Source organism: Ostrinia nubilalis, chromosome 8, assembly GCF_963855985.1.
Source record: "Ostrinia nubilalis chromosome 8, ilOstNubi1.1, whole genome shotgun sequence".
NCBI lineage: Eukaryota > Metazoa > Arthropoda > Insecta > Lepidoptera > Crambidae > Ostrinia > Ostrinia nubilalis.
Window position 1 is genome coordinate 17,394,256 of NC_087095.1, and position 107,283 is coordinate 17,501,538.

Below are 107,283 nucleotides of genomic sequence, written 5' to 3' on the forward strand. Positions count from 1 at the left end.
AAATGGATTTAGTTTGATATTTTTGCATTTTAACTTGCCGATTTAAAATGGAAAAACTGTTGAACCCTACCTTGTTTTGAATACACTAGTTTAAATATTACCTGATACCGTTTGACTTAATTCTAAGAAAAGTTAAAGATATTTTTTGGGAAATCCCAAAAGCCCTACCATTTTGGTTTTCTACTATATTTAAAGAAGTCCCATATTCACTCTCACGTCGTCGCTTGCCTCTCTAACTGGCGTAACTGACATTTTGCAAAATTTTCAGGCGATTAGACAGATCGATTCGTCTTGATGATTCGCAAATGATGGTGTAGTCATCTACACCATCATAACTGATTTTTTTCGAAACTGAGTTCTCAGTTTCGAAAAAATGTCAGATACGTCAGTTAGAGAGGCAAGCGACGACGTCACTCGGTGAACCAACGACCAGATGAAGGTCGCGGGTAGGGCCTGGACAGCGTAAGACCGGTCGTTGAGGAGATCCTTGGGGAAAAGCTTTCTCTTTTCATTAAAAGCAAAAAGTCTCCTCGGTTCTAAACATAACTTTTAAATTTTGCGTTGAATGTCACTTACTACAATACAACGACGTTAGCTGAAGAGCCGCCCCAATGCGACACACACTACACAAAACTTTATTGAACTACACAAAATTTTACCGTGAAATTTAGTTTGTCATAGATCGTCATAAATTATAGTCTATAATATGTTAATCTGAGTTGTAAACAATAATACTGCAAAGTTTCATCAAGGTCCGTTCATTAGTTTTTGCGTGAAATAGTAACAAACATCCAGACATCCAAACATCCAAACTTTCGCATTTATAATATTAAGTAGGATAGTAGGATATTGTGTCGCTTAGGTGCTATTCTCCGGTACGTAGCCCCGCCTATGTTCAGCAGTGGACGTCCTGTTGCTGAAATGATGATGATGATTGTATATGCTCGATGAAATAAAACTATCATGAAATCCGTAAAGAAAAACTGTTATCCAAAAGTGACTGACTGACTGACATAGTGATCTATCAACACACAGCCCAAACCACTGGACGGATCATGCTGAAATTTGGCATGCAGATAGATGTTATGCTAAGAAAGGATTTTACGAAACTCCACCCCTAAGGAGGTAAAACGGGATCCACGCGTACGAAGTCGCGGGCGGCCGCTAGTTTCCAAATTATTTGAAATGATTGTTATTTACAGAACAATAGTCGCTCGTCCGTCAAAGCGATTGTGTAGCCGGCGTTTGATGCGGTCGTTTTTCCCAGTAGCATCGGTTCATTAGAAACGACACTTCGATGAAATGCCAATAGTTCACGTTTTCAAGACGAAACATGAAACTGAAAAATTCTTGAAATTATTTAATGTGAAGTAAGAAACGATTTTGATCGTTATTAAGGTATAACTGTAAAGAACAAACTTCATCACTATTGATTCAGATATTGCATGAGTAGCCTACTTTCTGAAACATAGCAACGATAGTATGAGTACCTACTTATACGAGGTGTGCAGAGATTCGATGATTTTTTAATAATTTTAGCCACAGGACGGGTACGCTTTAAAACGGAAAATTTCCTTTTTACCGGCGTTTCGGATATTTTGCCAGTAAATCAACGATTCCGACATGTATGAATGAGTCGAAGGAAAATATCTGATAGGTACTTACATTAATTAAAAGGCTGCAGCTGATCGAAAACTTATCAAGGATAACAAGCCACTAATTACAACACCGACTTAATTAACATCTGAGTAATTGGCGCCCTCCAGGCGGGTTTATTTGTCGGCTTCCACGAAATCGCGTGTTTTGCTTTTGGATTTTTTATTTATTTTTAAGAAAATGAGAGCAAGAATTTTCAAGAAGAGAGATAAAATCTTTTTAAAGATAAACGTGGACGAAGTGATCCGAAAATTTTATTTTTATTTAATAACCTGGAAAGGTTTGACCTTTCCCATACTTGGAAATATTTCTCCAGAAATTTTGCTGAGTTTGGTCTATTAATCAGCACATTTAAGTGTAAACACTAAGGCTGGGTTGCACCATCTTACTTTAACTTTGTCAAATATCAAAAATCTGTCAAACTCCATACAAAAAGCACCGGTTATCGTCATAGTTACCGTTAAAGTTAGGTGGTGCAACTCAGCCTAAATAAGGACCAGTTTTTGCGCACACATGTTTTGCCAACCTCACCGCACTCGACCACGCGCCACGTGAGCATCCAGCGCAAGCAAAAATTCATCTCTATGGAGCTCTAGCTCACTCATTCAATCAGACATATGGGCCTTGAATACAGATTGGCTTCTTACAATGCTGTTACAACAAGACCTTCTGAAATAGGTCAGGGTCTACTTGTCGCCGCGCCTGAACAGTGCAATATGTCCCTGCCCTGATTCAATGAGTTACGAGTATAATTATGCACTTGGACCTAAAATAGACGATCGTGTTCGATTTAGATATAGTGTTATTCAAATTCGCATAATTTTATACATTATGTGTAGGTATTTATATTGCTGTCTGGTAAATCTTTTCATTAAATGGAGCGTAATCACTTTTTTGCAGGTAAGCAGTTCGTCAAGTGCTTTAAAAGCTCAAGTATGCTGTCCACGCTCCTGCCCTTTTACTCCACCTGAAGAAGAAGGAAAACACCTACATACACACAAGTAAGTACATTCTCCGCAATTTAAAGTATAAGGCGACAAATAGTGGAACTCTTTTATATAGAAAAGTCATCGAGAGCTCTCTGTAGTGCGATTAAAGTCGTCTGCACGTACGCCCGCAGCCATCCTCCAGAGAGGAGAAATAACTAACCCGCTGAATGCTGACCTACCACAACTGCAACTAAGCTCGCATCATAAATCAACATTTTGTCTAACGTACAACACCGCACTCAAAATTCAATACGCGTTCACTCGTTTAATATTCATCGCTCGCTCACAACACAACTCAATAAAACGTGTTTACGACGGCGCGGCGATGTAAAGCGCACGTGAATTAGTAACGCGCGATCAACCGGCGCGCGCGGTGTTATTTAGGTTTTATTATGTTAGGTGTTCTAGAGCTGTGGTAAATAATTTTAGGTAGAGAGCAATGAGGTCAAGCCGGAGTGGTTTATTTGAGAGCGAGTTACAGCCTGAGACAAAGCACAAATGTCCAAGTTAAGAAAATGACGTGGCTCCGTTTCATTGGGCTTCGGTAAACACTGTCGGGTTTTAGTGGGTAGGCCCCGCTCGCCCCTCAGTCTTTAATGAGTAGGTCCTGGCGATCCACATAACCCACCTGATTGTCCCCAATCCCCATGGGTATGCGCAAAACATTTCATGAATTAAAAAAAAGATCAGAATTCTTTGAAAAACAACCACAACTCGCTGTGCAATAGTTTTTTGCTAAGTCATTTAAACAGAATACGGTAGGTACACATAAGAGTCGTATAACGGTTGAGTTGCAATCGTCAGCGTCGCATCTCGCGCCATTAGACGACTCGAGTGCAGTGCAGGCTGCACAGTGGGAGAAGTTTGCTTGGACATTTGAATGCAAAAAAGAAGCTGGTAAATTAATAAAAAATAATATTAAAAAAATGGCCCGCTCTGTAAATAGATCAATCAAGCTCTGCGAAAATGTGATACGATATTTTTTACAAAATGATGTATGTATTCAATTGAACCTACATAATTTTACCATTGATCTAACTGACCCTTAAATATTTTTATCTACTGTAATTAATTCTTATGACACATTCAGTTCCTTAGCAAGACTACTTGGCTCCAGCTCATAATACGATTTAATGTAGTTTGGTAAACTAAATGACATTATAATCTATTTGGTTTGTTCCGGACGGAGTACATTTCCGTGGGCCTACAGAGCCCGGCCCACTGTGCGCCGGCTGCGGCAAATTGCTGGGCCCGCTCCGTTGCACACGCTGAGTGCCGCCCAGTGCCGGGTGCCCACTGTGCGGCAGCTGAAGTTTAAAAACTATTACAACGTACAATTTCCAGTCAATCTGGGCAACTTTGGCCATTAGTATAACATTAGCTCAAAATACTTTTCACTTTTATTTTATCAATAGAATTTGGTTTGTTAAAGACATTGTACACTGCGTCTCTAGTCCCTAACTAAGTATTCTAGGAAGCTTTATAATTTTTTATATTTTTCAGACACATGACGTTTACTTTTTAGTATTTTTGAAAGCATTATTTACTTGACTTTTTAGAATGGGCAATACTTAAACCTATTTATGATATCCTGTCAAATATTTTCGCTTTTAAAGACCTTTTCTTATTATATTCATTAACATAGACTTGCCTCGTCTGAAAATTTCGTTTATTTCACGGAAAGTACCTGTAGAATAATTTTATTGAAGAAACCAGTGTGCACCCAGCGGTAGGCTACATCGTGCGCAGTTGCCGCCCAACACTTGAGGGACACAATGACTTACACGCTCGCTATGCAGCGCGACGTCTCCGGTCCTCATCTGCAATAATAATGCATCTGCAAATGTTTACCACATAGCTTATTTTACAGTTCACAATATTCTCGAGAATGTAGTATCCCATCAAAAACAATACTTGTCAAAAAAACCAAGTCTCGCAACTCAGTTGTTCTACGGTAAAAAGTTGTGAGATCCATGTAATACCAAGTCCAGGCCAGGAAATCTTTAACGTTTTACATAAATATATTGACTTGGCCATCGCACTAAATAATTTAATTTACACGTGTTTTCATGCGATGGCCAAGTCAATATATTTATGTAAAACGTTAAAGATTTCCTGGCCTGGACTTGGTATTACATGGATCTCACAACTTTTTACCGTAGAACAACTGAGTTGCGAGACTTGGTTTTTTTGACAAGTATTGTTTTTGATGGGATCTCATTTCTTTTTGTATTTTGTAGACAGCAGTTATGTATCTAGAAAACTGGACCGAAATTAAAAAATTTTACTCGACTTGGCGGTTGCACTACCGTGCCCCCAAATCTCATTTCTTTTTGTATTTTGTAGACAGCAGTTATGTATCTAGAAAACTGGACCGAAATTGAAAAATTTTACTCGACTTGGCGGTTGCACTACCGTGCCCCCAAATATTTTAGTTTTTCCTTGATTCATACACCAAACACTACTTATATTCCAAATTTAAAGCTTCTAGGTCTGCTAGAAGTGCCTTAGAATTTTGATGATCGGTGAGTCAGTGAGTCAGTGAGTCAGTGAGTGACAAAATTAAGTAACTTTGACCCGTTATAATTCTTAAACTACTGGTTCAAATTGAATGAAATTTTAAATATACCGTGTCTTTACAATGCCTGCATAGCTAATGAAAATTCAGCCTTCTAGTTTTATCCACAACGAAGTTACAGGCGGTCGAAAATGGCCTGAATTGCTTCGAGAAAAGGATGGTACGGCCGTGCCGCTTTTTTGCTCGACTTGGTGGGGGCACTGCCGTGCCCCCAGATCAATACTCGTAAAAATAATGAAAGCAGCTAACTAATAGAAAACTAAAACTACTGTTACTGAATATTCCCGATTCAATATTTTCACCAATCCGTTTTCCCCTCCTACTGTTTTATTTTTCATCTGAGGGTGCGACAGTATCGGCGACAGACGCCGATAATCGCCGACGGCAGTCGCCGATAATCTCCGACGATAGATATTCAAAATTTTCATTAAATTAAGAACAATTAACATGCCAATATTACAGTGATCTTAAACTTGTTTTAATTGTGTTAATTTAATTTCATAGTTATATTAGTTTTCATAATTTTTTCCATCCGAAGTCAAACGTGGCCACAACAGCAGCAACTTTCTGTTGGTTCAGAGTTCGCTTCAGTTCCGCGATGCAGTTTAAACGCGGAGCTGAACGCGAGGGTATGCTAATAGAGATGAAACGAAGTACGCGGGGAAAGTTGGCTTCAGCAAACAATGAAGTTACAAATATCATGTGAAAGAGTTAACAACTGTTATAATTTTCTAGCAAGTGGGCTTGTAATAAGTACTTAGGTGTCTCAAGCCGACATCGCTAACTGAAAGAAATCAATCGGACTAACGAGACAGGTATCTTCGCGATTTTTTGCTACTTACCAAAAATCTACCCGTCTTACAAACCTTCGAGTAATTCCAGGGAATAAAATTATGTTTCAATAGAGAATTAAATGCTGCGCCTATTACAACAGTATGACAATTACAAGAGTGATTTCTAAGGAGCCTTAAAAACAATATAAATTCAAGGCCCAATAGTTTTAAAATATCAGATATATGCCACGCTAATTTTATTCCTTTTACTATTTCCGAAATACTTTAATTTACTTAACGTTCTCGTGATACATGCCAGAAAAAGCTTTCCCATTCGATTCTGTTCCCAAGCAATGGGAACAATTTGTAGCGTTTGATGCACTCAGTGGTTTAAGCCTGCGAGTGACGTCGCAAGCCGGTTGACATAGAGCGGCCGCTGGAATCACACCCGTCGGAAAACAAGCGCAAACTAAAAGGAGGTAATAAAACACTGACCTTTCTGTGAAAGGTTTTCGTTTTAGTTTATTAAATGTCAAAAATCAAAATCAAAAATATTTATTCAATTTAGACCACAAGTGGCACTTATGAACGTCAAAATATAGTAAATAATAAAAAAGAAAAGGTAGCCCTTATGGGGCACTTTACATGTCTCCTTATCTTTTGGGCCCTACCAGCGCTTCGAGACAAACATATTGCAAGTGCTGAGAAGAAACGCCGGAACAAACTCAGTCACCACTGTGTTCTAATGTTATCCACATATTAAACAAATCTCTCCTCTTTATAATATTATGCGGTCGCGTGAGACCGCGATACCAATATCGATTTTATTATGTCACGATTCACTGGTTCTTGAAAGGATATTAATGTAGAAAAAAAAATCACCTCAAGTCAAAATACTCAACACAGAAGTTTTCAATCACATGCCAGTAAATAGCTTGCACTTAGCGCTCGCTTCTCGAACAAAAGACATTAGTTATGGCGCACAAATACCCGCAGCCGAGTGCATGCGCTTCCTGTATCGAGTTCCGAAGCTCGCTGGGTGTGGTCCAACTTTAAATTAAAATCTAAGTAAGCGGTTTAACACATTGACTGCATTTCAATTTTAATAAGAATTATTCTTTTTAAACAACGGTCTGGAGGCTTGCCCCAGGTTGATTGACAATTGTGTACCTATACCTGGGACAAGGAGGAGGACGTAGGAGAACCAAAGTGACCGACATAGCTCGCAGAATTGCTAAAATCAAGTGGCAGTGGGCGGGGCACATAGCTCGTAGAGACGATGGCCGTTGGGGCAGAAAAGTTCTCGAGTGGCGACCACGGGCTGGAAGACGCAGCCTGGGCAGGCCTCCTACTAGGTGGACCGACGATCTGGTGAAGGTCGCGGGAATAGCCTGGATGCCTGGATGGACCGCAGGGCCGTTCACTGTGAAAAACCTTGGAGGAGGCCTTTGTCCAGCAGTGGACGTCATTTGGCTGAAACGAACGAACGAACCTGGGACAAACAGTCCAGTTAGGTAGGTTCAACTTCGAGAAAGATTTCAATCCTTAAATCAAACTCGGCTGGGCAGCGTTTGGCTTCGCGATATACTCACGTCCGAAATACCGCAGTGTCTCAATACAAAAGTCATTTGATAGGTACTCAAAGAAAATAGGAGATGTTGTCAACCTTTTTATCAATGGCATTTTTATTTTTTCTAAACTTGGCCTAGGAATATATCCGAGTTAGATCAAAGTTACAATTTCACGCTCAGTATGGGGCCACACAAAAAGCGGGCAGCATTAACTCCCGTTCGCTTGAGCGCGTGTCTGCCCCGTGCGATGTAAGTCCACTGTGCGGGAATATGCAATGCATTGCTAATTGTAACAACGTACGAGTATTCTGTTGCACGCAACTGTACAGTGTATGTGTTACAACTGTTGTATTTCATATAAACATTATAAGCATTGTTTTGTCCAAGTGTTACGAAAATAGATATTCAACTAACAAACGAGCTAAGATAGAGAAAAAAATTACAAACGCAAGACTTTTGTGGGTGATAAAATTAAGAACTTGTTATTTAATCAGTCTGTCACTACACGTTTTCTTGATTACCATGTCATGTTTTTTTGAACTTTTTTGCTGTTTATTCCTAAGTGCTTAAGCCATGGATTCTAAATTACTAACATGCCACTTTATAACATTTATCAAAAAAAAATGTATGTATGTGAAGACGACATTATGTATGTGAAAATTTAGACAACATATTTGGAGTTGGTTGGAGCCTACTAATATAGAAAATTGATACGAAGAATAAAAATGTAGGTTTTGTTCAAATGCTGGTTTAGAAAAAAAACGTGATGATAAGTCAACTCGGGCAATTGAACAAACCGGCCGTGCCCGAGCAACTTTATAACTCGCCGAGCCCCGGGGCCAAAATATATATTTACAAGAAACTTCGTCGTGGTCCAATTTATTTTCTTTTGTCGCACCGAGCCACGTTCCGGTCGCGAATTTTTACGAATAAATCCCTTAAGATTCGTTACAAAGAGTTTCATTTGCATCTCGGCGGTGATGGAGATCCCGAAGGGTGGGGCCATTAAACGAGCGGGCGACGTTTGAAGTTCATTTGTCGCGCAATTCGTTTCATAGCCGCTTTAATGCTGCGGGTTATTACAGTGGCGGGAGTGATACGTTTGTTCTGAATATTCACTCTGAAAAAACGTAAAATTAAAAGCGAGAGTTTGGCTAGCTCTGCATTTTATTTTTACTTTTGGAGTGAACAAAGTAATTGTTTACTCGTACGTTTGAACAAAAGTTTAGCGTTCGGATACTGTTATAAGAATATAACTAAGCTTCAATTGTTGAACATAAAGCTTATTAATTTATTTTTAAATTAAATTGAGAAAACCTCAGCAGGCCGTAACGCGCTCCTGACTTTGGCAAGAGAGTTATTAAACAGTTTTGTGCTGACACGTTACAATTTGATCAACGTAGGCATGACACGCTAACTTGCGTCTGATTTCACGAAGGTGGTTGGTGAAATGAGAGATGTAGGTAGAGCCTTAGCACTCCAAAGTATAGCTTATTTTCGTAATCAGAATCGTTTCATAATCAAACGAAGATGAAAATATATGATCCATGAAAAACATCCATGACTTAACGACATTAGAACGACGAGTCATCTTGAGGCTGCCCGCATTTCTCATGGCCCCCCGCGCCCGCCCCAGATTTATTAAGGCAATTAAACTTGGCGCAGTTGACAGTTTTTTCTTTTGTTTCGGGCACTTTAATGAGCGCCGCGAGTCGTCGAATTAAATCGCACCGGCGCGGGCGCCCGCGGCGTCTGGTAATGCCGCGCTTCAACTTCTTTTGTAATTGAAATGCTCAAGGTGTCAGTTTGACGGAAACTTTTTTGGTGATTAGAACAACAAGGTGACGTATACAAAGTACGGCTCGAGAGCCAGGTGCTGAAAATGTAAATTGGTTGATGTAATTACTAAAATACCTTCTCTTTTATTTTTTACTAGCAGCCGCCCTCGACTTCATACGCGTGGATCCCGTTTTACTCCTTTAGGGGTGGAGTTTCGTAAAATCCTTTCTTAGCGAATGCCTATGTCATAACATCTACCTGCATGCCAAATTTCAGCCCGATCCGTCTAGTGGTTTGGATCACCATGTCAGTCAGTCAGTCAGTCAGTCACCTTTGAGTTATATTTATATTTAGATTTAGATAGATTGCTAAGTAGAAATGATAAAAGTGTGCTGTGCTCAGAGTAAAATGCCTACCTGGAAAACCTTGTTTTATCAGATAATTCATATGTGTTTATTGTGAAACGATAAATGGCAAAGAGCTGGCAAAGCGGCTGTAAAAAAAATTGCTTATTTGTAACTTTTTTATTTTATCAAGTCCGTTTCGATAAACCACTTAGTCTTTTCATAATTTCCTCCGCCAAAAATCCTGAGTGAAGCGTCATCAGCGCACTCGAGTTGTCGAGTTGTCGTGACGTAGTCGTGATGAGCACAACACGCGCCGAGTCACCGCCAATCAATACGGCTCATTGTCAGGGTTACGAAACGACCTCTTTCTCCTGCCAAAATAACAAATTTTATTTTGCCATCAACTTCTGGCACTAATTAATAAAATCCTTAGGGCTTTGCTGTCATTTGATACAAACATATATTAATTTGGTCACCGAAAATTTTAATGTATTTTTAAACAAGTCTTGTTAATATTTCAACAGATAACCAAAGTGCTTTTTATTTGGTACTTTGACCATGTTTGATCAAAGCTTATTTAATTGATTTTACTTTTCATAATTCGTATGAATATTAAAATTACGTAAAAGCAAGACCAATTTCAAAGTGCTCGGAATCAGATATAATTGAACATTAATGCATATTTCGTAGTCCTAAGTAACAGTTAACTATCCGAGTTAGCGCCGAACTTGCTTGCCCCTAATACCCAAAGGGCAGACATTCCAGCGATAGAGCACATTTAACGTTCCAAGGCACATTTTCGGTCAGCGCTACGAGTACGACAAACTTGCTAAATGTATATTTCATAATACAAGTTTCGCTGTAAGTTCCAACTATTACATTCAGCTTTGTGAACTTTTTGGGGAAATTTGACTTGTCGAACAAATTATGTAGCAATTTTGGTATCTTAGGATAGCTTAGAGGTCTAGTTTTCTAGGGATTATTTTATCATTTTGTCATAAAACATGTTTGCAGACAGAGAAAAATGCTTTCGACTCAAGAACTATTTAACTACCTATTTGAGAGTCGTACCTACTTCATTACTCAATTAGCTTTATTTACTTAAAATACTTCACAAATCTAAAATAACAATAAACGTTGTTAAGTTTATCCAAATTTAATTTGAAACACACATTTCTTAATAAAATCAGCGCTAAGTACCTCGAGATTAGCGAACTTTAACCTTTAGGCAAACATTCCATTGAAGAAAGTAAATGAGAGTGAGTGTTACAAATTCCTGAAATTATAATTTTAATAGCCAACCTTTTAGGCTGAGTTGCACCACCTACCTTTGACAGTAACTTAGCTAAGGTAAACGGCTACTAGTTCGTGATAGTACGTAAGTTCGTAAGTTTTTTTTCTAGCTCAAATAATAAGCAAATGGAATATTATTTATAAAAATTCTTCATTACTACAAATACTCTATTATTTAAGCTATCTAAAAAACCAAGTACCAACATTGTGGCGCCAAAAATGAGAGCAATACGAAGCTTCAAACTCTCAGAGAGCCAAAAACAGCCGTGCGGCTTGCAAAGGTTGCTCTCACCGTAAGGTTAGCGCTCCAACTTCTTAAGCTTATAAAAAGGCGAAGGAACGTCCATTTAAATAAAACTTGTAATAGTGGTTTCATGTGTTCCTTGACAATTGATTTGGCTTAGAAAAAAGTTATATGAAAACGTAGAATTCCTTTAAAATTGCGATTAATTGACTCACGAAATAGCGTACATATTATTTTTCGGGTGTCCCCTATTTCGTGACACTACCGATTCAAGGATATTATGGATAACATTTTGATGCTTGGATTTTAAATAATTATTTATAATAATTTAAATGTAAGTTATGAAACAAATAATGCATTTATTTAAGTTTCTCATGACCTAAATTCGGTATATGTTTCGTTCACTAGAATTTATATGACACGAGTTTGAAGTTCACATATATGACCAATTTTAAGATAAATTAGCATAAGTAGTACCAGCATAATTTTGGTTTTATTTCGATTTGTTTTATTTATCTTTGTTTATTTGTATTGTATATGGGATAGATAATAGTTAATTGACACATTTTGACAATAATCCATGAATTTTACTTGGGGAATTTGGAATAATCAGTATCACGAAACAAGGAACCGTATTATTGTTACTTTTTTCCAAGTTCGTGATATGTAAATGTATGGTGTTAGGTACTTTTATGACTCACACCATCAAAGAAATTGACATATTTTTTAGTTTTTAATACTTACCTACCTAAGAAATTAATTAATTACTTACTTTTTATTATGAGTCATTATTAGAGGCGTATCTGGGGTTATTTTCAGGGGGTGGGGCTACCCTCACTTGAAACAGCTCCAGGGGTGGGATTATGCGGAGAAGGGGGGGTTACAAATCAAAATTTTATGAGTACGAAGGGGGGGGGGGGTAAGTCCCCCCCACATTTCTAATGGTTAATATAAATATTTTCACATATCGCTAGAAATAACAAATCTAAATTTTATGGGTACGAGGAGGGGGGGCTGTTAAGTTCCCCCCCCCCCACATTTCTAATGGTTATATAAATATTTTCACATATTGTTAGAATTAACAAATCAAAATATTATACTAGACTCACATTATTTCTTATGAATATTTCAGGTAAGTAATATCGTCAATTTCACATAATTATTTTATTCTATTTTTTTTATTTTTTTATTATTTTTTATTATCGTTTTTAAATTTATTAAACCCTTAATCATTATTAAAATATCCTAACTATATGCATAAAACCTTATCCCGAAATAGGGGACATGAGTTCACGAACTTAGAAACAGAACAAAATTTTGTCACGAAACAGGATCCAAACAAGAGGTCCGCAGAACAATTAATATAAAAAAAAGTTCAAACTATGTAACTATAAATTATGTATTAACTTACTGTCAAAAGACCAAAGTTTAGCATACAAAAGCTTTCATACTGATATCATGCTTGGTTATTTTTAAATAAAATGTTAAAGTCGTAAGAGCCTTAATATACCGAAGTAGGGGGCACTTACCTTAAAGTTACTGTCAAAGGTAAACCTTTAGCCGGTGATTTAGTATGGATTTTTGACGTTTGTTAAAGTTAAAGTAAGACTGTGGAACCCAGCCTAGAGTATTTCTTTACTCATTCAACTGTACACTAATTTGATTGGAGATAAATCAAATGTATGAGAAGCAAATATTTCATTAAACACATCTATTTCGTGATTCTAACAATAGCAATGGCAAAAATAAGAGTCGCTCGTTGTCTACGCCCTGGTGATTCCATTACGGAGGAAATACTGAAAGAGAAATTGTTTTTAAAACACGATTATCAGTCGATTCCGCCGAATCGATACGAAGCTTAGGCATCGCTGAGCCGACTTTCCTCTTTTATTTTGGCCTCTGAATATTTTATTCTCGACGGAAACGTCAATGACTGGAATTTCCCAAAGTGAGTAATTATTAACGAAGAAGCTGTGAAACACCTTACGGTACAAGGATTTTGTAAGATTTGTAGAGGAGCGAACTATCCGGAAGTTCCACTCTACTTTGGGATTAACCTTGAAGAAGATTAATAAGATTCATTTACATTGCAAAGAAGCTGAGTGCGATCGCCCTTTTTACGGCACCTCACAATGTTTTATGGCTTTTAATTTAGTAATTTATTATATTACCTATAAATATAAATTAAGAAATAATTTAGTTTACATTTATTACTTCTAGACAGAGTGAAACAGCCACTTGTGTGCTTAGATATACATAGTTGGATTTGTTGACAATGAACCTAAGCAATGAACAGATAGAAGCGCTTACATGATCTTCAATTACTGTTTAATCATAGTGCTTTTACAATACAAAAGTAAAGAATTAAGTACAAACACAGATTTTTTAGTTCCACGTGAATTACAGTCTGCCACAGCAACTTTTCATCGTCCTCGCCTCACCGATTTTGGCATGCAAACTTAAAAGATTCGGTTATTTTAGAATTTTTATAAACACGAAAAACAAAACGAATGACGATTTCTCTGTTTTCTATAATTCTGGCAATAATTTAAAAGCAATAAAGCGGAATAAAGCTTATCCAAACTTCCTGGTTCCGTTTCCCAATCCGGACTCCTCGAGGCATCGGAGCCAATCACACCACCTCGGGGTTTTAAACTGCGGCCGATATTTCACGTCTCTCGGAGCCTTTGAAGTGCAAATAATTCAGGACTTGACGCGTGCCTTCGTAAGGAGCAGCACAAATAGAACAGAAATATATGTAAAAACTTGGTTAAATTAATGAAAAAGTAAAAGGCTTTACTTGTGGCCATGACGAACCATGGCCATGGTCATGACGAAGAATATCAAAGAAAACGTACTTATGTCTCTATCTATACCTCTCAGAAAAGACGACTTTTTCTACTTACTTAATTCATGAATATCATCCTTGTAGCAGTTTATTCCACTTCGTTCACCTGAGTGGAATTCCGAGATGAACAAAAGCGACCGTTTCCGTTCCGTTCCGAGGTGAAATAAGGACACTAAAAAATCCACTTTCTTCACCCAGGTGATATCACCCAGGTAAACAAAGTGGCCGGAAGACGTAGCATGGGCAGGCCTCCCACTAGGTGGACCGACGATCTGGTAAAGGTTGCGGGAGGTGCCTGGATGCGAGCGGCGCGCAGGACCGGTCTTTGTGGAAATCCTTGGGGAGGAATTATAGCCACTGCCAGCTTTTATCTTGAGATCGTCAGTTTATATATCTTTACTATGATTTCAGTGATTGCTCGTTCATAGTAATTACCTAGTTATCATGGCTGTTTAATATATTCTGCGGTAGGACGAATCAAAGTTGTTGAAAGTGAAGAATGTTTCCAACCCATTGTTCGGTTACTCCACGGCAAATTGTTTTGTTTGACGCATTTTATTGTTTTAAAGTTCGCGCCGCGGAACTTGTAAGTTACTTAGAGTTGTGTCTTGCTTCTTGTTGCTTTGTTTACTATTTTTATTATCATTTCTGTTGAGGAAATGGAAGTCTTACTTTCATTTGTTTTTTTATTAAATAAGTACAACCTACAACAACAAAGTAATTCATTATGAATTGAATTTGATGTTTTACTCAGTTTAAATAAAATAACAGAATATCCAAATTTACCTGTGCAAAATAATAACAACCATAAAATGAACCCCATTTAGAGATAATAATTGGTTTTGAATTTTCGAAAAGCTAGTTGAAAATAAATTAACAGCTGTAAAAGTTGTTACAATTGCTACAAAACAAACATTTAATTGCGAAAATTACTCGTTCCGGCTCCGTTTTCGAACTGTATACAGTTTTCAATCAATTTCGCGCAGAAATAACGTGAATGGGTGCTTGCAAATGAAAGGACTAGCTGCTTCAAATATCCGACTTGTTACAAAAATGATGTTGTTAAGTGCTATTCGATCAACTAATTGCGTGCCTACTCTGTAACTAGCCAGACATTTTGAAGTAGAAAACATCAATTTACGTTTACGTTACTATTGTAAAATCTTCCAATAAGTTTTATTTTGTTCTCAACACATGCCATGTGATTCCTTTCCAAAAAGATATTAATATGTAACAGAATCATTGTGGCACGCACTTGGGCTGGCAAATCAAATAAAAAGGGTCTAGGGTTAGGTTCTGGAAAATGAGTTTCTTTAAGCTTTTGTCTGTCTGAGCCTGAATGGGATATACATTTGTTATTCTAGCGGCTCTCATCATATAATAATGGGGGTAGTTTCATGTATTATATGGTTTGGCGACTTGTATATGGTATAGTTCTGATTTTTTTTACTGTACCGTTAATTTTATTATGAGATTATAAACTCGTTAAAATGTTTGTAGCTAGCTAGCTTTCTTCTTGTTCAATCAGATTGATAGATACAAACTGGACGAAAACACACCCAGATGGTTTTTACACGGAGTGTGTCGCTCCTGAAATCGAATCCAGAACCTCTGAGACGAGAGTCCAACTTATAAACAACTGACCACTTGCATTGACGCGTCATGTTTATATTGAAACTAGCGGCCGCCCGCGACTTCGTACGCGTGGATCCCGTTTTACCCCTTTAGGGGTAGAGTTTCGTAAAATCCTTTCTTAGCGGATGCCTACGTCATAACATCTACCTGCATGCCAAATTTCAGCCCGATCCGTCCAGTGGTTTAGGCTGTGCGTTGATAGATCACTATTTCAGTCAGTCACCTTTGAGTTTATGAACGTACAGAACGTTACTTTTCATGACCTGAAACCCACAAAGCCGCATTAAATTCATCGCCTCGTGTTTGTATCGCAAACCATCACTTTTCTCAGCTGACCTGTTTCTCGGGAGACATAGTGTGACTACAATGGCGGATCCGTGAAAAAACAAAGTCATTATACGGTTGCAAGCGTCGGATCGGCCGGGCGCCGGGCTCGGAGGAAACCATACAGAACAGCGGGGAAATACTTAACACTCAAATGCTCTCTGGCGCTTGCTGAACCGTGAAAAGGAAATGGGTCTTGGTATATTTTTGTTTTACAAACGTCATTTTTACCTCATTCTTGGGAGAATTTATGATTTTATTAGTTTCTATAGTACGAGTTCGTTAAATTGACTTTGATTGAATCTGCAATGTTACAAAAAGTAGTCCCATGAGATCATCATTTCAAGAGTTATCTTAAATGGTGCATAAAAAGTATAAAATTGCACCGCCTACTCAAATTCTCTGTGTTGCCTAAATTTTTGGTTAGCTGGAAGATAATGCCACATAGCATTAAGCTCGCCAGCTGTACCGATATTTATTATAATAAGGGTAAAAAGATTTAGTTACAATATCAAAATAAATACCTATCCAAGCTACAAATTCCGTAAAAAGCAAAATTTATGGTAGCTGTCTCTTTTCGTTGTTATTAAGTAAAAAGGAGGGTTTTTAATCAGTCAAGTTTAATTCTCACCGGTACGAAGATATTGCCAGCAGCCCCACGATTAGTTACAGGTTAACAAGTTCCGACCCCGATTCCGCGCACCACATTTGGCAGCTGAAGAATTTTAAAACAAAGCCCAAATGAAACTAGGGCGCACAGCCTACTTCAAACTCAATCTTGACAAGCCCCGACGGAATTTAAACCTTAAGCGTATAGTCGTAGGAATCGTTTGGATGCAAATAGGAGGAAGAAAATTTTTATATTTGCAAAGGTCGTAAAAATATAATACAATGTTACTCGAGTCAAATCGTGTATTGGTTTTAAAATAGGGCCAAGTTTTCACTGTTGTAAGACAAATATGTACACTCAAGTCAATATTGAGTCCTTGAGTGGTGTCGACAAATGAGTCAGACAAGCAATTCATATACAGACGGACAACATGTATTGCTTGAGTAGTGGAGTCAGCTATATTCTTCCAGTTGGTTCGAGCCGCCAACGAATGTTCGCCAACTTCCTGCTGCACCTGCGAACTACAACGCGTTATCTACTCTTGTTGCGAACTCTGCTTACTTTGAAACAATGATTCTGCTTTGTTTGTGCCGTTTGATAGTTTATTTTAGGGTTAGTATCGCGTTGCTTCGTTTAACTTTTGCCAGCTTCGCCCGCTCCGTATTTGTTTTGCGAAATTCATTTGAGTTTGTGAATTTGATTCGCAATGCTATTTTTGGACGGGTATTATTTTCAAATGAACTTAATAACTAAGTAAGGTATATTTGAAATTTTGTTGTCATTTTGTGGAATGGTTAAGTAAACTGGTATTAAATGACATCAAATTTTTTTAGCTTCTGTACTATTCGGTCGTCGTTTCAGCCAAATTACGTCCACAGCTGGACAAAGGCCTCCCCCAAGGTTATCCATAATGAACGGTCCTGCGCTGCCCGCATTCAGGTTCTTCCCGTGACCTTTACCAGATCGTCGGTCCACCTAGTAGGTACTAGTAGATAGATTATATTCCTTTCTATGATCTGAGGTTGCGCACCTAAGCTATATTTTTCTATTTTAAACTTTGACGAAAGGCGGGATACCTCATAATAAGTATACGCTAAATGTATCGGAAATGAATAACGTTATTGATCAAAAATAGGATCCTCAGGTGTCAGATTTGACGGTAGGCTAAGCAGTGGTTAACAGAGTTACGCTGGTACGGTACAAGCGGATCACAGCGTGTGATCGGTGGCGGCAAACATCGGCGCACTCGATTTGGCTTGCGGCTTATTCGCTCACGATGTCACGATGCCTCTGCCTGTGCCCACACTCGTTTAGCTGGTTATGTCAGTGTTCAGATGATAGAACATCATTTTAGTTGTAAAATCGCATCTATTACAAATATTTAAATGCTTAATACTTACTTGGTGTGCTATCTTTGTATGAAATTATGAAAATGTGAAAAAAAGGAACTAGGTATCTATCACGTCGTTCTGATCATTATTTTGAAATCAATTTATGAATAAGTATTTTCAATATGGAAACGGTCAATAATTGTGTGTTTGTAAAATAAACACGTTGCAGTCAAAGCCAGCTTTGTATTAAATAACTGACAGCGCTCTACTAAAATAATATCAATATTTCGAAATGCAACAGTTTATGGTATGCAGTATTGTTGGTTTATGTGTGTGGCGTGTATAGCAGCGGTTATTCGAAGTTTATATTTTGTTCCCAACTTTATCGCAAGCTCGGTTTCTTTTAACATACACTTGGAAGTAGTTCATGACTCAACAGCCAATATCATCATGGTACTCCGCCCGTATCCCATTTTCCGCGTGCGTAAATGTATTTTTTAAATGGCAACACAAATGTGGCTTGCCATTTACGCAACCCATTCGTTTTTATGGTACGTACAAACTTTATCAGCGATATAATCGGCACTAACCCGACTTCGGGAACCCACTTAAGATGGTATCCGAGCCCGCGCATGAAATATGTTCGCCTCAACGCCGCACAATTTTCACGGACCCATTTTTCAGACCCGCGAAACCCCCAACAATAGCTTACTATGCCGACAAAGAGAGTTAATAAAACACCCTAATCCACCCTTTCATGAAGTTTCACTATAGATTTTAATGAGGAGCTTACACATTGTAGCGGCTATGCAGAAAATGCTTAAGTTAATTCTCAATTGGATCTTCTGAATGAGTGAACGTCTAACTTGAAGTCATAAAAGTAATATATTTTTAAAATCATTTTTTAATTAATAAAAATATCTCTCGTTTTTTAAACCAGTCACAAGCCATCTTCCTAAGGTAAGAGACGTGTTCTTATTCGGTACGTTATTCGAAAAATGTTGACCAACAACAGTTCCGTTATACCTATGCTTGAAACGGATTGGGAGTCCACCTGTAACTATAAACTAATTAAATAATAGACCACAATACAACAGGCGCTTTTGAATAAAAAACTACCCCAGTTATAATCATAATTTCAAAACGGTAAATCAAGAGTTCCCAGTTAGAAACTGGAACACGCGTAATTAGAATTAACGGTATTCCCGTACCTACGCAAGTTGGAGCGAAGTCGCGGCAAGTATGAGTACTGATAGATATCTTGTAATTAATGAAATTACTCAGGAACTACTCCGAACGTCTACAGGCTCGGATATGATAATCCGGGAAGATTGTCGGTACGTGTATACGCGGAAGTTCAACCGGTAACTTACATACTATGTCTTCTTGTTTCTATAATAATCCAATACATGCTTGTATAGATACAGTCAGCGTCAAATACACTCGACAGCAAATAAATCGCACCACCCGCGACGCGAACTTTAAAGATTTTCTTTTGACACAATAATGGTACTCCAACAATATTGGTGTTATTTGAAAGCCCAATAAATATCCTTAAAGAAAAACACATTTAATTTCTTAATAAATGATTAACATTATTATTATACCATAAATGTGACTTGAAAAAAGACCTCACTTTGGGCTCACCTCTGCCTCTGGGATCAATTAGACCAAATTTTATGGTTATAAAACCAAATAATGATCACACGTGTCCTCTTTAACAGATGGATAGCGATTAATCCCAACTTAACAGTTTTATAGCCATAAAAGTTGGCTCAAGCGTAACTATCTATTTTTTGAAGAAGTGACTCTGGATCCTTCTAAAGAAACATTTTTGGGGTAAAAACCTTTCCTATAATGAAATGAAGTTTAGAACTAGGCTTTTGAATGGTACCATTATTGGTGTGAAGTGGGGATGCATACGTTTGAAAGTGCTTGTCGCGGGTAGTGCGATTTATTTGCTGTCGAGTGTAGTTCGTGACACCCAAAGTGGCCAAAAAGTTGACAACACAACCTTATTCCAATTTTATTGTAACAAAGACGTGTTGCGATCTTATTGGCTACTTTGGGCGTCGCGAACTATTTGACGCTGACTGCACTCTGGCATCATAAGTAATGTATTAGGTGCAATATTGCGACGAATATGTAACAGTTGGATATATTGTTGACTATACTACTCACATACATAAATGCCAATTCGGTAAAATGAAAATATTATACCGAGATCTGAAAATAGAAAAAAATAATAAAGATATGTATTGCAAAAACGGCACTAGTATATAAAACTATTATGTGGTGAAACTTGCCCTCGTTGAAGTTGAGAAGGGTAGAAAAGCACATAAGGAAAAGAGTCATGAATAAACGTGGCGTGGAGGTAAGGGAACGGACGAAGAGGGAGTGGATGAATTTGTGGAGGAGGATATGACTGAAAGGTGATGAATATTGAGATGACAACTTATCGGTAAACACAAAAAAGCTAATGGTATTTCGAATGGCTTAATGTGGTAGTAAAACTAATAACAATAGTGTAGTGAAAATAAGTATATTGTTACTAGATAGCGTCTCATTATTAAGTAAAAAGAAAATATGCGTGATTAATGATCTCATTCTTGGTGCTACTGACAAGTAGTTACAAAACTATGAAAAAAACGGGCTTCAGCAGTGGATGTCCTATGGCTGAGATGAAGATGATGAAAAAACAGTGATATTTTCTATTCTAAACCCCCTCTCCATTAGTTCCCCTTCTCATCTGACCAATCTTTAAAGTACCTAAATACAGTTAACCACTCACATCGGAAGTGGTCACAAGCCAAACAGAAGCACCTCTATGATAAAATTACCTCCGCGGCAACATGAAAGAGTGAACGCGTAGAATCTGAGCGGGGCGGGGGCGGGGAGTTTGATTAGGTAATTAATTTGGGCCGCCTTTTAGTTTCCGACTAGAAACCGAAACGAGTTAAGTGATTGGGTTCCGTATGAAATAACTGTAATTTCTTCACTAAATTGGGTTGTCAGGATAATTATTCACATCAAAAAGCTTAAAAAATTACAAATACATTATTATTAAGTGCATTATGATCTAACGGATCTTTATATTGTTCATTCGCTTGTAAAAAAGTAGTTGAGATGGAATCATCGTGACATTATTGTGTGTGACTGCTACCACCCATAAGCATGTTTATCTCTTCGTAAATATTCAGTAGTGAGTAAATCAAGTCATGGGCTTGTCCGCACAGTAAGTACATTCCCAAGAAACAGCTGCAAGACTCGTAGATTGGCCATAGCGCACCCAGCCATACATCATAACAGGCTGACTTTGCGCTAGTGAAAACAACGGGAACGGCTCATATGAATGGATCGATAAACCGTTTCTTTGACAACACAAAATAAACTTGAAAAACTTAATATGACGTTAAGGCACTATCTTACTTTAACTTTAACAAACGTCAAATCTGTCAAACTCCATACAAAAAGCACCGGTTATCGTTATAGTTTCGGTTAAAGTTAGGTGGTGCAACTCAGCCTTAATGTTTAAAACGATTCATCAGAGTAGGTACCTACTCTTGAAAACGAAATACCCTGGTCAAGACATTTTTCTTCTTCTATTGGCGAGAAAAATGGTCCCTGAGCATATAAATCTTTTTTATATGGTGTAATTTACATAAACGACTTTACACGTGGTCCTTTATTATCATTTTCAACCGACTTTAAAAAAAAGGAGGAGGTTCTCAATTCGACCCGTATGTTTTTTTTTTTTCTATGTTTGTTACGCGATAACTCCGCCAATTATGAACCGATTTGAACAAATCTTTTTTCGGCGTATAGTTAATACCTCAAGGGTGGTCCCATTTAAATTTAATAATAGAAAAAACAACCCCCAAGGGTGGAAAATTGGGGATGAACTTTTTTATACGCAATATCTCCGCCGATTATAAATCAATTTGAACGATTATTTTTTTGTTGAATAGGTATTATCAAAAGGGTGGTTTCATGCGAATTTGAAGAAAATATTTCACCCCCAAGGGTGGAAAATTGGGGATGAACTTTTTTATACGCAATATTTTTAATTTTTAGTTTCTTTTTGTGTTCACGCATTTGAAGTCGGTTTTATTTTTTTTTTAAAGTTATATGTTTGAAATTTTATCAATGGGGACAATACCCGTTCCATATGTTTGCTGATTACATTGATTATTTAAATTTATTGGTAACATTGCAATAAACAGACATACAAGTTCCAAGCTTCAAAGTCTTGAAAGGTTAAAAGCAACTAATAAAATAGTTTTCAAACTGGCCCTGTGGTATCCGATCGTAAATCATGTTCGGGCGAGTGAAAACAACGAGCCCGCACCTTCATTCCTCACAGCCCTTCATACATATCCAGTGAGTTAGAGCTTAGGGATGACCCACTTTGCCCTGGGAGATAAAGACCAGCCGACTTTGACAGCCGATGTGTTGCGACGTGTTTATTTCGATGAATGAATGATTTTGATTTGATGAACCTGACTTTTTTGGGCACTGAAGGCAACATGGTACAATGGTCAAAAAGACAATTGATATAAGATTTAGCTTCGTAATCGAATGCTGAGTTGAATTTTCACCTGAAGGTGTTTTTAATCATTTGCTGTATTTAATCTCAAAATACTTTAATTACCAGATCGTCGGTCCACCTAGTAGGAGGCCTGCCCACGCTACGTCTTCCAGCCCGTGGTCGCCACTGTGGTTCCAGCCTGGATGCGGGCAGCGCAGGACCGTTCATTGTGGAAAACCTTGGGGGAGGCCTTTGTCCAGCAGTGGACGTCATTTGGCTGAAACGAACGAACGAACTTTAATTAATTATTTATATTCAAAGTTTTTTTTTATGGGATAGGAGGTTAATGAGCAAACGAATCACCTGATAGTAAGTGATCATCGCTTTCCAAGTGATCATCGCTTTCGCAGTCTCGGGGAGTTACAGGTGCATTGCCATCCTTTGAAGTATGAGTATGCTCTTTTCTTGAAAGATGCTGCAAGAATAAAAGCCTACTATTTTTTAGCTTATTCTTTTTTTTATCCACAACAAGGAAGTTCTTGGCCTGTATCTCACCTGATGGTAAGTGATGATCAGGCCTGGCTATCTTACCTCTAACTGCCGGAACACAACAATGCTCTTAGCATTGTTGTTATGGCGACAGACTTAGGTAAGATGGTGGTAACTAACCCGGCGGACTTAGAACAAGCCCTACTGCCAACCAAACCGGACAGAAAAATCTGCCCCCACTGGGAATCGAACCCGGGACCTCTGCGTCTGAAGCAGGTGATCTTACCAATAGACCACAGAGGCGGTTTCTTTTAAATGAATTTTGGTGTGGTCGTCATAATCATTCCTTGTTCGATTACTATGATAGATCACAGATTTAAAGAAGAATTGGTTTTCAGTTCCATCATATTTCAGCAGCCCTATCCTCCCTTTACACGCCACTCGGCCCAAAAATTATTTGTGCGCTTGCAAGCTCTCCATTATGCAAACGCTGTTGTAAGTCGTTTGACTCGCCGATTTGCTATGCTGATGCGATCGTGGGGTAATATGTTAACCATGGGCCTGGGTCGAGCACTTTTTGTATTCATAGCTGGTTTCAGTCTAAGCTTGAGTAATATAATAGTTGAAAAAGAACAGTTTCCATCTGGAAAAGTCCTAAGTAAATTTCCAATAAACAACTTTCAATCACTAAAGGACTATCTAAAATTCCAGCCTATGCCCAGTCAGTGTAAAATCCTGAAAATAATTGTAGCTTTTGTAATATTCTAACCAACAATACCCTTTTACTTTTTTATCTTTTCAATTAAAACACATTCATGGGCTCTGAACCTTCAGTTTAACCGCGACAGGCAACTTTTTAATAGTGCTGAGCTTCGGTAACCAAATATCGAAAAATATTTTTATTTGTATATGTTACTCTCATCTCGTAATTTTAATAGACCTTCAATATCGACCCATTAGCATTAAAAGCTTAAAACTGGTGATTCGCCTGTACCTACATACGAGTAGTTACCTATATTTTTTTCAAAGATTCAACAAACCAAATCAAACCAAACCCTGTGTTCTAGCTAGGCTGTGCCCTAACTAGGTATCTTAATGCTTGAATTCCTGTAAAACGATAACCTAAAATAATTGTAACAATTTCAGATTGTTGTGATTTAAGTTGCGCAAGTAGTGTAGTAGGTAGGTAAATGGTCAGTGAGTAATTTTTTCTTACGCTTAAAAAAATACTTACAAAACATTCGAGATAAAGACAATGCTTCTATTGGAGGTAATTTAGATATCGATATTTTGGCAGCACTAGATTTCAATTCCGGCCGCGACGAGCGAGTTCGGCGAAGTTCGCGTTGCTTTTGCGCAGCTCGTCAACGAGCGCAGTTTAGGGTTACAGTTTTAGGCATCTGAGTTTTCACAAAACTTTGGTAATGCAGTTAGTTTGGAACTAGGTTTATAGGTGTGTCAATTATATTCAGTTACAGTCTCATCTGTATGAAATCTGGATTAGAGAGGATTTTATTTGATGTTTAATATCCACACAATAGCAATTTATTTTATTTAGAAAGCGGGTCAGCCATAAAAAAATTTGTCACCATTATGATTTGACCTTAAAGTTGCGTAAAATTGTCTATTATGAAAAACACTTCCTACTTCTCAGTATGGAAATGCATTACAAATACCTACCTGTTACAGAAAACCGATATCTACAAAACATAAATACTGCAATGTGTTTGGCAAAAAATAAACGTAGTTTCGTTTTCAATAATAAATATCGGGGGGTAATCAGTTATACTTTCAATAAAAAAATGCAGGGTAGCTAGTTTTCTTATTTAAGTCAGTTGCTAAAATGGTCGGCACTGGGCTGCACTGTCGGTGCGCAGTTATCGCGTTTTTATTATTAGTGCGGGCTTAGTGCCTCAGAACTTCTTTTGAGGGACGATAAAAATAATAAATTACGATTGCAGTGACAAAAAATTGAAGTGCTAAGTGTATCAAACGAAACGAATTGAGCCCCCAACGGTCGGAATGACGGTACTTAGGGTAGATAGTTTTTGTATTTTATTCAGTTGATAAAATATACGGTAGGTACTTGACTGCATTCGCGATGAAAGTCGTCACGTATTTTTATTGTTATTTCGGGTTTCTTTGGCTTAGGACTTATTATGACGGACAAAAAAATAATGAATTACGATTGCAGTGACAAAAATATAAAGTGCTAGGTGTATCAAACGAATCCGACGGTACACGGGACGAAGTGACGGTAGTCAGTTTTCATATTTTATCCAGTTCATAAAATGTTCGGTACTGGACTGCATTCACGATGAGAAGTCGTCGCGTATTTTTATTGTTATTCGAGTTTCTGTGGCTCAGGATTTCGTTTGAGGATAAACGACGATAAAAAGAGTCAAGTGCAAGTGCAGTGATAAAAAGTGAAGTGAAAAGTGTATCAAAGGAGTGGAGGCTCCGGCAGAAAACGGGACGGTGCAGCGGGACGTACTTATGGTCGCAGTAATTAAGGTAATTGTTTTCACTTTTCATCTCGTGTACTATAGTTTTTTTTTTTCTAAAAATAGTCACCAAACTTTGAGCTATGGCAGTCAAACGGTCATGAGGATTGTTAGCATAAATTGGTGGATCAATGCAGAGTATATTACTATTTAGTTAGCTAATAATGTCACGATTCACTTGTGACTGGAGATACTTTTGTGTAAGCATCTTATAGGTACCTTTAATTCAGATTCAATGTCTGAAATTATATTCGCCGTGATTACAGGAGTATAAAATAAGTGCCTATAAACATTTTAAACGATTTAGGAAAGCTGGTAAGTCGTTGTTTATGGAAATAGAACTTTTAGTGACTTTTGATTACACTCGTCGCGATTCTTATTCCTTATAAATTTACTTCTGTACGGAGTCTAAATGTTGTTGCGCTACGAAATTGCAGTCGCTCTCATAACACCAGCTGATCGCTACTTGGGGCGCCACAGCGATGCGGCAGAGTTTGATGTTTTCAAATGATATTTAAATTATTTCATCATTCATCAGCCTATATAGGGTGTTAGGTAAATGGGTATTATGAGCCGACACTAGCCCATGTTAACATGGTCATATAAATGGTATGGTGAAGTCAAAAAATTGATATCTTCATTTTAATTATTTTATTTTTCATATAAATCGGATTTTATAAAATTTATTTTGTATGAAAATTAAAAAAATTAAAATGATGATATCAAATTTCTGACTTCACCATACCATTAATATGCCCATGTTAACATGGGCTAGTGTCGGCTCATATACCCATTTACCTAACAACCTGTAGGAGTCAGTGGATTTTAAAGTAAATAAATGTAATGAGCAAAATACTAAGCCAAATCTTAAATTAGTCAATAGTGCTGCCAACAGCTAAATAAACAAAATCTTTCTGGATTGCGCAATATCATGTTTCAGAAAACATTTTGCAGAACAAGTACATCTTTATTTCATGGTACACCTGACGGTTGAGAATGACATTTTAGGGGTCGACCAGAAAAAATACATTCATCTCAAAATTTAAAGCCAGGTTCAAAACAATAAGCCGTCAAACGCGATGCTGTGGCGCGTCGTCGCCTACTTCTCAGTTAGGTCTCTCCATTTTACCCATTTCAAGGCTTTCACGGAACTCAATCCATTTGCTAACGGTTTAGACGTTTTCAAAGGAAGGCATTATGGCCCGGGTGCAACTCTCAATCTTGGAGCACTCTATCAAAACAGATCGTGATTATCTTACAATGTTTCTTGCTGACGGAATGAACATTTTTACTAGAAACTAAGTTAGTACCTACCTATTTAGCATAGTAAATACAAATGAGTAGGTTATCTTGATAGAATCGCACCGAGCGCGGTCTGTATGTGAGCGCGCCAATACGTATGAAAAAAATTCGGCGCAACTCCCCGCTAATCCATACTAAATTTTGTCAGTGTTGGCGCGCTCACATACAAACCGCGCCCGGTGCGTTTCTATGAAGATAACCTACTCATTTGTTTTTACTCTGTATTTAGTATGTATCTATCAGGCACTTTCACTTGTTAGAACGGGTTTATATTTTGTTTTAATAGCTATACAATCCGTATCCGTAATTTTATTTTATTTAGGTCTCTTCGCAATTTTTCGCGGCTTTGCTTTTTGGGAGTCGCCAAAAAGATTTCAAAGTCTTACCGGCTCAGCGCCCGCCGAAGTCCGAGTAAGTCGAGTGCGCATTCCAGGTAAGAAGATTATCGGGCATTAAGGCCCGATCCAAGGGTTAAGTTGACACAACAAATTAACTTTCCCTCGCCTCTGGGCTGTTTACTCGCGGAGTGTATTAGGGATCGGATTTGCGTTTGTTTTAGTTAAGGTGTCGGTCGGTAACGGACTTCTCTCGATCCGTTACAGATTTAGAATATCCTTTTTATTTACTTGTGCACTTTTTGTGTTAACAATAATGCCCGAAAGCAGCACCAGTAGCTGTAACAGTGATATTAATTTGAAGTTGTTATTTATAATACAAAAAAGATCAGAAGAAGAAAAAATAGCTATTTATTGTTTTTCAGTTAACTTATCTTACAAGAAAACTTAATTTACGGAACGCAAAGAACCCTCAAGATGCAACTTTATTACGAATTTGACCTGTAGTGTACACTTTTTAATTACTACTCATTTAACGTTTTGCGACACTTTTGAAGTACCACGAAGTAGGTACCTTCTTTTTACAATATTCATGTATATCCTGTCTTAATATCTTCCTGCACTTTGTATACTTCGTAAAAGAAGAAATTCAAAGAAGTGTTTTATAGCGCAGTGATGACGTCATTAGGCACTCGCCCCGGATCTGGGGACATTCGTAGCCTCTCCGACTCAGCACTTCTTGAAAAATCGCGAGTAATTTACTGCAGTAGAATGTTTCTAGGAAGAATATTTTGTTCCGAACGTAACAGTCATGAAAGTATAGTACAAAATTCGACATAGGATATGAAAAACGTATTGATGGTCAATGGACAATACACAGAAAGTAGCTTTTGAAAAGGAATATTTTTTTATCAAAACAATTTATAGATTTTCAAAGGAACATCGTGACTAGTTACAATAAATTGTAGCAATACATTGTTATCCTGCTGAATGATTGACATGGACATAATTGGTCGGAGCATTTTTCGGTCGTACCTGCCTCACGCTAACCCATTTATCTGGCAAAATAAATCCGTGGCACGTGTAGTTTTTGTGTCTGACCACGGAACAACAGAAATAATTCCTTGTTCAATCTTACAGTTCTTTGTAAGTAAATGTCTATCAACGTGAGCTAGATAAAACATGTGCCTAAATAATTATAGGGAAAAAAATCTAGATTTCAAACAGGCTGCTTGGGTTTTCTTTTAGGTTTTATGTAACCTATATTTATATTGTTGTTTGTAAACTTTCATGGTCACTAACAAAATTATTATTGCTGACGGGATTGCTACCATGTTTCAACATGGTTTCAATTGTCAAATGTCTGGAACCCAGTGATTCGAAGTGCAAACACCGGAGAATTGAACAAAGTGTAGTTCCGCGGTCGGATATTGTAAGTGATGTGTGTTGAGAACAGTTGCGAGAAAATAGTGAGTTGGTGAACAGTGGTACGGAAGGCAATCGTAATAAAAGACTGCGAAAGAGGGTAGACCGATATGTCTGCCCATAATATCTCACCCGCAAGTTTCTTCAGTTACTCCGTGACCATGGCGCTTGCAACAGTGCCGAAATATCGGAAACTCACATCTAAGGTACATGGTAGCAATCCCGTCAGTAATTATATCCTATATTTACTTGTATTATGTACCTACTAGCTGACAACCGTCAAAATAAAAAAAGGCACATAGGCACATATAAATAGCAAAAGTTTGTATAGATGTTACGGTCAAAGTGATAAATGTGAAAATTATGAATAATCGCCGGTTATTATGAATAATCACCGCATGATTTGGTAAATGTGATTAATATGAGGTCATTTATGTGTGTATAAAACTAAATAGGCGGCTTAGGGGTGGCCCAAGGGCCACCCCCGCCGCACCTTAACCTATTTTTCACTTTAAATCAAAACATTATGTTATAGGCATCATGGAAAAGTAATATTATGCAAGAAACATTCCAAACTCATTATGCCAAATTATATTAATATATGATATTAAAACGTTCAAAAGTTTGGCTGTACACGAGCACGTACACAAGATGTTGTTCTCTTTTATGAAATTTGTTAGTACTAAAGTTGAATTATTAAATAATCACTGTTAAATGTGATTAATTTATCACTTTTACCGCGACTGTCGGTAATTATTCATAATAACCGGTTATTATTAATAATTTTCAATTTATCACATTAACCGTAACATAGATACAAACTTTTGCTATTTATAGATTGTAGGATTATTGTAAAACTACTAAAAAGATACGATTATTAAGACAACAAGACATAAAAGGCCTGGAAACTTTTAAGTGTGTAACCACCAGGCTAAGTGAAAATAAACTTGAATTGGCATAAAATTAGATCGCCACCGTAAAAGTGCTTGCAACAAAGATTGCGTTCGCTTTGTGCGCGCATGAAATATGAAGTGCAGCTAGGCGCTAGTTACACGACTTACTTGGGTATTCCTTTGTTCTGAGCGGTGTCAGCAGACATCTTTTTGTGAATACACTATTAGGAAGTGTTAGCAAAAAAATTATTACCACCACTTATAGGTACATTAATCATTAAGTAACTTCATTAATATGAATGAAAGATATTTCTGTAATTCATTTCATTTTTAGGCTTGTTTTTTGATTGTTCATGTTCTGAGACACTGTCATTTGATCCTTTTGACCGTTGAATAGATCACGTATGGTTCAGATCTTTACATCAATAATGCAACTACGCTCATCTATTGATATAAATTACATAGTTATTTAAATAAAATAAAAACTCAAATATCCTAGACTATCAATAAAATGATGCAATCGCTATTAAAGTAGGACAGCTTACGGTTTGAAAATTAAAGTTAACTTAAAAATACGAAATTAAAGTTAAAATATTTTGTGCACGTAAATACTAATACAATAACTTTTTAAAATTAATTTTAAAAATACGGTGATTAGTTAGTATTGTTTTTGCCAACTGTACAAACTCAGTACACAGATGTGTGCGTGCAAGGATGCGGACGTGAAAACGTAGTAAAAGCCAAAACTGCCATTGTTTTCCATATGTATGGACTCCTCAAAATTCCGTTTTTCTATGACAGTGCTCGCTCGGTTTGCAGGGAAGCTGCGGGGTTGGCGATTTATACCATATTTTCAGAATAACTGATTTTGTTCGGTTTGATTTAGACTTAAATGTTTAATTTATGTATAGAACACAATGTTTTCTTTTTCTTTTATCCACAACGAGGAAGCTCTTGGCCTGTATCTCACCTGATGATAAGTGATGATCAGGCCGAAGGTGGCAGCGAGCTTTACCCGGAATCCTCAACCACGGAGGAAATGGCAATCTTACCTCTAACTGCCGGAACACAACAATGCTGTTAACATTGTTGTTATGTCTTTAAATATGTACCTACACTACACGTACCTAGTTAAATAAAAAATAAGATTTTCTTTTTTCTATTTTTCTACAGTTATTGTTCTGGTTCTTACTATTACGATTAATTAGTTGCCTTACTAAAATTGATTTTGTTTTGTTCACAGGTAAGTCCGTACTTAGTTTCATAAGTGATATGTGATATGAGTACATAGATGAAGATCCTTCTTAAATGGTGAGTGTGATTTCATTCATTTTTTTATTTAAAATGTAACCAAAACCTTCTGGCTTCTTCTGTGTACTTTTCATGGCAAGACCTTTTGTCACCCTGCAATACCTACCATGCATATCTTAGTGTACCTAATTACGTCAGAAGGAATGATGGCTGACATTTGCACCGGACATCGACGGACTGTGACCCGGCTTACGCGATCTTTAGCCCTTCAGATCTTAGTTATAGGTATTGTGTTTTATTTAAGTACTGTTAAACAGTGAAAAAAATATTATTAAAACTTTTAAAATACGAGTGCGGCCTGAAAGGCTTTTTGGAGGCCTAGTGTTAAAAAATAACTTTATTCAAGAAAAAACAACAAAACCATATTCAAGCAATTTAATAGAAAATGTTTGTAAAAATATTAAAAACTTACTTTTGCGTTTCCGACTAGGTACTCGTGCATTTTGTACTCTTATAGCAGTTAGTTATATTAGGTACGAGTAGGTGCACACGTAGCACGTATGGACCACTGTCCATTAATTTGATTCATTCATTTTCCAAGCTGCAGATAGCCCAAGTTGTACGTTTCAAGTTCAACACGTTGCGACATCTACAAAACACAGACCAAACCATTATTCCATACACTATCTTGCAAATCCAATCCCTGAAAGTAACACACTGTTCAAGCCCGCCCCGATCTTATTCTTAGTTGTCACTGAAACCACTAGATGGCGTAGCAAGCTTTAGCAACAGGGGTAGGTCGAACAAGTAGCATTATTTGGAAGTTACACAAGAATTTAGGATAAAGGTCATTTTATGGCGATTACTCGATTTCTTCGCAAAAACATAGTGTGCATATCATTCCCAGTCATTACCGCTACTCTGATATACCTCGATTGGAATCACACCAGGAGTTGGAAAGCCTTGAAAGAGAAGTAACATGGCTATTTTTGGAATCACCACTCGCTATGCCTGGTTTGCGATCCCACTCAGTGGATTTTTCATCGGCAAGTACCTGGATGACCAGGAGACCCTCAGGATGACAAATTTCAGGGACAAGTCCAAGCTATACGGAGGGAGAGTGAAAGAGGGCGAAGCCCCTTCTTGGCCTAGTGTTATGTATTAATAATAGTGTACCTTGTCTCTTTGATTGACTTGTATTGGTTTTTAGAATAAGTAGTACCAATTTAGTGCAAGTGTTGAATTTTTGATTAAACAGTTTCAGTGTAGTGCGACTCTTTTCTAAAATGGTCCTTAATTTTTGTAACAATTTGAGTACCTACTTCTAATTAAATTTCAATTGGTGATTAGTTAGTTTATTCATTCATGTATCAGCGTTTATAAATTAGTAGGCAATTTTAATCAAGTATCATACATTACCCAGTTTAATGTATGAACTCATTGTTCTTGATTGGGGAGAGAATGTGAAATAAGCACTGATTGTGATGAATCCAAATGAAAATACACAAAATTCTTTTTAACTTAGTTTTATTCATGAGTAAATAACTTAAGTTCACTGAGCTGAAGAATTTAAATTAATGAAGTCATAAGTTTTAGGTATTAGAAATTACATTCATAAGGTAGTTCATGCAGTTTAAAATCAACTAATCGAACAAATATTTATATCAAAACGGTTTTCTTTCTTTTCATAAAAGACCTTTAATATTTTTGGATTGAAAAACAATTATGAATAATTTAGTGTAATTACAGAACAAATTGAATGGCATTTAAAAACTATAATTTGTATAAAACAAAGCTGTGATAATTACAAGGAGCGAAGACGAGAAATTAGCAGAGTGGACATCAACAGATGCTAGTCTACCGATATATTTATAATTTAACATAATTATTATCGATACAAACACGATATCTGGTACTAAGGCAGTGTTCAACAATCAACATTTTGTAACAAGTGGACCACACAACAAAATTAGCTAAAAATCACGTTAATATTAAATAACAAAGTACGTCTTGGTCTTCTTTTGAATTTAACTCCTGAATAGATTACATTTCGATAGGAAAATGGTAGAAGTTTCAAGAAAAGGAGCAATTATTGATATCAAATGAGTATAAAATTGTTCCTCTCATTTATCAGACGCTAAACAAAATTAATATACTGCACCCTGAATTAATAAAATAACATCTATCCATACTTTTCCCTCAGATACAGCTTCTTAAAAACTTCAAGTTACTGAAATCGTGTTGTATGGTCCAGTTGCTAAAGGAGCCGCGTGTAGGTATTCGCTAGAAGGCAACTTGTTCACGGCATGGCCGCCATTATACGTGACACACTGACGTATAAGCCAACAACATACTTAGTTTACATGCATCACCACTTGTAATGTGTAAGTGACCTGGGGTGATAGAAAAAAACGCGTCAAGTAAAACTTTTCTTCATTGAATTTAACGTAAGATTTAAAACATTGAACTGTTTCTCTGTCACAACATATTTTTTGTCTACTCACTCATCAATTTAATAATAACATTAATTTAATAATAACATTAATGTTTCACATTAATAATTTTGGTCCTATTTTTTCCAAGAAATGCTTTTTTATAGATTCTGTCATTTACCACAAGATAAATAACAAACAAACATTAATTTTCATTTTCTAACACCCGGTCACCCTCCACACAATTAAATATTAATTCATAAAAATAAAACACTCGTGAATTCGCATTCTCAATAGCTATACATTACAAGACTAGAATACCTAAACCAATAGAAGCACAAATAACTTTTAAATCAACGTTTGCGTTCCTTCTCTAACCTATGATTATGACACAGAGCACTATACTTACAATCCATTTACACATTTTCAATATACAATATATTTTTACACGCCCTATGACGATATTTATCACATTATTTAGTTACATAAAATTAATGGAACATCAGTAACAGTCACTAGACAACGTACAATAATTTTAATGACTTCACAATGATGACTATTTTTAACGTTTTTCGATATAAAATTCTATGCGTCATACATGCTATAAATATTATTCATTGTGATAATATTGCTTCGACAGAATATACATTTTATTGATTCGCAAATGGTATACTTACTTAGTTCTATTTTGTGTTACATCGATATGATTTTGCTGTAAATAATGACGTATTTTACATGGCTCAACGAAGCATATACATACATACATTTTGTATCGTACAGCGTATCGACTGACGTCAATCAGTTAGGTGAATAGTTCAACATGCCTGCTGTTGTGGAATGTTCGTGGGCCAGCGATTTCATTTTCATAGTTTATCAGCATTTAGAGAGCGTTTGTCTACACATCCAGTTCCAGTTCTGCAGATAGTGTTAGAGTCAGACAGGTGCGAGGGACACTAGGCATAGGTATTTCATCACATTTGAATACCACGTGACATCCACATGACACTCAATTATTTACCTATTGAAGTTCTCTTAAGACTTTATTTAAGTTCGTTTCAAATGTCACCACACGTCCAGCTGCGCCAGAAAGTCTGGAGATGGTGTTGGTTAATCGACAGTGACGGGGACATGTTTAAGGGATCGAAGCACCACCAGTCGAGGCACACGCAATACCATGTTTCTTTAAAAGTTCAAAAAAGCGCTAAAAAGTTCTGCAGATGATTATGGTTCGACGACATAGACGGGGACAGGTGTAAGTGATCGAGGTACCACTAGTTCATCACATTGACCTATTTAATTACTTCATCCGCACACTTCTATATGTAGATGTAAAGTTCTGCAGAGAGTGGTGGATCAACGGCAGACACTGGGACAGGCGAGGGTCATCAGTCTTAACTCATCAATCACACGTGACGAACACGTATCATGAGTTTTTATGGACTAAATTAGTTTAGTTCTTTAGTTTTATACACGTCCAATTGCGCCAGAGAGTTCTCCAGAGAGTGATGGTTCAACGACAGAGACGGGACAGGTTTAAGCGATCGAGGCATCACCAGTTGAGCACCAGTTCTACATGTCCAGCTGCGTCCAGATCACTTTAGAGGCAAACACCATATTCCACGTGACAAACACGTATCACGCAATAAGGACTATATTGGTTCATCATAAGTCACTTCTACACGTCCAGCTGCGCTAAAAAGTTCTGGAGATGGTGGTGGTTGGGTGGCAGAGACCGGGACAGACAAGGGATCACTTTTATTGTCCATCACATCACCACATGACAACCGTATCACGGAATAGTTATTACGGACTAAATTCATTCATATTTAAAGTCACTGCTCCTACACGTCCAGCTGCGCTAAAAAGTTCTGTAGATGATGATAGTTGGGAGGCAGAGACCGGGACATATGAGGGATCACTTTTGTCCATCACTTTTAACCACGTATCACGAGTTATTACGGACTAAATTAGTTCATCTTAAAAGTCACTTCTACACGTCCAGTTGCGCCAAAAAGTTCTGGAGATGATGGTGGTTCAACGACAGAAACGAGGACAAGCGATCGAGGCACCACATGTTTCTTTATAGTTCATCGCATTGACTTTAATTACTTAATCTTAAAAGTCTCTTCTACACGTCCAGTTGCGCGAGAAAGTTCTGCAGATGGTGGTGGTTCAACGGTAGAGACGGGGACAGGTGTAAGCAATTGAGGCACCACTTGTTCATCACATTGACTTATTTAATTAGTTCATACGATTACTCTTCGTACACGTCTAGTTGCGCAGTTAGTGGCAGAGAGTGAGACAGATGCCAGGAGGGATTAATATGCATATTTCATCACATTTAATTTTGACAACCACGTGACATCCATTTGTCAACCATATGAAATTCACTTGACACCCACGTGACACGCATTAAAGACGTCTTTAAATAATTTCATCTCAAATGTCACTTCTACACGTCTAATTGCGCCAGAGAGTTCTGTGGTGATGGTTTAACGGCATAGACTGGGACATCATCATCACTTCTAACTCATCAATCACACGTGACAAACACGTATCACGCAATAAGGACTATATTGGTTCATCATAAAAGTCACTTCTACACGTCCAGCTGCGCGAGAAAGTTCTGCAGAGAGTGGGACAGATGAGGACAGATGAGGAATCACTTTAAAGGCATCGTTCAACACTCCTAACGGACAAACACATATTCCACGTATCACGCAATAAGTATCAAATTAGTTCATTTTTAATGTCACTGCTTCTTATCCTATACTTCTAGTTGCGCGAGAAAGTTCTGCAGATGATGGTGGTTAGGCGGCAGAGACCAGAGCAAACGAAGGATCACTTTTGTCAATCACTTCTAACCACGTGACTACCACGTAGGGAACACATTAAAATCGGCATTTTCCGTCATTTTTAGCCACGTGACAACCACGGAATAAGGACTAAATTCATTCATTTTTAAAGTCACTTCTACACGTCCAGCTGTGCCAGAAAGTTCTGCAGATGGAGGTGATTGGGCGGCAGAAACGGGGACAGGTTTAAGCGATCGAGGCATCACCAGTTGAGCACCAGTTTTACAGTTCTGCAGAGAGTGGTGGATCAACGGCAGAGGCTGGGACAGATGAGGGATCACTTTAAAGGCATCGTTCAACACTCCTAACGGACAAACACATATTCCACGTATCACGCAATAAGGACTATATTGGTTCATCATAAAAGTCACTTCTACACATCCAGCTGCGCTAAAAAGTTCTGCAGATGATTATGGTTCGACGACATAGACGGGGACAGCTGTAGTGGATGCACCAGTAGTTCATCACATTGATTTATTTAATTACTTCATCCGCACACTTCTACACGTCCAGCTGCGTGAGAAAGTTCTGCAGAGTGTTGGATCAACGGCGTAGACAGTGACAGGCGAGGGTTATCACTCCTAATTCATCAATCACATGTAACGAACACGTATCACGCAATAAGTACTAAATTCATTCATTTTTAATGTCACTTCTACACATCTAGTTGCGCTAGAAAGTTCTGCAGATGGTGGTGATTAGGCGGCGGCGGGTGCGGGGGGTGCGGGTTATCACTTCTAACTCATCAATCACACGTGACAAACACGTATCATGAGTTATTACGGACTAAATTAGTACATTTTAGAAGTCACTTCTACACGTCCAGTTGTGCCAGAAAGTTCTGCAGATGGTGGTGGTTAAACGGTAGAGATGAGAACAGGTGTAAAGGATCAAGGCACCACTAGTTCATCACATTGACTTATTTAATTAGTTCATACGATTACTTTTCGTACACGTCTAGTTGTGCAGTTAGTGGCAGAGAGTGAGACAATATGCATATTTCATCACATTTGACAACCACGTCACATCCACGTGACACTCATTAAAGTCTTGCAGAGAGTGACGGATCAACGGCAGAGGCTGGGACAGGCGAGGGTCACTCATATATCCCACGTAACGAACACGTATCACGCAATAAGGACTAAATTCATTCATTTTTAATGTCACTTCTACACGTCCAGTTGCGCGAGAAAGTTCTGCAGATGGTGATGATTAGGCGGCGGCGGGTGCGGCGGGTGCGGGTTATCACTTCTAACTCATCAATCACACGTGACGAACGCGTATCACGCAATAAGGACTAAATTCATTCATTTTTAAAGTCACTGCCCCTACACGTTCAGTTGCGCCCGAGAGTTCTGCAGAGAGTGACGGATCAACGGCAGAGGCTGGGATCTCATTAAAAGGCATTGGCCGTCATTTTTAGTACGGACTAAATTAGTTCATCTTAAAAGTCATTTCTACACGTCCAGCTGCGCCAGAAAGTTCTGCAGAGTGTTGGATCAACGGCATAGACAGTGATAGGCGAGGGCCATCACTCTTAATTTATATATCCCACGTGAAAAACGCGTATCACGCAATAAGTATCAAATTAGTTCATTTTTAATGTCACTTCTACACGTCCAGTTGCGCTAAAAAGTTCTGCAGATGGTGGTGATTAGGCGGCGGCGGGTGCGGCGGGTGCGGGTTATCACTTCTAACTCATCAATCACACGTGACGAACACGTATCACGCAATAAGGACTAAATTTATTCATTTTTAAAGTCACTGCCCCTACACGTTCAGTTGCGCCCGAGAGTTCTGCAGAGAGTGACGGATCAACGGCAGAGGCTGGGATCTCATTAAAAGGCATTGGCCGTCATTTTTAGCCACGTGACAACCACGCAATAAGGACTAAAATAGTTCATTTTTAATGTCACTTCTACACGTCCAGTTGCGCTAAAAAGTTCTGCAGATGGTGATGATTGGGCGGCGGCGGGTGCGGCGGGTGCGGGTGGGCGCGGCGGGACGCGGGCGGCGCGACGGCGTCGATGTCGGCGTGGTCGCGGCGGTGCGCGCGCGCCCCGGCCGGCGCCCGCGGCAGGCGGAGCGGCGCCGGGAGCAGTTCCGGCATCACGCTGTGGTGGGTCACTAGGGCGGAGAGAGACGTGAACTCCTTTGTGAAGCCCTGGAAGGAAACAAATTCAAATTGTGTTTATTGTGAAATCACAGGTACATAAGTCAGTGGGCTAATTCAAATGCATTTGTCGAGAGTAGAAATCGTCTGTCAAATAATTTTCTAGTAAGCAATTTTGAACTGATTGTCAAGGTAATACAGTTGAAAATTGAATATCAAAGCCAGACTACGCCTAATGTCAGATCAGCCGATGGTAGATGCCAAATTTCCAATATCGCGTACGAAGACGGAGAACTTTGTCAATATAGTGGTACATAAGGGTCATAATTAGTGGATGCCGACGATTTTCGCGCTGTCATCTCAACGACTGCCCACCCTTGTCGTTAGAGCAGTCGACTGGATAGAAAGCATGGAATTAACATGGTGATTGATAAACTAGGTGCAAATAAGCATAGGTATTTTATAACCACAGAATGCTTTTTGCTTAAATTTGAAAATAAAGGATATTGTTCTGCGTCCATACATCGTTCGCCCCAAGACCCCCAAGCAATGAAATAATGATTTTTATATGTGAAATTACTTAACGATTGTCACCTTATACTCCACTAGCTTTTCGCTCGCGGCTTCGCGCGCGTGGCTTCGCGCGCGTGGCCTACATTAGGTACCTACATATTTTACGGAACCCTATTATTTTCCAAAATAAAATTTAGCCTGTTACTCGTGGATAATGTAGCTTTCGAATGGTGAAAGAATTTAATAAAAACGGTCCAATAGTTTTTGAGTCTATTCATTACAACCAAACAAACAAAGTTTTCCTCTTTATAATATTAGTGTAGATACTTAAAGCACGGATAAGCGGGAGATTCGTTACAATAGGAAAAATGCTTCAGATTTTGAGGTTATTAGCATAACAGAAGTACATTTCCATTTTCTATCTTCTATAGGTACTTATAATAAATCTGTAGAGAGGTCAACTCTGTACATGAAATATATTTTCAAAATAACTATCAGGGGGTGATACTGATGCCAAAAATGCAATCAGTAAAATTTTTGTCTGTCTGTCTGTCTGTATGTTCCTTATAGAAACAAAAACTACTCGACGGATTTTAACGAAACTTGGTACAATTATTCTTCATACTCCTGGGCAGGTTATAGTATACTTAGGAATTCCCACGGGAACAGGAATTAGCGGGAAAATCCTTTTGTATGAAAAATCTAAACCGCTTAAGTTAGACGCTTTAAATTTCGCACGTAGGTACTTTAGTAAACTAATTCCCACGGGAACTGGAATTCGTGGGAAAATCCCTTTGTATGAAAAATCTAAACCGCTTTAGTTAGACGCTTGAAATTTGACATGTAGGTATCTTATTAAACTTAAAGCTTAGTTACAACAGGATATTGCAAAATTCCCACGTGAACGGGAAAAAACATTTGAACGAAAAAATCTAAACCGCGTAAGATAGATGAAGGGGGTAAAACGGGATCCACGCGTACGAAGTCGCGGGCGGCCGCTAGTTGCTAATAAAACTATTTATTGTCAAGAATTATATGTATAATAATGCGAATTCCCGTTCCCGTGGGAATTAGTTTACTAAAGTACCTACGTGCGAAATTTAAAGCGTCTAACTTAAGCGGTTTAGATTTTTCATACAAAAGGATTTTCCCGCTAATTCCTGTTCCCGTGAGAATTCCTAAGTAGGTATACTATAACCTGCCCAGGAGTATGAAGAATAATTGTACCAAGTTTCGTTAAAATCCGTCGAGTAGTTTTTGTTTCTATAAGGAACATACAGACGGACAGACAGACAGACAAAAATTTTACTGATTGCATTTTTGGCATCAGTATCACCCCCTGATAGTTATTTTGAAAATTATATTTCATGTACAGAATTGACCTCTCTACAGATTTATTATAAGTAGGTATAGATATGTAGGAGAGACGTCTTAATTACACTTTAAATCGTAGATCTATAAAGAACCCCTTTGTCAAACCGTATGAATAGCAGCAAATAGAACTTTGCGTATTGGAAAAATAGGAATGCCTACGGAAAAGCCAAACATTTTTTAAAAAGAAGTTAATATATTTTACTTACATTTAAATCCAAAAATATCTTTATTCCGACCCAAGGGTAAGTAGGCAGTTATGTAGGTATAAATGAAAATACGTATGTAGGTACTTATTATTTATTAATGGTCATGTTCTACATTTTCTATTAAATATGGGCCCAATACATCAATGATGTCGCCATCACAACAAAGTACCATAAATGGTTTAACGAGATTCCGATATTTGTATAGGGAATAAGTTTTTTTTTTGGTATGCATAATTGCTACTTTTTTGCACATAAATGTATGTATGTACCATCCATGATGACAATAGCCTTTCTTTGTGGTAAATCGTTTCCTGGCTTCCCGAAAAGAGACTGGAACATAAAGGTTTCTTTGGGCTACTTCCTCTCTACTAATATGTTGTAACCCTAAATGTGCTGGTACGAAATGTTCCTCCATCATACTGCGTGCTTTCATTACATATTTTGTAAGAGTACTCCTTGAAATGCCAAGTAATGTAGCTATTCTGTCATCTGAATCACCGGTCCTCAGCTTCATTAAATAAGCACCAACTGTAGTAATTCGTGCTCTCTGATAGTATCTATGGCAAAGAAGATCTGAAGGACGAATCTGAAAATAAAATAAAACATCAGATTCACAGTTCAACAATAAGAAGAGCAATATTTATATAGGATTAACGACTTTTGTGTGTAACGGAATAGTAAGATGAGTGATGAAAGATAATTTATGATTTGAACGCTGAATGATGAGGAATGATTGGTCTATGGAGGAAACGAAAGGGATGAATGAGGAACGAGGATTGAGAGTGAGAATAGTGGTAGTTTAAAAGAGTAGTCTGTTGTTATGCAGGAAGTATAAATAAAACTTTACTGAGTTTATTTGGCTCAGGGAATTTTTAACTGGCTTTATAATAGTAAAAATTATGTTTAATATTATGTAAGTAATAATATTGCAATATTTTAATAATATAAGTCTATTTGTATTATACAGGGTGGAAACGATAAGTGATCTATAACACTTTTAATATTGTGTGGCTGGCATACATTTAGTATGGAGGCTGAAAACATTGAATTTTCGGATAGATCCAGTTAATTCTGTAACTATTTACTGATACCGTTAGAAAGAGCTCGTGAAGCACTTTCAGGATGAGTAACCAGTTTTTCGATATCTTGTGTAGTTTAGAAATAATCGAGTGAGATCACTTATCGTTTCCACCCTGTATAACCTGTATGGATGAGAGTAGTGGCAGATTGAAAGCAATGGAAGGAGTTGAAGGATGGGAAGGCTGATTCGGAAAAAACCTTTTTTATTATTATAATAAACCGGCATAATTATTTTTATGTATTATAAAACTGGCAGGGCTCTTACCTCTCTGGGTTGAATCCAATTTCGAACAATGTTTAATATATCTTGATTATTCTCTGTATCCAAACAATGACTTCAAGTTCGCAATAATGAACAACCACATCCAACACAAACTTGTTGGTGACCTACCGGGGCACCGGTTGGCATATCTGGAGAGTCTTGTGAAGTAGGTGTGGTATCTCTTTGCAATAATGAGTGACAAGCCCCACAGATGTAGTCATTTGCAGTAACCTGTTTAAAAATAATAATAATTAGAAATAAGTTTAAAAAAATTATCAGTTTTTTAATGTCCCGCACTTAAATTATTTTATTTTAGTATTAATTTACAGAAACCAATAACTTTACAAGAATTAGACTGATTGTATAGCCAATAACATTTTATTAAATAAGGACTTTAGCGTGCATTACCTCTAATGGAGTTAGTCGTTCCACAATTATGTTCCTGATGTTAATATGATGTTGGGTGTTAGTTCTCAGGGACATGAGCTGATGTGAACGTGTTCTAGGCTCTAGTGTTCTACTGCAAAGCACACATTTTCTGCTAAGATTTGAAGTAGATGCATTTGTGTTGTATCTTGGGCTTGGGTCCATCATGTTGTGCATATAAGATCATGAGCTGTAACCTGTAAAAATAAATAGATTCATTGCATGCCATGCCACACATACTCCTGTGCGTTGAATAAATTGAGCCGCAAACCATAAAAAAAATGATAATTCAATATTATGTGCTGTTAGTAGAATTTTGGGTCAGAGGGTAGGGTTAAACAGCTTTAGTAAATAAGCATTGTTGTTATAATAATTAATTATGACGTGTTACAAACTTAGTTACAAAAAATAATAATCTAGTAGTCTTAGTTCCAAAAAACAAAACAAAACAAGCTTTCATTGAGAGCAGGGAGATAGTGTCAAAGTAAATAATTCCTTAGATTTACACCAAAACCAGCTGGATTGTCAACATAATTGTTGTTTCGCTCATGCCTCCATTGCGCTGTACCATCGACTAGTTTCTTACAATCGAATCGGGCCTGGCTGTCCACACTGTCCAGGGTTGAACCACAGATAATAGCGGAACATTCATTTCAAGACAACCCGCCATGAGAATGGCAATTCAGAAGTTTGGCAAGGCTAGTACTTATTCATAAGATTGCAGAGCAAAATGTAGGTACTTACCGATCGAGGTGCTGCCCATTGTTGTGTATAATTAAGTTGCTCATTTTCTAACACCATAGAACCACCAGCCGAGCCTTGGCCGAGCCACACAAAAACAGTAAATCCCAGGCTGAGTATGTCGTTATTGCAATCAATCAGAGTCCGTTTGAATAGCCAAGTTTGTCTACACTAATATTATAAAGAGGAAAACTTTGTTTGTTTGTTTGTTTGTTTGTTTGTTTGTTTGTTTGTTTAGTTGTAATGGATAGGCTCAAAAACTACTGGACCGATTTTAAAAATTCTTTTACCATTCGAAAGCTACATAACTCACGAGTAACATAGGCCTAATTTTATTTTGGAAAAAAATAGGGTCCCGTAAAATATTTGGGATTTTCATAAGACGTGGAAAAGCGCCATCTATCGTCATTGGTTAAAATCTTCTTGCGCCTGACAAACATTTTTGAGGTAAATAAATATTCATGAAGGCAAAGCTGTCAAACGCCATCTATCGACATCATTAGTAAATTAGTAACTAAATATTACATGTACTATGAATAGCGCTGTTCGTAAATACCTAATTTTGAAAATTTAATAAATAAAGATATTTTATGTAATTAAACCATTCACTGTATGTACCTATTTGAATCATTCAATGTGTTTAAACGAGCAAATCAAAGTGTTAATTAGTGACTTTTACAAACTTCCTTGCAAATTCTTACTATGTGCCGCCATCTACCGAGATGAATATTAGGGTACGGTTCAGCGGCGGACAAATGGGATGGGCGCGTGGGCGATTGTAGTTAAATAGGATAAGAATTACTTCGTTTTTATTTTCTGTATGTAATTTGTTAATTTTTTGGTAGGGTCTTTATTTTAATTACTTAGGTTGGTAGGTACTTACTTATTTGATTTTAATGATAATTACTATAGGTACGTATAATTTTAGTAGAAAGAAAGGTCATTGAATGACTAAGTGACTCACTCACTCATCACGAAGTCTCAGAAACTACAAGTCTCAAAAGAGTTCTCATAGGGGTTAATGGTCTATTCCACTTTGATCACCTGGCTTTGATCACCAAGATGATCAAAGTGGACTCCAGTTAAATTATTTTTTTAGTGTTCTTTGATCACCTATAAATAAATTATACCTCTGAATTGTCACATACATGTCCAATTTGTTTATTGCGGTTTTTAGAAAATATCAAAAATGTTACAAAACAACATAATTATGTAGTACAACAATTGGACATGTGACTATTCAGAGGAGGTGTGATTTGTTTGTAGATGATCAAAGGACACTAAAATAATAATTTAACTAGAGTCCACTTGGCTCACCTAGGACATCGTATCCGTGGGTGATCAAAGGCACAGAATGAATTCAAAGGACACTAAATTGTCGTTGTAAGTCCACTTTGATCACCTGGCTGATCAAAACCAGGTGATCAAAGTGGAATACACCTCCTTTTAGAACGTAGGTAGTCACTAAAACGAAATTTTGCAAAATTCAAACCTTATGGGAGTTAAAAAGGGGGTTAGAAGTTTGTATTGCAGTCCTCGGTTTTTAAAGTAAGAGACTTGAAAGTTAAAATGTATGCTCACTATGATCTCTAGATATTGTGGAGGTGTACATATACTGTTCGGTACATCGTGGTACTGTGTACACATCGGTTTGCCGACGATATTGTGGTCATGGCAGAATCGTTGGAAGATCTTGGCACAATGCTCGAAGACCTTAATCGATTTTCCCAACAGGTAGGCCTGAGGATGAACATGAACAAAACGAAGCTTATGTCGAATGTCCATGTTGCGCCCTAACCAGTTTCAGTTGGAAGCTCAATTCTCGAGATTGTCGACAAGTAGGTATGTCTACCTCGGACAAACGATCCAGCTAGGTAGGTCCAATTTCGAGAAGGAGGTCAATCGTCGAATCCAACTCGGCTGGGCAGCGTTCGGGAAACTACGCAACATCTTATCGTCCAAAATACCTCAATGCCTGAAGACTAGAGTGTATAACCAATGTGTGTTACCAGTGATACCTTATGGCTCGGAAACGTGGCCTCTCACTATAGGCTTTATACAGAAGCTCAGTTCCACAGCGTGCTATGGAGAGGGCTATGCTTGGTGTTTCTTTGCGAGATCGAATCAGAAATGAGGAGATCCGTAAACGAACCAAAGTCGCTGACATAGCGACGGATTAGCAAGCTGAAGTGGCAATGGGCAGGGCACATAGTACGCAGAACTGATGGCCGATGGGGCAGAATGGTTCTGGAATGGAGGCCGCGTACCGGAAAACGTAGCGTGGAACTTCCACCTACAAGGTGGACCGACGACATCGTAAAGGTAGCAGGGAAGCGCTGGACGCAGGCCGCTTCCAATCGATCAACATAGAAAGCATTGGGGGAGGCCAATTTTCAGCAGTGGACGTCCTATGGCTGAAATGGTGGTGGTGATACATATGTATACTGAAAATGTATCATTAGAAATCAACTACTGGGCCTAAGGAGATAAAAGGAGGGTTGGAAGTTTATATTATGAAAGTCCTATGTGTTTAAAGTAAGAGAGTTGAAATTTAAAATGTATGCGCTATAGGTGCTAAGAGCGGATTTTACGAAACTCCACCCCTAATGGAGTAAAACGAGGTCCACGCGTACGAAGTCGCGGGCGGCCGCTAGTAGTTAATAAAGTTCCGAAAATAAAAGCTAAAACACAAACGAATCACAAAGAAGGATCAAGCAAGACAGCAACACAGCAAGAGTGAGTGAGAGAGAAAAGGTGATGCGAGTGAATGACAATTTGACTAACAAATAGGGATGTCCATTTAGAATAGACATAATCGATTAAATTGATCGTTTTTGAAAAATTTTATTTTTAAACATTGTGTTGCTATAAATATTTATTTTATTTATTTAATAGGACAACCAACAAGACATACACTGGAAGACAATCAATATTTACAACGTATTTAACTTAATCTAAGTGCTGCCTTAATTATAGGTTGCCACGGCATGCAATAGTGGACTTATACATAAACAGTGTCTACACTTAAAGAAAAGAGTAAATATGTAAATGTAGGTAAATAAATGTGATTAAATATACATAAAATGCAATAATCCACTGAAGCGCTGCGGGCGCGGCGGATCTGCGCCCGTCTAAAGGTCTAATGATTAGACTCTAGTCTAATCGATCATACCATTATTTACTTAAATCGAATTAAAAAAGCGCATCTCTGTCTCTGCTCTGTCAATATGTCGGTGACTTTGATTTCGTTTAAATACTTTTAAAATATTTTTTCGAACTGCAACTTGTCCGATAGGTTTGGACACTTGCAAGTAAATAAATAAAATATACATAAAATTATGGTACATACTAAGTCTTTGAAAATCTTAGGGCGATTTTTATCAATGTCCTTTGTCTGCTCGATTGCATTGATGATAAGGAGCAATGGTATTATCTATAATATCATTGGTAAGGAGGGACTGTTCTAAATACATATTATGATAGTTGAGATGGTTGAGAATATTTCCGGGTCGATCGCTTCCACCTTCGGCCTAGATAGTACCTACCTACCTACTTATACGCCAAACTATCTTATGATTGTTATGCATTGTTAAGTAGGGTTATAATACCTAATTATGATTGTTATGCATTGTAAGTAGGGTTATAAATAATTATAATTTACATAAGCAGCAGGTCGGTTATTTTTATTTAGGCAAATGTAATATTTTAAAAGACAATACGTACGATCAGATATTAAGATCAAAGATAAAGATTTCTGCTGTGAAAAAAAATATAAAACAGCTAACTTCTATATCAAGTTCCAACGTCGCTATACGTACCTACCTACTTAATGCTACTGGATTATACGTTCATAGCTCAGAAGTTTAGTCCTTTTTCAGCAGTGTTTAGTAAGAATATTATTACAAATGGGCTTTTAGGGATTTTGTTCACATGGAATAAACGACAAAGTTCTTAGTTACTTATCCAATAGGTAGTAGTAACATATATGTAGAAAACAGGAACTTAGATGCCAACGAAAGAAAATAGGCTATCAAATGTTGTTTTGGGGACTTACCTTTATAAAAATATCACATTTAAAAATTCATACCATTTGTTGTTATTTAAAAAACAATGTCAATTTTGACGATTAACTGAAAGTCTATTATCTATGAATATAGTAGCGATATATGGTATCCAGCGGCAATGGCAGTGCAAAATTTTGACAATGACTGTAGTTATCATACTTCGAGTTTGTCCATGGAGACGGCAAAAGTCCTTTAGTTGGCCATAAAGTAAACTTAACGGAAAATGTTACTTAATTGATACCGAGGCGCAACCTGGAAGCATTGCTAAGTGTGCTCCTCGTTACTGGTTCATCGTTCGTCATCGTCATTGTTCGTAAAAACCGGGTCGCGGCAGGCAAATAATAAAATTAGTCTTATGTCTTCTCCCTTATTAACTTCGATGGATAAATAGCTAAACCTCCTTGCGCGTAACTGACGTTTGTTGGAAAACCGATTTTTTCAGGCCATCGGATTTTAATTTCAAAAGTCATTGACCAATCCCAGTTCATATAATAACTATTATGACGTTTTCTATTGGCCAAAAGATTTAACTCTCTAAAAATCCGCGTGCAACCATATCCTGCTTAAATATTGTGCACTTTATTCAGCACAGATTAAACAAGCTAAATGACAAATAGAATAGATTGAAATGACAGATTGCACTTGAATTACCCTACAGGTCATTAAATTTGTATGATAGATCAGCTGTGTTCCGCCGCATGGGCATACAATAATGGTATGATACGATTGATAGGTAGTAAAATCTATGACACAATAAATGATACAATTCAAATACAAGTCAATTATTAATAATTATAAGTTAAATAAGTCATACAGAAAATGTCAGCAGAATACAATATTATGTCAGTCGGAGAGAAAAAAAAAAATTTCATTAATAAATACTTAGGTACTCAAATTGTCACACAAATCATTATAAATTGTCAGAAAGATATTCATTTACAGAGTAGTAACCTTTTTTTAACAAAAGGTCTTTTAGCTTAGCTTTAAATACAAGTATACATGTAGTTTCAATCTGGGGGCACAGGAGTGCCCCCACCAAGTCGAGCAAAAAAGCGGCACGGCCGTACCATCCTTTTCTCGAAGCAATTCAGGCCATTTTCGACTGCCTGTAACTTCGTTGTGGATAAAACTAGAATTTATTTATTTATTTATTTATTTATTTATTAATTAGGTACACCAACGATAGGTACAACAATACACAATATGTTAAAAAATACGCAAAATATTAAGCTAATTGCACTATCACTTAAAGGTATACACAGCTTGCAAGAAATATAAGTTGCTGCTTAGTTAGCATAAATGATGTTATATAAGTTAAATTATTATGATATACATAGAGTCGGTTGCTGTAGCCTTAAATTTGGGTAGGGACATGAAATGCACGTCCAGGGGACCACTACATATATTGTAGATCTTACAGATCCGACTTATAGGAGAGTTGGCTCCTAGAACAGTTTTTCGAAAGGGGCGGGAGAGAGGTTCAATGGGTTTACGTGGTATTCGTAATGGGACTTTGAAGTTAAACTTCGCTAGCAAGATTATAGAAGAGATATTTGAAGGCTAGATTTTAATCTGGGGGCACGGCAGTGCCCCCACCAAGTCGAGCAAAAAAGCGGCACGGCCGTACCATCCTTTTCTCGAAGCAATTCAGGCCATTTTCGACTGCCTGTAACTTCGTTGTGGATAAAACTAGAAGGCTGAATTTTCATTAGCTATGCAGGCATTGTAAAGACACGGTATATTTAAAATTTCATTCAATTTGAACCAGTAGTTTAAGAATTATAACGGGTCAAAGTTACTTAATTTTGTCACTCACTGACTGACTCACTGACTCACCGATCATCAAAACTCTAAGGCACTTCTAGCAGACCTAGAAGCTTCAAATTTGAAATATAAGTAGTGTTTGGTGTATGAATCAAGGAAAAACTAAAATATTTGGGGGCACGGTAGTGCAACCGCCAAGTCGAGTAAAATTTTTCAATTTCGGTCCAGTTTTCTAGATACATAACTGCTGTCTACAAAATACAAAAATAAATGAGATCCCATCAAAAACAATACTTGTCAAAAAAACCAAGTCTCGCAACTCAGTTGTTCTATGGTAAAAAGTTGTGAGATCCATGTAATACCAAGTCCAGGCCAGGAAATCTTTAACGTTTTACATAAATATATTGACTTGGCCATCGCATGAAAACACGTGTAAATTAAATTATTTAGTGCGATGGCCAAGTCCATATGAACCACTGGTCTAGACCATACAAGCCCGTGTGCTCACCTTGATCTTGTACCCCTTGGGCGTGCGCAGGATGAGGTAGTGCGCGATGCCGGCGGGCGTGAAGTCGCGCGGGACCCGCACCGACAGCGCGTAGCAGCCGGCCTGCGTCGTGCTGCCGCGCACCAGGAACGAGCCTACTGGCTGGCTGCTGAGCACTTCTAGCGCTATCTGGAAGGAGAAGGAATTCTGTGAGACTGCTGCCCGTTTTCACCATCAATCCCTAATTTTTAAGTGACCCCTATGTAAACAAAATTCCTGTTATTTGTTACCACAGGGGTCATTTAAAAATTAGGGATTGATGGTGAAAACAGGCATGCGTTTAGCAAACGATAGCCCCAACGTCTTTGAAATTAGCAAGATGAAGGCAAAGACGAATTGAAAGTCGAAAGATTTGAAGACGCTCATGCTAAACTGAGTATGTTGAACGATACATGTTACATTAATCATATCAAATGTTGAGAATAAACGCTTATAACCTAGGAATAAATCTACCGTCGGCTACCCGGAAGAGCAGGATAGGCCACAACCACTCTTCCCTTGGATGTAACAAAAGGAGACTAATGGACAAATATGCGAACATCTTGACTGTCCCCCATCCCTCTGGCTAACGTGGAAGAAAGTCCAGATCATATCCGCTATTTACCTCAAAAATTAGAAAGGATCATGCTCCTACAGTGGGGAGCAAATGGCTTGTTGATGTGTCCAGAAACAATGGCGATTTTTGGAAATGCTAGAAGCAGAAATTCAAGTCTACATTAGTTCTTACTTCTCTAGGAATCCCTTGCTGAAACCACGGCGCTTGCCTCAGCTCAGGCTCGGCTCGAGGGATATTATTGTTGCCGGAGCCGTGCGAGCCGCCGCCGCCACATGATGACGCGCCCGATGACGATGACGTCGTGCGACTACAGGCTGCTGATGGGCTACTGAAAATAGAAAAAAAAACACAAGAAATCTTAACATCAGGTGCGATTGAGGTCAAATACCTGCCTTGTTATGCATAAAAAAAACATGAAATTCTTTATGGCTCATACATAGGTTTTTGTTTGACAGACGAGTGTTGCCATTGCCATCTACTGAATAGAGGAATAATTATACAGGATAATAAATTTATGTCCGGAGTCGAAGTTTTACCATTTTGCATTAAAATTCAGTGACAACATAGTCTTTGGATCTTGAGTAGGATCATCGTATCATCTTTAGCTGAACAATGTTTTTCAGCTTTAGCTTTATTTTTGGAAGAATCAGAAAATATTTTCGTGATAGTCAGGAATCTCTTGCCCAACTGCTGCATATCATTGCTGAAGTCCACTCCATTCACAAGGAAAGCTTCCTTACCCATTCTTAACATTATTGCACCTCCTGAAGTCCACATCCAGCTCGTGCATGTTGTCGTGCCGTCGCGGCGTGGGCGGCAGCTCGCGGTTGCTCTCTCTCGTCCGCGCTTCTGCTTCCGACGCTTCGTTGATGTAGCCGCCGTTCATGCAGAGGGGAAGGTTTGTAGGCCTGGAAAAGGGAGAATACAGTATTTTACCTATGTCTTGTTACAGAAATATTGTTGTCGTGATTGAGTATGGGACTTAAATTCTAGGTACACAGGTGTATAAGGGGATAAATAGCAACTAAGGGAGAAAATGGACTACGGTAAAATGGGAGGATATTTGATGGGATGAATTTTCCCTGGTGTAAGCAAAACTTTGAAGACACCTTCTTCACAACAGCGTTGTGACAATTTTTCGTTTTCGTTTTGCATTATTTCTAGGTTTGCTTGGTCTAGTATCAGCTACTGGCGGTGTCTTATCGACAATTAGGCGTACCATCACTAGGGACAGTCGCAGAACCGCCAGTAGCAGTTGATTTTCGTAGGCGAGCTCAACTGCTTTTACGTTGTCGGTGTGTCCACTAAAGGGTTGAGTCGTCATCGGAGGGCTGCAGCAGCGCGCCACTCAGGCTCAGGTTGATCTCCTTGCGCGAGTTCAACTGCTTCAGCTTGGATGACTGAGATAACTTACGTCGTCGGTATGTCGGCCACTAGAGGCGTGGAGTCGTCGTCGGACGGCTGCAGCAGCGCGCCGCTCAGTCCCATGGCGAGGCGCTTCATGAGCGGCGGGCGGTCTCCGAGGCGCCGGTAGCAGTTGATCTCCTTGCGTGAGTTCAACTGCTTCAGGTACTAAGTCTTGGTTTGCTAACATAGTTATCGTAACCTCACTTACGTGGTCGGTGTGTCTGCTACTAGAGGCGTGGAGTCGTCGTCGGACGGCTGCAGCAGCGCGCCGCTCAGGCCCATGGCCAGGCGCTTCATGAGCGGCGGGCGGTCGCCGAGGCGCCGGTAGCAGTTGATCTTCGTAGGCAAGTTCAACTGCTTCAGCTACTAAATCTTGGTTGGCTACATAGTGATCGTAACCTCACTTACGTGGTCGGTGTGTCGGCTACTAAAGGGGTTGAGTCGTCGTCGGACGGCTGCAGCAGCGCGCCGCTCAGACCCATGGCGAGGCGCTTCATGAGCGGCGGGCGGTCGCCGAGGTGCCGGTAGCAGTTGACCTCCGTGGGCGAGTTCGACTCCTCGGAGCTGCTCGGGCTGGGCTCGTTTACTAGCTTCGACACTCCCATTATGTCGCATTTCGCTGGGGATCTGCAATTGATTTGTCAAATTGTTACGTTAATTTAGTTACGTAACTCAAGTTGGAAGTATACTAATAAAAGAGGGAATTATTTCAATTAAACGGTTTATTGACGTCCACACGGACGGACGGACAGATCACAGAGAATACAGAGTTAGCATCATAGACAAAAGTATTAACTTTTTAACTATGGCAAAGGGCGGTGTTTATTTAAATCCTACATCCTCCCTTAAACACAAACCCATTTGCGATACACAGTATTCTAATTTTGCATGCGTCGTTGCCTTGGTAAGTGCATCTGCAACCATCATGTTGGTTTGTACATAGCGAACATCGATCACTCCACTTAGTACCTTGTCTCGGACAAAATGGTGCCTCACGTCAATGTGTTTTGTTCTGGCATGATATCCATCGGTACCTGCAAGCTTGATTGAGCTCTGGTTATCGCTATAAATAACCATCGGTTTACTCTTCAACTGTGGCCAAAATGTTTCTTGGAGTTGTCTCAGCCACAAAGCTTCTTGTACACACGATGACAGCGACATGTACTCCGCTTCAGTCGTAGATAACGCTACAGTAGGTTGCCGCCTCGAGTTCCAGCTAATCATTCCTCCCTGAAACAAGAATGTGTAACCTGTGCAAGAGCGCCGATCATCTTCTGAGCTGGCCCAGTCTGAGTCACAGTAGCCATGCGTCATTGTCTCCTCTGGATTCTTCTTATAACTCAGTTTGAAGTCTTGAGTACCCTTCAAATAACGCATCACTCGTTTCAAAGCAGCCCAGTGTTGCTGTTGAGGTTTGGTGTTGTACTTACTCAACATATTGATCACAAAACTAATATCGGGCCTAGTGACCTGTGAAATGTATAATAAACATCCAATTACTTCCTGATAAGGAATGTCTTTCAATATCTTACTTTCTTCAGTATTTTCTATTCCTTGAAACTTGAAGTTTGGATCAATTGGAGTTTTTACAGTTTTGCAATCAGCCATTCCATATTTGCTCAATACCTCCTGTATATATTTTCTTTGATCTAAATACAGAGTGCCTTTATTTCTATCTCTTTCTACATGTATTCCAAGACAGTACTTCAGTTCACCTAAATCCTTCATTTTTAACTTGCTGAATAACTGTTCCTTAATACGAGCCTTACTATCTTGATTATTTGTGAACAAAATAATATCATCTACATGAATAGCCATAAAAGTCATGTCATTTTCATTCACAATGTTATAGTAGATACAAGGATCACATTTAGCTTGTAAAAGACCCAATTCTTTTAATGCTGCATCAAGCTTCTTGTTCCACTGCCTGCTAGCCTGTTTCAATCCATATAGAGACTTTTTCAGTCGACAAACTTTCTCACTATCTGTACTATCCGTGTTGTCATACATAGGAGGCATTTTCATGTATCCTCCTCTATGTCTCCTTGGAGAAACGCTGATACGGCATCCATTTGCCACATATCCATATCGTACTTGGCAGACAGAGCAAACAAATATCTAAGCGAAGTCGTTCTTACCACTGGTGAAAATACTTCCGTGTAATCAATGCCGGGTTTTTGAGAACAGCCCTTGACCACAAGCCTTGCTTTGTATTTAACAATTTCACCTTTCTCATTCGTCTTCGTCTTAAAAACCCACTTACATGGTATTGCACGTTTGCCAGCTGGTAGCGAAGTAATTTCCCAAGTTTTATTTTCTAATAAAGACTTGTACTCTTCATTCATAGCATCCTTCCAAAATTCAGCCTTAGTACTTGCCATAGCTTCTTTCACAGTTTGTGGATCTGAAATTGGCATAACACACATGAAATTATTGCCTTGAAGGTTGCGTCTCTGGTGTGGCCTCAAAGTGATATTTCTTTCAAAACTACTCTCCTCAGTATCATCACTTGTATCAGGGTAATAGGTCTCATCATCCGACCTTCCATTATCACAACTGTAAATTGATGTGTCAGTCGTACTAGTTTCCGCTTCAATTTGAACGCTATCCTCTTCATTTGTAAGAGTGTTATTTATTTCGGTACTATTCTGTGAATCTGAACAATCATTGTTTGCATCCAGGGGAATATTAACACACTGTGTCAATGATACAGGTTCCGGTGTAATATTTTCAGTTTCAAGATCTTTTTCTATGAATATTACTTCCCTGCTAATGACAATCTTTTTGTTAATAGGATCAAACAGTCTATACCCCTTTGTGTTCTCACAGTATCCAACAAATATTAGTTCACGTGATTTACGATCCCATTTCTGTCGAATTTGTTTAGGAACGTGTACCATGGCCTTAGTGCCAAAAATCCTTAGATGTGAAATATTTGGTTTCTTACCAGTCCATTTTTCGTATGGTGTTACCTCACCCAGTACTCGTGACGGCGATCTGTTGATGACATGAGCTGCAGCAGCAACAGCCTCAGCCCAAAAAGTTTTCTTCAGCTTTGCTTCAAATAGCATGCACTTTGCACGCTCGACAAGAGACCTGTTCATCCGCTCGGCCAACCCGTTCTGCTCAGGTGAGTACGGAGAGCTCGTCTGATGTTTGATGCCGGAAACTGCTAGAAAGTTAGTAAAATCCTGATTACAATACTCCTTCCCATTGTCACTTCTCAAAATTTTGATTTTCTTGTCCAATTCATTTTCAACTTCTTGTTTATACTTTTGAAATACCGATCGAATGTCAGTTTTGCTCTTCAAAAAGTATACATAAACTTTGCGTGAAAAATCGTCTATGAAGGTTATAAAATACTTTCCTCCTCCAGCCGATGTCGTTTCCATTGGACCGCATAAGTCGGTATGTATTATTTCCAACAGCGCATTTGCCCTCGAACCAGAATGGGGAAACGGTGATCGAGTTTGTTTAGCTTCACAACATGTGACACAAACATTATCAGCTTCCTTGTTACTGATAGTTATACCTTCAGCACATACCTCTAATCTCCTCACATCAGCCATGTTTAGGTGCCCCATCCTCTTATGCCATGTAGTAATATCTACCTTACTCTCATTATGAGAAACTGTATATGCACTATCTGTAACAGTATTAAGTTTATACATGTTATTGCATAAATTCGCAGTTGCTACTAGAGTCTTGTTGGCATTGAATATGTTGCAGCCCGTGTCAGTGAACTCTACCTTACAGCCACTCTTGGTTAGTTGACTAACCGACAAAAGGTTTGTACTCAGATCAGAAATATACAAGACATTTCTCACCTGGATTGGATTCTCATTCTTGCAATAACGGGTCTGTATATTTACTTTACCCATACTGTGCACGGAGACTGAGTCACTGTTCGCCACCATTATTTTATTAATCGGAGGTGCTTGCAGGTCATACATCCAATTAGAGCGTCTTGACATATGCATAGTAGCTCCCGAGTCAACATACCAGTCGTCCTGATTTGACACGCTGAAAGCTGAAAAAACGGCTGAAAAGGTGTTATGATTATTCTTGTTATCATTATTCTTCACTGTAGTAGCTTTGCATTGGCTCTTGTAATGCCCATAATTGTTACACTTAAAGCAGCGGGGACCTTTTCCTTTTGGCTTTGTGTTAGAGGTATTCTTGTGCTTTGTATAGAATGCAGAAGACTCGGAGACTTTCACTTCTTGTAAAAGTTTTGTCTTCACAAAATCTGATGAAATCTTTATGCAGGAACTTTCCAGACCCATGATCATCGGTTTATAATTATCCGGTAAACCTGCCAGCATGAGTGTTCCCAGCCATTCATCACCAACTTCGAAGCCGATATTCCGTAACTTGTACGCAGTACTCATAATCTTATTAACGTATTCCTCGATACTGGAGCAGTTGTCTAGGGTGGTGTTTATCAGATCCTTCAATAATCCGACTTTTCGAGATAGCCCGGAGTCCTCAAATGCAACCTCAAGTCTTTTCCACACCTCTCTGGCGGACGAAGCACTTTCAATATGCACGAAATTTATTGGTTCTACCAACAAAATCAATTTCGACTTGGCTTTGATATCTTTCTTCGGATCAACGTTGATTCCTGGATCAACACACTCCCATAAATCTTCGTGTTCTAGATACGATTTAACTGCAAACTTCCATGTCGAGTAATTTTCCCGACCAGCCAATTTTTCCAGTTGAAGGTTCGCGGTAGCCATTTTCGATCGGGAAAAATTTTCAGAATATTACTTCGAAATGTGATTCTCCGATTTATGTCAATAAATTGTCGAAATTCTCCCTTTCACTACGGGTATACGGGACGGCCCATAACCTGTTGGAAGTATACTAATAAAAGAGGGAATTATTTCAATTAAACGGTTTATTGACGTCCACACGGACGGACGGACAGATCACAGAGAATACAGAGTTAGCATCATAGACAAAAGTATTAACTTTTTAACTATGGCAAAGGGCGGTGTTTATTTAAATCCTACAGGTCGTAATACGGTAAAACAGAATTGTTAATTTGTTCTAAAATACTTTTTCATTTTTCAAATAGCCCTACTGCTTGTTACAGTCTACTTGTCTACGGATAAAACGGATGAAATGCGTTTTATCCCTTTTATCATTCAGGGACTGGGTAGTCAATGCGAAAAAACGCTCAACGGTTGGAATGTGCAGGTGTCAAAATGTCCATACGGACCGGTTGTTAGTGTGGCAGAAAGTATGAACGTCAAAAAGTCCCAGTGCCAAAATGTACATTGTTACCATGGTTACAATGGTTTAGTGACAAATGGTACACATCACAAAATACAAGTACAACAAAAGGTGTGATAGATAAAATGATCAACTGATATATTGTGCTCATGAATAAATTAATAAAATTAAATGTCAAAATGTTCAATGTTCTTGTAGTCTAGTCAATAAAGTTTTTTTTGGACATTTTTACCTTGATGCATTTAAACACTTGTTCACGTTAGCTATTATACAATAAGACGCTTGTTCAAATAAACCCGAAGACATTTTAACTTCAGATCATTTTAACCATTGCTCATTTCGACGTTCATACTTTTTGCCACACTAACAGCCGGTCCGTATGGACATTTTGACACCTGCACATTCCAACCGTTGAGCGTTTTTTCGCATTGACTACCCAGTCCCAGACTGCCTTTTATGGTTACAGTCGTGCCTTCTTTAAGAAACTACAGATTGCGATATTCCAAGGTTATCTAAAACTTTAACCTCAGCTGAGAGGCAAGCTAAGTAATTAATTTCAATGAGATTGGACTTATCTTTAGATTAGTTTCACATGCCGCCATGTGCGATGTATCATTTCAATGAATAGTTTTAAACATGCAGAGATTTTTATCTCAAATTCAAATTGTTTATTGCTCCATGTTGGTATACAAAGGTTTATCACTGACCTGTCTCCGCAGTGAGGGTAGTGGTGGGTCAGGCCGGGCAGCGAGTCGGGCGCGCGTACGCCCATGCCGCCGCAATCGCTGCTCAACTCCTTGCTCTGAAATAACAATTCAAATTCATTTTCTTTATTTGCTCATAAATAGGGTAAATACATAAGTGGTGGATGGTATTTTATAAAAGTGCAGTCCTATTTAGCCAATGTCAGTTAGCATGCAAATTATAGATTAGGTAAATGTCGAATCATTTACACATTCAAATTAAATAATTTAGGTTCCGAAGTTATTATTGACGATGAGTGTAGTTTATAGGTTTCACTGTAATATTTTCAATTGACCTTTTACCATAATAATTAGTAACAAACGGAAAATAAAACATTATTGAACTTGCTCACAGTCCTAAAAACAGAGAAGTCGTTTGGTAACAACAAGTGAAACAGATGGGATGTTTTTCCAAAGCGCTTTCTTTCAAAGGTTAAATACAAAAGTTATTATACTTTTATTGTGGCCTTTTACTGTCGCAGCATGTATTTACTAATCTGAGCTATTAAGTGGAGCCATAAAAGTCGATGTAAGTCGGGTGACGCTCGATTGTTTGCCCAACTGTCGTAATAAGCAGCTATGTTTCAAGCGGACGGCGCCGTAAATCAGTCCGCATTCCTCCAGAAGAATGCGAACTAACGGCCACATTATCTTGACTCTAGACAATAATGCAGCTTAGAGAGAGGAGCCAGACCATTTTGACCGGAATGAAAAATCGAAAGACTGCTGGATATATTTTTCAGGCGTGGAAAATATCCTACTAATATTATAAATGCGAAAGTTTGAATGTCTGGGTGTCTGGATGTATGTTACTCTTTCACGCAAAAAGTACTGAACGGATTTTGATGAAACTTTACAGTATTATTGTTTATAACCCAGATTAACATATTATTATAGGCTATAATTTATGACGATCTGTGCCAAACTAAATTTCACGCGGGTGATGCCGCGGGCAAAAGCTAGTGATGAATAAGGTTTAGTTGAGTTTAGATGTTGGTAAATCAGCCATGCTTTCCTTCCTTGTAAATGTATTGCTTTTTTGGCGTTTCTATTGATTGTTTCATCCACAACAGAGCTCTTATAAAAATTTGAAATCATGTTTTACCAAATAAAGAAAATATTTAGAAAATATTTTACCGATAAAGTAATACTCACGCAAACAAATGCATTTTATGTGTTCAGACTTTAGGCAGCAAACAAATAAAAAGAATACATGAGCCAGGACTTATTAGCAAATATTATTAACGAAATGAACTGACCGTTTCTTTCCGACTATACCCCGAAGCTCGACAATAATAGGGACGAAATCATTGCCTGTCACAACACGAGCCCGATTGATATACGGAACGGTTACACTATGAACCTTATTATTTTCGTAGTAAATTAGTGTAGCGGTATTTCACAAAACGTGCCGACGCGTGACAGAATGCAGGATGACATAAGGAATCTTTTGTCGGGACATAATTTTTTTTCGATTTTTTTTTTTTTCGAGACATGTTGAATATTTATTAGATCAATGTAAACTGTTTTGTTTTGCGGGAATGTATCGATTCGATGTCGTTATTAAAAAAAAAAAACATTGTAGAATTTTGGATAAGGCTTTACAGATAATTTTGTGTCCTTGTTTTATAAGATTTTTCCTTGTGAGTCATATTGGTTTTTCTCTTATTTACCTCGAAAAACATTTTTATGAAAGAAAAAACTAAATTCTCTTTATCACAACGGATTTTGCCTTTTAACTTTTAGTGCGACTGTAAGTGGCTTTGTATGTTACCTCTACTTATTTACACAGAAGTTGCAGCGGTAAGAACGAAAGAGAGGAATAGTCCCATTTCCTGCTATGAATAAAATAATAGTTATTACATAAAGTATTCTTCGGAATTGTAAAATTTTCAGTGTAAAATCGATTTATAAATGAATAGGTAGTAAAAACGTGTCACAGCAATAAATTAACTATGATTAGGCTGGTAATTTTATTCAATACTTAACTTATGCAAGAAACTTTAGCATAAAAAGCATAATAATAGTTTCAATAGAAAATTAACTTCTGGTACAAGAAGCTCAATGTACTAATCAATCACCTGTCGATACTTCGATGTTTTACTACGTTATTAAAGAAAAACATAATAATACCAAACGTGATTTCACGTCCGTTAAGTAACAGTGTAATTTAATTAAGGAAAATTATACGTTTTATCATATCACCTGCATATTATGAAGAAATACTTATAAAGTTAATTGGCTATATTAATACTCAATTATTTAACGACTTCCATTTCATAATTTATCATAGTGCCTAGATAATTGGTACGCAATTCGTACACACAATCAACAAGCTATACATATATTGAGCAATACTTAAGGCGGCTCATACTACAGATATTACCATAGATAGATGTTATGACGAAGAAATAGTATGACAAAGCTGATATCTTGCTGTAAAAGTCCCCTGTAACATCAAATATGTCTTCACATAGCAATCGAGTACCTGTGCAGATCCCCAAGCAATGAGCGGCGTCCCCAACGCCTTTACTGTGCTGAGACTACATAAACGTCACCAACTCTCAAACCGTGAGGTGGGACGTGATAAAAATATAGGTAAAGGGGAAGCAGAGCTTTTTCTTTTGAAGTTCAGCCCTAATAAAAGTACCAAAGATGATAAGTAATCTTTACGTGTAACGAGTTTTTTTCTACGAGGACGGTAGCTTTAACATGATTCATAGATAAAAAGAAAAATAAAGATAGAGTCATCAGATAGCAGCAAATCTTCCGTGCACGAGTAATATGTGCCTGTTGAAGGTATGTTGATTATTCTGATTTGTTATCCAGTAATTCATACGTTCCCCTATCGTTGGTACAGTAGTACAGTAGGCAAATATCAGCTCAGTTTAGGAAAAAAATTGGAACAATAATACAACATTGCAGTATTTCATAGCATTGTTTCAATGTATATCATAGTTTGTGTTCGTACTTTGCATAAAAGCTTAGAATGCAGTATCAGAAATTTATGATTATTAGAACAACTAGGTATTTACAATGTTCTATGGTAGAGTAGGCAAATTATTTCCATTACTAGTCGATTGATTTTGAAAGTTACGATCGCAACCGGGTCATAACTCTCGTGTTTATTGTGTGCAAATTGACGGTAAATTGTTTAAATAAATATGTAATAGCATGGCTAGAACAACCGTATTAAATTTGTCTAGCCCTAAACTATGGTAGAGCTAACAAACAAGGCAATAACGCATAAATATGATAGAGCACTGGCTCATAGCGTAATAATTGACCTAAATAATTTTGATATTCAATAAATCTTTAAACGAGTACCTAGTTAGTTTATTAGTAAAAACATTGGCCACAAAGCTAAAGGTCGTGGGTTCGCAGTGTACGATATTTATTGCATTTGCACTAGGACATGTTACTAGTACACTACACTAAATATTGTTACTAGGAGACAGTAAAATATGGATTGCAGATTTTGTAGCGACTTTTTCAAGTTGGCTAAATTAAATCGGTGCGTGCCAATAGTTATTCGTGAAATTAAATTTATTAAATGGAAGGGCAGTTTTAGTTAAATTCAAATTCATTATTCATAATTTTATTCAATACTTAGACCCTTTCCAGGGCACTTATACACGTCTGAAATATAGCCTACCACGACCTTTATGCACCATCTTTTAAAAATCCTTCTGCTCCAAGCCTTTTGCGTCACCAAACTGTGTCATAAAATGCTCGTACACGGCCTAAAATATTCACACAGAACGTACTTGTGGCACTGCAGTGTACTACTCGTACGAACGGCCTCTATTGTAAACCAAACTTTACTTTCAGGACTTGCGGCCTAGTTTCAGGATTTTAATATTTCAACAACTGTATTTACAGTTCAGCTTATTTTGCGAAATCGTAATATTTGTTATCATTTCTGTTACTGAAGGGTAATTTCAGTCGATTTTACTTCATGAAAGACCTACTTAAAAACATTATAACTCAGTTTTTAATTAAAAACAAATTAAAACGAACAACAAAATAACTGAGTAGAATTGAATGAAACCACCACAAACGACACTCCACCCCTTAAATTCTTATCACAACCGTCATGCATGTAATAAACAACTGAAATTATATGTCTGGCGCCCAGAGCCAGGCCCATTTAATCAATTCACCTTTTTATTGCCTCCCTCGAAATTATATGCGTCAGCCACGGAATCCCCGCGATTTGGGACTAGTAATTATACCTGGATATAGCATGTTTGTTCGCGGCAATAGGCTCTAAATGTGTAATAAAAATCTATAACTACTTCATTAAGTTCATTGGCTTACATTTTTTTAATCACACGTTTGGTTTTCAAAGGAAAAATGCGAGTAACACAATTGTTTTATCAGATTAAACCGTTTAAAAACACTCTACTGTAACGTGCGTATCGACGAAATCTTTGCCGTAGAATTATTTCGCCGTCTGCCGCCATCTATTGCCAGATACCGGTTATTTACTACCGTTTTCTTTGTTTCTTATCGCTCTTTCTTTTCCCGTGACCTTTGGTCTGAAAACACCCTTCTAAATTAGTTAGGGCCCCAACTTTATAGGGGCCCGTACAGCTAGCCGCAGCATCTTTCAGTTATTAAATTTTACTATTAGTGATCACGCTAGCAAAGTGTTTAACATGATGGTTTAAACCTTCAAAACACACACAACACATATATTTCATTTTCTACCATTTCATTTTTACACAGGACTCTTTTTCTTAATGTTACTTTCTTTTTTTTATAAGCATTCAAGCTTAGAAAGTCTAAATCGTTTAGGAAAACTACCAAACAGAGAAGTTTCAATGTAATCCTACATTCGCTTCAAACAATTTTCTTTTTCGTTTTATAGCGCTGAAGCAACCCCTTTGCCTCCCCATGACCTCTAGTCCGGCAACAATCTGTGTAACGACTGACTTTATGACCCATTCTATTTTTACCCAGGTCGAACTTAATGGTTAGACTTATCTTAGTGCGTAGATAGAGATAGTGATATATTATACTCATCAAGTTAGACCTGTCAAAAACAATATTATAGAAATATTCACTGTTTTAAATAAGTTTCGTAATGCTGTACTTTACCAAGCAGGCCTTGACATTCAGAACTTAAAAATAATTTACTATCCAATACTTCAGTCTTATGGAAAACATAGCTGTCGCCATTTTAATTTCAATATTTTTATTCCGAGCAGGCATTTTAATAAATAACTTTTACAGCTCGACGGCGGAATACACCGCACTTCGTGTAATTACACGCTCGCCCCATAAATTCGGTGAAAACAATAAAAATATAAAAACACAGGGCCGCACTCGCGGGCGAGTTACGAGCGTGTAAATTACACGCGTGCACGTTACTGGCGCGGGTCAAAAGGTCGCGCTAGATGCGAATAGATCGAGCGAAGGTCATAAAACTAACCGTATTTAAAATACGATATTGAAACTGAACACGCACTGCTAGAGCAATGTCCCGCTTTTGTATAACACGTAATAAAATAAATAAAATTAACACAGGTACTCGTTTAATCAATGGAATGCAAAAGCAAGGAGGCATATTGGATAGTCAATTCAAAGGTGTTAACAAAATAATAATAAATTAACGTTTACGATTACAAAGATATTGTATAGTAATAAATAAAATAAATTGTTACATTAATGAGTAGAATATATTTTAATTGCAAATGTTAAGACAGTTTACTGTAGCGTTTTAAGTATGTACGTGCTTATCACGGTGCTCTTCGGAGACTGAAAATTTATTAGTTTTTACTCAATTAGTTTTTACTTTATTAGTTTTTGCTATGTGTTAAGGAGCCTTAGAGATGAGGTTACGATTGAGCAGCTAAAGATGGCATATAACGCTTTAGTGAACTCAAGACTTCGCTACAGCATTAAACTTTGGGGAAATAGCTACCAATATAACATCAATAAAGCCTTTGTAGCACAAAAGAGGGCGATAAGGGTAATTTTTCGTCTTTCCCAACTAGAGTCCTGCAGGGATTACTTTATTAGACTGGGAGTTCTTACGGTCCCATGCCTCTATATATTCGTCACGCTCTGCGACATAATTAAACACCCAAACAAAGTGGAGACTCCCCTGGAAAGAGAAACAAGACTTACCACCAGGAGGAAAGACATTCCTACTAGAGGTAACACAGATTGGCCGAGACTTAACATTTTTAAACACAGTGCTTACTATCAGGCATCACGTCTGTATAATGGGCTCCCGATGGAACTGAAGAACATTAACAAATTATCGATTTTTAAAAGAAAATTAAAATCATTTTTATTGAGAAAGTGTTACTACTCTGTCGCGGAATATATTAATGATAAGTATAACATTTAATGGCTGGACATATTTTTGACTAATTGCAATTTAAAAAATTATGACATTTTTATCGTATATTAATTGAATTATTTTTATTTATTTTTTATTTTTATTATGATTATTTAAAATGACATGTTAGTTAATTGAAATATAATGTAATGTATTTTTGTAACTTGTTCAACGCAATATGTATTTTGCTATGAATGAATATTTTGAATTTGAATTTGAATTTGAATTCAAACTGATTGATTAATTTTTACAGTTAAAATATTTATTATTGTACCAATTTTAAGAAACATAAGCTCTTCAAATGCCTCCCTGCGGCGCGTGCGTAGATCCCCTAAACCGGTGCCGTGCCGAGCCGCACTAAGCAGACGAAAGAACTATTCGCCGCGGCCCCGGCATTCGGGGCAATGTCGCAGTCAGCGTCTGCGCGTGGTGCCAATTGAAAGCGTGGTTGTATGGCTGAAGGACGAATGTCTCTTATTTTGATATGAATGAAAGCATACTGATTGCTGATCGGTAATCAAAGCTGGCAAGGTGTTATCTGCGTAACGATAATATCTTAAATGTATAGCATTTGCACAGATTGACCAGTGTCTGGATAAGATTTGATAGTTTTATGATCATATCTCTAGATATGATTTTGTTGATAGCTGCAAAGGTCCCAAAGTTTGAATTTTAGAATGTTCAAGGCGTTAGAGTGTTATAATTGGCAAAGTCAATAAATCTTTATGGACGTTTAATCAGAAAGTTCGTCGTATTTGATCACTGCATAAGCAAAACACCAGAAATAAGGTCAGCATAACCTTTTTCATCTTGATACAACTAAAGTATGAGAAGCAATAAGCGGTTTTACCTCTCTTGAGTCTTCGGATGTGTGCGATGTCAAAGTGGCGCCACATTTTATCTGCCAGATCTTCAATTTATGACGTCTATGATAACGCGGTTTAACTGTGACACCAAAACATAATAAACTGCCTTCTCAATACGATACAATCTAAAAATACTGAAATGATGATGAAAAATTGTTCGTCGCTAAGTTTAAAAACTTGGTAACGCAAAATCTTTCAGCATTTTCCCACATATTTTCAAGGAATTCGATCCTTTTCCAAGGAAGAGACTGCACCCTAAACGTTGGCAACGTAATCTTGGCTGATAGAAAACGTGCCCTGCGACTGATGGTCCCCGCCCCCGCGCCCCTGGCTCCGGCTCTGTAGGGTTGTCTATTATATTGCGAATTTCAGTTTACACCTTTTTAACTAGGCAATGACAGGTATTTGACGGCATCCTCTCTTGAAAATTAATATTTTTAATTTGTACTGCAAAAAATACTAATATTCTCATTAACTCCTTTTAAGAACTAGTGTTATAAGTGGCTTCACTACAACAGTTCAGCAGTAGCAGGGTCCAAGCCAGCGTTCTCTGGATCTTCGAGTCAGTCAGTCTGGCACATTCACTGTTCGTCTAATGACGATTTAAAATTTATAATATTGAATTTCATTTATAAACAGATAGACAGATTATTTTAACCAATAATAACTTAAAAGTACTGGTACTATGCAGGCATTAAAACATTTTGCGTAGGTACAGAACAAATAAAGAGGCAACCCTAACTGTCCCCAGTGGGGCAAACACGTATAACCGACAGACCGATCATCGACGGGTGATAAGGAAAATTGTATGTGCTCTAGCCGCAGCCGACTTGTTCGCAAGTCGCTGTGTTTTATTGCACTGTCCCGCATCGGTCTGTGCCCAATGTGCAATGGAACTGGGAAAAATGGGAAGCTAAATGATTAGAAGCCAGAAATAAGTAATAAATTCAATTATGTAATAATGTATGTAGTTATAAATTCAATTATGTAATAATTAAACTTGATTTTCTTGTGAAAATAATTCTTTGTGGTATAAGGACTATGATGAACAACGTAATGTGGCTATGGTTCTCACCTGGTATTTTTAATGTACTGATAACTTTAGATGTAGGCTTTAACCATAAAATTCACATGCCAAGAATAAATAGATTATAATCAGAATATACCAAGAGATCGCATTATTTGAAATTATTTGTCATTTCTATTTAATCATTCGCAAAATTACAACGCACTATTATTAAGGTTATAAGTTTGCGAGGAAAATCAGTCCACATTGAGAGATGTGATCCTCACTAGCCCTTATTGCCCACAAACATTCGCCCAATGAAAGAAAGTGTATACGCAGGGCCATTCGGGAAATGGAAAACTGATAATATCAGTAATAAGGCCAGACTATTTTTGGGAATTTATTCTCTTTTTGGGATACAACTTCATCAAATTTGAGTGCTTCTCGGATAGATTCTACAGATTGAAGATATTACGGCTCCAGCCAAATGGGGGTAGATAGGCTTATTAGGGGTGTTTGGGAAAGGAGGATTCTAGGGCAAAGATGAGAAACTGTTCCGACGATTTTTGCATTGGGCAGACCTTCGCAATGGCTTGGGCAATTTTATTTTTCTGCCAATGAAGGAATGGAATACGTTGCGGATAAGTTTTTTGTTTGATTGAGCTCTTTGCGAATTGGTTTTGAGACTAGCTTGGCTGACAGTTTTATTAAAGCTCCACTGCTAATTTTATTTTTTAAGATTATTTTACTATGGTTGAATAATTTGAGCCGGTGCGGTACTGCGATTCTTTGTGAAGAAGATAAAGAATCACAGTCATGAGTTATTAAAATCATAAACAACAATATAGTAAACGTTATTAACTAAGAGGAACTTCTATCATGGAGATGAGAAAACAAATAATATTTCTGTTGGACTACCACTTTACCACTCCAATACCGTTCTGGGTAGCACTAAGTAGGTCACACCACAATCGTCTATTATCATTACTAGAGCGAGCATTATTTCTATTACTATAAACGTGTCTTTCTATACCGTGATCGCCAATAGTTAGCCCAAATATATTTCTAAAGACACTACGCTCCATTTATACCTAGTCCATGCGCGCCGGAGCTTCCAGCCGATTGGCCCGGGACACGCGAGCCGAATAAATCTGTGGTATATCACCCTTCACATCTGTATTTATTACAGTTTGTTTCAAGTGAATCCTGTAAAGACTGGTGCTCACTGAAGACGCACGCACTTAATTTTGTGGACGAAAGTGCAGCGTTGTTTTGCTTCAGAAAGAAATATAACTCAATATTAGTTTCATTGCTACCAGATTAATCACCATGAAGCGGTCTCATCTCATACGCGCTTATACGATTATGACCTAGCGCGATAATACCTAATGCAAGACACAATTGAGTACTCAAGTACCGAATATTATCAACATACATACTTTTCAACCGACTTCAAAAAAAAGGAGGAGGTTCTCAATTCGACCCGTATGTTTTTTTTTTTTTTCTATGTTTGTTACGCGATAACTCCGCCAATTATGAACCGATTTGAACAAATCTTTTTTCGGCGTATAGGTAATACCTCAAGGGTGGTCCCATTTAAATTTAATAATAGAAAAAACAACCCCCAAGGGTGGAAAATTGGGGATGAACTTTTTTATATGCAATATCTCCGCCGATTATAAATCAATTTGAACGATTATTTTTTTGTTGAATAGGTATTATCAAAAGGGTGGTTTCATGCGAATTTGAGGAAAATATTTCACCCCCAAGGGTGGAAAATTGGGGATGAACTTTTTTATACGCAATATTTTTATGTTTTAGTTTTTTTTTGTGTTCACGCATTTGAAGTCGGTTTTATTTTTTTTAAAAGTTAATTGACTATACCGTTTGTTGATGATTTGCCAATTCGGCATAAAACTTATCATCTACCATTTTTAAATTTTAGAAATCTATCTAGAATATCAGTGTGATGGGGAATGGACTTTGAACTAAGCTATAAAATATTACACTATCATGTACCTACCATGTGTTAATTTGGCGCCTGGCGACGCTTTGTGGACGCAGCCTAAGGCTGCCCTAACGAGTAGATAGCAGATACAGAGATAAGGTTAGAGGGAGCATTGGGCTTGCCTGTGGAAATAATTGTTTTATCTTCTATACAGTGTGAGTCACGTTAAAGTGTACATATGAAAATATATGAAACTAGACCTATTTTTATCGACAAAAAAGAGGTCAAAATTTTTTTGAGATTTTTTTTTAATTTTTTATAGAATTTTTTTTCTTCCAATTACTTATTGTAAAGAAAACGTAATAACTTTAAAACTAAGCGGTATATCCTGATAAAATAAAAACAGTAATAATGCTAAATAATAGGTTATACTAAAACAATACAAAAAATACACAAAAAATGCCAACAAACAATAAAAAATGATGCTTTTTGAAAAAAATCTGCTTAAAAATTCGTATTTTTTTGGTTATTTGATGAATTTCTCCAAAAAATGCCCCTATAACAGATAGTTTTTATTACTTTTTATTATTCTCTATCGTATTACTTTTGTAAAACCAAAAATCACATGTCTCTATCCCTATCACAACATTTGCTATGATCGTTTGAACAAAGGCCTGCCACCACATTTTTCTCCGCTACAGGTAGAGACAATTTTAATTTTAACTCAAATGCTTATTTTACTTCGAAATCTTTTGTTTTTATTTAAAATCTAATTTGTCTTTATCAAAATTACAAATCTAGAGTCACTTTCAGTTCCGTTGTTAACGAAGCGTTGAATGGCGCGCCCGGAGAGGCTTAGTTCAAACGATCATTGCAAACGTTGTGATAGGGATAGAGACATGCGATTTTTGGTTTTACAAAAGTAATACGATAGAGAATAATAAAAAGTAATAAAAACCACCTGTTATAGGGGCATTTTTTGGAGAAATTTATCAAATTACCAAAAAAATACGAATTTTTAAGCAGATTTTTTTCAAAAAGTTTCATTTTTTATTATTTTTTTGGCATTTTCTAGGTATTTTATGTATTTTTTTAGTATCGCCTGTTATTTAGCATTATTACTGTTTTTGTTTTATCAGGATATACCTCTTAGTTTAAAAGTTATTACGTTTTCTTTACAATAAGTAATTGGAAGAAAAAAAAATTCATTAAAAATTAAAAAAAAATCTCAAAAATTTTTTGACCTCTTTTTTTATCGATAAAAATAGGTCTAGTTTCATATATTTTCATATGTACACTTTAACGTGACTCACACTGTATATATAATAACTTTTAAAAAAAATAAAACCGACTTCAAATGCGTGAACACAAAAAAAAACTAAAAATTAAAAATATTGCGTATAAAAAAGTTCATCCCCAATTTTCCACCCTTGGGGGTGAAATATTTTCTTCAAATTCGCATGAAACCCCCCTTTTGATAATACCTATTCAACAAAAAAATAATCGTTCAAATTGATTTATAATCGGCGGAGATATTGCGTATAAAAAAGTTCATCCCCAATTTTCCACCCTTGGGGGTTGTTTTTTCTATTATTAAATTTAAATGGGACCACCCTTGAGGTATTACCTATACGCCGAAAAAAGATTTGTTCAAATCGGTTCATAATTGGCGGAGTTATCGCGTAACAAACATAGAAAAAAAAAAAAAAAAAACATACGGGTCGAATTGAGAACCTCCTCCTTTTTTGAAGTCGGTTGAAAATGAAACCCGTTTTCCGTTGTCACGACATAACATGAAAACGGCTTGACCGATTTGGCTGATTTTTTTTTTTGTAGTTTTCTAATACTCTGTACAAGGTTTTTACGGAAAAAAATATAAAGAAAATCTCTACGCTAAGGCGGTACGAAGTTCGCCGGGTCAGCTAGTAGGAGATAAAAACGTTCAAACATAAAGACCATTTGCGATTGTATTCCTTAGAACACGTTACTTTACTTTAGTACATACAAAATAGACAAGAAGTAGGTATACTTAGTTAGTTCAGAGTTAAAAAACAGTGATGAAATATTCCTCTCTCGATCGGCGAAGTACCTATATTATTTTGCGCCTATAATCCTCTGACTCAAAATCAAAGGGGCCTCCCGAGCTCCGAAAGGAATAAGAAAAAAATAGAAAACAATTGAACTGTTAATAGGCCATAACCGGTCATCAAACACGCCCCACAAAAAGCTGCCATAAATCAAAGGAGCATACATCAGTCGGCGCGATAACAGATATGTGCAGCCTTCATAAATCAGCTCCTCCGTCTGCTCAGCCGGCTCTGAACAGCCAGCTCATTTTGAACACTAGATTAATTTGCATTCTGCACATGTGCAGCCAAATCCATAGAAAGATGTGGCAGAGAACGATAAGCACACGTTATAATTTCAATAGAGTAGGTATGTAAATATGTCACTGTCATGTCATATTTTTTCAGTTTCATGCACAGATTTATTAGGATGACATCTCTTAAATACAACACGCACTAATTTTATAAGTGTCTTATATTTCAATAGCAGCTTTTCGAAAAACTGAAAAATATAAAAGAACTCCCGGATTCCACATAACACAAATGCTTTAAATCGGCTAGCTGTTTTCGTTTAGGCTGCGTCTCATCTGCCCCAGATTTGGCTCGTAAGTGGTGTAGATAATTTAGATTATAGGCTTCTACTGGCTATTTGGTTTTATGTGAACCAAAAATGGGATAAATTACGTCTTATTTATTCAATTACTGCTTGTTAGTGGCCATTAAAGGCATAAAGGTGGGAACTTGTTAAGGCGAATTAAAATTCTCAGTAAATCAATCGACAAAGTAGGTAACATGGGTATGCGCAATAGGTCATCATTATAACAATACTCAGAGCAATTAAAATCTAAATTATGGCCCACTAAAAATATAATAGTGATGATAATGCCAAATATTTTTTGAAACAACATAAAAATACAATTATTATTTAATGATAACGGAAATAAGCGAACTTTTTTGGTAGTTATTCCCCTTTAAAGTTAAGAGAATAGAATAGAATAGACTTTACTTTTACTACAGTAAGGCTGAGTTGCACCACCTAACTTTGACCGTAACTTTGACGATAACCGGTGTTTTTTGTATTTAGTTTGACAGATTTTTGACGTTTGTCAAAGTTAAAATAAGATGGTGCAACCCAGCCTAGGCATAAATTATGAAACAATAACAACACAAAACGAATATAGAAAATAGTGGACCACTGAGAGCTTAATTCCAATGAATTAGTTTATTATAAGCTTAATTGAATTTGGTTATTTCCCTGTCATAAAAATCACTAAATTCAAGTTTAAAGTTTTATTACTTGATAGCGCCATCATGTCACCGAGTGCTTTTATTTGCTTCTCAATAAAAACGTTAATTACTTTATTTCAGGCTTCCTTCGTAAATTCTTAAAGATTAATCCTGTTTGCTTCTGACATTCTTTATTTTTATAATGACTGGGTATGAAATGACTTCTTTCTTTGATAGCTGTCGACAGTTTTCATTTATAGAATGATCAAAAAGCAAAAAAAAAACACGCAGAGTCATGGCCGCAAATGTTAATAATATTTTAAAACGAAATACGGACTGTGTTTAAGGATATGTATTATACTACACTCGACATCAAATAAATCGCACCTCCCGCGACAAGCACTTTGAAACGTATGCATCCCCACTTCCCACCAATACTGGCATCATTTAAAAGCCTAGTTCTAAACTTAATTTCATTAAAGGAAAGGTTTTTACCCCAAAAATGTGTCTTTAGAAGGATCCAGAGTCACTTCTTCAAAAAATAGGTAGTTACGCTTGAGCCAATTTTTATGGCTATAAAACTGTTAAGTTGGGATTAATCGCTATCCATATGTTAAAGAGGATACGTATGATCATTATTTGGTTTTATAACCATAGAATTTGGTCTAATTGATCCCAGAGGTGGGCCCAAAGTGAGGTCTATTTTCAAGTCACATTTATGGTATATGTTAATCATTTATTAAGAAATCAAATGTGTTTTTCTTTAAGGATATTTATTGGGCTTTCAAATAACACCAATATTGTTGGGGCACCATGATTGTGTCAGGAGAAAATCTTTAAAGTTCACGTTGCGGAAGGTGCGGCTTATTTGATGTTGAGTGTATTTTAGTTATTTTTTGTTAGAAAATAATAAATGCCATAACTTTGCAATAATTAAAAAAAGGGAAATGCCATAGAAATTTTCGCGTTTTCAACGCCCATTTGTTTTGTTCCTGTTGACAGAGCAAGTGTAATATGCAGCTGCTATTAGTATTTTAGGGTTATTTACGGCCCCATCATGCAGGGGCCATAAATCAACGCGCTCTAAAGTGGTTCAAATTACCGCGGGAGGTCCGAGCGGGCCGGAGACCGGAACTACGTGATTGGTGCCGGAACTACGGTGTGGTGGAAAATTGCCGTTTGGGTGCATATGTGGTTTAGGCAGGTTACGCCTACATTTAAAATATTAGTGATAGATATGTAACACCTTGGCCCAAGTACTTACACTATGCGGAAAATTGACCGAGACGAAGCGCTAGATCGCACACCAAAGTATGGGCGACGGACAGGAGGGGAAAAATAAAGAAACCGAGATGGTGTTCACACTATTACGTCTCCGCCAATTTCCTGCAATCACGTGTCTGAAGATATGACATACGACCTTATGGCGCACTTACACTATGCAGGAAATTGACCGAGACAAAGCGCGAGCTCACACACCGAAGTATGGGCGACGCACGGCGAAACTAACTGAAGTTCGTGTTTACACTATGAGTCTCGATCAATTTTCCGCATATTGTAACTGCGCCATTAGGCTCTGCTTAGATCGCTTATTCACGGAGACATTTCTAGGAGAACCAGGAAAATATTTTTAATCTTAGGTATGAAAATAATCGCATTCGTATAGAGGCTATTTAAGATGCATTAGTCGCTTCATGGGTTGTCATTGATCTTGTCGACAAGGCTAAAAATAAACCATGCTAATCGTCAGATCCCGTGTGAACGGAAGGTGCGCCGCGTCATTATCTTCCCGGTGTTATAAATATCCCAATAGATATGTAGGACCTACCAACAGATATGATATGATATTTACACAAACAGATTATGGTTAATAACGTCCTATCGAACCGGCATATCAGCCGGGCTGGGATGCGCGCCGTGATGAAATCATATCGATGATTGTAGATGACAAATGTATAGGCTTATCGCGTTAAATCGATAAAACGGCGTTATAAACGTTTATCGCGGCGCGTATCCTAGGCCTACAGGTAGCGTTGAAAATGAAAGACAAAAGAAAAGTTACCTAACCGCACTAAAAACAACTTTGCTTCAGCAAAAATCATGCGATTATGATTATTTATTTTTTAACTAAATGTATCGATTGTTTAACAGTCTTGTTAATTGGGACAATGGAATTCGATTGAAAATTAATGATCTATTCGACAATAATAATTAATATCTTAACAACATAGTGAAAAATAAACTAAAAGCTGCGTGCTTTTTCAGTCTCAATATTAATGTATTGCCTAATATTGTCTTCAATCGAATATTGTAAAGACCGCTTGATAGTCAAGTTGTACGTCACCCTGCGCCCGCGCACATCCTGCGGGTGATAGATGCGCGCGGCGAATTAGCATAATTAAACTATGCTATTACATGCAGCTAAATATTCAAATGACAGGGCGAGCGCAGGAGATGACATAATTTTTCATTGCAAGTTATTGCTGAAGCAGCAGATGATCTATATATATAAAAGAAAGTCGTGTTAGTTACTCCAGTTATAACTCAAGAACGGCTGAACCGATTTAGCTGAAAATTGTCAGGGAGGTAGTTTAGAGCCAGGAGAAGGACATAGGATACTTTTTATCCCGTTCGAAATTAAAAAAAAAAGTCTGCTTATTTATTGCCATTAGGGCGGAACAAAGTTCGCCGGGTCAGCTAGTTTATGATAAAACTACACTCGCGAGCAAAACTATGGAATCACTTACATGAAGTTGTTTCCACGCGAACTTGTGTACTAACGAATTTGTAAGTAACAAAAAAAGTGGCACCATTTTAAAGATTAAACTTTTATCTTTAAATTGATACCAAATTCATTTAAATCACACCAGTATTTAAAAAGATATCCCGGCTGATGTGAAGAAGTAACGAAAAAGACATGTATGAACTGTTTGATACGTCGCGAGTTGCGGCCTATTTAGCCCCTATAAAAGCACGCGTTTTTAGATTTTTGGTTTCACACGTTGATTCATACACATCTCCGCTTCTTTTGACACTTTACCTGGGATTCTACACCTTCAGAAGCAGCACAAATCGTTGCACTATTGCAAGAAAGGCTCAGCCAGCGGGCTGTCGCACGTCAGCGCCACATAAGCCAGTCCTGGGTGTCGAAAGTTTCAAGACGCTTTCGGGAGACTAGTGGCTTTATCCCGAGACCAAGTTCTGAACAGCGCCGGTGCACATCGCAGAGGGAAGACCGTTTTTTCATGTCAACCTCTCTATGAAATCGTCATTTGACTGGAATCGATGTCCATCAAAAGCTCAGAAATGTTCGTAAGATAGCTGTTAGCGAGTGGACAGTTCATCTAAGATATAAGCAATAGAATTTGACTCCAAAAAGGCCTGCCACAGGCTCGAAACTGACGGCAGGTCACCGATAAGCGCCCTTTCAATTTGCTCGTACACATCTCGATGGGAAGGCGAGTAATGGAGGCGAGTTCTGTTCTCCGATGAATGCAAACTGTGTTTGCAGGGCAGCAGTCGAAGAGGTCGGGTTTATAGGCGGCCTGAGGAGCGATTTGTGCAGTGCTGGTTCGCTGAAACAGTGGCTTATGGGGGTGGCTTGCTCGACTTAACATCGAGATGTGTACGAGCAAATTGAAAACGTGCTTATCGGTGACCTGCCGTCAGTTTCGAGCCTGTGGCAGGCCTTTTTGGAGTTAAATTCTATTGCTTATGTCTTAGACAAACTGTCTACTCGCTAACAGCTATCCTACGAACATTTCTGAGCTCTTACTGGACGTCGATTCCAGTCAAATGACGATTTCATAGAGAGGTTGACATGAAAAAACGGTCTTCCCTCTGCGATGTGCGCGGGCGCTGTTCAGAACTTGGTCTCGGGATAAAGCCACTAGTCTCCCGAAAGCGTCTTAAAACTTTTGAAACCCAGGACTGGCTTATGTGGCGCTGACGTGCGACAGCCCGCTGGCTGAGCCCTTCTTGCAATAGTGCAACGATTTGTGCTGCTTCTGAAGGTGTAGAATCCCAGGTAAAGTGTCAAAAGAAGCGGAGATGTGTATGAATCAACGTGTGAAAGCAAAAATCCGAAAACGCGTGCTTTTATAGGGGGTAAATAGGCCGCAACTCGCGACGTATCAAACAGTTCATACATGTCTTTTTCGTTACTTCTTTACATCAGCCGGGATATCTTTTTAAATACTGGTGTGATTTAAATGAATTTGGTATCAATTTAAAGATAAAAGTTTAATCTTAAAAATGGTGCCACTTTTTTGTTCCTAACAAATTCGTTAGTACACAAGTTCGCGTGGAAACAACTTCATGTAAGTGATTCCAAACTTTTGCTCGCGAGTGTAGCTTTTGCCCGCGGCTTCACCCACGTGACATTTAGTTTGTCACATATCGTCATAAATTATAGCCTATATGTTATCCTGGGTTATGAACAATAATACTGTAAAGTTTCAACACAATCCATTCAATAGTTTTTGCGTAAAAGAGTAACAAACTTCCAGACATCCAAACTTTCGCATTTATAATATTAGAAGGATTGCTATTTCATACTATGGTATTAGTGCTGGTAGAATTGATAAATCAAAATGAAAGTAAGTAGGTATGACCGTTTATTTGGAAAATATGCTTCTTTGCTTGCGTTTATGCAACTCACCAATGTGTCACACATGTGTATTATTTGATAACTAGCGGCCGCCCGCGACTTCGTACGCGTGGATCCCGTTTTACCCCCTCAGGGGTGGAGTTTCGTAAAATCCTTTCTTAGCGAATGCCTACGTCATAACAACTACCTGCATGCCAAATTTTAGCCCGATCCGTTCAGTGGTTTGGGCTGTGCGTTGGTAGATCAGGTCAGTCAGTCAGGCACCTTTGAGTTATATTTAGAGATATCGATTAAGTTCTAACTATTAAGTATGTGCTATTTCTATCCTTTTCAAATAAAGGGTAAACGTTCATACATTTCGCACACCTAGATCTAAACTGAGACAACTCAAAAATTGCCAATTTTGACTTATGCTTGTATTCAAATACTCGGTTATCATACGCATAACAGGTTTTAATAAAGCCTTGATCCATTTGCCGCTAGATGGCGATAACTTACTTTTGTTGAATCAACGCTTGTCAACCCCTTCCACCTAAACAAGCGTTTTGTCAGTTGACCTTCGCTAGTATCAGAGAGTGCACGTATTAAAATAAACGAAAGCGCGGATATTTAGATTTGTTACAGTTAAGCAGAAAATATGTAATGAGTTAATTTGAGTAGTAACAGTATTGATGAATTGTTCTGCAATAGTCAACCAGATCATTTTGACTTGTTCCAGTTTTGTTTGATAAAGTAACTTATATTTTGTTACTATTTTGAGTTGAGTTTGTTTTGATGAATCAACTTGTGAATTTCTAGTTGGCGTAGTTTTGTTGGAACAAATTTCAATTCAATGTTTTTCTATACAGAACGCGTAGTTTTGCATGTTTCACCTAAAATCATGTACAGTATGATAATCCCTGTTTCTAAATAAAGTTAGTTTTATTCAAACTGTTCAACTTTTGTGTTTGAGAAGAGTGTTTTGAGTTAACTTACTATTGTTGGATAAGTAAAAATTACAGTGGATATTTTTTTTATTTTCCGAAAAAAATATGCTAGGTCGTTTTTTTTTAAATATTTTGAGAGAACAGTGTAAAGATAGTTAAAATGGCAATGTACAGACGACGGCACTTCAAGTTAAACACTGCAGTAACTAATGTAGTTGTAATACAAGTGTATGTGTATAGTCTGATATGCTGTTGTCTGCACAAGAGATAAAACCTTCTTTATAATGTAGAAATAAAAAATAATGTAGAAAAAAGGTCTATAATAAGTAAATAAATAATAAATAAACATATCAATCAGCCGATGCTAAGAAAAAGTGGCTGAAGAAACTCAAACACCTATCATGTTCACCATGTCATGAAATCTTCATTTATATCTCTTATGCTGATTCAAATTGTGTTAAAAAAGAACTGTTTTCTCAAACAATTCCTAAATTGATGATTAAGGATATCGAAACATTCAATGAAAACACTTTAATAGTGCAGGAAGAGCACTCAGCCACATCTTGAAATTTTGAAATACAGAGGACCAAAGAACATGGAAGAGATGACATTCGAAAAGTTTTATGACACTAAAATCTTGCAAAAAATGTGGGCAACTAATTTGGTTGTAGACGAAAATCGGAATCAAGTTAAATGGCACGATATAAAAATTTTAAGAGTGGAAAAGGAGGACTCAAATCTCAAAATGTCCAAACAAAACTGATTCAAGTCTAAATGAACTTTATTATTTATACAAAGTCATTCCCCTAAAATGTAACAACTAAAAAAACTGCGATTAAAGGTAAAAAGGATAGATTTTTTGACCCAGTTTATACACAGGCTCATTTCACAGCCTATCAATAATCCAAAATAAAACTGAGTTTCATAACTTCCCTAACAAAAAATGTAGTAATACGTTTTTTTCGCCTCCTGAAAAATGCCCTTTTTTGAGTTGTCTCAGTTTAGATCTAGGTGTGCGATTTATGGGCAAAAGTGCTTACAAGCGGCTTTATTACCATGGACTTTTCTGAATATAACGCTGGCGTCGGCGGCCGCTAGCCGCAGTTGTTATTGCGGCTCTAAATCATCGGTAACGTTGTTGGCTGCACCTTGCGTTGCTCATAGAACAATATTGCACTTCGGTCGGCCTCTGGGACCGAGGCAAGACACGGTACATGGCAAGCTAACATATAGTACCTACGCATATTTTATACGTTCTTTTTCGGCGCTGGCTCGAAAACTTTGTAGGCGTAGGTACTTGTAATTTTCAGCTAATTTTAGCAAGTTATTTTTTAACAATAACATAAACATTTTAACTAAAATAGCTACGCGCGGTCACGTTGAGATCTGTGTTTTTAGTTGAAATAGAACGCGAAAGTTTAAAATCTCAAAAAAGCTAAGCTTAAAAAGTTGACTCCCATAAAAACAACACTGTTTCGACAAAACAACATTCATTTTCAAGCAACTTAACAGAAACGTCAATAATAACACTGGAAATTTAATACGACTGGACCCACAACAAGACGGCCATCAGTCTCGGCCAAGACAGAATCCATTGGCCACTTTAAAGACTGGTATTGCCCCTGGTGTCTGTAATTACACCGGCTGTAAGTAGCTTGGGAACAAGTATCATGGATACGGATATAGGCGGTTTCCTTGCTGCGAGAACACTAAACCAGTTAGCTAAGCGAACGGAATCAAATGCATAGCATTCATTTTAGATTCGTTTGTCCTTGCTGGTAATTAAATTAATGTTGTTGCTGTCGTTTTCATATTAGGAGTATAAATTAATGGTGAATTCAGATGGGTATTTCGTACTCAATTTGATAAACTTTAATCTACTTTACCATAGATAGAGGATAATACGTGAAGGGTGTGCTAGATAAATGTATCTATCTGTGTATCACATAATGATGTGTGAGATAAAAGTCAGTAGGTACATATTCGGCCCAAATGTATGCGAGAAAATCTCAAATTTTAACGTTTAATGCGGCTTCTTATCTCTAGTTGTTCTTTCTGGCTATAATGCGTTCTCTTATTGTTTTATTCATTTTACCGTTAGACTTCATAAACCACAATAGGAATCTAATGCCCGTTTTCACCATCAATTCCTAATTTTTAAGTGACTCCTATATGGTAACACACAACAGGAATTTTGTTTCCATATGGGTCACTTAAAAGTTAGGGATTGATGGCGAAAACAGGCATACCTAATTAACATAGCGTATCGATGTCTGACCTAGTATAACAGATACACAGTGTATAAATCATAGACTCACCCAGAGAGGAGCGGAGGGCTGCAGCTGCGACGCGAACGCCATTCGGAACGCATCTCCTACCAGCGCGTTCAGTTCCTCCGCCTGCAAGCAAACATGACAGGTTAGCAGACTGCAGTGGTCTGACATAATATTTAATATTATGAAAAGTTATCATGTCAATGTAGAGGCTCGATGGACCCAAATCTTGTGTGTAATGTGTGCTTCGAGGTTTTGTAAACTATAATAATAATTACTGGATGTGGGTAAAAACGAGAATATTTCGTTATTTATAGGTAAATTATAATTTACAAATTCAAGTCATGGAAAAGTGTTGCGTGAATTATCGGGCGAGAGTTGAGGTGAGAAAAAACAAAAGAGAGTCGAGAGTAGTCGTCGAAAAAATAATGTCGTTTTTCTTGTTGACCAGTGTCGCGTGGCCGAGGAGCAATACTCGATTTGTTTTTAAAAATAAATAGCTGAATTATTTCGGATTTGGATAATAATAACACAGCCGTGACCTTATCGTTCGGAAAATATTGTATATTTACCCTGTGGCACCAATGAAAAGCGACGAATTTTATCACGCCACAAAACCTTCAAAGTAATCCTATGGGGGCTCGTATGAAATTACAAATAACTTTATGGCTCGTAAAACGTTATAGCTTCAATCGCCTGACAATGCTTCACATAGATGGGCCTGTTTTTGAGGGTTGCAGGCAATGAAAACTACACACATTTAATTTTTATGCTGAAAATATTTTATCAATATCCAAATCATATTCTAACTTTTTGAGTGACGTAAAATCAGAGCTTTTAGCTACATTGCGTTTTCCCTAACAATTTAGAGTAAGGAGCGTAATATTCTCACCCCCTTATTAATAAAATTTACACCCTAGATGAACTCTGGATTAAATTGTCATTTAGTATGAAAAGGTCATTTTAATCCAGAGTTTAAGGTAAATAACTTGACTTATTTTTAGCCGTTTATTTTAATTATAATATCAGTGTAAAAATATGAAATACTACTTGCATAAGTCAAAACATGAAAAAAATAGGACACTTCATTTGAATTATAAGTTTACACTTCAAGAAATCTGTGAAGACTGACCTTGTTATGAGTGAGGGAATTAAACTAAGTGACATTCTGAATAACTTAGTAATGTTTATTCATGACCCATTCCTGCGGTATTAGAAATGCAATAACGGTCTGGAAGCTGGATTAAACCATACGGGACCCCCTTTAGACTTGTGTTTCTTATACTTAAGTAAAGCTATGCACCTAGAGGTATTATTAAATACGCACTTAACGTAGTACATGCTTGATTAGATTGCTAAATCGTGATTGTAATTTTAGTCAATTAAAACCCGCTAGCATTCTTACAACATAACTGTCTGAATGTGTTTGTAAACGGCACAAAGCGATACTTATTTTAAATACCAATTGTCTTATCTCTTCTGAACTTGACAGATAGATATGTTTTAAATATTTGACTCCATTGTATTTGGTTAATATTGTGAAATTGGGCCCGTGGTATTTGTTACTGGAGACTAGAGGTTATAAAGCTAAAAAGTTCAATCTGTATTTTAACTAATATAGAGTTCTTGGTATTGCTAATAAATCTACTCACCTTCATTAGATACAATTATTGTACTATTACATAATGTACAAATCCATAATTAACTTTAAAAAAAAATAAAACCGACTTCAAATGCGTGAACACAAAAAAAAACTAAAAATTAAAAATATTGCGTATAAAAAAGTTCATCCCCAATTTTACACCCTTGGGGGTGAAATATTTTCTTCAAATTCGCATGAAACCACCCTTTTGATAATACCTATTCAACAAAAAAATAATCGTTCAAATTGATTTATAATCGGCGGAGATATTGCGTATAAAAAAGTTCATCCCCAATTTTCCACCCTTGGGGGTTGTTTTTTCTATTATTAAATTTAAATGGGACCACCCTTGAGGTATTACCTATACGCCGAAAAAAGATTTGTTCAAATCGGTTCATAATTGGCGGAGTTATCGCGTAACAAACATAGAAAAAAAAACATACGGGTCGAATTGAGAACCTCCTCCTTTTTTGAAGTCGGTTGAAAACACATAATTATTATTCACGTGAAAGTGAAAAGAAACCAATCTAATCCGCGAAGTGGAAAGTCAAGACGCTATCAATGATTGATAACAAACGTCAAATACTTGTTCGTATTAAATCGAAAGCGCAGTCTTCATGTACACCACAAGATAAATAATATGGAGTTACAGTGGGCTTACATCCTACTTCCTACTAATATTATATTATAAATGCGAAAGTTTGGATGTCTGTATGTTTGTTACTCTTTCACGCAAAAACAACTTAACGGATTTTGATGAAACTACAGTATTATTGTTTATAACCCGGAATAACATATAGGCTATTATTTACGACGATCTGTGACAAACTGTATTTCACGCGGGTGAAGCCGCGGGCAACAGCTAGTATTTCATAATATCGCATGGTAGTACGAGCACTCGTAAATGAAACTCAAGTAGGTAGTCCCATGTTGTAAAATCACGCAAAAATTTTGTGACAAAGGGGTTTAATAGTAATAATTTATAGCTGTATAAAAGTTTTATTGCCTGTACTTAGAGTGAGATAACCATACATAGTTTCATTATGTTCACACAATGCCGATGTCAATCAAAGATTGCATGCAATCTCACTCGGCATCAACTCGAGTTGAAAGTGTGTCAAGTGAATTAAACATCACAGAACAAAAGAAGTATGCATATATTTATCTTATGTTTGTATTGGTGTTGCATACCTTGTTATTCATGTTATTCATACTGTCACACCAATAAAAAACAAATAACTTTCTTAATTTTGTTTCACTTATTTTATTTTCCGATACTATACCTAAAGTATTAATTGCTTAATTTTGATAGTCTCTTATCTCTTAATAATCTTCATACTACCGAGCTTTCGTCTGATATACACTATGAAAAATTTTTAAATAAAAAACAATAGGTTGAATGTATGTTTTGCTGGATTTAACAACCTTGGAAAGAGCCCGTAAATTGTTGAAATTTTTAAATGTTCTAGTCTTAACTGAAAAAAAATTTGAAATCCCATCCTAATCCGGACTTTCATCGCCCCAAAAACCAACAAATCCGCGCCATTAATTCCAACACCAAACCGTTATTCGCGATCCGAACGAATCGCCAATAAAATAAAACCGCTTCATGTTAACATGGCGCGTGGGCGGGGATTTGAACAGATAGACAGACGCCTGTCAGCCCACGCGTGGGTGTGGACCGCGAGAGCTCATGGTATACAATAAATGCTTGTGAGAAGAAGTACCTGCTTGTACAGGCAGCTTCATGTTATAGACTGATATAGGACCTAAAGTAATCTAAGTTGAGTAGGCCCAAGATGCGCGCAGTGATAACTTTTATCGACGTCAATTTGTATGGGCAAAATCGATAAAATGGCGTGATAACCGCCTATCACGGCGCGCATCTTAGGCCTACGGGTTGGTAAAATAATGCAATTTTTCTTATGTTATTGGTACTTTCATCAAGCCTTTTTCCAACAATATTAAATGCAGGTTATACGAAGACAGATAATATGGAGTTAAGTAGTATAGTCAAGTTGGCATTCTGCCACACAGGAGTTAATACAAGCTCTCAATTAATGGGTAGAATAACTTAGCTTACTGAAAACAGTTTAATTGAAAACGAGAACTTGAATTTTTTTTCCTTCTGTGTATAAAAACTTTGCAAAAAAAGTTTAAGTAGGTAGGTACTAATGATTACAAAGTTCAAATAAAAGTAGGTTAAGGGATGTCCGCTACTCAAAACTTCACTGATCGTGTTTCTTAACAATAGGTACTTATGTCTTGCAAAATTATGGTTTAAGTTGCCAACTCCAACTTTGAAAGGCAGTATTTCTTCAGTAGTCAACTAAGACCCAATAAACACCACAAAATAATATCGCTAAAACTTATTAAAATTTGCCAGTCAGAACTAGACGATTGGAGGGTATTTGCAAACAAACTATTATGCTAAGAGTGCCGGCAACGGCCGCTAAATATGTATCAGAGCTGCAAAACAATTGACGGTAAATCTCGCTGGTTCGCGGCCGCCTTGCCTCTTTAATATAACATTCAAATTATTCATGGGCCCCGGGCATATATTTGAAAAATGAAGGAGATCCTCTTGAGTCCACATGGACATAAAGCTAATATTGAGGCTCGGATGCCTCGCCGGAAACACTGTTTATTTATCGGTTATTGTGTATTTGTTAGAGAAAGACCATTTATTGCCGTATGAGTACCTCATGCATGTGTCAGATTTTATGAATCGCCGTTAGATGCCTTTATGAGACAAGTCAAGTCTCCAAAGCTTTCAGTTGGGCATTGAGTATTCTACAGCTCCCAGCATCCACTGTAACCTTAAAATATTCTAGTAGAGCCTAGCATAGAGTAGAATAGCATAGTAGAGTTACTTTTTTTATAATCTTACGCCATCGGGTTACACATGTCAGAGGATTTTTTAATGTTACTATTACAAGTACCTACTGTTAATTAATATAATCAGTGAATTCAGACAGTTGATTTTCTATGAATATGTTTGGTAACATTATACCTACTATACGTAATTCAAATAGAAATTGGTTATCATAAAGTTCTAAAACTCGCTTTGCAAGAAAATTTCATCGTCAAAGTTATTTGCTTGTTGTTAAAAACGATGGAGTGGACTGTATTAGATGGATAGGCCTGCCGGTGGTGATTATAGGTATGCTACAAGCAAGGAAACACCAAAAAAGGGCCAAAACAGTAGGTATAATGCTCAATACATTAGAACACGAAAGCGTACAAAAAGCCACTTCAAAATCTATCAATCTAAAAAACAATATTAAAAAAAAGTAAAAAACCATAAACAATTATTAAAAAGGATTGCTGGCCAAACTGCCAGCAACACTTGTCTTTTATTTGAAGGTAGAAGCCCGGGCAGCACGGATAACTTAAGAAAAGTGGCAAAAAAACCACATAAATATGCTATCAACAACAGTCTCTTAATTAATAATTTGTATCTTAGGTAATCATCTTTGGAATTGTAAAGAATAAACTTAGAAACTTAAACAAATTCTACAATAAAAATGTCATTAAAAAAAAAGTTCCAATTATCCATTTTGCCCGACCCCCCTGGGCAAGACGGATATGTACAGTAATAACTGCTTTAATCATTGCAATCATCACAATAATAACTGCTTATGCCTGAGTATAAGGTACAATCCTCGTGTGCCCACTTCTTGCATTGATTGCATTCTATCCAACCAATCCTCGGTAGGTGGTTCAGTGTATTCTTCTGAGCACACAACATAAATATTTTGTTTTCTCCATCTGATTTTTGTTTTTGGTCATTTTTCCTCTTGACAAGTCTTGTTTGGAAGTTCTTGTTTTCAGATGTGTGGTTTTGTTAGGGCCTGCTATTCAGTTATGGCTGTCTTTACCTATCCGTTTTGCCCATATCCGTCTTGCCCAAAGCACCAATATTTAAAGGTTGTGTACCCACCCGTTAAATTTCTACCGGTGAAAAAAAGCAACACACACAAATTAAACTTAATTTAACATGCAGTCAACTAAACAGAGTCTATAAGTCAACACTTAATACGTAATACAAGAAATCAACACGCATACTTTGCCAAAAATCGTAAGAAAACAGCCAAAAACTTTTGATTTCGAATTGACAAAAAGTTCACGCATGTATTGTTTTGGTGGAACTATCATGGCGTAGCTGTGTTGCTGTTTTACAGACCCGCAAACGTCCAGTAGCACCATGTGTTGTAGGTTTTTAGTAAAATCGATTATTCTTCTTACCCACATTATGCTTCTTGCCCGGGCTTCCCCTAATAGTAAAATGTTAACCTTCTAACGCTCGCGGTTGACTGCCCTATAACGTAAGCAGCCGGTGCCGAGCATTCGCACACCGCTGAACATTACCAATTAATGCCACCCCGCCGCGACATCAGTCCGCGTCCCCGGTAGCGCCACGGTTAGACATTATAATTACCTATTTCTCTCGCAATTTACCCTACTCTGACAATCGGAAAATATGCCTTAAGAACGCGATGATAAAATCTAATTTCCATTGTGAGATTATGAAATTATTCCTGGTTAAAGTTAACCCTTCATTTAAAATTGATAAAGATCATTTTGCTGTGTTTGGAAGTACAGTTTTGTTTCATAAAAAGTTGAAATAGAACAGTAAGTTCACAGTAGAGTTTTTGATAGACTTTGGTAATATGATTATAAGATAAATAAGTGTACACAAAGTTAAGTAAATCAGACAGAAGATATTCTAGACAAAGTATACTCTCTGTGTTTTTGGTTGTTTAGATATCTATGTATAATTGTAACATTATTGTTATTTGTAAACATATTAACAAAATCAATATAGACAGTTCTCTAAGATTATGATTTACAAAATATCGAAGTTGCACTCCTAACTCTACATACTGCCCGGGCAAACTTTCATGCACATGAAACGCTGCCCGTTTTATTTTCCCTGTGCCGTGGAGTCCGCGGGCATGTAATTAGATAAATAAACAGCTCGCGGAGCCCGGTCGTTAGGCGGCCGCGGACGGGCTAATTCCCGGCCGCGAGAGGCGACGGGTACAAAATGGCCGGTCAGTTTCCCTCTACAAAATTAATTTGTGCAGTTCAGTGGAGGATAAACGTCATTTTTCTCAGTCACCGCCCTAGGGCTTCTGAGACTGAGCTGGAAGTAGTTGGGCATTTTTTTTCTGTCAACTTTAGGTACCGTTGTATGTTGTTGACTTGACTTTTAGCACATTACTAACTTTAACATGTTAAACCTACTTTTATCCAACTTGTTTTTAACAAAATTTCCTTTTATGAGCTTACTTTCAACTGCTACGCTGCTTCTTCTTTCCCATTTCTCAACCATAGATAGACGTAGGCCTGCTCTATAACTCCTACCATCTTTCTAAACATACCAACAACAAAACAAATCTTTGAAAATGTTTTCAATTCCTTTCTCGATCAAACCGGGTGCAGTATGGGCGAGTCGCGCGCAGTATCGTATTGCAAGTTCTTGGAATTGTGAACTCGATGCCCCGTGCGCCGGCGCCGATATTTCACAATTCTTTATTGGCTTTCGTTTGGGTACGACGTGTATTCGAGTTATGGGAGGGAAATGTGGGTAGCATGAAAAGGGTTTTTGAAATTGATTTTTATGCATAAATGTTACATAAACAAATATACACGCGCCATATAAAACAAAACTTTTAGGCATTTTACTTGTAATTCGAAAAATTTAATATGCAGCTGAATATTACCGAGTTTTTGGATCTAAAATTAATAATCACTATAACTACCTATAGAGTCACTATAACATCAACGACTAATCCAATCAACCATCTTTATATTTATAACCAACTTCATTAAACAACCGGTGTCTGATATCTTAGACTTAGAAAAATTAACCCATCTTAACAACTTAAAACCATACTGCGTACCCTTCTGCCTTATGTTCATAAAAAGTGCATAAAGAAATATTTGTTTGAGCTTCAAATGTGTGAAGGACGAGAAACAGATGCGAGTCCCAAACAAGTGGACCACACACGGTACCCCGCACAAACGGCGTGCCGAGGACAGCGAGTGTTTGTTTTTTGAATAGCTTCCCTGGACTCCCAGGATTAGAAGCGACGTCCAGTCAGTTGATAAACAAACGAGAGAAAAGAAACAAAGAGAGGGTTTGCTGGGCAGAGTAACATAATGTATCTGTTACCGGCAGTGTGTATAATACAGATATTCCATACAATAAGTAAGTAATCTACAGAATGCCTGGAGAGTTTAGGCAATGTACACACGACAGCACATCAGGCTACCCATTTTTGTTGCAAACTCGCCCCTATTGCAACTGCACAAGAACCCACAGTGGTTACGTTGACGTGCCGTCGTCCGTACAAATCATTCTCTAAATATCAACGAGATTTATACGTAAATGTTGATTTTTAACGAGAATTTTATTAAACACATTCGTCATAATTACGAATAACAATCCTCTATAACTTGAAAAGCATTCCTCCGCAAAATAAAGGTTATTTCAGTACAGTTAAGCCCGAGATCCAAAGGCCTGATAAAAGCGCAAGCCGTTGTAGGCTTCGCCTTACTAAGCCAGCTTTCCCCGCGGCCCCGCGTAAACAAATACGCGTGAAACTATTATTCGGGTGCGGTCGTAGGTGCAGCGATTTGGTACACATGTTTCAAGTTATGAATCCCTCCTCAACCCCTCTGGCCAGCGTGGGGAGTGTGTGACTGGTCAAATCCCCCATTTGCCTCTGGCACATTAGAAAGGGTCGAGCTCCTGCAGTGGAGACTAAATGACTTGATGATGATGATGATGATGATGCATGTAGGTTTTTATTATCATAAACTGAAAAAGCCCTGAAACTTAGATATTTTTTCTATTATTTTTGCATTAATGTCATAATTAACTTGCATTTCGTTGTGTTCGTTCATCTGCCCGTATCGAAATAACTTTAATCAAAATACTGGTATAAAGTACGTTTCACACAATTTTAATATTACCTATGCAGAAACTTAATTTATCTGATTTACTCTTTGCAACAAAAACAAAACCATGTCTGTTTATAAATGTCAAACTTTAAAATTCAAGGCTTTTATCGCTTACAGTGAGTCGTGACGAACCCCTCGTATCAATTCTCACACGTTCGTTTATTTGCGGCGGATTACGTTTGTTTTGCATAAATAATGAACACATCAAGTGAAAAGTTATCCGGCTGAAGGAAAATGAACAAACATTTACTACTAATATTTAGGCGTCGTCACTCTGTTTATCTCTACCATTTCATGCCTCAGGCGCTAAGATGTAAGAACAAATCGAAACAAAATCAAGAAAACATTAATTTTACTATTACAATATGATCTAGTTTAGAAAATTGTATCTTTATGAAACTGAATCATATAACTAAAGAGACAGTGTCACTTTTTCTCTTCGGGGACATGTTGTCCCAATTTTATTTAACCCGTCATACGTCACAGCGGCGCGGCGCGTGGGTCGCGCGGTATTTTGGACGTATTTGTACAAAAACTCGTTTTCTTTTGTGTCACTCTCCCACATTGTCACGCTCGATTGTGATAAATTTGTAACACTATCTTATCAAGATGTTTATTATAATTTCACGGCATTCTAAAGTAGGTATCTGCCGTTTTTTACTAGTTTCGATATTAGATTTTCGTAGGAGCTGAGTTACATCAATTATTTAGAGTTTATGTATTTAAAAAAAAACTAACCTGTTCGTCTTATTATTATTTTAGTATGGATATAAATAAACAAATACTTTGTTATTTATGGTAAACTGTAAAAACTGTAAATGCTATGCACTAACAGCAGTTGCAGACTATAACTCTTTTATATCAAAACTTATTAAGCCTCTTAAATTTATAGCCAGTAGTAAAGTCTTAATATTAATGTTACATTATAAATATCGGTTGCCTTAAGGTTATTCCACGAGTCCGTCAGTAACTCATTTGCATACGTAATTTAGCTTTTAATACATTAACATTAACGCTGTTAATGCCTTAGCTCACCCCTTTTCATTTGCACATGTGACAGCGAGATAGCCTAAGCCAACATAAAATGCCTTTTTAATTTTTAATGATTAATTCAGCTTTTGATTACTGACATGAATTACAAATGTTTGAAGGTCTTTACATATTAAAATTTACATGGAATTAGCGGCGCCAAAATTTTGCTGCTTTTTATTTTTTTACCAAATTATGAGCTGTCATATCAAAAATAATTATGCTTACGAAATCGAAGGCTGTTCTGTTGTTAATATTCATCCTTAAAGAAGATAAAATAACATTAAATATTGCTTCAAGGAATATTTTTGAAATGTATTTCATCATCCATGATTTATATTAGCCCATTACAAGGATTAATTTATCATATCAATAGGCAGACGTCCAGATAAACAGTCGTACATCGCGTGGTATGCACGAGGGCCGCATGCCTAATTAAGTAATTAAATGGAGATATGATCCGAGTGGTCTATTCAGCCCACGCCCGCACTTACGGGTTGCTGCGGCGTGGACAAACTATCAAACAGTTTCTTGATAAAAATGCAAGTGTCGCAATTTTTTATTTCAAATCGCCTACTTGAAAATAAAATTTCTAATGATACCTTCACACTTCTAGGGTAGTAACACCATTTTCAGGATCGGGTTTCTAATGTTTCTGTCTGTTCTTTGAACATATTTTAAATTACTACTACTATTTAGTTTTCGCTACATGTTAGTGTCCGAGCGGGATTTCTTATAATTTGCACTTAAATAAATCTGCCAGTGGAGGTAGCAGCGTGGTTGGCAATTTATGCCCACAGGGGGCGCTGCAACAAGTAGTGTGTAACCGATACTTCAAGATGTAATTACTGGATATCTGGGGACTGGACGGGAGGCTGCCTATGATAATGTTTTCGTTTTATATGTATGAGGGAAAAGTGGAAATTATATTAATAAGTTCTCTTTGATGTCATCATGGTTCGAATCGCCTACATAGAAGCAATCCTCAATTTCAGTGGACGTTAAGTCAAATCACAAGTAATATTAGGTAAGGTATATACTTACAGAGAGTTCCAAAAAGCATTGCCAGCACAACTACAGCACAAAGTTGTAGCTAAAACTGAGTTCGTAGTACCAGGAATCATACAAAGTAATATTTGGCCAAAAGTACTGAACCATTTCATAACTACATATTTAATCTATATATATAAAAGAAAGTCGTGTTAGTTACTCCACTTATAACTCAAGAACGGCTGAACCGATTTAGCTGAAAATTGTCAGGGAGGTAGTTTAGAGCCAGGAGAAGGACATAGGATACTTTTTATCCCGTTCGAAATTTAAAAAAAAAGTCTGCTTATTTATTGCCATTAAGGCGGAACAAAGTTCGCCGGGTCAGCTAGTTTAATGATAATTGCGTCCCGCAGAGAAACATTGCGAATAATAATTTGTGTCCATTTGAGTTGCTGCTGGAAATTTGTCCTTTTTCGTTAGTTATTAGTTAGAGTCGTGATTTCGTAACTTTCGCACAGTCTCATTAACGCTGAAGTAATCCCAGTAATTCGTTTCGGTCCCTGGAGACGGAGCTCAGAATGAGATGTTCGGCGCGTCACGTGCCGTTTTAACGTTCTTCAGTCGGGGCTGGCGCGCGTTCACAATCGCTGTGTGAAAGTGCTGAAGTTTCGAAGTTTGTTCGTATCCAACTATGTAAGAAACTGTTTTGAATGGAAAATAATACGACAATGTTCAACATGGAAAAATGTGTTTTGATGCTCAAGTTTCAGCAGATCAGCTGAAACGTACTTTTGAACAAAGGGTAAATTTCTTTTTAAACATTGGAGTAGAGGAGTGTGAACAGTTTGTTTCATGCAGATAAAACCAACTTCTTTGTTAGTTGAAAACATACCGAAAAGGTTGAAAAAGAAAATCTTGGTAATATGCTCTGCTTTATATTTTTTACTGTTATACATATAACATGATGGCAATAGATTGAGTCGTAATTGTGAACCGACCCTTTTGCTTTAAATACCGGCTCAATATCTCGAAGTAACGAGTTAACCCCACGCTCAATGAGAATGCTTACTAATGAACGCTAACGCGTGTGATTTTGGCTACTTACTTCTTACTTTCCCGCGCGCGTGCGGTTAGAATAGAGATGTGAGTTTCAATTGTATTGGTACGACTATTTTTGTCATTTTCCATTGTCAAGTTTAGCTATTTTGAGGCAGTCGAAGTTTTTATTAAACGGGTATTTTGCTTCCAGGATCAATGTTTTTTTTAAATTGGATCTTAAGTTATTATTAAGTTACTTTTATTGAGTTTTGAGAGAGTAGAATAGTTTCTCGCAATTTTCTACGAGCAAACTGAAAAAGACATTGATGCGAGACAATATTTACAAATGATGATTATGGTTATATTTGCAAATGATGATGATGGTTATATTTCGAAGCTAGACAGTTGGTCAAATTCCTGTTACATCATCATATTTTTCTGCTAAATCAAAAAATGTATCTTGCCCAAGCTAACACGATTCCATTTTATTATCTGTCCGTTTTCCTAAGACATCTGCTGTATAAAAATGGTGACCCTCCCGAAACATCTAACATTATTTGTGACACGTAACCTTTCCGAACAACTTTATCTGGAATTCCTTTTAGACTCATACAGTGTTTATATTCCCGTAACGGATATTTGAAGCCGTAAACTTTATTTTTACCGTCGGTTCTTTGATCTGAAGGAGCACTTTATTGATATCTTCCTTTTCCTAGTTTAAACGCAATGTCTCGGTCCATAGAAGATTTATAGGATGGACGGAGCATGGCTCGATAAGAGGGACTTTTGATGTTGAATGAAATTTTCTTTTAGGGGTTTTGCAGTTTTGGGGGGACTAATGTGATTGAATTATTTTTTGTTAAACTCCTTAATATTTTGTTTTGCTTTGAAGTTTCAAGAGGGGCAAGTAAAATAGTTTTTATAAGAGTAGAATAAATCAATATCTTTCCTTTCTAACCACGTATACTTATTACGTACTAAAAATTTACATTATTGGACACCGAAGCTACGAAATATCATTAGGAATACTTGCACTTTTAGTGTGCCAGTACAGTGAAAGTGTAATTTACGTTAAACTCGTTTCGTTTCTTTCTGGTACAGTGTCCGGTTGATATACTTTTAATACCTACTTAAAATTTCATGTTGCTAAGTATAAGATTCCAATTAATATATCTAACTTTGTCTCGTCGCTTCTGAGATAAAAATAAATCTCCGAAAAAATTCAGGACAAAACTTTTATTAAATGTCACGGGCAAACGAGTTTAAACAATAAAACAAAACTTGGCTCAAAGTGACAACTACGCATTATCCTAATAGCAAAAGTTTGCATCAAGTTTGAATATGTTTTGGTTTCTTTAAATGCTATTGCGTAAACAATATATCAGTAAGGATTCAGAATAAGAGGGAAGAGGATTACACTAATGAACATCATTGGTTGAATTTTGTTGACAGTCCAGACTACGTTTCCAGAAGCATGTCTTTATTAACTGGCAGGAATAAGCCACCTACTGCCATAAGATTTAAGATGTAATCAAGATGAAATCAAGATGAGCTAGGCTAACTGGGCTTGTAATCTTAAGCACTAAACTTATTAAAAGCTCTTTTCATCATGCATTATTTCTACACAGTTTTAGTGGAAACATTGCATACCATTTGTGAAAAAGCTTACTGCATTTAAATGTATTTTGTGGTCGTGTAGTTGCCGCGGGAGAAATATCGGCGTGTTCCCGGAGGAACAACGGCGGCCTTAATTAATCGCGGCGTTAGTCGCGCGTTAAATAAATACCTCCAATTAAATAAGCTCTGTAGGCTGAGCTTTTAGCTTCTGTGTTAGTTGATACAACTTCTTTTGTTTATGTATTGTTAATATTTTGTTTTGTACTTACCTTCCATCATCAGCTCATCAACATGAGATGATGATTTACAGACTCAAATACTTAAATAACTTAAGAAAAAGTACAAAAAACAATATTTATAGTGCCTCGCGTTCGCACTTTCAGCCACCCTAAAAGCTGTCTGGCAAGGCGAAGGAACCATCAGAAGTGTCTGGCTGATGAGGAAACTTCATCAAATGATAGTTCAAATATTTTATGTAAATATCAGCTTTTATAGTATGACGTAAGTAGGACTACATTTTCATGAACTTTAAGGTGTCTGGCTAAGGGCTGCCACCATGGTAGGTGTCTGTCAATTAATGACGTCATTTCTAATAACATTTTGAAGGAAATATAAAAAAATCAGCCTTTATACTTTGACGTAATTAACTTGGTATTTTACACACCTTTAGTACCGTCTGTCTGCCAAAGCCACCATGACCCAAACTTCATGTTTGGCCATGATTCTTAGGTATGTTGGGAGCATGCGCTGACAAACTTTCAGCCTTTATAAAATAACGTAGGTCTGGCGTTCACTAGCTCTTAGTCTATTAGAGATGTGTGCTTGAAGCGCGTGTTACTCCGTGATACACGACTGTACAGTTGGAAACAATTTTACAATGGTGTTTTAAAAAAGTTTTTAGAGGAAAATAATACATTCACAAGTTGAACAGAGTTTAGGGATAGTGTGATAGCTGTCTGGTTACCTATATTAATTGCACTTATAAATAGTAGACAACCTAGTCAAAAATATTATGTAATTCTACAAACTATTTTCTAACCGGCATAAAAAGGAGGAAGTTCTTAATTCGGATGCAGAATTTGTTTAACAAAACGTTAAACATCTTTATGATAACCAGTAAGAAGATTGATATAGGTACTCGATGTGATTTTAACCATGTATAAAAGTAGCAGTTACAACTTTCAGATTACGTATCTGAAGGTTTGCAATAATTGTGCAAAAAATAAATCTATGAGCAGGTTAATTTACATAGGTTTTTCGTGTGTAGACTGTATACAGAGAGTTGGTAGGCGCAGATAAAGCTGCATTGTGCCTGAGTCTGGGCTCGAGCTAACACACTTAGCAACAAACTTTACCTAGTTTGCTTTCAGGCGATAAGTGTTTCATTTGTTCTGGTTAGCTTCAGTTGGAAATTATCTAAAACTGATGTAAGAAAGACATGAATAAAAATATGTTTAAGAAAATTTTAATAATACAGTGTACACTCATTATAACAGACATTATCTGCTCTATCGTGTTATTGCATTCTTTGTAACGTCTAAAAATGCTAAGTCCCTTGTGTCTTTATGTATAGAGTTTACAATTTGGTATTTTATGAAGTTGACTTGTGGAATAGTATGACTAGCATGATTAGATGACGAATGTCTTTGTTTTATAATTAGGTAGTACTTTAGTAGAGCAGTATACCTACGCCTTCAAACCGGTTTCTATTCACATGGTTGCCTACGGGCTTCAGGTGTAGTTCTCTAGAAATAACTTGAAATTCAATTAAAAGTTACAATATTGCAAATTTTAATCAACATTAGTTTTAAAACGATGGCTTTCCTTGACCGATGTCCGATGAGCTTATCAGACGCATGCTCACGAAGCCTGACACCAAGGCTATGGCTTTCGGTTTAAATCCACACGATAGATGCACCTTTTTTATTGCGACCATTATTGGTATTTCAATTTATTACGTTTTGAAGAGAAAATAATCTCAATCAAATATTTACGGCCCTGCCATCGAACCTCGCATGATAAACGTTTAATTTAATTTAACACTTGCATTCAGTTGTGGTCAATTAGCACTAATGGACGGCTGCGGGTTCGATTCCCGCCGTTTCTCAATTTGTTACGGACGGACGGACGAAAATATGTAAATGCGAAGCTATCTTAGATATTTATTGGGTCGGAACACGCAATGCGACTTGCGGTGGGGTGAGTCGGAGATTGGGTTACAATAACTAAGAGCGGTGTCTGGCCTGATGGTGTGCGCACAGGAATACTATGCTATCTGCGGTCACGGATTCAAATCCCGCTGGGGCAAAAATAGCCAAGCATGTACTATCTACTACAATCTACATATTTAAGTATTTTTATCCGTTTTCTAATTTGCCTTAATACTTGCTAACTCGGTACTGTTTTTTGTAAAAGGCTCTACATAACGCTCTAAGAAAGCTGATGCAAATTTCTCGTACTAAAAGCTCAACAAAGTACGTAGAGTGTAGAGTGCTGTCCAAAATGTATGGGAGTAAGCCGGATCAAGAGTTCCAAGATGCAGTGCGATGCCTTTGTGGTGCATACTGTATGTGTGTTGTTGGTACAAGCCCAGTTTATTTATTTTAGGCACAGATGTGGCCCAGTCGCTACATAGAAATATTGCAGCTCATGATTAAAATATGAGGGATTATAATGTTTAATGATTCTATCAGTAATAGTATTTAAGTCCGCCTGGCTAGCTACCACCATCTTACCTAAGTCTGTCGCCATAACAACAATGTTAAAAGCTTTGTTGTGTTCCGGCAGTTAGAGGTAAAATAGCCAGTTCCTCCGTGGTTGAGGATTCCGGGTGAAGCTCGCTTCCACCTTCGGCCTGATCGTCACTTACCATCAGGTGAGATACAGGCCAAGAGCTTCCTCGTTGTGGATAAAAAAAATAAACGAATTCTGAATTCTTAAGTAAGGAAATCGAACCTCGCATAATTTCGAATAAGCGTAAGAACTATCAGTAATGGGAGGATCACAAATATACTTCACTTATTTGTGATCCTACTTGAATTGCTAAAAAGGCGATTCAGTAAATTAGTGCTATTAATATCTTCCCGTTTGTTTATTCCGGTGACTCAGGCTAGTTACTCGGAGTGGTCCCAAATTGGGTACCACGGCCACTCCAGCAACGGAAGCGATGACGTCACTCCATTGTGGCGGGACATGTAAATTGGGATAGGAATGCTGACGACACGAGTGAGGAAGTGTACTCGTCCGTGAGAATGTGAGTGATTTGGGAAAGCTAGGATTAGATAGGCCAACATAGATTTGGAAAAATTGACTGAAATAGAGAGTAAGCTTTAAAGCTCTATTTGACGCGGCGTGAGCACACAGTGTTTTCATGAAGATAATGACACAGGAGATAAAAGTTTGTATGGAGGCATCAATAATTTGCCATAATTATCAAAACTCATTTTTATTCCTTAAAGTTACATCCTAGTTGAACTCTGACTTAAATTGACATTTATTAGGGAAATGTCATAAAATATCCAGGGTTCATACTAGGCGTTACTTTTTATTAATAAGAGGGATAAATGGTAATCAATTAAAAATTTGCGCGCTACTTTCATTCAGTCATAGCCAAAAAACCAACGGAAGTGACCATGGGCAAAAACTAATTACGTATGTAGTAGCCAAATCTACGCGTGAACTGTGGTTATTATTATAAGCTATCACTGTCTAAACTACACAATTATAACCCCAAACTACCGTCACATCCCGTCAGCCCCTTACGCGTGGGCCACACGTAGTCGCGTCACGTGCGGGCCCGGAACGGTCCCGTATCGTTATTTATTTATTTATCGTTACCCACTTTGTTATTACCCCATTGTTTATAGTCGTCTGCAGTGGAAACGACGTCATTTCGTGTTCAAATATTAATACGTTTTGTTACGGCTGTTGGTGCGGAATCTTATTCTTTGGGTCAAAGTTCAAAACGCTTCAGAGACTTTTAAGCTTCAGATAAAATTATACATTCGGCTTGAAAGTTTGTAAAAAAATGTTGAAATGTGACGAACATTTTAAAGTCTATTTTTCTTCTTCGATGATAATATTTATTTAACACAAAATCAATAAAATTAAAATACACTAACCAACATCATCTCCTTTTATTATACTAAAATAAAATAAACTTCAATGAGAAAATACTATTTAGTAATCTCTCTCGTCGTTAAGCAAAACCAAATCTATATTCTCATTTAAATATTCTTAAAAAAATACTGCTAGTGTTTTTAATAACCCCACAACGCCTACTACAGTAGTAACCATGGTGTTTATTCCCAGAACTAAACACAAGGAGTCCGAAAGGGATGTACGCGAGACATAAATAGTTTACTTGGAACCGACAATGGCGGAACAGAGGCAGGATAGGATCCTGCTACTGTTCCATTGCGATGACACAAAAAAGTTTTTACAACCATGGAGGTCTTTAAAAATACTTAGCATAAATAAATACGAGTAATATCATAATTTATGTCAAAATAAATGATTGATTTGAGAAGGAAAAGAAAATGAAATACAAAATAATGTTTTTTTTTTTAATTGCACTGCTAGGTATAAATGTAGCTTTTGTAAGAATGAAAGAAACTTTAAGACATAAATACCTTAACCTTTAAAATATAAATATAAATTTATTCAGTGATAACAATAACAAACAATAAACACTTAAAAAGCAGTTGCGTGTAATATGCAAGCCATATAATAATTTATCTATGTTTTGTGAGATGAAAATAAAGTTAAAGTATTGGATAATCTTCCGTTCTTGTGTTTAACGTACAATAACGTAGTACCAAACAAAAGGAATGAAAATAAAAGTTTGAATATACACAAAGAATTCCCGACAAAAACTGTTAAACAAACGATGACAAAAAATACAAAAGAGCTAATAATTAAAAGATCAGGTAGACAAAGTGTTTTGGCGGCGAAGGCAACCCCCGTATTGTTTGCCGGCGCTCATTCATGGCTGAGGGAACATGAAAGGAGCTTAATCAACTTGCAGATAAGTTTAGATAACCCAACCACTTTGCTCGATACCTAAATTAACAATCCGATCAGTCGAAGAAACCCGGCAATATGAAGCTATGTATAAAACAAGAATTTCTCCCGGCATAACTCGGGTCAATCGTACAAAGCGTTGCATACCAGAGGTGAGCTCCCACGATTTGTTACGATAGCTCGTATCCAACGGTCAATCACACCACTACACACGGAGTAACACCTTCACAATCGATCAATCAGTCACTGCGTCACGATAAGGCACTCGTCAACCGAAAATTGTGACGGAACAACGCGAGACGTGCGCGTGCACCGAGAGCTTAAAAGCGACTGCGAGAACTCGTCCCACGGCGAAGCCTTCACGGTAAGTGGCGCGAGCACAATGGGAAACACGAGCGCCCGCGCACCTGTGTCGTGTGTTGCTCTTTTTCTTTTTAATTTTATGAGGCGACGAACTTTTCTGCACACTACGCGATCGGTTGATGACCCGAGCTTAATGATCGAAGAGCGGCGGTTTTCGATTCGAATTCTCCGTCATTTCAATCGTACATTAGCATAATGGTCGGTAATTCATCAGATGTTTTTTTTGTTTCGCGTTTGATTCACGCGACGACATGTGAATGGGCTGACGAGACAGTAGCGAGGAGTTATGGCCAGCAAAATGAATTAAAAGCGAGCGACAGCGTCTCGGGATTGTTGTTGAGTATTGGTGAGGGCCGGAATGCACGCGGCGGCCGGCGCGGGCGCAAGGTCGCACGCCGCGGTATGCGCACGAGCTCAAACCGCGCGCCGGGCGCGGGCCGCGGCGGCGTCCTGGGGCTTCGCCTCTCTCGTGATCGATTCATCTGCGGTTTATGGAACTGAGCAAACCTTGCTTGCTCCCGCTATTTTAAAAAAAAATCTCTATAAAAATATATTTATTTTCATAGTTACTCCTACTTATTAAAGATTCAGTGAAAATGTGATCGGACATTTAGGTAGGTATGTGTATCATTTACTTTTAGAAACCGACAACACGTCAAATAATCCGAAATAAGAACAATCGACATCAAATCGACGACTAGTCTACTCAATGGCGCAGGATTACAAGCACAATTTATAACTTGTCACTGAGTCAGTGTCTGCCCAAAATAAACGCGTTAATCGGATCAAGGGATCAGACATCGGTTTAGTGTTAAAAGTAACTGCGCCTGTCAATGAAATTACAAAATCTCATCAAAAATAAGAACCTCTTATTTTTTATGGATCCAATCATCCAATACGTGTCGCATGAAATCTAATGTTAAAGAAAAAGTACAAGTCTGCCCAGTCAGATCTAGATAGGCGATAGTCGTAGCGATAGCGCTGAACATGACCTCGGGCAGCGTTTTTAATTGGAGGTGCTATCATGCGAGAACTTCTATTTCGATGGGCAAAGCGTGACTTTCTTAACAAGTTACAAGATATGATTTGTTTGTCTAATCAATTTTCTAAAATTAAACTTCATTTTATAAACGAATAAACACATCAAATTCAAATGATGTAGGCCCTTTTTAGGGCAGTTATATGCGCTACCACCATTTCAGGACTACATATCGGCTGATGCTGAGAAATCATTTATTGAAAACAATATAAGTATTATTAGAGGCCGGTCGATCTATTCTCATAAATAAAACACTGGATACTTAACTTTCACAGTATATTGCCTTATTTTAGATACAATTCATCACTTAGCACAAAAGCGCGCGGAGTCGTCTCCGCGCGTCCCTCTATTCTGACGTTTGGTTCTCGTGTGACATTGACAATACGTCAATGTCACTATGACAGCAGCTCATTGGCTATAACGATACCGCTATTTTAACGTTTTAGATTTTTCATAATTAACAGTTCGGCCTTCCTGCAATTCCTTCGCCCTCGAAGGTCTTCTCTACTCAAGGCACACTTGACGCCTCGTATTGGGATCCGCTGTGCACCTTGCTAGGTCCACTCTGCCATCTCCACCACCATTCGCACCACACGCGCGCCCTGCTGCTCCACCACGCGCGGCACCTACTGGACTCCTGCTGCGCCGACCGCGCCGCGCACCACGCAGCGCTCGCCGCGCTGGCGCCGCTCGTGACGCGCCGGCTCGCCCGGCTGCACCGCCTGCCCGCGCACTCGCTGGCGCGCGACCTGCTGCGCGCCGAGCGCGAGCCGTTGCCGCTGCTGGCGCCGGCCGCGCTGCTGCTGCCCGAAGCGCGCGCGCTGACCGCGCTGCTGTTGCCCGAAGCGCCCGCGCTGTGCGCGCTGCTGCCCGAAGCGCGCGCGCTGACCGCGCTGCTGTTGCCCGAAGCGCCCGCGCTGTGCGCGCTGCTGCCCGAAGCGCGCGCGCTGACTGCGCTGCTGTTGCCCGAAGCGCCCGCGCTGTGCGCGCTGCTGCCCGAAGCGCCCGCGCTGTGCGCGCTGCTGCCCGAAGCACGCGCGCTGACCGCGCTGCTGTTGCCCGAAGCGCCCGCGCTGTGCGCGCTGCTGCCCGAAGCACGCGCGCTGACCGCGCTGCTGTTGCCCGAAGCGCCCGCGCTGTGCGCGCTGCTGCCCGAAGCACGCGCGCTGACCGCGCTGCTGTTGCCCGAAGCGCCCGCGCTGTGCGCGCTGCTGCCCGAAGCACGCGCGCTGACCGCGCTGCTGTTGCCCGAAGCGCCCGCGCTGTGCGCGCTGCTGCCCGAAGCACGCGCGCTGACCGCGCTGCTGCCCGAAGCGCCCGCGCTGTGCGCGCTGAGCTAGCCGTCGCGCTGCTGCGGCCCTCCGCGCTCGAGCCGCTGACGCCGTTCCGTTACTCATCATGACCACAGCTTATAATGACATGTTCCACACAGCTTGACATGTTCCACACAGATTGTCACGACATGTCGCAACCAGCCTGTCACGACATGTCCCACACAGATTATCACGACATGTCGCAACCAGCTTGTCACGACATGTCCCACACAGATTATCACGACATGTCGCAACCAGCCTGTCACGACATGTCCCACACAGATTATCACGACATGTCGCAACCAGCTTGTCACGACATGTCCCACACAGATTATCACGACATGTCGCAACCAGCCTGTCACGACATGTCCCACACAGATTATCACGACATGTTCCACACCACACAGCTTGTGGCACCCGCTGGACACGCCGCAGGAGCAGCCGCGTGCCAGCCACGCCGCGCGCCACGCCGCTCTGCACCGAGCTGGCTGTCGCGCCGCTGCGGCCCGCCGCGCTTGAGCCGCCACCGCCGCCCACGCGCGGGCACCTGCAGCTGGCGCCGCTAGGCGCGCTGCACTCCACGCACCTTTGCACGCTGACTAGGTACTTTCGGCTCTGCTGACACAAGAAATCATCATACAGTACATCTATACACCATCATACAGTACATCTAATGTCATCATCCTAAATGATTCATGGGATTAGTTAGGGTTCTTTTCACATTTTCACTTTAAACCCAAACAGATTAGGCCATTCCACATAGCTTGTCATGTCATGCCACATGTCCTCCTCACACAGATATCAGGACATCTCACGCAGAATGACAATGTCCACTGGTGTATGATCAACAAGTACATCATATACATTATTATTATTATTTTCAAACCATTCCCATAACCACAACATTATCAAAATATTAAGATGAATAACACAACTACATAAATCATCACTGACAACAAAACAATGCAAGTGAAACATATTGATGCTTAACATTGTGTTTGGGTGAACACCAAGTTGCTCCATACACAAATGCAACTTTATCAAAATAAACTTCTTGTTATTATCTTAGGTAACAGCACAATTGCAAATACTTCAATGAAGTTACCATCCTCAAAGCATTCACAAGAAATACCCAAGTACTTTAAATAACTTTTTGCTTAAGGCTGCTAGCGGCTTTTGGGAAGTTCTAAAGTCTAGCAGTAGACTGTAGCTAATTAATTATTAAAATCTGTTCACACTCAAGTTAATTGTATGCAATTTCATGCCAATGACAAGAATAAGCACAGTTAAACAATCAAGCCGCAGTGGCACTGCTAGTCTCAGCCCAACCCTTGCAATAAAACATTAATTCAACTCACCAAATATCACAGCTGATTCCTTTTGTATTGCATTTTCACTCACCAAATATCACAGCTGATGCCTTTTGTATTGCATTACCTTCTGTCCAACTCCAAATCACTTATGTGGAGTACCCTTGCTCAGTGTTAAGCTTCACTCTGGTATTGTGCTTGACTGATTTGCTCACCACAGGGCCAACCCGCTGACAGATAAGTCACCACATCTAAAACTCAAGTCAAATCTAAAAATATGCACACTCACCATGCTACAACCAGTAACCTTTTTATTAATCAGCTAATAAATAACCTCAAGATTAAAATCATTTTCACCATATGAGAATAACCAACAATAATGACTGGTACACAAGAATACCCTTTAAGTTAAATGTACCACATTCTATATCTTTTAAGTAATATCATAATTGGATAAATTTTGGTCACCCACACTAATTTTCAATTTTGGTGATACAACCCAAATCACTACTGACAGCAGAAATTAATTGATAAGTTGGAAGAGTTCAATATTAACATTATCTTTACTCAAAATATAGCATCATGTAACATAATAATAATAATGTTTCCCAATAATTGAAGTATCAATCACTATAAGAGTACCAAAAATACACCACATGTTCAACGGCATAACTGGCTGCTTTACTTAATTTCAATTTACAAATTAAGCTAATTAATAGATTTTATCTCATCTTATAGTGCTCAACATCAAGAAAGAAACATCATGATACTAAAACTGGTTTACACAACACAGACCTTAGCTTCAATTTACTTGAATAAAACTAATTATTAATTCTTCTTCAAAATAATGCCAAGAGGTTACTCGGGCATGATCACCAAACTTAATTAATTTATGTGACCATATTCTATCTATTCTTTGTAGATTTTAAATCTCAACAGGTTATTCTTCGCAGAATGTAAACATGAACAAATTAACACCGTTCAATTTAATTTGATTTACTAAAATAGTTTATTAGGCATTGCAATTAAAGTGAGCACATACCATAGCTTTCACACACATTCCTGGCATTATCAGTAAAGACTGACAATACCTATAACATTTGATGCATCATTCACTTCCATGCATTATTTTGCTCAAAAAGGAAACGTGTTAATATTGTTGCTGTTAGAATAATCGATAATATTAATGAATCGTACCTGCTCTGGGGCCATCGTTAGTCAAATTGTTCACCACTTACGTGACCACAAGCCAAGTTACAGAGGGAGTATCTTCATAATTTTCGTCCATCATTTCTCGTACTTAAATACTTTTCTGCATCTCACACCTTTGTCAGCGTGGTTTCCTTGACATTCTCTCTTCATCATATTCAATTATAACCATAGAATCGTGGGCGTTTTGTGATAACATTCGTGACAAATAACACGAAACATTGGTCACCTGGAACACTTTGAAATCACGTTACTATCATAGGTTTCAGATCTCACTTCTGAACTATTAGAGGCCGGTCGATCTATTCTCATAAATAAAACACTGGATACTTAACTTTCACAGTATATTGCCTTATTTTAGATACAATTCATCACTTAGCACAAAAGCGCGCGGAGTCGTCTCCGCGCGTCCCTCTATTCTGACGTTTGGTTCTCGTGTGACATTGACAATACGTCAATGTCACTATGACAGCAGCTCATTGGCTATAACGATACCGCTATTTTAACGTTTTAGATTTTTCATAATTAACAGTATAAAACAAATTCAATTTGTAAATTACACCTTTTTCTACATCCATAGAGCACAAAATTATGTTTAAGTAGACATATCAATAAAAATACACGAATTTTTTTGCCCAATGCGCATGACTTCACAAAAAGTCCCATCTGGTGCGACTGCGGGGAGTGTCACGCGCCGCGACCGATGCATTCGCCGCGGCCAATAAAGCGGCGCGTCACTCCACTCGGCCCATTACCGGATCACGCTGTTGATCGATTGGGCATTTTGTCACCGGATCATCGCTAGCCACGTAGCTTTTTTGGGATACGCAACCAGATAAGTGACATATAAAATATCTTTTCTGCGGTTTTACATTTTTACACACTGCTAGTCACAAACTAAGCAAAACTTGTAGTATGGGTACCATACAACGGATATAAACATACTTACCTGTACTCGTATGTATACTCTTTTTGGAAATAGGTATGGAAACGTTTGTTCCAATTGACCTACGTGATAACTACCTATTGAATTATGTTTCTAAACTTCACTTCCAACTTTTATGTGCAATGAAGCTAAATCAAGAGGTCGAGAATAGGTTGTTAAATGCAACTAATGCAATAGCACGATGCTCAAAGCTTTAGTTATTGAAAACAATAAAGGGAACCCCTTTTCTCACATAAATACCTAAGGTAAACGGCTACTAGTTCGTGATAGTACGTAAGTTCGTAAGTTTTTTTTCTAGCTCAAATAATAAGCAAATGGAATATTATTTATAAAAATTCTTCATTACTACAAAAACTCTATTATTTAAGCTATCTAAAAAACCAAGTACCAACATTGTGGCGCCAAAAATGAGAGCAATACGAAGCTTCAAACTCTCAGAGAGCCAAAAACATCCGTGCGGCTTGCAAAGGTTGCTCCCACCGTAAGGTTAGCGCTCCAACTTCTTAAGCTTATAAAAAGGCGAAGGAACGTCCATTTAAATAAAACTTGTAATAGTGGTTTCGTGTGTTCCTTGACAATTGATTTGGCTTAGAAAAAAGTTATATGAAAACGTAGAATTCCTTTAAAATTGCGAATAATTGACTCACGAAATAGCGTACATATTATTTTTCGGGTGTCCCCTATTTCGTGACACTACCGATTCAAGGATATTATGGATTACATTTTGATGCTTGGTTTTTAAATAATTATTTATGATAATTTAAATGTAAGTTATGAAACAAATAATGCATTTATTTAAGTTTCTCATGACCTAAATTCGGTATATGTTTTGTTCACTAGAATTTATATGACACGAGTTTGAAGTTCACATAAATGACCAATTTTAAGATAAATTAGCATAAGTAGTACCAGCATAATTTTGGTTTTATTTCGATTTATTTTATTTGTCCTTGTTTATTTGTATTGTATATGGGATAGACAATAGTTAATTGACACATTTTGACAATAATCCATGAATTTGACTTGGGGAATTTGGAATAATAAGTATCACGAAACAAGGAACCGTATTATTGTTACTTTTTTCCAAGTTCGTGATATATAAATGTATGGTGGTAGGTACTTTTATGACACATACCATCAAAGAAATCGACATATTTTTTAGTTTTTAATACTTACCTACCTAAGAAATTAATTAATTACTTACTTTTTATTATGAGTCATTGGCGTATCTGGGGTTATTTACAGGGGGGGCTACCCTCACTTGAAACAGCTCCAGGGGTGGGATTATGGGGGATGAGTCCCCCCCCCCTTCTCCCCATAATCCCACCCCCGGCATCTAATGGCTTGTGTAAATATTTTCACATACTTATCGTTATAAAATTAAATAACAAATCAAAATTTTATGGGTACAAAGGGGGGGGGGGGTAAGTATTTTCACATATTGTTATAATAAACAAATCAAAATATTATACGTAGATACGTACCTAGCTAGACTCACATTATTTCTTATGAATATTTCATTACACACACACACATTATTTCTTAGTAGTTAATATCGTCAATTTCACATAATTATTTTATTCTAAATTTATATTATCGTTTTTAAATTTATTAAACCCTTAATCATTATTAAAATATCCTAGCTGGATGCATAAAACCTTGTCCCGAAATAGGGGACATGAGTTCACGAACTTAGAAACAGAGCAAAATTTTGTCACGAAACAGGATCCAAACAAGAGGTCCGCAGAACAATTAATATAAAAAAAAGTTCAAACTATATAACTATAAATTATGTATTAACTTACTGTCAAAAGACCAAAGTTTAGCATACAAAAGCTTTCATACTGATATCATGCTTGGTTATTTTTAAATAAAATGTTAAAGTCGTAAGAGCCTTAATATACCGAAGTAGGGGGCACTTACCTTACCTACTCGTACTTTCTTTTTTTCCTATTGTTTTATTCTACCGTTAAACTTAATAATCATGTTTTTAGAATCAAAACATTAAACAAATACAATGTCTCTGATGAAATAGTAGACATTTCTAAAATAGCGTTCAACTAACTTTGTAGTTTTTCTTCCAGGCTGTTTAAAACATATCACAAATCATGTTTATTAGACGGAACTTACGAAGAAAAAGATGTCTTTCTTTTATAATCACCATTAGCAGGGCTTTGGTTTCTTTTATTACTTCCTTGTGTTTGTTTGTATTCTGTCACCGAGACTGAGCGTTAAATCAATCAGCACTCAGATTACGAACATGAAAGAACATGGAAATAACTTAAAACACGAGTTGGATTGAGTTATATTGATCAGGGTGTGTTTGTGCTCTGGTAGAGCAAAAAAGTTATGAGAAATTAACATGTTTCTAAGAGATACATTCAAGTCTTTTCTTATTATTAGTCTCTTTCTCTTTATTGTCTTGTAGCCCTTCAAGTATCAGCGAATCGAGACATAACAAAAATCAACTGTTACCGCGCCCTAATGCGATCATTTAAGGTTCAGCGAACCCTTAAGTCTGATCGCCATCGCTGCACGCCGGCTGATCGCGTGTGATCGCGTTGGTTTGACTGAACCTTAAGGGAGATCCGTAAACGAACTAAAGTCGCTGACATAGCCCGACGGATCAGCAAGTTGAAGTGGCAGTGGGCAGGGCACATAGTACGCAGAACTGACGGCCGATGGGGCAGCAAGGTTCTGGAATGGAGGCCACGTACCGGAAAACGCAGCGTGGGACGTCCACCCACAAGGTGGACCGACGACCTGATAAAGGTAGCGGGAAGGCGCTGGATGCAGGCCGCTACCAACCGTGCGATGTGGAAGTCATTGGGGGAGGCCTATGTTCAGCAGTGGACGTCCTGTGGCTGAAATGATGACAAGGGTTCCACGAGCTAGAGAAAGCTCTCCAGGTATCATTGTCACCGATTGACATCTAGTTTATTTCTTCCCGCTTCATCTAAACTATCCCAGGAAGACCAATGACTGGAAGACTAATGCGTGATGCTTAGCACTAATCAGCATTATCAGCAGACATTCGTCTTGGCTATCGGTCCATCGCACACGCTAATTGGACCGCGGCTGTAATGACACAGGCGAATTAACTGATTGGCCGCGTTGATTGATTTGTGACTATGGGATAGTACTGCAGTTAAAGTTATTATTTATTTAAATTCAGAACCTTACAATTTATTTGTCTTTTGATATCGGCAAAAATATAAGTGACATGACATACTCGTCGATTAATTGTGTACGATTAGATCGAATGATTCAAAACTGTCTGCTTGTTCGGATTACTTTCATTCAATAAATCTAAGGCTCATTTGAATGAAAATTCTGTTATCTTAAGTAATTTAACTACATAGCGTCAAGTGTTAATAATACATTTTCACCACTAAAATTATAAATATGTATTGCAATAGGCACCAATTTCATAGCATGGTATTCAAGACTCTTGATCTAAGCAATATCGGAGGATCTTCAATATACCTAACTTGGAATGCCTTTGCGCGAGGAGATCCAGCTTCCCTCGGAGCAATATTGAAAATATGCTGAAGATATCTTCGAGCACATAGACATGACATCTATTAGAGGAGAACCATACCTATATCACGATGTTTGCATTTAATGCACTTTATAAGAATTTTCACTCATCACGTTATAATAAATGATATTGTATTTTTAAAGCATCGCATGTTTCGAGTGCAACCTTTACTTCGCAATAGAATGTTTCTTTATTCAAATAGAGCTCCTTATTAATTGCTTGATTTAAATAATAATTGACAATAAAACTGGCGCCGCAGACGCTGAGCCTCCAATATATCATTCAACGTCAAACTGAATAGACGCAAAGGACTATTATTTATTCTAATTGACAACGTATCATTTGTTTGAATTCATTGGAGTACCACATACTGGTAATAGAGACCTATACGTTATAATATTCTTGAGTAAACTTCAATAATATGTAGTTAATACCTATCTAATAATTACTGTTAATATTTACTGTTCAAACATTGTCTTCAAATTATTAAGGTTATGATTGCCTGAAGTGACCGCTCCAACCTGAATCGCACAACTTGAGTATCTTAATATAGAGATGTATAGGACATAATAAAAGTAGTTTGTTCTACTACTACTCAGTAGAATAGAAGGACCAACTTCACTCTTCCCGTGGATGTGCAGGATTACTCCCACCTCTCGTTCCCACTGCTGCAACTCCTGTGTAGTATCTGACCGTCATTAAAAACCCAACCAGTGAAGGTCAAGTTTCTCCCGGGGGAAAGTTAAACTGTCATTGGGCCCGCAACGAAATTAATCAGAAGAACATAGAAAGAGTTCAAAGTTAAGGTTCCCGTGAATGTAGTGCACAAATTAGTAATAGGTATTCCTGATAACCCCTCCAATTAGACTAAATTATGTTATTTGCATTACGAGTAGAAGTGGGTTCACCACAATACTCCATCGGACGACGGGGATCGAACTAGCGTCCTT

The 107,283-nt window shown here is 37.7% G+C and overlaps 2 protein-coding genes and 1 long non-coding RNA gene across 3 annotated transcripts; 1 reads left to right on the plus strand and 2 right to left on the minus strand.

Annotated features, from left to right (window-relative positions):
• The first annotated feature begins 31,500 nt into the window (after window positions 1-31,500).
• LOC135074300 (uncharacterized) lies at window positions 31,501-31,926 on the plus strand. Its single transcript, XM_063968577.1, has one exon. It carries the CDS (start codon window positions 31,685-31,687, stop codon window positions 31,868-31,870), a length of 186 nt encoding a protein of 61 aa, XP_063824647.1. The 5' UTR covers window positions 31,501-31,684; the 3' UTR covers window positions 31,871-31,926.
• A 5,984-nt stretch (window positions 31,927-37,910) lies between these two features.
• LOC135074087 (EGFR adapter protein-like) lies at window positions 37,911-96,962 on the minus strand. The gene is made up of 10 exons (XM_063968392.1): window positions 96,760-96,962; window positions 78,348-78,428; window positions 56,994-57,088; window positions 51,454-51,672; window positions 51,254-51,272; window positions 51,053-51,210; window positions 50,379-50,546; window positions 49,810-49,966; window positions 49,044-49,211; window positions 37,911-38,156 (listed from the first exon to the last, which is right to left on the minus strand). Exons 2-10 carry the CDS (start codon window positions 78,387-78,389, stop codon window positions 37,911-37,913), a joined length of 1,272 nt encoding a protein of 423 aa, XP_063824462.1. The 5' UTR covers window positions 78,390-78,428; window positions 96,760-96,962.
• Window positions 40,288-42,868, minus strand: LOC135074301 (uncharacterized). The gene is made up of 4 exons (XR_010257805.1): window positions 42,711-42,868; window positions 41,949-42,163; window positions 41,544-41,771; window positions 40,288-40,784 (listed from the first exon to the last, which is right to left on the minus strand). It is a non-coding gene; the product is annotated as an uncharacterized LOC135074301 (long non-coding RNA).
• Window positions 96,963-107,283: the final 10,321 nt, after the last annotated feature.

What these genes read in the sequence shown, in the direction of transcription:
- LOC135074300 (XM_063968577.1), top strand. Translation starts at nt 31,685, where the DNA reads ATGGCTATTTTTGGAATCACCACTCGCTATGCCTGGTTTGCGATCCCA.
- LOC135074087 (XM_063968392.1), bottom strand. Translation starts at nt 78,389, where the DNA reads ATGGCGTTCGCGTCGCAGCTGCAGCCCTCCGCTCCTCTCTGG. An exon ending in AGCCCTCCGCTCCTCTCTGG is followed by an intron (nt 57,089 to 78,347) that starts GTGAGTCTATGA and finishes TTGTTATTTCAG; the next exon opens with AGCAAGGAGTTGAGCAGCGA. An exon ending in TACCCTCACTGCGGAGACAG is followed by an intron (nt 51,673 to 56,993) that starts GTCAGTGATAAA and finishes AATCAATTGCAG; the next exon opens with ATCCCCAGCGAAATGCGACA.